Source organism: Juglans regia, chromosome 7 (genome assembly GCF_001411555.2).
Source record: "Juglans regia cultivar Chandler chromosome 7, Walnut 2.0, whole genome shotgun sequence".
Taxonomy (NCBI): Eukaryota; Viridiplantae; Streptophyta; class Magnoliopsida; order Fagales; family Juglandaceae; genus Juglans; species Juglans regia.
Genome location: NC_049907.1, coordinates 46,698,877 through 46,843,055, shown reverse-complemented (window position 1 = coordinate 46,843,055; position 144,179 = coordinate 46,698,877). Strand labels below are relative to the sequence as shown.

Below are 144,179 nucleotides of genomic sequence, written 5' to 3'. Positions count from 1 at the left end.
GATAGCTTTATGATTCTTGAATCTCGGTCGTGTACACATTTGTGCAAGTTTCAATTACATGTTGCAAGTAATTCTTTATTATGGCTTCGTGGGAAATGTGAAAATTGCCCCAATACAACTAACGTTTTGCGCGTCCCCTTTCCGGTCACATTGTTTTTGCCACTTTTAAATATCAGCTTCCATCTCTTTCCTACATCTTTTGTGAGAATGGTACTGAGCAGCAGGCAGAGTGAACAGCAGTAAAACATGGAGGATTTTTATCATCACATGAGCTAGGGAGTCTGGAAAAGGCATTGGGCTGGGCAGAGTCACCTGGCTATATTTGGGTACGAAACATGGACCAAAGTCTAGAATAAATCGTTCTCATAACTGATGCATTATATTTGTCCCTTTATTCTAATTAAACTGCAATTTGATCAGAATCCCATAGCGGAAGTAAAAATGCATAGTTAGATATGATCTCACGTTGAACATATAAATTACAATTATCCCAATTGGCAGTGATCTTATACGTAATTTAGTTGGGTATTTTAGCACCGCTCCTATCTAAAATAAAATCTTGGGGACAGCCAAAAGGAGGTTATGGTTAAGCAATAGATCATTCTATGCAAGCTTGCAGAAGAATAGTATGTGAAATATATGGCACAATGTCATGATCAAACTCTAGCAGATGATATTATCTATATCATGTTCACATTACAAATCTCACGTGCAATTCGACACTGAAATCAACATTTTCATAATTTCAGTTACCCTTGTCCAGTGCCGGTAAACCTCCAAGCAGAATCTCAGCTGCATGCTCCAATTCCTGCTCTGTGATGATCAATGGCCGATGGCGGCAGAAGTCTAATAACGTTCCTTTTCCCGCAGTTAACACCATAAGGCCAGAGTTTGGGCAGGCATCTACTAACGGTGAAGAGGATGCATCCAGTTCTATCCCAATGATATATAAGCCCTAGGCCTCTTACTTCTCGCACATGAGAGTTGCCTCCTAGCTTTTTAATCAGCAGTTCTTTGAAGTACTGACCTTAATTTGTTTGAGACACTGGCCAAAAAACCAGGTCTTGAGACTTTCTCCAAAACGCTAGAGCAGCAGTACAAACAAGTGGGCCACCTGCAAACGTGCTGCCGTGATCTCCAAAACGAATGGCGGCGGCAACTCTTTCAGTCACCAGCACAGCTCCTAGGGGAAGGCCTCCGGCAAGAGGCTTTGTAAGTGTCATAATATCTGGGACTATACCATACGCTTCATGTGCCCATAGATAACCGGTACGACCCAATCCTCATTGCACCTACCATATCAAAATCTATAACAATCAGTCGAACAGTGGGCTAGCCAAAAGTTTTTTCATAGAATATGTTTTATCTTGATCTGCTAGTTTCATCAGCATTAATGTTCTTAATTTGCTTTCAAAGGAATGCTAAAGAAGTTCTAATTCCACTTAGAAATTTGTGGCCCGTTGTCATGTAATTGAAAGCAAATTAAAAGCAGTAGTACATGACTCATGAATGTATAAGATATCTCCAAAGACACAAAGCTATGATATATGTATTCGTATCAAACTTTGGATCTAAGATAAAAAGGGGATGCATGTGGGACCAAAACCTTCACCTAAATGCATGATCACTGGCCAGGTTTTAAGTACCATCTCTAGGTTTCCTAGACTTCACCTCAAATGACAAATGAGATAAAGACCGTGAGTAGTTCATTAATGCAAGATTAATGTGATTGTCGACCTATGGATAGAAAGAAAAATGCTAGAAATAAAATTAGATTTTTTTTGTATGTTTATCAAAACACCCATTGTACATATATATGCCCATTAGCTTACGCAAACAAGAAAACGTACAATTCGAATAAAGAGACGGATCACTCGCAAAGAAATGCAACTACTTGAAGGCTCTTTTACAGTACTCTTGCAAGGATTGGTGCCTGATACTTCATAAATTCAAGCAAAAATTATCAACTAAATGCTGAATTGGCACAACGAATTAATTAATGAACATATATAAAATCAATTAGTTCAAAAGCCCGCATCCAACATTTTCCATCAAAATTACATGGACATGGCCATTTCCATGAGCTAGGTAGGCTTGCGTGCAGTTGTGGGTTTAGGTGTTGGATTCACCAAACCAACCTCCAAATCGACAAGAAACTTGGCTAATTAAACTGAAGCATAAACCAGTGTCTATATATATAAAAGAAAAGATATTTATAACTGTGAATTGTACAATTGATTCGTTGTAAAAAATGAGTAAACATGAAACTTACATAAAAAAAAATTAATCTTTTAATAGTAGAGCCTATTATTTTTCAAAACGATTATACAGTGTTTACTTATTTTACGATTGCATGTAGAATTACTCTATATATATACCAAGTATTTAGATATTGAGTAATAATATCCACATAATATATTTCACAATATATGTTATAAAATATAGATATTTTTATAAAATGATATTAGTTTTATAAGTTTACAAAAATAATATTTATTTTAAAATATTGTTGTGTAAAATATTATGAAAATTGATTAGTATTTATTATTTTTCTCTATAAATTATATAGAATATGCTTCCAAAATGAACAGCTGCCTACCCACCTACCTCGTCAAAGACCAGAAGAGAGCCAGAATCATCACAAGCTCTGCGCAAGGAATATAAAAATTCCTTTCGTGCACTATATATGCCGCCCTCGTCCTGGATGGGCTCCAAAAACACAGCAGCGACTTTTCTACGTTGAATCAGTTGTGTTGCGCGCAGCTTCTATGTTCCCTCCAGGAAAGTAACTCCTGGCATGAGGGGTTCAAAGGGTGATCGGTAATGCTCTTTGCTGTCAATGCAAGGGATCCCATTGTTCTCCCATGGAAGCTGTTCCTGAAGGAAATGAACTCTATCTGGGGCTGTCCTCTTCTGGGTGCGTAAATCTTTGAAACTTTCTCGCGAATTTAATAGCAGCTTCGTTGGCTTAGGTTCCAGTGTTGTAGAAAAATACACGATCAGCAAACGTCGTAAAATCCACAAGGCGTTTCGCGAGCTCCACCTTAAGAAACGATGGCATACCTGTAGGATCGAATAATAGGCATTGCTGACATGGGTGAGCATACCGGCCTGCTCCGTGACCGCCCGCACCCAGTCCGGGTCGCTGTGTCCGAGCGCGTTGACGTCTATCCCAGAGTCCAGACGACAAGTCCAGATACTCCCGCCCCTTGGGGTCGCACAATTTGCAACCTTGGCCACTGGCGATCACCGCCGGCGCTCTGGCATACGTCCCAACTAGTACCCTACCCTCGGCCTCCATCACCTCCTTGCTCATCCCTACGGCCTTCTTCACAGAGTTCGGCGCGTGAACCTCCACGTTTGCGCACGCCTTCACCCGACGGTACTGACGGTGTGGGTGCATGCCGGAGAAATCGGACGGCTGAGAGAAAACTGGAGGGAACTCATTGTATTTCGCGGTTGGTGTCATAAAATGAAAGTACGTGAACGGGGGACTACGAACATAGTCGAAATTCTCAGTGACGAATATGAATACGAATACGATTTGATTTAAGAGAATGGGATCGGTGAATTAATTCAAGTTTTGTAGCAGCGAAAAAAAAAGAGTACAATAATAGAGAAAACGAAATTATTGAAATCAGGATTGAAACTTTAAATAATTTAATGGATTTAAATCAAATTTGTAAGCTTTTTAGGCTCGAACTTTTTAGGTTAGTTGAGTTTAGGGGAGAGGATAAAATATTATTATAATTTTATTTTTTAATATTATTATTATTTAAAAATTTAAAAAAATTAAATTATTTATTATATTTTAGATTAAAATTTAAAAAAAATTATAATGATGAGTTGAGATAAATTTAATAATTAAAAATTATAACGATGAATTGAGATGAGTTTGATAATAAAAAATTATAATAATAAGTTGAGATGAATTATGATTATTTTTTTATGACATTTTTGCTCTCATCGTTTACGGTATCATAAGAGGAAAAAAATCTACACAATCTCCTACAATCTTACTATTTACACAATTTCCACACACCACACTTTTTTTAATTTTTATTATTATTTTCTTTATCACATAAGGGGTCCCCCTTGTTTTGTTTTCACTTATAACTATTAATCACACGTAATTCCACGTAATAACGTCGTGTCTTACATTATTTTATATTTGAGTAGTGATATATATTATTATATATATAATTTTATTTATAATACTCATTTTATTAATTTTTAATTTCGTAATTTTCTACGTATTAATATGCCTTCCCTAAAAATAAAAAAAATAGGATCAACAAGACAAATATAAGGATTTTAATATTTTCTACTTTTATTTATTGAATGTTTTGTGGAAGGCGATTTCCTTCATCTCAATCCCAGCGGGCCTAAAAATAACAATTAAGAAAACTAAAATCAAAGGCCCAGCTCAAAATGAATAAAGTCTCCAATCCGGCCCATTGGTGGACTCCTCTTAAACCCAATCTATATGAGGGAACGTGCTGCAGGAGATGTGACTTATCGATCAGAAAACTCTTCGTGTAGTGTCTAGCTCTTGAGTGTTTGCTCTTGTAGTGAGTATAATATACAAGGAATCCTCGATTTTTTATTGAGCTGAATCATTGTATATTTTATATATTTAGAACTAATATATTTTATTTATTTCATTACATTATTATTGATTTTAGATGAAAAAATAGTTAAAAAGAATAAATCCGAGTTATGATTTAAATTAATTTATAACATAGTTTATATTTAATTTTATAACTTATAATTTAATTGAAAAATATTTCTTTACATGCATAACATATTTTATTTTATTTTATTCTTTTTTAGTTTTTTTATTATATTTATTTATCTTTTCAATTCAAGAAATGCAAAAGAGAAAAGTAAAAAAAAGGACAAAAAGAAAAAAAGGCTGGGCGTAAAACGCAAGAGGCAAAGGAAAAGCTTCTCAAATGCATGCTATAACTCACACGGAAAAGAAGCAAAAACGAAAAAGAAAACTACTCACGCACGCAACGGAAGACGCATGTGGCACCGAGCAAACAGTTTCTTTTTCACTTGGCTTTTGCGTAAGAGCTACGGATTTTTTTTGGGTATTATTTTTAGACGGACGCACACGTAAAAGAGGAAAGAAGACAGCGCCGCTTGAAGAACTCTTTTGGAGTCCAATCGTCGTTTCAATATTCTCCTCTACTGCCTATTATCTCTATTTTTATTTATTTAGTTTGTTCTTTTTATTTCTTACATTTTATTTAATTTCAATTTATAATTTATAAAATATTTTTAAAATTTTTGGTTTAGAAGTTTTGATAATTTATTTACTTTTTATTTATTTTGTATTATTTATTTTTCTCACTTCTTCAAACTTTTATTTAAGAGTGATTATAATCGCTATAGATTGATTTTGAGAATTTGTGATTTGAGTACAAAGATGAATCTTAGAATCTTAATTTTGAAATTTTAAAATTTTCAATTCGTATTTTATCAATTACTTTCTAATCTAATTTAATTCTTAACTTAATTTTATTAATCTTTTAATTTCATTGCATATTAGATTGATTAAAACTCAATTAGGACTTAAATAATTTCAATTTTATTATTTAATTTTCAGATTAATTAAGATTGTTTAGTTTAGTTGATTCTTTATTTGTTAATTTCAATTTGTTAGTCTTTTATATTTCATTTCGACACTCAAAAATCTAAAAATATGAATCTAATCCATGACTAGTACCATTTTCATTCCCCGTTGCACTATTCCATTCATTGTACATACCATCATTTTTATTTTCTCTTTATGAATATTTTCACAATTTTAAACGAGTTTGATTTTAAGTAACTTTCCTGATGAGACGATCCAAGAATTTATTCCTAATTATTACGCGACATCCTCCTGCACTTGGGACAGCCTTTGTACTGCTCATTTTTTAGTGAGCTAATCCTCTGACAGGACAAACATCAACGGACCACCAAGGATCCTAGCGAGGAGAGAGAAATTAGAAAATCACGTCGCATTAATGGCACTATTACCTGAGCTACACGCCACATTAAATTTTTCAAATTCTTAAATAAAATATTAAAAAAATCAATTTTTTAAAATCACGAAACAGAAATCATATTAAAAAAATTTATTCTAACAAAATATTATTAAACTTTCAATTTTTATCTCATCTCATCTGTGTAACCAGACAAGTTTTAAAATAAACTCAGATTGACACTTGATTTTTTGTACTTTATAATAACAATAAAAAAATCTACTTATCTTTCATATATCACACATTATATGGTTTGTCATTTTTACCCTTATATTTAAACACACATATTAATGTGTAAAAAAAGTGAGTGTTTAAATAAAAAGACAAAAATAACAAATCATATGTTGATATATAGTGTGGGGATGATAAGTAACATAAATAATTTATTTTGCTTTATAATAAAAATAATTTTAGAATATAGAGTTTTGTTACTCATCATCCTACACATGACACTTGTTTTTATTTTAATTTTTTGTTTGTTTTATAAACTAATCGAGATTTTTTACTCATCATCCATACACCACATATTAACGGTATATAAACATGATGAAAACATGAAAGTGATTAAAACAGAAAATAGTTTAGCATTAGAAGATGCTATAACTACTTTAATATATGTATTAACCAAACACTTTATTGGTGATCCTGTTCAATTCAAAGAAAGAACCAATGATTTGTTGATTAATTTAAAATGTCCTCAATTATCTGATTTTCGTTTGTATAAATATGTATTTCTTACTAAAGTTATGATCATAAATGAGTAACTATCTTCACATATGATAGTTATTATGAGTAAACAATTAGAGCTCAAATATATCTTATTAATCTTATTATTAAAGAAGTAAAAGAAACCTCTTTACTTGTTTCCATTAGATTTCATCTCATCTAAAAACTATTTTTTCTAAAAATAAAAATGATTTATTAGAACAAATCTCTAATAAATTATAAAAATTAATTATTAGTAATACCACATTTATCTCAAAACAACCCCATACCAATGTATTAAATAAAATAGATTCTCCTGTATTATCTGATTATGAAATTAGTAATATTGAAAAATAATTATAATAATTAATTATTAATTTGAATTGGTCTAGTTTTAATTGGAATATTTTTTTAAGAAAATTATTTTCTATAAGTAATGTAATAAGGTAACATATATTATATAGTTACTATTAAAAGTATAATATAAGTATTATATTATACCAACTATATAACTATTATAAATTATAATAACTATATAAGTTTACGTTTAAAAAAATTATAAGTTTACATAATCTCTCTCTTTGTTGGGTATTTAATTTTTGTTGGCATTTTATATTCTTACGTCATGCATATTGAAATAGACGGGCCCTTCCCTGTCAGAATTCGAGATGCAGTTTACATTTCTTCAATCTTCTAGAGTTCCAACAGCGACAAGTAACCGGCGAGTTTTAGACCTTGGGAATGGAAAAATGGTCACCCCAAAATATCTTCCTTCAACACCTTTATTTTTTTCTCTGGGATCGTCAATGTCTGAATAAGGTCTCGTTTTCCCTTTTTCTGGTCCTGTCCGTTTCAGGTAACAATTTCATATATCGGGTTTCGGTTTCTGTTATTCTCTAACGTCACGAGGCAACGTGGTTTCAGATCTAGGCCTTCTGTTACTATCATCTTTGGAATTCTCCAGAGAGAAATCTGAATCATTATGTTCTGACCCTGTTAAACCGATTCAAATTTTATATCTTTCTGAACCTGTGATTATGCGCCCGTCGAATTGCATCTTTATTGCGTTTTGTTCTGGGAGTAGTGGTAGTTGTTGTTGTTTGTGGAATAATATTTGAGTTATTACATGAAATAGGATTTTTGTTGGGTTGTTTTTAAAAGAATAATCTGTTTGATATCATATATTCGTAGGAAGTTGTGTCCTCATCTGAACTCTAATTTTTAGTATAGTGATTGGTCCTATTGTTTATCGCCTATTTATTGCTTATTGCCTTTAACGTTTACGCTTCACTGACTTCTGAAGCGTAAATTAGCTGCTTCAAATGTGCTGTGTGAAAATTATGCGTGAATTTGTCTGAACTTTTGGGGACGAAGGCATTTAAAAAAAAAAAGGGCAAAATTGCGAATTTATATTCTCATGAATTCATTGAAGAAAATATGTCCCTAAACTCCAATCATATTACACAATTTTATTGATTGGAGTTTAGGGACATAATTTCAATTTTTTCTTATGCCTGATGATATCTGGAGCGTTTAGGTTGATATGTAACTTTTACTTATCCAAAAAATATCTGGAGAGTGTCAATTGAAAATAAGAACAATTCTTTCTCGTGGCATTTGGATGCTCCACTTGTTATCGTGGCCGTTTGATATATTTATAATCTCTTATTTGATGCTCCTCAGAACAACGTGCAATCTGTTTTCGAGTAATGTCAAAAGGGTGGAAAAATCGTGGCTGAAATCCTCAAATGCGGTTGTTCCATTAAAATTCAAATAAGTTTCAACAGTCAAATCTGATGTTTATTAAAAAATCAGGGGCAAAAATGTCTGCAACCATCTCCTAAGGCCTTTATTATTGCATTTTAGGAAGGTCTCTTCCCTGTATTCTGGACTAAAATCTTACATAATTGTGTTCGCCACATTTCCAGGTGGTTGTAATTGTGTCCTGTAGAGCCGGAAGGAAAAAGTAAGGTTGTGATGGATGATTTACCAGATGAGTTAGTTTGGAATATTTTGAGCAGGATCAAGAAAACCAATGACAGAAACTCTGTGTCTTTAGCATGTAAACGCCTTAATGAATTAGATAATGAACAGAGGCAATCTATTCGGGTTGGCTGTGGATTAGACCCTGCAAATGAAGCTTTGACTTCCCTATGCAGTAGGTTTCTGAACTTGGCAAGAGTGGAGATAACTTACTCTGGTTGGATGTCCAAACTAGGAAAGCAATTGGATGACCAAGGGCTTCTCATCCTTTCCAGTTGCTGCCCTTCTCTATCTGATCTCACCTTAAGCTACTGTACGTTTATCACTGATGTGGGTCTTCGTTACTTGGCTTCTTGCTCCAAGCTTTCCGCTTTGAAGTTGAATTTCACTCCCAGAATCACAGGTTGTGGCATTTTATCTCTTGTCGTGGGCTGCAGAAATCTAACCATTCTCCACCTTGTCAGATGCCTGAATATTACCAGTGTTGAGTGGCTTGAATATCTAGGCAAGCTTGAAAGACTTGAGGACCTTTCAATTAAGAACTGCAGAGCAATTGGGGAGGATGACTTGATTAAGCTAGGTCCTGGCTGGCAGAAACTAAAAAGGTTGCAATTTGAGGTGGATGCTAATTACAGATATATGAAGGTTTCTGATAACTTAGCTGTGGTTCGATGGCAAAAGCAGGGGTACCCATGCGAAAACCTGCTGGAGCTTAGCATGGTGAATTGCATCATCAGCCCAGGGAGAGGTCTTGCTTGTGTGCTGGGGAAGTGTAAGAACTTGGAGAAGATTCACTTGGATATGTGTGTTGGGGTAAGGGACTGCGACATTATTGGCTTAGCCCAAAGATCTAGTAATCTTCGATTCATTTCATTGCGAGTTCCGTCTGATTTCTCACTGCCTCTTTTGTTGAACAATCCTTTGAGACTGACAGATGAGAGTTTAAAAGCTGTGGCTCAGAGCTGTTCGATGCTTGAATCAGTGAGGATATCTTTTTCAGATGGAGAGTTTCCTTCATTTTCTTCATTTACATTAAATGGAATGCTTACATTGATACAAATGTGCCCTGTTCGTGAACTTGCTCTTGACCATGTTTATTCATTCAATGATTTTGGAATGGAGGCTCTTTGCTCAGCTCAGTATCTTGAAACGCTGGAGCTTGTAAGATGCCAAGAGATTAGTGATGAGGGACTGCAGCTTGTGGGTCAGTTTCCTCGATTATCCATTCTAAGATTAAAGAAGTGTTTGGGGATTTCTGAAGATGGCTTAAAGCCACTTGTGGGGTCATACAAATTGGAATTGCTGGTTGTGGAAGATTGTCCTCATATTTCTGAAAGAGGTGTTCAGGGAGCTGCAAAATCAATATCTTTCAGGCAGGACCTTTCATGGATGTACTGATCCTGTTCTGGGCTCTCAAGCATTATTTAACCTAGTTTGTTTGGTTTGTGAATGTAAAATATATAGTTTCTGTAAAAGTGAGTCATTTTATACAATATTTGTATAAAATTGGTTGTTGTGCAGTGAGTTTGCCAATGCTGACTATCATGATGCTTATTATACTTAGCTCGTCTTTTGGAGTCTAAACTTTAAAAGCCTTGTGCAGGAACAGACACTGCAAACTTGTAGGAGCATTTATTTATTTTTAACCTGAATCTTATGGTAATAAATTCAGGGCATATTCAGCAACAAATAATAATATTAAAAATAAATCAAAAGGTAAAAGATTAATGACCTGAGATGAGATAATGTGGAGTAACTTTGTAAATTGAATTGTGCAGAATGAATTGCATCAGATGCGTGGCCCATCTTCGTAGGAAATGAAAAACAAGCATATAATCTTTGAGTGCTGCTTTCCTTCCCTATTGCTTTTTTCGCGAGCACAAGGAAAAAAAATGGTATCTATTTCATGTTGAGGCCTGTTTATCATGAAAAATGAAATAACGTTGTTAAAATGATCCCAAGGGATCATAAAGGAGGAGGGTTTTTATTCTGATGAATTTTATTATGCATAACATTTCTTCGTGGCTGGTTGATCAGCCATGTGGCAAAGAGTCCTTTTTGGAAGTCGACTAACAACGTACGAGAAAATCCCTCCTCCAATCCAATCTATTAAAATTACCATTTATTACTGCATATCCTCCACATTAGGATATTGACACATGCTCAAAGCTCACATTAAAATAATGTATTTACAAAATCTAGTTTGGAAACTTGATAAAAGCACATCCAGAAAGGATACACATATGTGAGCCACTGCTCATATTTTCGTTTTTTTTTTTTTCAGAAGAAAGATAAAAGTGGATTCCACTAGCTCAGCTTTCCTTTTACTCCCGTATAGTTTCCGAAGATCCTCAGCTTTTTCGGCTGTTATTAACCTTCTTTCCCTCGTTAGTGCTGCTGCTCGAAGAGGTCTCCTCCATTGGTATTGGCAAAACAGTGCCATCCTTAATTTCACTTGACAATGATAACTCCTCCATCGTCTTCCCAGCTTCAAGGAATACCATCAGATCTCTAAGCTGCAAATATGTGGAAAATCAAACGATTCCCATTAATTTATATGCATGTTTTTGTCTTCAGATCTTTTGTTCGGCCCAAGTTTTAGGTGCTGGGAAACCAGCTAGAGGTCAAACATGTCAAGGTTTTAAAAAGCGGTGTCCAGGGAAAAATAAACAGATTTGGAAATGGTATATTACCTGTTCTTCCGAGTCTCGTATTTTATCATCTTTCAGTTTCAAAGCCTTTTTCCCTCTGTAAAGTAACAAACTCGTATTAGAGCTAAATTTATGCATCTTTCGTGGTCATATTTAGTAAGGTATCTTAAACTTAAGAGGCAATCGAATTCCACGGGAAGAAAGAAGTGAAGCAGTAAAGCTAAAGCTCCAACAAAGTTACGAGGCAGAGGACATGGATGCAAAATACAATGGTCCTTGAAACTAGTTAATTCCAAATCATTTTATATGGCACTCCCATACTGATATCCATAATGACAGTCTTCATAATCTAGCTTAATCACGACAAAATATAATTACGCATAAAATTAAAAACTCCATATTAACCAATATGCACAACGTGGTACAGCCAAGCATACATGCATGGAGAAAACACATACAAATGTAATGTCAAGCATTCTGACCTTATTCTTACTGAGAAATAACACAAAAGTAAATTCAACATATCCATACCCATGATCAAACCAATAAGCATAACATGAACTCCTAAGCATACAACTATACATGTATGCTTAAATCTAGTTAACAATAGATTAGCTTAGCATCACTTCATGCCACTCAATCGTTTATTTATTTGACTAAAATGACTTTTTGTATGGGTAAAATATTAAACTAGAACAACTTAGCTCCATTTTGAGCCACTAAATAGTTGGGATGATGAGATTAAAGTATCTTAGCAAAATAGTCTATCGTGTCATTTACCTTTCTTCTATTTCAAGTATCTTTGCTTTCCAAATCTCCTGATTTTTCAAAAGACTCTCATTAAGCTGCATCCAAACACAAATAGTTAACTTATGACAAAAAAAAAAAATTGTTAGCCAAGAGGCAAAACTAAGCATAAGAGAAGTTATATCATTGAATGATAAATTATTTCTGCATCCAATGACAAATCAATTAACGAGACATTAATACTTACATCATCAAGAATTTCCTTTTCTTTAACACATCTATCCAGCTTAGCCTGCATCTTCTGAAGTTTTTGACCGACAGCCTTGTCCACAGCTTTAGAAATTTCTCTTTCAGTTTCTTCTTTGACATCTTGCAGTAGGGACTCAAAGTACTATGAAGAAAACAGGGGTTACTGATCTCGAATAAGCAGCCTAAAAAAATCCTAAACGCTTAAGGCTCGGTTTGGATAGTGAGATGAGATGATCTGTGAATAGTAGTGAAATTGTTTGAATTAAGATGTTTTATGGAGTTTTGGGAAAGGAGAAAGAAAAAGTTGAATAAAAATATTATAAAGTTAAAATATTGTTAGAACATAATTTTTTTAAATATTATTTTTGTTTTAGGATTTGAAAAAGTTGAATTGTTTTTTGTATTTTGTTTGAAAATTTGAAAAAATTTTAATGATTAGATGAAAAAGTTGAAAAGTTAAAAAGTTGAAAAGTTAAAATTGAAAAGTGTTTGTGTTTGTGGTGTTTGAATATTGAGATGAGATGGGAGGTTGTTGCTATCCTAACCAGGCCTAAGACTGTTTACACTGCCAATTCCCTATAATGGACTAAACCAAAGAATCAGAAGAGATTCACCAGATGATAAAATGAATGTCAAACTCCATCGAAGTACGAACTGAAAGGTTTTTATAATACAATATTGGGCGCAGCAGCAAAACTCATTTTCCTTTTCAGGGTAAAGTGGATGCACTTACTAATTTTTGATTCTCAAGTTGAGTGGCAAGCAATTCGTTGTATTCATTAACAATCTGCACATAACATTTCATAATCAGTATTTCAAATAATAAGAAACAAAGTGGGCCTGAAAACAAAAGAACATTTTAATATCAAAGAATTCCTTTACAGCTTCCACTTTACTGTTCAAAAGGGCCTCGCTAAGTCCAGAATCTGTGGATTCACAACTTCCACACGCATCACTATCAAGGGCGCAGTGGGCATTCAACTCAACCAACTTTCCATCAGTTTTGGACTGAATCAGTCGGTGAACATAGTTGTCACCCACATAATCCCACACTCGTTGTGTTTCCACTTCGAGAGAATAGCAATGCTGTGTTTCTTTCCAATGTACTATGGCATGCCCTCCTTCATACCTACATTAAAATTTTGGGTAAGGAATTGCAGAAACACATGAAACTGACAATAAGGGGAAATCACATTGTTCAAGTTATTTTTTTTTTTTTTCAGGACAGAAAGCATTGAAGGGAAGAATATAATTACCTCCCACAGCCAACAAAGCCACAGATAACACAAATCCAGAGATTCTCAGAAGTTTGACAAACAGAACATATTGATTTTTCAGGCTGCTGCTGACAATACCGGCAAACCTGAAATAAAAAGTGGAAGCCAATTACTCCCAAAAGTTGACAATGCAAATTTTTGACAGAGCAGTCCTTATATATAACCAATAACGTTACTACTGTAGCAGATGAATAAAAGACATAAAAACGTAAAAAATATTATTTGCAATAAAAGCTACAAACTATTTTTTGAAGTGAAGATTTTATAAAAAAACTCAAAATGCATAGCCTGAGTACACAAAAAGTACACAAGAGGAACACCTAATTAGGATATAAATAAGACAAGCTTGGACTAAAAAAAGCAAGACACTTAGGATCTGTTAGAAAATTCTAGATTCAATTCAGTTACCAAACTACCCCCCTCTATTCATGAGTTGAAGAAAATTACTCATCCACCCCTCACTTAAAAATAGCAATAATTTATAAAATACAAACCCAAACTAAAAAATAATCTGAAACTATAATTTTATGACTCTTGCTTTAATCAGACTTCACATGTTGGCGCCACATATGAAAAGTTCAAGTTGTAGAAATTGAAAATTGTGCTAAATACAGCAACTTGACTCTTGACCCATGGATGCATCAGGTGGGGTAAATAAAATGAGAAAAAAGTAGTTGACCGGGAGCTTTGGAATGGGGTTAGCAATTGGGAGTGAGATCTTGCATACTTTTTATAGGTTGTGGTGGACATGAAAACTGATTTGGAGATGATTGTGTATGATTGTGCCAATGGAAATCTTGCAGCATTGCTCCCATCTCCAGTCAACAGAAAAACTATAGCAGCAGTGCAAACATCTTTTGGACTCAACTAATTACGTGCTAATAGATTAGGAAGTTAACCTTCCCTAATCTAGATTAACTTAGCAAGACCCATATATTTTTTTTTACATGTATATGCAGGACAAATGTACACGCCCATACAGAGAATATAGAACCACAAATGAAAAACTTACCGGACAAGAAGAATCCGTCCACATTGAGATACAAGAGCAGTGAAAAGAATGATTACAGATGGTTGTGAGAATGCCACTCATGTCTTGGTCTAATCTCTCTGCAAAATGAGGCACAGATAAGAAGTATACAATCACAAAGGCAGATGTAAAAAATAAGCCATAATCCTGTGCAAGCAATTTTCACTTATTAGAAACACAATGTTTCCGGTGACTGCCAAGGTAAAAATGTCAAAAAACCGTGTACTTAAAAATTGAAAATAAAAAATAAAAGAAGTGGAAACAAGGAAAAGATTTAAGGATGAAAACGATGATCAAGAACAATAACTGGGCTACCAGGTTAAACGTCAACAAGGCTAACATGGCACATTATCTCCAAAACTTAAAAATAAAATTGAAAAGGAAAGCTATAGCTGCAGCCAGACTTGGGTCCTGGCAATTCAGTGCAATGCCTCAGTCATAGTGTACAACCAGGTATGTTTTGAATCTCAGGAAAAAACAAAGACAAGAAGAGTCCAGCTGTTTGCAATTTTGAACTCCGTGACTAAAAATCCATTTAAACTTTCCCAAATTTGAAAATCATGGTAAAAAACTAGAACATTTTATGTTCACAACACCTCATCTTTTCTGAGAGTGGAGTATATATCCTTGTCTCCGGAACATTCTACAAAACAAGTCTCACTTTCATTGTTCAATAGAATATCTGCCAAAAAAAAAACTATTTCAACTAGGCATCTATCAAAGATGTATGTTCTGGTGCATCCTCCCAAAATAAATGAGAATATAAATATCATACTTAAACAAGCACCCCAAAATTAATGAAAATTAATTTCTAGGATAGATGATGGCTATTCTTCATTTTGCTCTAGCACTGATCAACTGGAGCAACACGTTTCTAAATGAAGCCACTTAGATTCGGTACAAAGTAATAGCCACCATATGTCACACTAAAAACTCTTCCCGTTATTCCTTAAAAGGGATAGTAGAAATATAATAAGGAAGTTTAAACCGTTGCTTTTCTACAAGCATTTTGTCTCTCATCTAAAAAGCTTTTACCAGCTGTGTGCTCATGAAGTGCTGAATGAAGATTAAACCTACGATTCCATCACACACTACGCAAAGGAATAAAATTACAGAAGTAAAAAGAGTTATGTACCAAGACAAACTGGACAAGCAGGCTGATCAGTTGAGCTTGCAGGGGTTGCCTGCTCATGTTCAATAGAGCCTGTGTACTGGACATCCACTGTGAAAAGCACACAGCAAACCTCTGCCTAAATTTGAATTAAATGTAAAACAACAAATAATAACATCATTATTACGATTAAGATGGTATCCTTGACCCATCATTTGTGAACAATTATATAATTCGCCAACTCACTAGACGTAAAGATATTTATTGAAAGCAAACCAAACCTCTAGGGATGAAAATCGCCTCCCATTGAAATGCCTGTAGAAATTATCGGTGGACTCCTGACTATCAAACCTAATCAAAATACTGTATCGATCCTCCATTCCATCATTTCTGAACCTCAAACAAAATAGACACAGAATAAAGAGGAAATCCAATGACATAAATAAATAAAACAACAAAGGAAAATAATTTGCAGTTCAGAATTTGAACCTGACAATTCTCATCTCTAAGATATGATTAATGAATGAACCACAGAACTGGCAGAAATCTGCATATGTCATATAATTTGGAACTCCGAGAACGCAAACAAGAGGCTTCCTTCCAACCTAAAAAGCAAGATGAACATCAACCTCAACAAATCTGGAAGTTCAGTTTTAACTAAAAATTCAAACTCCAGTCTTCGAAACGCAAATCACTCAAGTTGAGCTTCTACCATGGTTTTTTCAGACTCTCAAGAAAATGTTGCATAGAAACGAACTCTATTTTAATATTTGAAAGTTTCCAATATATTCCATTTGAAGCTTTCAATATAAAGGTCTAAAGTTTTCCATCGATATTTCCAAAAATGCTAGCCTGAAATATTTTAAAGATCTATTTCTTTTTAACTGTGATTTACAGCTGATATACAAAAGAACAATAATTCTTTAGTTATAACACAAGCAAACAAAATTCACTAATTCCTTAGCCTTTCCTTTTCTACATAATAAAATCCTATGCGAATCTGTTTTTCTAGGCGAGAATTTGAAACCAAACTTCATGCAGAAGTATAAGCTTACGGGGAGATCGGAGGAGGAGGAGGAGGAAACGGCGTCGTTGCGATAGAGGTGCATGACGCCGCGAGTCTCCTCGATCCTAGGGTTTCCGGAGGAGAAAGGAAAGGCCTGAGTTAGAGCGGAGAGCGAGAAGGAAGAAGAAGAGGAAGAGGAAGAGGAGGTGGAATCGCCTGAGATCATCGCCGGTGGTGATCGGAAGACGTCGTCGCTCGAGGGTCCGGCTGCTCCTACGCTGGAACTCGTAGACATGGATAAGTTTTTTGGGTGCACGTCCGACGGAAGGTAAAGAAAGCTCACAGTATAGGCATACGAGTATATATACAATAGTCCGCAACGTTGCAAGAAATGGCGCCTCATTTCTCGCCGAGGAAATTTATGGTACTTTTGGATCATTAATATTATAATTTTTTAAAATTTTAAGATAAAATATAATTAATAATTTAATTTTTTTAAAATTTAAAATAATAATAATATTAAAAATAATATTTTAACAATATTTTATCATATCAATTCAATTCAGTTCAACATCCAAACTCAACCTTAATATTTCACGAAAATGCTTGATAATGACCGATGAGAAATATTAGCTAAAAATAAAATAAATATAATATATAACATAAATCAAATTAATTATATATTCAAGTGAATAGTGTATATATGGCCTTGACACTCTAATCTTATTAAAAATATAATATCATTATAATTATTTATATAAATACATAAAAAATATAAGAATTGAAAAATTATTGAAGATATTTTACAATTAAAGAAACTAGCTCGGTTAGTAAAATCTCCTAATTTCAAATCATGTTTTTGAATATTAAGCCATCTAATAGAAGTGTCATTATTTTTTTTCCAACGGGTTTTTAGACAAAAATGTAAAGCAATGTCTAAATGCCTAAAATTGGCACAACAGTTTAGAATGAGAGAAATATCAATTCTCGACTCTGTTGAGGTTGTTATGGGCCTCGATTGGTGTTGTGTGGAGGCCCTGGCAGTGGTCCGATGCGGCTGTAAAATATCTGTGTGTATGTTCATGACAGTGAACAGTAAATAAATACAAAGAAAATAAATAGAGGAAGACACATCAATTTACGTAATTCAACGCTGAACTTATGTCCACTAGGTTTTAGAGAAGAGATAATTCACTATAATATGCTTATTTACAATCTCTCATGATCTTTTATCCTTACTGTATAATGGATATTTGAGTTCTATCCTCTGGTTTTTCTCTTCTCGCTAGAGTCTCTATGGTAAGGTTGAAGAAGGTGAAATCTCCCATAAGCCTGACCAAAAATCCCTAAAGTCGTATGTGTCAATTCTTTTTTTCTCTTGCTCCTCCTTTGCTTTACGTCAGTTCCATTTACTTTATGTCACTTCTTCACACATTCTATATGTCCACTCCCATCTTTTCTTCCCAATACCCTTTTTAGCATTTTGTCTCCTCATTCCCTCTCTCTTTCTTCTGATGAGTCCCCCCTCCTTGGATTGGGCCTAGAAAACACTTCGAGCTTGATATATTTTATCCCTTACACAATTAATAAATGATTTAGGCTTTCAACTGCCCATAAAGAAGCATTACTAAGCACAACACTTACAACAGAGCATGTCCATTAGGATTCCTAGACAATTGCATAACATGGAGATTGTAGTTAGAAACTAGAATGATTTTGATAAGTTAGTTGGAAACTAAAACGATAATTGAAAAACACCAATTCAAAATCTTCCTTAACTGTTACAAGGACAGCCATATTCAGTCCGAAGAATCGCAAAACTAGATGAGCTAGAAGTAGTAGTGCCCGAACTTAGAACCATGGCTTCCTCATTGTGGAGACTGTTTGAATACACAAACAAATGGTCCATGCATATTAGCCCATTCTTTCATCCAGTTTCCATTCATACTGGAGAAGGAACTTGGGAATCTACTGACTTCAGTACCTCTTCCCCCATTTCCTTGCATCCCACCAACTTCTGCATAAGCAAATGTCAGCCAAAAATCAATAAATTATAACCGTATCAACTAACTACTAGACGCACCAATCATGTTTACATGAAGCTCCATTAAGAGTTTTAGAAGAATCTCCACAGTATCATATCATGAATCAAACTATAAATGACACGGTGTGCTAGTTCTTTTCTTTTGTTTTTTCCTGGTTTGACATGGTGAGCGGCTTAAACAACTGTTGGAGTTTATTCTTTTCTTTTTTTTTTTTATGAGTGAGTTTATTCTATTTTATTCTGTTGCCCTCACCAAAACCAAACAGAATATTAATATATCTTAAGTTGGTAAATATCTTTCCACCAGTGAAAATGATAATGGTCTGCCAAAATTTTGCAGGATACAAAATGCACATACATTTCCATCCGAGTATATGTCACCAGTTCGATAACCCCTACTCAAAGTGTCCAGCACCGCAGTCTCAATTCTCTTGGCAGCATTTTCTTCCCCTAGACCGTACTTCAAAAGCATGGCAGCACTGAGCACCGTTGCTAATGGATTTGCCTTATCCTGAATATTCAATCATTAGATTCTCTATCAAAACAGGCATATAATTATTCAAGATTAAAAACTTGATTTGTAAGAAAACCAACCTGTCTAGCAATATCAGGAGCAGAACCATGAATAGGTTCAAAGAGTCCAGGTCCCTGAGCCAATGACAAGTTCAATTTCAGTATGAAAGATTATTCAAACATTTTTTTATTTAAAACAAAGATTATTTGAACTTCATCAAACAGATATACAGGCACTACAAGAACTTGTTTCCAAATAAAACCAAAAACTTCAACAAAGAGAAACTAAATGATTAACCATACCGATTCACCTAGACTAGCAGATGGAAGCATCCCAATACTTCCAGTAATCATTGAAGCTTCATCAGACAAAATGTCCCCGAATATGTTGTTCGTTACAATTGTATCGAACTGCAATTTTCATACCAGACATTGTAAGGCTTGCATTTATAAAAAAATGTGGCTTTGGAAGTTCACTTACCTTCCCAAGTAAAATTTTCATAAGCTGGGTGTAAGATGAAGAGAAAGATGATGCGGGCATTTTGAAGGCAAACCTGTTTTGGGTTCCGAACAAGCTGCATTGCGGCATTATCAACATACATGTGTGAAAGTTCAACATCAGGATATTCTGAGGCTATAGCTGTTACTCTTTTCCTCCAAAGGATCGATGCCTGAAATAATGACATTAATAATCTTGTAGCATGTTTCACAGTAATCTCATCCATTTACATGTATAAGATACGACAAATCTTACTGCTAAGTCAGCCAATGACACCTTATTATTCAACTATTACTCATATAAGAAACCATCTAATTATTTATTTTATCAAATATTGCAGTTCAACCTAACAGTTTTGTAGTTGAGTTTCACAGAAAATGTTCATAAAATGGTGAACCAAAAAAAATGCGTCTTCAGTTTTTTCAAAATATTTAGTTTCAATTAAGAATGAACTAAAAATTGATTGAGAAAGTGAGGAAAAGACACCAAGACCTCTGATATAAGATCAATCTATAAAACAAGAAACGTTCCCCATATGCACACTAACATTGCATCAGACGACTATCGTAGGACATGTAAATTACCTCCTTAAAGTGAGAACTTACAACAGCCACATCTATAAGAAAAATGATATTTTTTGGTGTATTGGCTTGAGTACTTCTACAGGGAGCCACACTCATTTTTCATACAATAGTCTAGGACATATATTATAACAGAAAGAAAAACAAATACAGCTCGTCCATAGAACTCCTTAAACTGCATTACAAGGAACGGAACCAGAAGTATATTGGCACAAAGTACCTCTAATACATTCGCTTTGTCAACAGAGCAAAGTTTTCCATGCCGCTTCCGAGCAGTCTCAAATGCCACACGAGCAATGCGATCAATCTGGCAGGTAAATTCTTTACATTTAACAACCACTTATTTTCATCTACAAGTATACAACACAATAGGGAGCAGTACATTTCAGAAACTAACTTGGATTTCCCTTTAGCACTACCAGACCACCGCAAATATAGAATGCAGCTTCAAATGCCATATACAGTCAATGATACAAATCCCACATGTGCTGTTATTTTTTTAGAGCAGAAAATCTTGAAAATTGAGAAGTCTTAACTCGCAGGACTTACACATGCAAGACTTGGGACAAATATGCCTCTTTTTCGAAACTAGATATCGCATGGCAAGCGTGTGCTTCGATTCAGTTTTTGTTCATCCAAATTAGCTTAGATTTATGCTTAAAAACGTCACATGCCAAAATAATCTTATGGGTTTCATGTCCCCTCACATGCTAAGACTGCCAGTCCACCGCAACAGAGATATCTCTATCTTCTAGATCTTCATTACCAAGTAAACCTATTGCCATTTAAGATGATAAACAAAAAAGGAAATGAATGTGTTCAAAAGTCGGATAAAAAATTAGAACAATATCTCCAGTTGGCGTAAAGGAATTGTTCTACAAATGTAATAACCAGAATGCAATAGCTTAAAATTAAGTCAAAGGAGAATGATTAAAATGATATTGAATCTTGCAAGGACTTATTTTGGCTAGAAAACCCTAGGGGTTGGCTCAAGTGGTAAAGGCCTTGATCTTGGTGGTATGCTCCCTCCAAGATCCAAGGTTCAAATCCCATTGGGTGTAAACAATCTCTAAAGGCTATTGGACTGAGAGATTTTCCCCTTAAATTACCCAAGGTGCACTTGCGGGAAACTCCTTGCCGAGAGCCTATGCACCCTTGGGATTAGTCGGGACTTTGTTCCCAGACACCCGGTGCCAATTAAAAAAAATTGGCCAGAGTATGTAAAAACTGATGGGATACAAAGTCAATTAACACAGAAGATTGCTAGTAAACAAACTTGTATCATTTAACTACCTCGTGAGTGGCATACACCTCAGTATTGAAGCCAATCTCCTCACCATTCTCATTGGTGCTGAAACCCCTGGGCTCTCCAAAATAAATACCTATGTCAAGAGGAAAATTTCAATACATGCTTACAAGGAAAGCCACTCACAGAAGAAAACCCAATCTATGCAACTGTAGTAGAAGTTTTTGCACACTGACCTCCAGTAAGCTCTCTTACAACCATTAGGTCAACACCTACTGCAACCTCTTTTTTCAAAGTTGAAGCATCCACTAACTGAAATGAGTAAATCACATAAAATGATACATTTATCAGGTACACATCTGAAACAGAGCACTGATGTAGAAATCATAAAATAATTTAACAAGTATAAGCCATCATTTTAAAAAGTTAAGATTTAAAGTGATTCCAAGATTCTGCATGAACGACTGGCTTCTCCAGTATCAAGCAAGGGTCCAAGTTTTATTTCAGTGAACTATTATATATATTTTTACACCGTTGAGATAATAAACCATCATTACCAGCATGTGGCAATCACAACTCCAGCAAGTCAGCACTGAGATATTAATTCAACGTTTAATATTCTATTTTTTAAAATTCTAAAAATAATTTAAAGAGGTTTGAAACAAAATAAACATACAAAGAAATCCAGTTTCATCCTGTTCGTCCTTGATCATTTATTTTTCAGCATGTCATATATGCCCTGCAGACGTCTGGATCCAACTTAAATAAAAGAAATGTGTGATTTATCCATAGGATTTTTGCAGATGTGTATGACAACGGAGAAAACTGTTGTGTTAAAACTATTTTCCTATACATAAAAATGATATCTTGAAAACAGAAGTTGCTACTCCAGCGGTGTAATCAAGGAAAAACAAACCCCAAATTTGGGGTGTACTTCTGGCAAAGGCATAACATTACCTCTTCCAGACTTGGCCATCGCATATTGTATCCTAAAACAGGTGTCTGATACGACACATTTACGTAAAAAAGGGAAAAAGGTAATAGAACTTGGAAAGGTACATTACACAGGAAGAAAAAAAAAAAGAAAAAACCCAGAGAGAAGCACCTCCACGAGTTAAAAGATATACTGAGTACCTGGCATACTTATAAACTAAAGCAAGTATACCCATTAGTCATTCGATGCTTTTGGATTATTTTTAAAGCCAATTGAAATTTTATTATGGATTTATCCATATTTGAAGCCTAATGTGCATTAAAAGAAACGCCAAATTTCATATATGAACTATGAGTATATCCTGTAAACTTTGCATCATAACAAACATTACCTGTGGTAAAACAGTTGCCGGCCTCAAATTTGCAAAAACTTTCAGGCCAGCCCGAAGTTGTAGTAACCCAGTCTCTGGCTTCAAGTGCTTTTCATTTTTATCCCATTTATACCTTAACATAAGAAACAGCATTACATCAATTAAATTACACCCCCTGCAAAAAATTTATATACAGTATACACATAGACAGGCACGTAAGTGCATACACACAAGCATAGTTACATATATACAAAAAAGAAAGTGATGGAACAAAATTGGAGAGCAAAACTACCCTCCAATTGCCCCGAGCAAAACTGCATCCGATTTATTCGCAGCTGAAAGCGTCTCCTCCGGCAATGGTACTCCAGTCAGATCCAACGCAGCTCCACCCACAGGCATTTCTTGGAACTTAAATTCAATCCCTAATATATGAAAATACGTATTTATCTTTATCAGAGTTTTTCAAATAATATAATCGTATTGACAATGTGCTGCTCGTGTATATGTCTCGTGCATTTGGGCTACGCCTACTTTTCTTACAAAAATATAATCGTAGTCCTAATCCCTTAAACGTAAAGACTGTGTTAAAATAAGTCCACTTCATTGAGCCCAGAACAATTATTTTCGTTTTTTATTCGCAAAAAAATAAATTTCTTCAATGAAAATGAACACAAACGAAAATTTCTGCCTCCAAAAGTTTCCAATGCTGTAAAAAAGAACTGAACCTCATTTAACTCGCGAAACATGAAGAACAGAAACCCAGATTTTTCTTCCCTTGTCTTTTTTTTTTTTTTTTTATCGGAAAACAAACATTGAGAGAACCACAAAAAATAAAATGAAATACATAAAGCAATATATTAGAGTGAACTGAAGGACCTTCGAGAGAGCCGGCGAGCTTGAGGACGTTGGTGGCGACGGAGATGACCTCGGGGCCAATGCCATCGCCGGGAAGCAGAGTGATGGTGTAGCGTTTGGACGGTGTAGTAGCGGCGCACCTGATCCGACCCGATTTGGGTAATTGTTTGGACACAGACCGGGAAACAGGGTTTAGTGGGAAATACGACCGGAAAGCCTTGGCGTTGAGTTGCAGACAAGCCGCCATTCGTTTCTTCAACTCTGAGTTTCTGCGGGCGGTTCGTAACCGTGAGTCGACCGATTTCTCGCGGAGTGGTGACGGAATTTTTCCTTCTTTTCTCCTCCTTACTCGCTAATCTTACACATGTCAATGTGTAAATACTAAATAGAAAAAAAATTTACCAATCGGTGTTTTTTATGGGATTATTACGGAATGGGCAAATTTTAGTTTGTACACAAAAATTCTAAATAAAGTTTTATTCAAAATATAGTTGTAACAAATGATAAATATATTTATTTTTTTATAATTAAATTATCTAATTCGATTGAGAAATTATAGTTGTAACAAATGATAAATAGTTTTATTTTTTTATAATTAAATTATCTAATTCGATTGAGAAATTAAAGAGTAATTCCAAAGGACCAACGTATTAAACTAGGCATCATTCTTTAAGTTGAATAACTGCTACGATCTACTACAAAAATAAATGGAAGACATTTATGTATAATAGGAGAGAGCTATGTTCTTTTTAATGCTATGAATTGTTTGTGTTTTCCTTAATCATCGAAGTGTCGACTTTTTTATAAACTTATTTTTTATTAATTATTTCTGATTACCTACGAGCTCTGCAAACAAGTTCATCTACAAAAATATTTAAAAAAAAAATTAAAGAGCTTTTGATGAAATATGTATGCCTAGGGGTAAAAACCGATCGGCGCAATTTTTGACGTCAACCAATGGAAGAGATTTGTATGAAATAACCGATTGTACTAGTCAATGGAAAGGAGAAATACTAATCGTATTGATTCTGGTAATTCTCTTAAGGTTCTCGGTCGGATCTTGATCCCCCTAACGGCAAGGTTTATCTTAGAGAGAGAGAGAGAGAGTGAGTGACTAATTGAGAATCGAAGAAGAATAAGGGAGAGGAATAAACGATCTCAATTCAAAACGATGTCCTATGATTTAAAATCAAACAATGCCATTTCAATTATATAGTTTTACAAACTGACATTCCAAAAGGACGCTCTTTCACCTAAATACAACATTATTTTCACTTATTTAAGTGAAACGACGTCGTTTTATAAATATATAATTTTAAAAAGTATATATAATTTATAAAGTCAGTCAGTTTAGTGGTCCAGTCCAACTTCAACCAAGAACCGAACCGGCTGACGACGGTTTTGACATAATTCTACTGCTAGCCGACTGGTTCCACGCTAGTTCCGTGCTTCAGCGGTCGATTTGAGGCGGTTACAGTCAGTTTCTTCAGCTTGTGTACACCCCTAGGTATGCCAAGCCAGGAAAATGATCAAATTCTAGAAGAAATTTAGAGCTCGTTTGGATATAGAACTCATTTCAATTTATCTTATTATTATAATTTTTTTTAAAATTTCATATAAAATATAATAAACAATTCAATATTTTAAAATTTTAAAATAATAATAATATTATAAATAATATTCTTATAATATTTTATTTAATTTATTTAAAATTATTTTATTTCATCTCATTTTATCTCACTATCTAAATATTTATCTAAATATTAAAAAAAAATGGCTGCCGTGGAGATACAATCGCAATGAATTTATTGCTTTATTAACTTTCAGACCCTCGAAGAGCCATTCTAACTTCTGAGCCCATTCTAATTACCAAACCAATGCCTAGCCTCTGATACAGCAAGTTAACACGCAGTCTTGATTTGATATAAGGAAAATGATTTTATATACAATATTTTTATAATAAAATATTAAATAAGATGTCATTTTGTAAAATATTTTATAAAAATAATATTATTTTATAAAAATATCCTGATCATACAATATTATTATTAAATATATTGTAAAAATATATTGTATATATCAATACTTTTATAAATTATGCCTCTTTAGAGCATTAGTATTGGTTTTATCAAAAGTCTAGTTAAATACAAAATTTGATGAATTTTATCAAAATAGGATTGTATTGGATTAGTCAAATAGATAAATGTGAAACTTTGAGCTACAGTAAATGTATAGGTTTCTTCAAATTTGAAGGTCTACTATTCATTCATCAAATCTATTTTTTATTCACTTTTAATCTTTAAATATCTTTTTTATTCACGTTTAATCTCCAACTATTTTATAATAATAATAATGTAAGAATCAAATTAAATTATTAATCAATATATGATTAGTGTAATTGTAAAATATGAAAAAAAATAAAAATATTTTTATTAAAAAAATAATATTATATTATTATTTTGATGAATTCAATGACTAATTCAATGTAGAGTTATGGTTAGGAAAGTTTTAGATTTATAAAAATCATGTACTTTTCATCAAACTTTAGAGATAACTTTAATGAAGTCAATACCAATGCTCTTAAGACACCTAAGCGGCTAAGTCCAATCCAAAATAGCGAGTTTGGGAGTAAAAAGATAGATTTTTTTATCTCATTGTTATAATTTTTTAAAATTTGTATATAAAATATAATAAATAATTTAATTTTTTAAAATTTAATTCAATTTTTTTAATATCCTACAATAATAATAATATTTTAAATTTTCATCCAGAACTAAAATTTATCATCAAACTCCTCAAACCTTGAGCCAAACAATTTATATAAATTCTCAAACCTAAGCAAACAATTTCTCTTAAATTTTGGAGCAGCAGAGCCAATCGACCAAAACCCAAAGGTCCCAAACAACGCTGTTTTGCAAAAGCTCCTCCTGGCTTTCAGAACTGAGCGAAACTCACGGACAAGAATGCTTCCTTCAATCTTCTCTAGACGCTTTAAGCTCTTCCCTCTTCTCTCCCGCACTCAATCCCTCGTTTTTCCCTTTTCTCAATGTTTCTCCACCGAACCCATTTCTTCTTCCCACCCCAACCTCCCAGAAACCTACTCAGACCCCACCACTGTCTGTGAGACCCTCTCGTCTTACTGCAACGATTGGAAGCGCGCTTTCGAGTTTTTCAACTGGGTCGAAACCCATTTCCGTTTCCAACACAACACTGCTACTTACAACCGTATGCTTGACATTCTTGGTAAGTTCTTCGAATTCGAGCTCTCTTGGGATTTAATTCGACGAATGAAAACAAGCCCATTATCGAGGCCAAACCATACCACGTTTCGCATACTGTTTAAGCGCTATATATGTGCACATTTGGTTAAAGAAGCTATCGACATGTATGATTCATTAGAAGATTTTGATTTGAGGGATGAGATGTCATTTTCTAATCTTATTGATGCTTTATGCGAGTATAAGCATGTAATTGAGGCCCAAGAACTGTGTTTTGGGAAGGACAAGAAGTTCAATATCATTGTAAACAGTACGAAGATTCATAATATGATTCTTCGTGGGTGGTTGAAGATGGGGTGGTGGGGTAAGTGTAGAGAGTTTTGGGAAGAGATGGATAAAAAGGGTGTTTCTAAAGATTTGCATTCATATACTATATATATGGATATAATGTGCAAGAGCGGAAAACCATGGAAGGCTGTGAAGCTGTACAAGGAGATGAAGACTAAGGGGCTAAGGTTGGATGTGGTGGCGTATAATACGATAATTCATGCTATTGGTCTTTCGGAGGGTGTGGATTTTTCGGTTCGCGTGTTTAGGGAAATGAGGGACTTGGGTTGTAAGCCTAATGTTGTGACTTATAATACAATTATAAAGCTCCTCTGTGAAAATGGGAGGTATAAGGAGGCTTCTGGGTGGCTCAATCAAATGCATGAGACAGGTTGCTTTCCGAATGTCATTACATACAATTGCATTTTCAGGTGTCTTGAGAAGCCTAGAGAGATTCTTCTACTGTTTGATAAGATGATTGAAAGTGGGATTCGTCCTGGGATGGACACTTACGTGATGCTTCTGAGAAAATTTGGGAGATGGGGGTTTCTTCGACCAGTTTTTATTGTGTGGAAGAAGATGGAGGAACTTGGTTGTAGTCCGGATGGGTCTGCTTACAAGGCTCTGATTGATGCTCTGGTGGAGAAAGGAATGGTAGATATGGCCCGCAAGTATGATGAAGAGATGTTAGCCAAAGGGTTTTCTGCTAAACCAAGGGCTGAGCTTGGGAGAAAGCTCGTGGGTGGAGAATCTCTTGACAGCAGCTTTTAAGAAGCAGAATTTATGAGGGTGGTGTTGATATATAATTGGCAGAAAATGAATCTGACAGTGAGCTTGCTTTGATCCAGAATCTGTGACATGGAAGGAAATGAATGAAATTTGAGAAATTTGTCAAGTTTTCTTTAGAGTTCTGAATCCAGATGAAGAATATATTTCTACTTTTTGGGTATGAACAAGTTCCGTTCTCATAAATTCATAATTGACAGTGATTTTTTTTTTTTTTTTGGGGGGGTGGGGGATTCTATTTATTCCTCCCCAGTGGTTTCTTACACTTAAATGATTCAGTATAGCTCCCGAACCAGCTTGTAACAATGGCCTCCTAAATTAATGCTTGCCTTCAGTTTGTACAGATGAACCTCTGGGGTAGACTGCAGTGCACAGATGAGCAAATGCACTAGGGGTGTAGGGCAGGCATGTTCGGTGAAGCTTGTGCACTTTTGCGAGCATCTGAAACCATTCCTCACGTGCCTTCATAAAATCATGGTGGCCGGTCTCTTCTCTGCAAGTTTGAGTAATCAAACTATGTTTCTTGAATTTTCTGCTATTTTGGAGGCATCTACAATATGGTCCCAGCTGTAAGATGTTGGAGTATTTGGTTAACAAGAAGGTTTTTTTTTTTTTCAGCAAAAAAACTCTCACTCAGTGCAACTAGCTTATGATGCTCAGAAGCTGGTTTCTGTTTTCATGCAGAAAGTTGGAGCCATAAAGCAGAGAAGACATTTGATTCTAAGGTCAGTGAGATCTTTACATTTTTAAACCTGTATCCATCTGCTATTTTAGTGCGCAACCTTTTAGCACTAGAAGAGGCTCTTTGGCAACCATCAGGAATGCAGTTTTCCAAACAATTGTGGCTCGCTTCCGACAGCAACAAAAGGGTCGCATGCTTGGGAATTATCATGTGCATCCCAGGATACGTTGATCACTTCCCAACCAAAGGGAGCGTGCAAAATGTGAAATTGTCAAATATGGTGGCATTACTCATCATTGAGTATGGTTTACATAAGTTTGCAAGGCAAGTTAGACAGGTTACAGCATCGTTGTTCCTTTGTGTTAAAGTCCAAAGAAAAGGTGACTGCATAGCCTAAAATTTTACGTGAAATGAAAAACATTTTTAATCTAAAATTATAAAAAAAAAAAAAAAAGTATAATTTATGCTATTTATGTGAACGGTACATAGACAGAAATTTTTGGCATTTTTCTGTAAGTGATGGTTCTTGTCTCCAACATGTCAATGTCTCTTGCTGCAAGACAAATCGTATAAGGGTAATGTATGACCAAACTCTTGATGAATAAAAATGATACAAACTTCGCTATTGAACGGAAAATCCCTTTAGTGGCCGTCTCCCTCTTTGTACTTATTCAATATGGCCAAAGCTGTTAAATATAATTAAATCTAGGCTTTCTTACAAAACCTCCATAATTTTCTGAACAATCGTTGCATTTTAAAAAGCCATTATCGATATGTATTAACTCGTACCGTTTTTAAATTCCATAGTCATGTCAAAACACAGATTCCTCGATCAAGGGGTTTCTCAACAGCGTGGGAGAAGCAAGAAAATATATTAACAGGATTTTGTTACTCATCATTTAATATGCCACGTCATATTTATTTTATTTATAAACTAGTCGATTTTTTCTACTCATTATTTAAATATCACATATTTAATGTTAGGCAAACGTCAGAAAACGATGACTTCCCTTTGGGCCCCAACATCCAATCAGAAGCATTGCACGTTTAATCCATGAGCCCTGTTCTAAAGCAAAACAAACCTGTTACCCTGCATACTTTTTTTCCAATATAATGAGAATATCCCAACACAAATGCCCAGTCCGGGCAAGACAGGAAAGAGACTCCTGAGAGCTGTAAAATATTATGAGCGTGAGAAACGCATTTGGTACTCTACTTATTTGAGAAATAATATTTTCGCAAAGAATTCTTCATGCGAAAATAATGCATCAAAATTGCTGTGGTTGTACAATATAAAAGATATCTACAACTAAGCCCTTATAACCCTTTATAATAATTTCATTATCAGGATAAATCTTAGTCTAAAGAAATATTATTGTACAACTCAGATTATTGGTACCAGAAATTTGTGATCCAATCTAATTCAATTCGTGCTGATCAAAGAGTGTGCTTAGAAAAAAGAAAAGAAAAAGGTAACGGGGTTTAAAGGAAAGAAGTTATCAAATTTCATGAAATTTCTTACTATTATTTCTTATATAAGCTATACAGTTTTCACTTAAATTTTATTATTTTTAGTGTGGTAATACATTTTAATTAGGGGTGAAAATTGACCCTATTGATGTAGTTTTTGACCAAAATCGACGCTGACCGATGGAAGAAATTTGCATGGACAACCGACCGTATTGGCCGATGAGGAGAGACAATAGGGAGAGACATACCGGCCGTATCGACCACGGCGGATCTTTGACAATTCTTGATCTCCCTAGCGGCGAGATTCGTCTAAGAGAGTAGAGAGAGGAAGTATTGTAGGGGAGAGAAAAAATGAGGGAAACTAATAAATTGGATAGAAGAGGGGAGGAGAAGAAGACGATTTCAAATTGAAATGACAATGTTTGGTTTAAAATCAAATGGCGTACTTTCACTCTTATTTTTTTTAATATATCATGTATAAAACGACGCCGTTTGATTTAAAACCATACATCGTCATTTCACTTATATTTTTTTGTATACTTTAGATATAAAACGATGTCGTTTTAACTACAATATATATTTATTTAATTGTATGGTTCGGCGGTTTGAACTTCCGAATTGGCCGACGTTAGTTTTATCTATTTTATGCTGTCAGCCGACCAGTTCTCCATCAGTTTCAACCTATTCCTGACTTCGGCAACCCGTCTTTGTCAACGAGGGTTGATTTGGCCAGTTCTTGTTCACCCCTAATTTTAACTGATTTAATGTATTAATCAAATGGACTGTAATGCTGCGATGGAATGAATCATCCCTATTGAAGCAAATTTGCCCCAACCCCTAAACCCAAATTTTTTTTTTTTTTAAATAATTTCAAGGAAAATTAGACTATGCCTCCTGAGTTTGTCCTTTCAATTTGATCGTTCATATATTTTATTTTATTTTTTAATATATTTTTATTTAATGGATAAAAAAATGACTATTAATATATTGATTTTTTTTATTTTTAAAAAAGGTTTAAACATATTTAAACTAAAAAATAAAACAAAGAAGTACAATTTGAATTTTTTTTAATAGAGCTGCTACGTAAAACCGCGGTGAGAAACTGCGGTGCAATCTTTTTGCCGTGTCAAATATTAAAAAAAAAAGGACAAAATATCACTTGAGAAAGCAAACTAAGCCATTGCAGACCGTTCAAACATTTTATCAAACATTTTGCATGCAACTTAACTCCATTGCAGCAGCTCTTCTACATTTACACCGTTTGCTTCCTTATACAACCAATCAACATCAAGTTTTAAGGCTCCAAATACAAGATAACCAAATCAACTGCAAGTTTTAAAGCTCCAAAAAATACAAGATAACTCCATCGCAAATTTTTATTCCCATTTTCAGCGCTTGTTTATATGGTAACTCTTAACTGAGATAGAGAACATCTTTCACTTTTTATTTTTTTCCTTCTATGGTCTGTAGAGTTTTGGCCTGCTAGAAGACGCAAACCAAGATGCGATTTTTTTACTTTTATGGTCTGCAGTGTTTTGGCTGCTAGTCGACGCAGACCCAGATGCAATATCTTCTTCTTTGGTTTCTGAAATGAGAAAATCTGAAGACTCAGGACGTGCAATCGAGACGTGCGAAGAAGCTGAAGATTCAATAAAGCTAATCACTTTTGTGCCTTTACACAGAGTAGAGGTACAGTCATTACCGTTCTCTCGAATCCCAAATAACAAAGAATTTCGAGTCACAATCCCGTTTCCTCTTTTACTCTTTTACCACAATTTTTTTTATTCGGAAACCAAACGGAACTCCTCCAAAATCCTTAAACCCCCATACCTGAAAAGTCCCGAAGAGTGTTCGGTGCCACTTTTGTACTCGAAGAAGGCGACGACGACGACGTTTAGCTGATTCCTTCCAAGAAACCAAGGCAGGTGGGGGTGATAGGTATAATTCATTATTAATAGGGTTATTGAGATCAGAGAGATTGAGAGGGTGTGAGAGCGAGAGAAGGAGAGGGAGACAACCAAATGAATGGCGTCTTGGTGGCAACAGTAACATTGGGTCTGTGTATAGAGCGATTGTGTTTTTATTCCCATTTTCAGCGCTTGTTTATATGGTAACTCTTAACTAAGACAGAGAACATCTTTCACTTTTTATTTTTTTCCTTCTATGGTCTGTAGAGTTTTGGCCTGCTAGAAGACGCAGACCCAGATGCGATTTTTTTACTTTTATGGTCTGTAGTGTTTTGGCTGCTAGAAGACGCAGACCCAAATGTAATATCTTCTTCTTTGGTTTCTAAAATGAGAAAATCTGAAGACTCTAGACGTGCAATCGGGACGTGCGAAGAAGTTGAAGACTCTAGTTCAAGGCAAATGAAGGGATGTCTGTTTATTCTGGAAGGTTCCGTTCGTGCAAAAGACTCATCTCAGAGTTTTGTAATGGAATGATTAGCGACTTCGAGGGAGAGGGAGTGGTCTGACGGAGATGGAGATGGAGATAGAGGGAGAGAGGGTGGGGGGGAGAAATGAAATTTTGAGAGGTAGAGAGGGGGAACGAAATGGAGAGGAAGAAGAAGGAGAAAAAAAAAAAGGTGACGTGTATAAGCCGGTTGCATGCCGGTTTCACCAGGCAATTGCATCTATCATTTTTATTTTTTTAAACATGTACAATTTGGACTTGGAGGAACTTTCAATAGTCAAACTTGGCGGCATAATAACACTATCTATAGCTCCAACATGTTTTTAAATATTATATTTTCTATTGTTTGTCAAGAAAAAAATGGTCCAAAGTGATCAGTTGATTCCATATTCATTTTTAATATATAAGTGCGGTTAGACAGTGAATTGAGATAAAAATTAAAAGTTTTTTATTCTAATAATAATATTATTTTAAAAATTAAAAAATTAAATTATTTATTATATTTTATATAAAAATTTAAAAAAATTATAATAATAAAATAAGATAAAATAAAATAATTTTACTGTAAAAAGGGCTATAATTTATTTTTATTATTAATTATTATAAAGAGCGAGATTAATGGCGCCAGCAAAAAAGAAAGCCACCAACTTTTACGTTTCTCACCCAGCCAAACAGACCGTGTTTAAGTTTTCTTTTTGTGTTTTTAGGACACCAGCGTCAGGAACGAGAAAGCTTCTTTCCAAAGCATAGATACAGTCCTTCTCGATACATACCATCGTATTCCTTTCCCGATTTGAAACTCCAATCTCTCTCTCTCTCAACCCTCCCTCCACCTCCTGAGCTGCAATCAACCTCTTTCCCCAGAAAGCTACACCTTTGCTTCTCCCTCTCTCTCAAAACGTGGATCCAAACCATCACAGATCAGAATCGGTGTTTGCTTTTGAAGCCCTTTATCTAGGTTGAGCGATTTGATCTGAATATGATCATAACTTAAAAGTTTGTGTTCGGTTTCGTTAGATTATTGAGGAGTTTTGATGGATAACAATAATTGGAGGCCCACCCCAAATCAAGGCTCCGTAGGAGGAGCAGTAGGTGGAGTAGGAGGAGGAGCAGGAGAACCCACCATGGACTCCGGCGATTGGAGGGCCCAATTGCCGCCCGATTCTCGTCAGAGAATTGTCAATAAAATGTATCTCTCTCTCTCTCTATCTCTCTCTCTCTACCTTCCTTTTCTTAGAAAAATCAACTGTTTAAACTTTTTTAGGGCTTGTATTTGATTTGGTTTTTATGTATGGTTTATAAGCGGCAATTTTGTTCTTCTTCTTCTTACTGAATCAAATAAAGAAAAAAAAACTGGCAATGATTGGTAATCAGGTGTCATTAACGAGGATAAAAATCATCACGTGTAACACACCTGATAGTAGGTGTTTAGATGACTAGAAAATATAGGAGAAAATTGGTGACATTCGAGGTTGACTTAGCCTCCAAGAGAAAAGAGAGAGAAAGCAACGTAGGGAAATATTCTCATTAAAGCTCTGGATTCCTCCTTTCGGTAGCTACGGTGAACATATATGCTAGAATCTTGCCAAACGGCTGGAAAAGGCCCTTAGCAGCTCCTCTGTTATGGGCTTCTGCTGCGCTATCGAGCCACCAAAAAACAACAAATACGAATTGAGCTCAATTGAGAATGGGTCAAAGAAGTTGGATCGGCTTCTGAAGCTGGGTTGAATCATTGACTTGTTCGCTTGATTTCGATTTGAGAATTTGGAAATGTGAATCTGTTGAGAAAGGTGACCATCCTGAAGAAGATTGGAGCAAAACTCGAACCCATTGATTGAAAAAAAATATGAGAGGATTGGCGTTTTGAGTAGGGATTCGGCTGAGGGTTTAGGAGGGTGGAGTCTGTTTTGATTTCTGTTGGGAAATAAGGGTGGGTGTCAATTTTGGTTGATGCACTCCAAATAGGGAAAAGGCTAGTTTCTCTGCCTTGTAGGTCTCCCATGGAGGGATGCCATGTGAGACGAGGCCATTCATTTGGGCCTCCTTCCATGAAGCACATTTCCTCAGCAATTGCAGATTTCCTCGTGAGATCCTTCCTGATTGCTGAAGCCAAACAATCCAGATTCGACGTAATAAGGAAATCTTTTGAAATTTCCTGATTGTGATTAGAATCTAGAAACATAGAGATTGTAGAAATAGATGGAAGGAGGAGAGGGCAATCTGATGATGGAAATGTTTTCGGATCCTAATGGAATTCATGGAAACTTGAGAAAGAACAATCTGATCGAGTGTGATTACTTCTTTTTCTTCCATGGCAACTGCATCCTCATCTTGTATTTCACAGACTCAATCCTCCAATTTGTTGCAGCTTTCTTGAAAGTTGCTGGCAAATTCGTCAAGAGACAGTTGAAATAATTGGTGCATTTTATTGTGGCTTGCCCGAAAATCATTCAGATGTTGTTGAAGAACATTGAAGCGTTGAAGATTTTGTTCCATTAGCTATTTGATATTGAGTAAGGATGAGATGATATTTTCCATTCTCACATATTAATGAAGCTGATGTCGAGGAAAAACCTGGCTCTGGATACCATTTGTAACACACCTGGTAGTAGGTGTTTGGATGACTAGAAAATATAGGAGAAAATACAAGAAAATTGGTCACATTCGAGATTGACCTAGCCTCCAAGAGAAAAGAGAGAGAAAGCAAAATAGGGAAATATTCTCATTAAAGTTCTGGATTCCTCCTTTCGAAGCTATAGTGAACATATATGCTAGAATCTTGCCAAACATCTGGAAAAGGCCTTAGCCTTGATAAAACATGACCCAAAGCTAATAACTAATGGGCTGGATAAAAAGAAATAACAAGCTAACGGCCCAGCTACTCTATGACCCACTTCCTTACATAACATAAAGGAAAACAACAAGTAAAATAATAGGCCTAAACTGGCCCTTGGCCCATGTATACTGTTCATGGATTGTGACATCATGTAGAACGAAGTATGCTATATTCGTGTTTACAACTCTAGTGCTGTAATTTCTTTTCCTCATCGGAGCCTCTTATGTTATGAACTTACGTATATTCTGGAATTCAAGAACTTCAAGAACGAGAACAAGAATGCTACAAGAACCTCAACAACTGAGTTTTATTTCGAGGAAAAACTCACACCTCCAAGAATAGAATTTCATATAAGTGTTCAGATATCATTTCCCTTCCTCGATTCCAGTTTTATACAACTAACCTTTTACAATATGCACCGTTTTTCTCATTATACAAAACACCCTGTTTTACTTATTACACAAGTCTATTTTATTTCTTATTACAATATGAATCGTTTCACTAATACTATGCACTATTTTGCCCACTGGACTCTCCTTGTTTCCCTCGAATCCCATCTCCTTCAACTGCCATACATGACATCTTAACGTATTCATTAGTAATTTAGCTTAACTCCCCAATATATTCGATCCATTGGAGGAAATAACGACTCCCATTTACATGATAAATGGGTTCCACCACTGCCCTTTCATGAAACTAAAAGTATTTCTCTTCCCCAACAAAAAAGAGTGTTTGTTTGAAGTTTGGAATAGTTGCTAGATTGACCATGTCTCCGTTGGTTTGTGGCATCAGAAGTGAAGGGCATGGTGCATGCACCACTGGCTGAAGGCCATGTCTTTGTATTGTTGCAAATTCGAATCTTGGGAATTGATTGGAGATGGTTCTATGCTTGGTTTCTCATTTTCTTCCATTTGAATTTTTCTACATGCATCATTTTCCTTCCATGTTTGGTTGTAAATATTACTCTGCTAATTACAAAGAAAAGCCAAGGGCATCACTAAAAAGAAACAATTCTTAAATTGGGTCAGAATGGCATATGGTGAGCTTGAGAATAAAAATATTGCAATATGAAATCAAGCAAGGTTGTTTAATTTATCAACATTGGAAGATGTTAAGAGATAGAGGGATTTTTTTGTGGCAACAACGAAATCAATGGACAAATAACCGTGAATTCATATTTTCATAGATTCCACTATTGGCATATGCATGAATGCTCATATAACTGTTTAATTATTGAATCAACTTACATGGGTAGATATCTGCTTAAGTTTGGTGGCTTAAGAACATCAAGACCAAGAACCCGTGTTTGCTAAAACAATGAAGAAACCTCTGGGGTAAGATAATTCCATGGAAGTTTGCAAAATGCATCTACAGTGTGGCACTGACAATATGACTTTGATGCTAAAGTGGCAGCGGTGTGCTAAAGTGAAGATTAAACAGTGACATGCTGTTGCTGTTGCCTGTTCTTCTCACATTTAAAATTTAAGGAAATTTTATGTGTAGTTTCTCTTGATATTTTTTGTGGCGCTGGTTCTGTACTATCAGCATATGGTTTACCAATTTGGGTTTCTGTTTTATAAATAGCTTCTTTGTGCCTGTATGGCAAGCACCTTATTAAGGGCATCTCTTATGTTTGTAGAATGGATACATTGAAGAGGCATCTTCCTGTTTCTGGTCAAGAAGGTTTACATGAGCTTCGGAAAATAGCTATAAGGTTTGAGGAAAAGATTTATACTGCTGCCACAAGTCAGGTACTTCCATCGTGATGGGTTCCATCATTGGCATGATGTGAATGCATAGTTGTGAGTAGATATACATGCAGATTACAGGATATAATGGGAGGAATATTTTTATTTTGCATCTTGCAGTGCGGTGAGATTTAATTTTTTGCTGATCCCTTGTGTCAGGGAGATTATCTGCGGAAAATATCTCTGAAGATGCTTACAATGGAAACCAAGTCTCAGAATCCTACAACCAATTCTTTGCCGTCCAACTCTGCTGGCAATAGCAATAAGCCCCCAGATTCAGGTAAAACCATCAACAAGTGTTGTGCATGATTTTACCTTCATATTAATTCTTTCATATTGAATAGGGGTGCTTGGTATGCAAACCCAAGTTCACAATCAAGGGCAATCGCTTCCTATTCCATTGCAGTCTCAAGCACGACAACAACTGTTATCCCAGAACATTCAGAATAATGTTCCATCTGCTGGAGTTCAAAGCTCTACCAGTTTACCATCTACACTGCCTCCTGTATCTGGTTTGAACCAGGCTCCTATCTCAAATGTTGTTGGCCAGAATACCAATATGCAGAATATATCTGGAAATTCCCAGAACCCAGTTGGTAATTCAATGGGGCAAGGGGTTCCCTCTACTATGTTTACAAATAATCAGCGGCAAATGCAAGGAAGGCAACAGGTTGTTCCACTGCAGCAGCAACAACAGTCGCAGAATCCGCAGCAGTATATGCACCAGCAGCAATTGCAACAAAAGCTTTTAAAGCAGAAGATCCAGCAGGGAAATATCCCTCACACACTCATGCAATCCCATATTCAGCAACAGCAGCAGCAGCAGAATCTATTACAAACCAATCAGTTACAATCTTCTCAGCAATCAATCATGCAATCATCATCTGTCATTCAGCCTTCTGTGATGCAGTCATCGTCTCTTTCTGTTCTTCAGCAGAATCAGCAGCCATCTATTCAACAGGCAACACAGAATATGCTTCAGCAACATTCGCAATCAGTTCTCAGGCAGCAGCAACAGCCACAACAGGCAGCTGTTATTCATCCGCAGCAAACACCAATGCAACAGCAGCCTATATTGCCAACACAACAGCAGCAGCAGCTGATGGGTCAGCAGCCAAATGCTACAAATATGCAACAGAACCAAATAATTGCACAACCAAGCAGTGTTGGGGACATGCAGCAGCAGCAGCAACAGAGGCTGCTTGGCCAGCAGAATAATCTTCAAAATATGCAGCAGCAGCAACAGCAACAGCAACAACATCAGCTAATGGCTCAGCAAAGCAACCTCTCTAATATGCATCAACAGTTGGGCTCTCAAAGTAATGTTTCTGGGTTACAGCAGCAGCAGTTGCTCGGAGCTCAGTCTGTTAACTCAAGTATGCAAACTTCTCAGCACTCAGTGCACATGTTACAACAGTCCAAGGTTCCAGTGCAGCAACAATCACAACAGAGCGCAGCTAATTTCTTACCAACTCAAGGGCAGCTGTCACAATCACAGCCACAACCACCACAGCAGCAATTGATGTCTCAGATTCAGTCACAACCTTCACAGTTGCAGCAGCAGTTGGGTTTGCAACAGCAGCCGAATACATTGCAAAGGGATATGCAACAAAGGCTTCAAGCATCAGGTCAAGCATCGGGCTCCTTGCTTCAACCACAGAATGTAATTGATCAGCAAAAGCAGTTTTACCAAAGATCCGTTCCAGATACATCGTCAAGTACGTCATTGCTATTATGTGGTTTAGTTTCTTGTTCCCAAGTCTCTTTTGGTTTTTGGTGCCTTTGTCTTATTTAGATCATCATCATTCACTTTGTAAGACTATCATCCTCAAGGTTTCGCATCTCTCTCTCTGTCTCTGTCTCTCTTCCTGTTTCTGTCCAAGGTTCCAACTATGGTTTTATGTTCTCAAAATGCGTTGTGGTCCAAATTTTTTTTGGTGTAAAAATGCATTTGTTTAGTAGATGCATGGCTGGAAATTTTAAGAATGATATCATTCATTATGTGCTACTAAGGAGAAAGCTTCCATATCTCAAAATCCAACTTGTAGGCCAAACAACTAAGCTCTTGCCGAAAATGTCCCTGCCCAGTGCCAGCACCACTTTATCCACTACACAGCCATCACCACTTTCACCGTGTTGTTTCGCTTTGCTGCAAGTTATATAATCATTTATAGCACCACAACCACCTACATGGACTTTTGCCATGGGTGTGGTCTCCACTGCCAAAGCATTATGATCACTGATACACTTGTTGTTTTCTTCATTTAACTTTGATCACCTCTCGAGTTAATTTTCAGACCATTATTGGCCCCTTAGTTACCTGTACCACACTATCAGCTTCATAATTTTTCAAACTTTTATGGGTCCCTTAGTTCCTCACACTTCTGCAAGCGAATGGTTATCATCATGTGTAAAATCTGTAACCCTCTTATAATAGTTATTCATTTTTAGATTTGATAATCTTTTTGTTGGGGCAAATACTGCTTACCATTTTCTTGTTTGCCTTGCAAGACAGAATATTTATTATATTTGCCTAGCATTTTTTCTCCATATGAAAAGCATGCGAGTGTATCTGTCATTGTCTTTTTCCTGAAAGTATTCCAATATTGACCGATTGGTTGACTTTGGAAAATATATATTTGATCCTCATGATGCTGTCAATTTTCTGATTCTGGCTTATAAACTGTCCCAGGTAGGATTTCTTGTTTCAAAATGTTCTGGGCCCAATGGCATGAAGAGATTCTAAGAGCCACATAGATTGTCAGTAGACAGTTTTCTTTAACCTGGGGGTTTATATTTTTTTAATAAGTAAGAAGCAATTGTATTGATAAAGATAGGCATAGCCCAAGTACACCGGAGGTATACATATGAGTACACCAAATTAAGAACTAGAAATTGTTACAAGGAAATCATGGAAGCTGAGAGCATTTAACTCTAAAGCAATGGCGCACATAAATAAAGTCTTCCAAAAGAAACTCCTAAACTCCTCGAAGGAGCGTTCATGATCCTCAAAGAATCTACATTCATTTCACTCCAAATATACCAGAAAATACAAATAAGAGCCATCTTCCACACAATTGCAATCTGTGGTGTCCCTGTGATCCCTCTCCAGCTAGCTAGTAGTTCCACCACAGTTCCCGTCATGACCCATGCTACTCCCAATCTGCTGAAGAAGTAAGTCCATATGTCCCTTGCAAAATCACAATGTAAGAGTAAATGATCTACCGTTTCTCCACTATTTCTGCACATACAGCACCAGTCCGTAGTTATGAGTCCATGCCTTCTTAGGTTGTCCATGGTTAGTATCTTCTCTAAAGCTGCTGTCCAAACGAAGAACGCAGCCTTGGGAGGTGCTTTACTCCTCCATATGTTCTTCCAAGGAAAATAGGGCCTATCTTGAGCTGCAAGAACGTCATAGAAAGTGCGTACCGAAAATTTCCTTTTCTTGGAAGGCCTCCATTCCATCGTGTCTTCAACTGGAACCGCGACAGTGATGTTATATAGTAAGCTGGAAAAATCCACCAGAACACTCACTTCCCAATCTTGTGCCTCCCTAGTGAGATTAATGTTCCACTCCTTTGAACCATGTCTAACTACCCTCACATTAGCCACCATAGCTTCCTTTTCTCTTACAATTCTGAAAATGTTAGGATAAGCATTTTTAAGAGCCATATCTCCCACCCACACATCATTCCAAAAACTGATTCTGCTGCCCTCCCCCAAACACAACCTAGTTACTCGAGAAGGCCCCCCACCCTTGCCCTATGTGCTTCCACAACCCAACACCATAAGCCCCCCTCCCCTCATTAGCACACCAACCCCCCCTTGCACACCCATACTTCGGATCAATTACCTCTTTCCATAAGGCTTCCATCTCATGATTATAACGTCACAACCATTTTCCTAATAGAGCCTTATTAAAGTATCTAACATTACGAACCCCCAACCCACCAGCGCTCGAGGGGGGGTACACACTTTATCCCATCCAACTAAGTGAAATTTAAACTCATCCCCTAGTCCATTCCACAAAAAGTCACGTTAGAGTTTCTCAATTCAAGATGCAATGCTTGCCGGGAGGGGAAATAAAGACAAGAAATATGTGGGAATGTTAGATAGAGTGCTCTTGATAAGTGTGATCTTCCCCCCTTTTGATAAGTATAACATTTTCCACCGGGCCAGTCTACGCTCTAATTTATCTAACACATCCTCCCAAACTTTCTTGGCTTTAAAAATTGCACCCAATGGGAGACCAAGATACTTCAGCGGCAGTGAGGAGACCACACATTCCAATAAGCTGGCCAACCCACTAAGATTTCTCACCACACCCACCACAACCATCTCTGTTTTAGCAAGATTGATCTTTAACCCGGATACCGCTTCAAAACCAAGTAAGATAGCCTTTAAAGATTGAATATGTCCTGCATTATCCTCACAAAACAGCAATTTATCACTGCAAACAAAAGATGAGAAATAGTGATGAAGCCATGGTTAGAAGGCCCCGCTGAAAATCCTGAAAACCCCCCCCCCCTCTACAGCAGCCGACACCATTCTACTAAGGGCCTCCATCACGAGGACAAATAAGAGTGGTGAAAGTGGATCGCCTTTATGTTAGAGCTGTTTTCATAGCCACGCTATGTTATTTGAATGATTTTTTTTTTTTGCATCAAGAGTATGGCTTATCACAGATAATTTCTGTTTTGCCTGTATTAGGCTTCTCTAAATTATTTCCCTTTTAAGCAAATATTGATTTGATTACATTTGCACATATTTACGTATGTTTGTACTTTTGTAGCATCTCTAGATTCTACAGCTCAGACAGGACATGGAAATGGGGGTGATTGGCAAGAGGAGGTCTATCAAAAGGTAATATGCCATGACTTATTGGTCAGAGCTCACTTATCATATATATTTCCAAAGGAAAAAATCCTTGTGGGAGTTCTTGAATTTGGGTGGAGGTGAAGTTTGGACTTGATTGCATTGACCTTATTTGCTGAACAATAGCAAGTTAACAATCATAAACTATTTGGGAGGTGGTGCTGGAAAAATTTGAGCGTAGGTTGGCCGGGTGGAAGAGGCTGTATCTTTCTAAAGGGGGGAAAATCACACTCATCAAGAGTACCTTATCCAATCTCCCCACATATTACTTATCTTTATTTCCCCTACCCGCTAGTATTGCTTCTAGAATAGAGAAGATCCAACGTGATTTTTTGTGGAGTGGGCTAGGAGAGGAGTTTAAGTTTCACTTAGTAGGATGGGATCAGGTATGCTGTCCTTTGAGAGATGGTGGATTGGGGGTTCGAAATGTGAGGGCGTTCAATAAGGCACTATTAGGTAAATGGTTGTGGCGTTACAACCATGAGAGGGGAACTTTATGGAAAGGGGTGGTTGATATGAAGTATGGTAGGGAAAGGGGGGGTTGGTGCTCTAAAGAAGGGAGGGGGACGTATGGTGTGGGACTATGGAAGTATATACGAAAAGGTTGGTGCTCCTTTGTTAGTAATACTCGGCTACGTTTGGGAGATGGTAGTAGGATTAATTTCTGGCAAGATGTGTGGTTGAGAGACACGGCCTTGAAGGATGCTTATCCTATGATTTTTAGAATTGCACGGGAAAAGGAAGCTATGGTGGCAGATTTGCGGGTTATTAATCAAGGTTCACAGGAGTGGAACATCAGCCTTACTCGAGATGCACATGACTGGGAAGTGACGGTGCTGATGGAATTTCTGAATTTGCTGTACAACATCCCTGTTGCTGTCACAATGGAAGATATGATGGAATGGCGACATTCTAGAAAAGGGAAATTCTCAGTATGCTCTTTTTATGACTCTATTACTATGCATCAAAGGCACAATTTTCCTTGGAAGAATATATGGAGGACTAAAGCACCTACAAAGGCTGCATTTTTTGTCTGGACGGCAGCTCTAGGGAAGATCTTGACCATCGAGAATCTTAGAAGACGCGGCCTTATTATTACGAACTGGTGTTGTTTGTGCAGAAATAGTGGTGAATCGGTGGACCATTTACTACTACATTGTGAGTTTGCCCAAGATATTTGGACTTATTTTCTTAGTAGAATGGGTATAGCATGGGTGATGCCGGGTAGGGTGGTTGATTTGTTAGCAAGCTGGAGAGGGATCACAGGGACACTACAGATTGCAGCCGTGTGGAAGATGGTTCCTATATGTATTTTCTGGTGTATTTGGAATGAAAGAAACGAGAGACTCTTTGAGGACCATGAACGTTCCTTGGAAGAGTTTAGGAATTTTTTCTGGAAGACTTTGTTTTTGTGGGCCATTGCTATTGATTGGAATGGTCGCAGCTTCCATGATTTCCTTGTAACTGTTCCTAGTGCTTAAATAGGTGTAATCACATGTATACTTCTAGTGTACTTGGGCTATGCCTACTTTTATTAATGAAATAACTTATTACTTATCAAAAAAAAACTATATACATATTGAAGAGAGAACAAGCTTGCCAACTTTATAGGATGTGAAGAATTATCCCATGACTAGAGGATATATAAACTGTACAATTTTATTTTTGAAAAGAAATACTGATGTGCGGTTTTGAGCTTAGTGTTACGGTCAGACCTGCACACCATTATCTCTTCCCTGTGGGAGCTTTTTCATTATGATATCTGGATGGGATATTGGAGTTGTTACAACTAAGTATCTGGTGTCAAATTTTAGGAATTCTTCATTATGATATTTGGATTGGATATTCAAGTTGTTGCTAAGTGTCTGATATTAAGTTACTAATAAAAAAAAGTGTCTGATATTAAGTTTTGCCTGGCTCTTGCATATTGGACTGGGCAAAGATTATTTTATGCAGTACTGGAAGTTTCCTTTTCTTTTAGTCCATGATTGGAAGAAGTGTTTGTGGCATGATGTACTTGCGTTGAAATAAAGAGTTTGTTGCAACAAATTTCTTTTATAGATATTGAACGTGAAGCAATGAAGAGTTTAAATAATGTGTCTTGCTATTTACTATATGACAGATTAAAGCCATGAAGGAGATGTACTTGCCTGAATTAAATGAAATGTACCAGAAAATTGCTGCAAAAGTGCAGCAGGTATGTTATTCTTCAAAACTTTCCTTGTGTGACTCATTGACTAGGTTTACTCATTATTCAGCCTTTCCTATTATACTTATGTGGTAATGGCATCCAATAATTTCTTTTTAATCGTTAAACAAAAAATTTATTGATCATGGAATAGACAAAAGCCCGAGTATACGGGAATGTCATCCAATAATTATGTTAGTGTTAAGAAGTGCTTTGGAACGGAAAAGTGCTTTAAACTAGTGTTGGCTGTCTACATGGGGATGTTAACACCCTCCACGATCAGAATCTGCAGCCCCACTTCCCAAACACCCAAAGACAAATAACATGAAAAGTTTAGAAATAGCTTTGTTGTGATTCTAAATTGATCTTTGAACATTACTAATTTTCTTGTTCTTATCATGTTTGGTTATGCTTTGTTCTCCAGCAAGATTCTCTATCACAACAACCGAAGTCAGATCAGCTTGTCAAGTTAAAAACATTTATGACTATGTTGGAGCGGCTTATTACATTCTTACAGGTTTCCAAAAATAATATATTACCGTACTACAAGGAGAAGTTGGGATTATACGAGAAGCAGATATTAAATTTTATAAACACAAACAGGCCCAGGAAGCCTGTTACTTCGCTGCAGCAAGGACAGCTTCCCCCGCCTCATATGCACTCCATGCAGCAACCACAATCTCAAATTACCCAAATGCAGTCTCATGAAAGTCAAATGAACCCTCAGTTGCAATCAATGAATTTACAAGGTTCTGTAGCAACAATGCAGCAGAACAATATGACGAGCTTGCAGCATAATTCTCTGTCCTTATCTGGGGTTTCAACAGCTCAGCAAAACATGATGAACTCGTTGCAGCCCGGTTCTAATTTGGACTCAGGACAAGGCAATGCGCTGAGCACATTGCAGCCGGTGGCCATGGGATCTCTACAACAAAATCCTGTGAGTGCTCCACAACAGGCAAACATCAACAACTTGTCCTCACAGAGTGGAGTGAATGCGCTACAGCCAACCATCAATTCTCTTCAGTCAAGTTCTAATATGCTTCAACAACAACATTTGAAACAACATCAGGAACAGCAAATGATGCAGCAGACACAGCAACAACTCAAACAACAATATCAGCAGCGCCAGATGCAGCAGCAACTGATGCAGAAGCAGCAGCTAATGCAACATCAGCAGCAACAGCAACAGCAGCAGCAGCAGCAACAGTTACACCAACAACCAAAGCAGCAGATGGCTGCACAGTTGCAGTCACAACAAATCCCGCAGCTTCATCAAATCAATGATGCAAATGACCTGAAAATACGACCGGGTTTGGGTGTTAAGCCAGGGGTCTTTCAGCAACATCTACCAGCAGGCCAGCGTGCTGCTTATCCTCATCAACAGTTAAAACCAGGAGCATCATTTCCTACTTCATCACCCCAACTTCTTCAGGCCACGTCCCCACAGATTCTCCAACACTCTTCTCCACAGGTGGACCAGCAAAATGTTTTATCATCTATCACAAAAGCTGGAACGCCACTGCAATCTGCAAACTCACCATTTGTTGTCCCATCTCCTTCAACTCCTTTAGCCCCTTCTCCTATGCCAGGGGATTCTGAGAAACCTATCTCTGGTGTTTCCTCGCTCTCAAATGCTGGAAACATTGGACATCAACAGACAAGTGGAGTGGCCGCTCCTGCTCCATCCCTTGCCATTGGGACTCCTGGGATATCAGCCTCACCTTTGCTTGCTGAATTTACCGGTCAAGAAGGCACTCATGCTAATGCTTTGATGAATGTTTCTGGAAAGTCGAGCATTACAGAGCAGCCTCTTGAACGTTTAATTAAAGCGGTTGGTCAAATTTTTTTCACCCACTATGATCTTTTATGGTGCTTAATAATATTTCCTCGCTCAAAAATAGAAAAACTTTATTTGGTACTTTCTTTTATCTTTTTTTTTTCCCAATTTATTCACATTGGTTATAGCATAATGAATTTTCAGGTAAAATCAATGTCACCTAAATCATTAAGTGCCTCTGTCAGTGACATTGGTTCAGTTGTGAGCATGATCGATCGGATAGCAGGTTCAGCACCAGGTAATGGATCCAGGGCTGCTGTTGGTGAGGATTTGGTTGCCATGACAAAATGCCGGCTCCAAGCAAGAAATTTCATCATACAAGATGGATCCAATGGGACGAGGAAAATGAGGCGCTACACGAGTGCCATGCCCTTAAATGTTGTTTCATCAGCTGGCAGCATAAATGATAGTTTCAAGCAGCTGTCAGGTTCAGAGACATCTGACCTGGAGTCGACTGCAACTTCTAGTGTCAAGAGGCCTAGGATTGAGGTATAAATCTCAGCATGTAGTGCTACTTCTATAAGTCGGGATAATTAAATCATGTAGTACTCATTGCAGGTTAATCATGCCCTTTTGGAAGAAATAAGGGAGATAAATCAAGGACTCATAGACACGGTCGTTGATATAAGTGATGAAGATGTCGATCCAACTGCAGCTGCTGCTGCTGCTATAGGGGATGAAGGAACCATTGTCAAGTGCTCTTTCAATGCTGTGGCTCTCAGCCCAAACTTGAAATCTCAGTACACTTCTGCACAAATGGTGGGCTTTCAGACCTTGTAACATGAAGTTATTTTTTATTGTGAAAATCTCGTCTGTAATTATATGTGCTTCACTTGTATGCAGTCTCCAATTCAGCCATTAAGATTGCTTGTTCCATCAAATTATCCAAATTGCTCCCCCATTCTCTTAGACAAGTTTCCAGTTGAAGTCAGGTGATGGAGTTCTGCATCATGCCTCCCTTTTATATGTTGCTTTATTATATAAAGTAAAGAGAAATTATAGTTGTAGTCGTGAGTGCCCAAACGCCGTGCAATTATTTTGAAAAAAGTGAATAAATACGGGACTTATATGAAAAGAAATTAATTTTTTAATAGTGGACTCCACTCTTTTTCAAAGCGACTGCACGATGCTTACGTACTCCACGACTGTATGTAGCATTACTCATAAGTAAAAGTATGAATGGTATTACCTGTTTCTTACTGCAGGTAACAACTTCTTCAATCCTGGTGACAAAATAAACATTATATGAAATAGAGTCTCTTATTTATTTATTTATAAAAGCTTTCTGGGAAAAAAATCGTTTATATTTTGCTGGTTTTACCATGAAACTAATAATTTCAGTTATCTTCCTCATTCTCTTCATCTAATGGTTTTCATCTTGAAATTTTCCTTTACTTTTTTCCTGACACTGTTAGTGGGTAAATGGACATGGAACAAACCTTTAGGGGTTAGTTCAGATGGATAATATACGTGGTTTAAGGACTGGAAAGACTCATGGTAAAAGGTTGTCTTGGAAAATAACTCTTACCTTTCCTCAATCTTGTTATTTATTATGAATTCTTTGATCACCATGTGTATGATCTGTACTTCTTGAAGTTGAAGCGAAATGTCTGGTGGTTTAGAAATACTTCACATCTAACGTACCAAAATTGGGTATGTTGTTCTGCTTTGACAGTAAGGATTATGAAGATCTTTCGGTAAAGGCAAAGTCAAGGTTTAGCATATCTCTACGAAATCTTTCACAACCCATGTCACTTGGCCAAATAGCAAGAACTTGGGATGTTTGTGCTCGAGCGATTATTTCTGAGCATGCACAGCAGAGTGGCGGAGGTAGTTTCAGCTCAAAATATGGAACTTGGGAGAACTGCTTGAGTGCCGCATGATCACTGTTGCAGACGACCCGCTGAGTTAGTATTGCATTGAGTTGTTGTAATTAATCAGCCTTGATGTAGAATTTGCTGCATATGCTTCTGTCTTGACTACCTGGCACAGTTCTTGGAAATAAGACTTGTGCTAGCTGACATGTTTATCGAGGGAGATAGAGAAGTTTTTCAACTTCAACACTAGTGGAGTAGTGATATTCCACCGTGTATCACAGTCTAAAATAATTTATATTGCTTACAGAAACGTCTACTTTTACTAGGTTGTGTTGTAAGTTGTAACCGCGCAGCAGATTGTTGTCATTTATGCCATTTCTAGTTCTTCCAAGAAACTCTCCCCGTGAATTTATTTTTTGCATGATTTTAAATTTCTTTATTATTATTATTATTATTATTTTGTTGCTCGGACGTTTGTCGATTTCGTTAGACTGCTTTGTATTAATCTAGTCAAAGTGCCTTTTAGACCGATTGATGAAATGGTAAATAGATACAGCTTCATAAAACATTTATCAGCTTGGAAGACAATTAAATTTTTGTGTAATCTTTTTCAAGTGGTCTCGTTGGTTATGCAAAGTACCAGAGATACCCAGCAATCGGTTTGGTTTCGTTTACTCGAATCAATAAGAGCTTGGCCTGAAAATTTTGACTAAAATTTGAGATTTTGGTTAAAGTCAAAATCTTTGAATAAATTAATCCGCGTTGAAGTGGTTATTTTAAAATTAAAATAATAATATAATTTTATATATTTTAATAATTTTTTCATATATTAATTAATAATTTAATTTTTACTATTCAAACAAATTATTGAACATGAAGAATGTTTGGATAGTGAGAAGTGTTGAGAAATGTTGAGAATGTTTGTGAATAGTTATGAGTAGAGATTGGAGTGAGTTTGTGGGTCCCATTGAGAGTATTTTAAGTTGTTTGGATGTGTGAAGTATGTTGAGTCGTTGACTTTTGAGTAGATAGTTAAAAAATGTGTGAGTCCCATAAATATTATAATGATTTTATTTTTAGTAATAAATATTACAATGATTTTATTATAGTGATTTTTTAATATTAATAAATATTGTAGTGATTTTATTTTATTTTTATATATAATAATGATAAAAATTATAATGATTTTATTTTTAATTTATATATAATAGTGATAAATATTATAATGATTTTATTTTTTATTTATATTTAATAGTGATAAATATTATAGTGATTTTATTTTTTATTTATATATTATAGTGATCTTATTTTTTATTGATATATTATAGGGATCTTATTTTTTATTTATATATTATAATCATTTTATTTTTTATTTATATTTAATAGTGATAAATATTATAGTGATTTTATTTTTTATTTATATATTATAATGATTTTATTTTTATTTATATATTATAATGATTTTATTTTTTATTTATATATTATAGCGATTTTATTTTTTATTTATATATAATAGTGATGAATATTATAGTGATTTTATTTTTTATTTATATATAATAGTGATAAGTATTATAGAATGTTTGTGAATAGTTATAAGTAGAGATTGAAGTGGGTTTGTGGGTCCCATTGAAAGTATTTTAAGTTGTTTGGCATGTGAAATATTTTCAAAAGTACGAGAATACTTGAAAAGTATTGAGGATACTCGAGTATCCAAACACAACCTAAATGAAAGGGAGGGAGAGAGGAAACGTGAGAGTGATCGAGAAAAGTGAGAATATTTTTTAATAAAATATTCTTTTTGTTGGTGAATTGTAACTCACCAAGTATGACTTTTGGTTTTTCATTTACTGTAACTCATAACTTGATTTGAAGTGATTTGACTAGTCCAATACAGTTATTTTAAAAATTTTATTCAAAATTTAGATTTTTTTTTTTTTTTTTTTACGGACTTTTTTTCACTTTCCCAAGACTCTTTTTTTATGCATAAATTATTTCGTGGAAAAAAACAATTATTCCTATAGAAAAAGTGTAATGTCGTTAATAATTTAATTTTCTATTACTTACTGTTTTTATCGTCCAAGTGGATGAAGATAGGCAAGAAGATTTGAAATTTTATTAGAATAATATTTAATACTGATGTAACCCATTTGGATCAAATTATTTTTTATTCTAATGACGCTATTTAGTATTATTAGATGACAAATGCGTATGAAATTATGAATAACATTTGTCAGTTTAAGGAGAGTAGATTGCAAAGACAGTTGGAAGATTCTGACAACGAACCAGAAGTCCAACACGTGGCATCTTCGAATCAAATCCAATCCGTTAAAACCAAAGGCGCCAACTCCGGCGCTTTATTGAATCTTAAAATCATTCGGTCTCATCCCCACCCGCACAATCGGCGATAATGCACACTTAATAATAATAATAACAAGACGTAAGCAACAATTTTTCAAGATTTTTCCTTCGTTTTCAATAAATCTTGAAATTTTGAATAAACATTTTTCAAATTATAAAAAATACTCTATTTCAACTTTTTAACTTTTTATCTTATCATTATTTAATTATCCTTCAAATACAAAAATTAAAAATACTTTTATAAATATTATAATAAGAAATACTTTTAAAAAATTATATTCAAATATCAACCAACTTATCATCACAAACCTCATCACAAAATTTACATTCAAAAAAGAGTAATATTATACGTCATATTCTCATTCAACTTTCATCCTATTATATAAGGTATTGTATATTTATTACTATTAGATAATAAATAATCATTCAATAAAATATCATCCAATGGTGATAAATGTACTATATCTTGCATAGTATGATAAAAATAAGATGATAATATAGTACATAAAATTTTTCTTCAAAAAACATATCATTTAAAGAACTTTGCTACTCATCATCTGTACACCACACACTATATTTATTTTTATTTTTATTTTTTTTAATTTTAATCCTACTAAACTAATTGGGTCATTCTACTCATCATCCCTACACCATATACTTATTAAGAAAAAAATAAAATAATAAAAAAATCATATATAATGCATGGCATAGGGATGATTTGAGTATAAATTTTCTTATTAAAAAAGTTCTCTCATTATTTAAAATCCAGCAAAGTGAACATTGTTAAGATTTTAACCAAATAATAAATGTGGGCAAAACATCTAAATAATTACTTCAAATTCAGTCACAAGTCCAAGGTTAGAAGAAAAAATATTTGCATCATGAAAGATTTCTCATTAATTATTATTTCTTAATACTATTAAAGTAGAGTAATGTTTAAATAAAATAAAGAAGTATTTAGAGAAAGAATAAATATTCTCAACCTCTTAACACTCCACACTTCACATTATTTTTTATTTTTATTATATTTTTCTTTTATCAAATATTTATTATATAAATAATGAATAAAAAAATTGAAATAATTTTAAAAAAATAAACTCAAAAAAATTTTAAAAAATTAAAAATTTAAAAAATTTTTAAAAATATGAAATATGGAGTTTGATAAAAGTTGTATAGAAAAATGAGAAATATGCGGAGATAAGTGTTGATACAAATATTTGAATTTCTCTATCAGCAGATCACACGCTCTTACGAGGCGCGTGAATGGAAAATTTTAATCTGCCCATGGCTTTTTACGTCAGAGCCCACAGTCAACCCTAACCCACGTCCGGTTTCTACAGACTAACCAACGGCAGTACTCTAATTTGTCCACAAATAAAACCGTAAATTACAATTAGCCCATACTCCCCCAGCCTCCTTTATATACCCACTATTGCCTTGCACTAGGTTTGCCGGATCAATCAGCCAAACGGCGCCGTGACATTGTGAGGGATAGAAAATTCTGTTGAGCCGTATGCACCAAATGTCTTCGTCTTCCAAATCCATCGTTCAAGATTCTGATGCCTTTCAGAGATCGTTTCCGTCGATATACTCATCCTCGTCGGCCTTTGCTTCCTCGACTTCGACCTTCGCCTCCCGCTCGTCGACATTCTTCTCGCGCTACTCCACCATCCCCAAGCCCGTCAATCTCCACGGAGTCAGCCCATGCTCTCCCTCGTCGTCTCCGTCCGTACGGTTTTCGATAGAGCGGCCTACCTCTCCTGGCCGTTCTTCGATCTCCGTGAGTAAGCAAGCGAACAACAATGCGGTGTCGTCCAGCAAGAAGAAGGCGTGCACTTGTTCCCCAACGACGCACCCGGGCTCCTTCCGGTGCTCTCTGCATAGGACTTCGGCCACGCGGCATGGCCATCACCATGGAACGTCGACGTATCACCTGAATTTTCGGAGGTCGGCTATGACGAATTCGCTGGTCAGGATCGGAGGAGTTGAAGGTGGTGACTTGGTGAGGAGGGCCTTGTCGGCCCTGATTAGGCCCTCCTCGCACCAGCAGCGGCGCCGAGCCGCGTTCCACCCGAGGCCAAGCCGCCTCTCGGCCATGTCCACAGCCGAGGATTCTTGAATTCAGTCGCTAAGTTGACTGGGGAATCACTCGGGAGCTTTTTTTTACTTTCCTAAGTAGCAGGTAGGACAGATGAGGAATTTTCTGTAAAGATTTGAGCGGTAGTTGGTACAATAAAAAAACTCTCCACGAAGAATTTCAAAGAAATTAACAGAGTTCTTTTTGGTTAAACAGGACAGATCGAGTGAATCTTTGTTTTGTTTTTTTAAATTTTATTCAGAGATCAAGCTTTTCATTCTTGAAATTGTTAGATGTTAGGAAGTAGCTTTTCATCGTGAACTGCGTGATGGGATTACGAATTTGGCGGGCAAATTCGTGGATGTGAATGCGTATATATGAATGCAATTTTTCATTATTTCGTGTAAACAATTTTTCTTAAATTTGGATGTATACATTTAGATTGTTGTGGTGGGAATGGTTGAGATGATCATGAGTTTAGCTAATTTAGAAAGAGAACGCTATTATTTATCTTGTATTTTATTGTTCTCAATCATCAGAGATAAAAGAATATCAGCAATGGAGCATTCTTTATTTTTGGATGGCATATTAGACTTGCAATGGAGCATTCGGAATCGACCAAATTGTCAGTTTTTTTTTTTTTTTTTTCTTAATCACAATCATTTGCATCCATATATTCGAAGTCTATAGATCCCAGTATGAATCAAGGACAGGTTGGGTTGGTCTTGGGAATGGTTGGAGTTCGCAGAACAATCTTATGATCAGCCGCTTGTTGAGTGATGCATTAGTCTCGTGGGTTGATGGTAATTAGATTCATTTAGCATTTGAAAATGAGAAAGGTCATTATATTGGAAAATCCTAAACACTAGGTTACCATTTCACTTTTATTCGTGAAATAAAATGTGACACATTTATCATCATTAAAATAAAAATAATAATGAAATTAGAAGTAGTGATTTTATCATTTACTTACTTTTACCGAACATATTTTCTTATTGAATAATATTATATATAGTTAGAGGGTGTGCAAGTATCCCTACACTCTTTAAAAAAATTAGATAAATATAAAATTTACATGAAAAAATATATTTTTTAATGGTGAATCATGTTTTTTATTTTAAATATAATATGCATGCGACACTTACATATCATAAGGCTATATTTAACATTATTGTTTTTTGTTATATTATTTATTAAAAAGTAATGTTATATACAATTTGAGGTTGTTCAAGCCTTGCACATTCCCTTTGGAAAAAATTGTAAATTTTAGCTTATAATAAAATTAATATTATAATATGGATATTAGCAAGTATAAGTATAGGTTTTGAATTACAATCTCAATAACAAAAATATAAGTATATTAAAAAATACTAATATTACAATCTAATAATAATAAAAGTGTGATTGCGAATAAAAATCTAAACGAGTCATAATGGGTTGGTTTTACGTTAATCGGGTTGACCCGTTAATGATTCATTTATAAATTGTGTGTTTTGACTAAAATTTGTTAATTTCGTATCGTGTTCGTGTTGAATCTACGGATCGTATTACATATTGATATTCTAACTTTTTTTAAAAAACAGAATATACAAACTGCATATTCTAAAATTGTAAATATCATTTTTCTTTACCAAAAATCGCAACTTTATTTTTTGCCAGGCAACAACGTCAAGAAGGATTGAACTGGGGTAGCGAAGTTATGGTGATGAACGTCTCGTAGGTAGGCATCCATTTACCATATTTTTATTTCTGAACCCAAATTCCAAATTCTCTCTTTTTGTAAACAATTATATAGAGAAATGATATTTATAATTGTAGAGTGTACAAGCGCCATATAATCAATTTAGAAAAAAAAAATAGTAAATACGAAATTTACATTAAAAAAAATTAATTTTTTAATAATAAATTTTATTTTTTTAAAAAAAATTACACAACATTTACGTACTCAACTATACTCAATTATATAACATGTTAAAGATTCCCTTTCAATTGTTTTTTGTCCAAAGAGAAAAACATACTAATTAACAATGACCTGCTGCCTGCACCAATAGTAACAATTGACAAACATCAACAATAATAATGAGAAATTTTGGTAATTGTTCCCTGCCCCCAAACAAAAACTACCAAAAAAAAACACACACAGTGATAGTCAATAAGTATGCATGAGCCCATGTTTCAAGGGAGGAGACATGTTCATGGGATTGTAGAAATTGTTTAGGCAATCTGGAACATAGGTTAAGATTAGTAGCGTGCTCTTCTGCTGACTGGGCCTTACTTCTCTACTAAAACCTTTATGGCCCAAAGTAAAATTTCTGTCGGCCCGGACCTCCTCGGCCATAAACCCATAAACAGCTTGCAAACCCCAAACATTTATGAAAAAATAATTAAAATTCGGCATTTAAAAGTCGGTTTCATAGAATCACGTACTCGATTTGAACTCTACCTCTCCTTCTCCCCACCCACCCAACGTCTGTCAAGTCTAGAAGAGTCCACGTTTAATTAGTTTAGAGACGTTTGGATTCGAAAATGAGTTGAGATGCGTTGAGATCGATTATAAATAGTAATGAGATGAGTTATAAATAGTTGTGAGATTTATAAGTTAAAGTTGCTGAATAATAATGAGATGAGTTGAGATGAGTTGAGATGAGCTGAGATGTCCTGCGAATCCAAACATCTCCCTACACTTCGACTTCGTTTGATTGACAGCTTTGGTTGAAATTAACTCAATTCAATCGAATTTTAAATTGAATTTAATATTTAAATTTTAAATTTTAAAATTATTAAAATTATTTTAATTTAAAATTTATTTACACGTAAAATTTATAACTTTTTTTAATTTAATAATTTTTTATATGTAAGACTGACAATCTTTTTTAATTTTTTATCTTAACATCTAAACATATTTAAATTTATCTTAAATAAATTCTATAAAATTTATTCTATCATCTTAATTTATTATTATTTATAAATAATTTAACTCAATTCAATTCAATTCAATTTATAAAGGTAACCTTAACGTGTGACCTTAATTGTTTGAGCTGTTAACTCTCACATGTCATATTGATAATTACTCCATAAAATGGGGCAAATAGAACTAATTCCATAAATCCCAGCCAATAAACTAAACTAAACGTGTTAATGGATAAGACAAATACACCACAAAAAGTGGGAATCCTGCTGCACAGCTATTGATACGACCATCCCATCAAAGTAAAACGACAACAATTAATTATAGGTGTGGTCCTCTAAGCAAATCCCTATCTTCTCCCTACATCCACAGGTCAAGACTCAACACCCTAGATTGAAGTGCATTCCAATGCATCTACCCACTTCTCCAAAGAGTACTGGTACATACAATCCTGTTGGTGGGACTACATGCGAACGAATGGACTTTTCAGTCTTTTACCTTACAAATTATGATGAAATATCAAAATTGCCCTTATTATATTTTCCCTCCCGATAGAATTTCAGATCCTTCCATTTACAGAGCCAACCCCAACGCCGTCGGCCACCTTCAAGCTCCGTCCACCACAGTCGACGTCAGCTTTTCCTCCATTATCTTCAGTCGCCACAACGTAAACCATCTTCGACACCATTGTAGCGCTTACGCCTGTTCCCCGTATGCCTTCATTTTGACTTGAGATCTTGATATTCAAATTCAGATACTGGGGGAAGCTCCATCCACCACCTTGCGATCTTTGTCTTCAGCCTTTTGCCATCGCTTTCTTGGGACCAATTGTCCAATATAGAGCTCTCGTTGTCATTGTTCTTGGCAGTCAAATGAGATGAAGTCCTTTGGCCAGAGCTCTATTTTTTAGTCTTGACTTTCATTAGATCCCAATACCCAACTGTCGATTTGTTGAGAGCTCTATATAGGGGCATGCTACGAAAGGTGTTGTCAAGGAGCATGACACCGACGTTGAGAATCCCTTGTGGGCGACCTGATGGGTGACGAACTTGGAGCGCCACCAGTCTCATTGTTGCTTTGCCTTCATTGCGAGATGAGGGAGGGAGAAGATTGCTAATGAGGACACGGAAGGTACCAACCAGTGTGTCACGCAACCAAGATGAGGCGTAAATCTCGATCATGATGGCTCCAAGTCTTGAGCTGACACCAAAGTAATCTCTAAAATTTGGAATTTAGAAACAACCATGGTAGTGGTGCTGGCAATGCTAATGGGATGACAGAAAAAAAATGACTAACAACGATTGCACTAATAACAGATAGTTGAAGTTAGGGGTGATAAACGGTCTGATCGGACCGAACGGACCGACCGTTTCGGTCCGGACCGGATCGGACCGAGACTTAGACCGGTCCGGTCCGGTCCATATTTTAGAGGACCGAAAACATTCGGTCCGGTCCACGGTCCATGGTTTTTTCGAACCGGACCGGACCGAATGAAAAAAAATATATATTTTATATATAATAATTGTACAATTAACAATATAAATTTTTAAATATATTATTAATACTTGTTAATATTTTATAAATTAACAATATTTTATATATATATATATTCATCTAACCTATCACTATTAACAATATAAAATTTTAAATATGCTATTAACACTTGTTAATATTCTATGAATTAATAAATATATAATATCAATTAGTTAATTATATAGTAATTATATAAATTAATAATATAATTTTCATCTAATTTATTATCATTGACCATATAAAATATTTTTTTATTGAGTTTGTTACATAATCCACATTAATAAGTCACTTAATTTAATTTAGTATTTTAAATAAATTTTTTTATTAATTATTAAAAAAAAAAAAGGCCGAACCGACTGGACCGTCCAGTCCGGTCCCTTTGGGTGTTCGGTCCGGTCCGGTCCGGAAAAATGATGGATCGAAAATTTTCGATCCATCGTCGAACCGGACCTGACCGTTTGCAGCCATAGTTCTAGTGGTGATATATATGTCCCTATAACTTTTTAATGAATCTGAGGTCTACAACTCATTCTTTTTCTTGTTTAAGCCATAATGTGTGGAGTCTGGAGAGAGTTTTTGACCATGATTTTTTGTATTTTGTGAAGTTTTGGATTGAGGAGAACAGGGCAACGGGGCTTTATTGAAGGGTTGAAGGTCATGTATTGTTAGAGGTTTATTACAGTTGCGGTTTTTTATGTCTATCTGATCCGTAGTTTTGTCTTGAAAAAAAAAAGAAGCTGGAATCATTTTATTAAGTGAAACGATCTGTTTCATTAAGTCGTGCATGGGGAGGCCTTGAATAAGGACTGCACCCAGAATTATTCATTCTCTGTGCATCACAACCTGGTCATTGAGGAATGAAAAAATCTTGGTTGTAGCTACTATTTTACTGTATTCAAATTGTATACATTATATGTCACATGAGTAGCCATTGATAATATAGAGATGAGAGAGATAATGAGAGAGAGACCCAACGAGAGAGAGAGAGTCCGAGATGAGAGAGATGATGAGAGAGAGAGCAGAGATGAGAGAGAGAGAGAGAGAGAGAGTCAGAGATGAGAGGGAGAGATCGATATGAGAGAGAGAGAGAGTCATATATGAGAGAGAGATTGAGAGTGAGAGAGTCGAGGAGAGAGAGAGCCGGCGAAAAAAAGAGTTGATGAGAGAGACTAGAGAGATGATTAGAGATGGGGTAGCCGTCTGTGTGTTTTGCAAAAAAATAAAATAAAAAAACTGGACCACATGCATCTACGTAGTGTATGTATTGTGTGTACCACTACAGTAGATACTATATAAAAAAACTCTTGAGGAATTAGCATGGGTTATAAGGTTCTCTCTTTAATACTCTGTTATTAGACAACCATATATGAATAAACGAGACAGAGTAACTTTTTCTTTTTGCTTCAATTGTAATAACAAATATTTATTTTAACTTCACAAATTAACGGGATTTTAAATTTCTTTTTAAGTCATTATAATTAAGATGAGATGTGGTTATTAAAACTTGGTTTGGATAGTGAAATAAGACGAAATGAATATTGGATAAAATATTGTTATAATATAATTTTTATTTTATAATTTTTAAAAATTAAATTATTTATTATATTTTATTTATAAATTAAAAAAAACTGTAATGAATAAATAAGTTAGTTTCACTAATGAAACCATGCCTAAGTATTGAAAAATATATACTACAACCATTTAACAAAAACATCCTTACATTTTTAACCTAAATTATCAAAGCTAGAAATATTATAACATCAAAAGTCTGATTCAAAATATCGAAAGAACTAATTTTCAAAAAAAAAAAAAATGATCGAAAGAATTAAAATCAAGATAATTTCAAAAATGATTTTAATTCTTTCGATCATTTTTTTTATCGAAAGAACTAATTTTAATAAAATGTAAGTTATTTTGTTATGTTAATATCTTATTTTCAAGATAATTTCGCGCCACAAAAAATAGAATATCAGTTTTAATAGATTGGTGTGGAAAATTTATATTAAAAAAATCCGTTAATTCTAATCCCTCACGTCCTCACGTTTATTTTTATAAGCATGAAAAATAGTAATATAAACTTAAAATAAATAAATTTATTAATAATTACTTTTTTAATTATTAAATAAAAAATTAAAAAAGTCAATAGATAACTTTTATTGATTCAAATTATGATTCAAATAATATTTTTCATTTTATTCACTTTTTAATTTTTATCTAAATTCATCTCTCTCAATCTAACAGTCGGGGGCCTTAAACTTCATCTTTGACTGAGGGCTGCAGCCTGCAATTGTAGGATGGTAGATTTGCCGTTCATATTAATATAATTGCACCCGATGCAGCTTCTTCTTCCACGTTGATCTTTCCGACCCTTTAAATTCTCTCTTTTTCCCATCAGAATGATGCTCTGATCATCTTGTTAGGCAAATTACCCATATGATCTCTTTCTTTCGATCAGAATCCATGGCAAAGCTCTCTCTTTTCCATTTCTGACACTTCTGTTTTCCAACATACTGTCATACTCTCCGTGTGTTTTCACGTGGTACATAAGTGAATAATAGTGAACCCAATGCCAAAACTAGTTCTGAAAGTAGGAAGCAGACCGCCATGGGTGGGTTTGGCAGCCGCGGTCTGGGTCCAAATAGCGGCTGGAAATTCCTACAACTTCCCACTCTACTCCTCAACACTCAAATCCGTAATGGACTACAACCAGCAGCAGGTGACGTTGCTTGGAGTGGCCAACGATATTGGAGAGAGCGTGAGTATTCTCCCTGGTATTGCCTGCAATAAGTTCCCTCCTTGGGCTCTGCTTTTGGTTGGTGCCTCGCTGTGTTTCTTAGGATATGGTGTTCTATGGCTCGCTGTTTCCCAGACTGTTCAGAACCTGCCTTATTGGCTGGTAAGCGATCCCTTCATCACTCTATTCCGATCTGATTATTCATTATTTAATTTCAAGAAAAGAAAAATCTTTTCGGATACTATATGAACTCGATTGCCTAAAACCACTAGCTGTTGAGTTAGTTTTGTCCAGAATTGAAGCTTTTTGGGTACCCGATTTAGGATTCAACTGTTTTGGCACTATTGCTCAACAGGTTAATTTGTCTTTATGCAAGCCTTTTTGAAATCTATTATCTGAGACAACTGACTGTTGAGTTTAGTTTTTCCAATACTTTTTTTATTTGTATTTCTTACATAACCTCGTGTATTCCTTTTTTTGTTGTTGCGGTGGGTTGAATTCGTACCGTCAGAATTTAATTGCATGAAAGAACTCTCTCGTAAATGAGATTAATCAAAACATTAGTTTTTAACCTGTTCGTGCATTTGTTTGTTTTGAAAATATTGCTGGATGGATTCAATTGTTTTACTGCTCAGGGTTTGATTTGTCTGCAATAACTGTCTTTGAGCATACATATTTTTTTTTCTATATTCTGGTTTGAAAAAAACGCATATATCTTTACATACCCATTTTTGAACTTGATCGTCCAATAGATTGTAATTATTTCTTGGCGAGGATGGGTGCGGAGGGGCGTGGTGGTCAATGGGGGTCTCCAACAGAAGTTCCCTATGGACTTAAAGGGATATTGAGGTTAGAAAAGGCAGGCCTCCCCAATATTCGTCTGGTTTAATATGCCTCTGGTCTGGTTTTCTTTTTGGTGTTATTGGTTCTGGTTTGGCCTGGGTTTGCTCTGGTTTCTCTCTGGTCTTTACGGTTTGTCTCTGGTTTTTTATATATATATATATCTTGGCCTGGGTGTCTTGGTCCCAGCCACATACAGTTTTTTTCTGCTTCTATAGTCTCTTGGCCTGGTTTTGGATTCATGAACATATGTAACCCACAGGCATAATGTTTTGTTACCGAGGTTTTCCTCTGCCAAAAGTGAGGGATATTAATAAGATGAGGAATGTTTATTAAAAAAAAAAAAAGAAAAAAAAAATTGTAGTTATTTCCTGAACCGGGTTTGTATGAAAATAGAGTTTTGGTGGTTTATGCATGAAGTTCCGTTGATGATTGCTTGATCATAGCACTTCATGTGTCTGGATATTGCCAACATCTACACCTTCTGTTTGATTATTGGGTATTGCAAAATATCACTTCGGGAGTGTTCCAAACGGCTACATATACCTAGTGATGGATGAAATCTTTTTTTTTTTTTTTTTCTTTTAATCAGTAAATAAAGATTTTATCAATGAGGAATAGGCACAGCCCAAGGAAACAGGACATATACAAGAGCAACACCTAGGCATGATTGAATAAGGATACAAGGAATTCATGAATATTCAAACCATTAGAATCTATTACAATCGATCAATGGAGTAAACTGTTATAAAAGAGAACTATAAGCTCATTCATTGATCTGTGATTGCTTGGACCTGCAAAGCTTCTTGCTTTCCTCTCCCTCCAAAGACACCACCATAGACAAATGGAGGCCAAAGCCCATCCATCGCGCTCTCTCTCTTTCTCTCCCTCTTCTCTCTCTCTCTCTATATATATATATATATATTTTTTGAAAGAGGACATAGTCCTAATTTTATTAATAGCCCTCACTTATGACGAAGGAATACTGTAGATATATATATATATATATGTATGTATATTTGGTTTTAGTCGATTTTATAATCCTGTTATCTGCATGCAAACTACAGAGCTATGCAGTTCATTTACCCCCTTGAGCTGTTTGCAGTCACAGCTAATTTCATTTGTTTCCATCATAACATCTCATGCCTTAAATTTTTGTGGTGCACTTTGCATTCAGAATCCTGTTATTGTTATATACATATTCCTGCCCACTTAAGAATATGTAGTTATAATGTGCATCATCTCCAATGGCAGTTATGGCTTGCGCTATGTATTGGCACCAACAGCTGTGCATGGTTCGGCACAGCTGTGCTTGTAACCAACATGAGAAACTTCCCTCTGAGTAGGGGCACAGTTGCTGGCATTCTTAAAGGTTATATCGGGATCAGTGCTGCAGTGTATACAGTAATATGCAGTATGGTGCTAAATGACTCAGCTTCAAAACTATTGTTATTCCTAGCACTTGGGCTTCCTTTTTTATGTTTAGCCATGATGTACCTTATTCGGGCTTGTACTCCTGCATCTGGAGAAGACTCTTCAGAGCATGTTCATTTTATTTTCACGCAAGCTTCTAGTGTTTTGCTTGCCATCTATCTTCTCTCGAGCACAGTGATTAGTGACACAGTTTCTCTAAGTGGCACTGTTTCCTACATTTTAGTTGCCATAATGGTTATACTTCTGATGTCCCCCCTTATAATTCCTGCGAAAATGACATTTTTTCCTGCAAAGAAACTGGGTCCCCCTGTTTATTCTTCAGATGATTTAGTTGGTTCAACCCAAACAGATCCTTTGTTAACACCAACTTCATCATCTACACATCTTGGAAATTTCCATGAGAGTGAAGATGCTTCAGATGTGGAAACACTTCTTGCTGTTGGGGAGGGGGCAGTGAAGAAGAAAAGGAGAGCCCCCCGTAGGGGGGAAGATTTCAAGTTCCGTGAAGCTCTAATCAAGGCTGATTTTTGGCTTCTTTGGTTTTCATACTTTCTTGGGGTTGGTCCAGGAATAACAGTTCTAAATAATCTGGCTCAGATTGGGGTGGCATTAGGTGTTGATGATACAACCTTGTTGTTGTCTCTCTTCAGCTTTTGCAATTTTGTGGGTCGTCTTGGTGCGGGTGCTGTTTCTGAACACTTTGTCAGGTCCTTCCTCTCTCTCTTTCCAATTGGTTACTTGTTTTTCGCAATAAGACTTGATTTTCTCTTACACACAAGTGAACCTTTGATTCCTCTTGTGTTTTGAAAGGGGATATTTTCTTGCTACTTTGTAAGGCCATGATTTTCACTAGATATGAGACTGTTTCTTGCAGGTCGAGAACACTTCCTCGCACATTTTGGATGATATGTGCACATATTGTAATGACCATATCTTTCCTTCTATATGCATTATCCCTCACTTCGACTCTCTATATTGCTACTGCTCTACTTGGAATCTGCTATGGTGTTCAGTATTCTACGATGGTCCCAACTGCCTCTGAGATTTTCGGCTTAAAGCATTTTGGCATAATATACAGCACAATGGCATTAGGCAATCCTATTGGTGCAATCCTTTTCTCAGCTCTGCTTGCTGGTTATTTATATGATGCTGAAGCTGCTACACAAGGAGGGTCTACCTGTTTAGGTTCCAATTGCTTCAGGCTCACTTTCCTGGTTCTGGCTGGAGTTTGTGGGCTGGGCACCATCTTGAGCACAATTCTGACCATTAGAGTGCAACCGGTCTACCAACTGCTTTATGCTGGTGGTTCTTTTCGACTTCCTCAAAATACAAACTACTGATGATGTGGGTTCCTAGTTCCCGAGCTGAGATGATTGAGGTGTTCCAATGTTGTACAGGTATGCTTCCATAAGTTAACTACCAAGGGAATATCCGAGGTGTGCCTTTGCAAATGTACTACTATTACTTGTGTGAAAATCTGCTGAGCCTCCCTCACCCCCAAGGAGATGATTTATTCAGGGAAGCTTCAATCGAAGTCATTTGTTGTTATTACAAAGTTTGGGGGCTTAGAGTAGATGCCTCACATTCATATCGACATTTGCTACATTAGCCTTTTGAGGAACTGTACTTATTATGTATAAACACAATCACATTTCATTTTTGAGGATAAATCTTCATAATTTTGACATAAATCCAGCTGCTACATCTTTAGCTTAGTTAGTCTGCTATCAGCTCACGTACTATGTGAGACTCCATAGAATTCTGAAATCACACCTTATATAAATCCTCTTGCTCTCTTCCATTCTCAAGGGAAAAAACCATGCTAGAATGCTTTCAACGCATTTGTTTACTCATTGCAATCAAGCCCGTTTGGTAAATATTTCCCGACTAAAATGACCAAAGACGGGACAGATCCCAGATAAATCAACTTGTGTACCCTTCTTTTATGACAATCGAATTACATTTGGGTCAATCCAGTTTTTGTCAGACTCAGAAAACTTACTCATACATGTTTCGTATATACTCGATGGGTCAAAATTATCAACTGAAGTGAATATGTCGAAGGTAAAAAGAAACTTAAAGTCGTACAGAGTAATTTTCACCAACTCATATGAATAAGTTGTGTCGGTCGTCGTCATAAAAAAATAAAAATCGATGCAGTTAACCATTCTTGAATCTCAGCAGGATGGGGTGAAAGTACCGGACATTGCACGTTATCATTCTGCTCACCTCACGATTCACGAACACATTAAAAATACTAGTGCTCTTTTTTTTTTCCCTATCTTTCAATAAAGTCATTGAAGATACAAAAGCAGGGGGAGACAATCTCATTACTGAAGCAGACCCTTGGGTGCTAAAGTCTGTCGTCAGGATGATCCCACCATTAATGAAAAAAAAAAAAAAATCTAAAAAGACAAAACAGCTCTCTTCTGAAACACAACCAAAACTCTCTGGTGGAAGAACCCAAAAACCCATCTCTCACCATTGAGAATTAACTCCACAAAACAAGCCCCATCCAAAAAAAAAAAAAAAAGAACGAAAAGAAAGAGAGATCAAATGCGAAATACAAGAGGAAAAAACAGAACAGGGAGGGAAAACTCAGGTGGGTTTCAAATCCTGAAACATGGTATCCCACCTGATCTCTTCAGCACCGGCGGACCAGTACCCGTCGTCGTTGCCGTCCATCTTTTCCTCCTTACGGAGATCATACCCCAAAGGGCTCGAAAAACTATCTAACCGAAGAGGCCCTGAAGCAAACACCATAGGACTCCCATTTGTGAGCAACAACCTCTCTTGTTTTACCGTCGTCAATGTTTTGTTCCTCTTCAACATGGCTCCCTTCCCTCTTGTTCCATAATTGGGCCTCGGCACAAGCACCAGAGCCGACTCCTCACGGCGAATCCATGTGCGGATGCAATTAGCCAAGCACCTTTTTGTCTTCCTCATGGCGACGAGAAGCCTTGATATGGAACGCGGTCTTCCTCCCTTCTCCTTTCTAGCAAGCTTGAGGATTTCTAGCCTGTGCTTGGCTATGGAAATCCCCATGCTTTGGAGAAACTCATGGTTGAAATAAATTATGTCTTCTTCTTCAAGCTCATTGTGAGCAAAAGCGAGACCGTACTCGTATACTAGCGACGGCTCGAGGCCGGTTTTAGATAGCCATGAGAACCAATCCATGGCTGGCTAGGAATGATGCGAATGTGTGTTAATTTTGTCTGTGATAATTTGAGAGAGAGAGATGCGTATATATATATATAAAGTTGAAGCCTTGAGGGTGTATAAAAAAGAGGGCGATCATGAAGTTGAGGGTGACTTGGACTTTATTTGGGCGGTCTGGTTCTCTTGTAATTTTGATGTTAGTTGAAGCTTGAGAGTGACAAAAGAAAAAAGAAAGAGCAGAGAAAGTGGTGTAGGGTCTGCATGGCCATGTTCTGTTCCCTCGTTTTGTTTTAATATTATTTTTATTTTATTATTTGAAAAGATTGAATTGTTTATTTTATTTTATATAAAGATTTAAAAAAATTATAATGATTAGATAATATAAAATAAGATGAATCGAGAAGAATTATAAAACTAAACTAGGTGTAATGAAACTTTGAGTGTTCCTTCCTAGCGGAAGTTTTTGCCATCAATCACGGCTTGGCCGAAAGAGTAATCCGTGGGACACGCACTACCTGTTTTTTTCCAGTGTGAAGAAGTTGCGAGGAAAGTGGAAAAATACACTCCAATTTAAAACTCGGAAACCTCTTTGGCCAAAGATGGAGACAAGGGTTTGGTTTTTTGTTTTTTGTTTTTTTTTCTAGGCAAGTTTAGTATTTTATAAATAAATTAAAAGATTACAGAATATAAATTTCAGCGTGGTAGAAGTCTGTTAGAGTCATTCCAAAACCAATAAATACATCACAAAAAAAAAATAAAAAATTCTAAAGTCAAGTAAATGGCTCGCACCTATGTCTCGTAGACGCGGCTTGAAGTGATTTTTATATAGTCTGGTTAAGCAAAGGGTTTGGTCAGACAAAAGCCAAGCAGTTTCTGTTCATTTCTACCAAACTTTTATGAAATACATATGATTGATGGAATTCCCATAATTAGTTGGCCTATATTACTGACCCATCATGTCATGTCATGTCATGATTTTTCTTCTGTTTTTGGCAACCCGTATCATGGGCACACATGTATATAGGCATGCACTACAATTCCATTCCTCAAATTTATAATTTCTAGGATTTGATGAATTCTAGATGCACCAATATTTCTACTGATCATTAATACCTCAAAACCCACTCCAGAATTCGATTCGTTCAATGCTTCAACTTCAAAGATCAGATTTTTCCAAGTATGGTCCAGCTTGACATTGACATTAAAGAAAAAAAAAAAAAAAACTTTTTCTTTTAAAAAATGTACAAAGAAATTGGCAACAATACAATGGACTGATTTATTCATAATGTAGAAAAGCTATATGTTCAGTGTTTCATATCTATATGAGAATCTGCTAATTTCTTTCGACTACTCACATGCATGCATGCATGCATGCGCTAAAATGTTTCCTACCAAATGATTTTGTCATATGCATATATACTTTTGATAGTCATGCATGCAACATTTTGTTTGAAAATTTGTCTCCTCATCAATACGATTTGTCTTGACATTTAATAGATCATGGATCCCTTATAGCTAGCTAGCTGATCAGTACTAGCTAACAATTGTCTCAAAAGGCACGTAGTACTACTACTACTAGCTAGTGCTTGCTTGCATATATGCATATATAGTTTTTGTTTGTCTCCCAACTTTTTCACATGCGCGCGGCCTTATTATAGTTACTTTTTGAACTTTATTTTATATAAAGAGATGATGATCTGCAGGTACTTGTAACTTACTTCACATGCAAGCCAGCCCTAATAATTAATTGAGTTTGGTAGCTAGAGATCAATACTATTACCTTGTGAATTATATATAAGAGGTGTTCTCTTGTGGGTAAAACTTCTAACTTCTTTTTTCTTAATAATGAGGTTTGGACTTTTTTTTATCATTATATAATATAAACAAAGATCATGATGAGTACGACCTAGACCTCTAGTACTTTAGTTTCAAATCCACATCATGAATCGAATCTAATCAGCCATGCATGCATGCATGGTTACGGAGGATAACGCAATTTTTAATTACACGCCCGTGAATCACCTAGCTCGATCGCTCTTTTTTGTTTTGATCTCATGAATCTTTATCACACTACTACATGCGAGTGGCAGCATTGTCATCATTTTCTGCGCAGATCATGAATTAGTAAGGTAATTATAGATCATGATCATGATATCAATATCGAATAACATGGATGGTCCTTGTTATATGCATGTATGTCGAGAATAATCTTCACGTGATGTCGGACCTTGTAAGTCACGTACTGATCATGAGGTACGTGGGAGCTTTTGATCTCAAGTGGGATCGAGTCATGTTATCTTTCACTATAGCCAGCTAGTTAGACGTTTCTGTTGCTAGAGTACTACCTTAAATTCACGCTCATAACTAGCTAATTAATGCATTAACATATTAAATATTTCTTTGGATATGCTAATTTTTTTTTTTTTTTTTATATATAAAATCATACGTGCACACCATAACAAGGGTGTTGCAACTTGCAAGGATATATTGCTAAAAATTAATTATGTCAGATGCGAGCTGCATGGCCTTCTTAATTCCATCAAGCACTTGTTTTAAACAAGATAGATAGATTAATAGATAGACTCCAATTACCTTTAAATATTATAAATTTAAGATCTCGTATGTTCTAATTCAAGCATATATAGCCTCAAAATTAAAAATGTCAGAAATAGTTGACCTCATAAGTCAGAACAAAATTAGAAAAACCCTATACATAAGAAACGATCGTTGACCGGGGAAATGGGGTTTTTTCTTTTTTCTCTGAAAAAAAAAAAGAGTAAAGTCATACCCTTAAATTATAGCAGAAATAGTTGACCCCATAACAGAATAATTAAAGAAAATGTGACATAAGAAACAAATACATTGATTAGAAAAAAAAAAAACATTAATATTTGCTAATATATAGTTATATACATGATCTACGGGCGGCAGGCAGCTTGCACTGTTGACTCTAATATTACAGGTTAGGGAAAGGGTTTTCTTGTGTTTGTAGGTCATAGCCATAGATCATAAGGAAAGCTGAAACGGGCCTCATGAAATTTGGACAAAACAGGATGATATGAGCTTCTGTACCATGCATGGTGAGAAACTTGCCATTGGCCTAATGGGATCTTGCGCTTGAATGCCAAATGGATCACCAATTCAGATCATGGATATATAATCTCCGAGTTTTGTGAAATTTGTTTCAAATGTTTACTGTGGGAGTAGATTTCTCCATTTTTTGATGGCCTGTGTTCTTGTGGGGATTATTGGTCATTATAAATTAGCTCAGTTGCTGAACAGATTACTTTCACTTCTAATGTCCTAATGGATTAGGAGGTGAAATGTCCTGCTTTATAGGACGAAACCATATCAATCTCCAAATTATGCCAGTTTGGGCTAATGGTCATGCACTCGTGATCCTAGATGGACGATAACTTTTTCTAAGTTTTTTTGTTTTCAATATCTTCCTAGGGTGGTTGAGCTGCATAAATACATCCACACATGCAGTGCACTCGCTCAGTCTGTAGGTTCCTGGAGTCCAGCTCCACCGTTTTGGCTGACCGACCTCCATTTTAAGCGCATCAGCCACACACGAGTCAACGACGATCGTTTTGAAACGGTTTATTACTGAGCACCACTGATCCCAACAGTTTAAAATTGGGCTGTCTTAACAATAGCCCTCATGATTATCCTTTCTTGTTGGAGCCATTTCAATCAAAAGATAGTGAAGATTGGGGTCAGAGAATGCCAATATGGAAAAGGGAAAACGACATTAGCCTGATCATTGAGATTTTGCGAAAATACGTCATTCTGTGGATTACACACTAACCTCTCTGAATCTATAAAAATATTGTACTGGACACCCTTGAGGTACCAAAACAAAAGTGAGGTATCGAATAATGTTCAAAAACCAAGGAGAAATGTTCTGGAGCTCTCTTCATACATGGACTGGGACCAGTTAGTTAACATTGATGAAGGATTACCATGGCATGTTAACAAGAGCACAAGAAGACAAATCTTGGGCCAAGAAACAGAAAATGATGCTTGGTAATGCAAGTTTTTCAGTATTCATTAGAGAAGCTGTTTTGTTTCTGAAGTATACAGTTACAACTTACAAGAGCATCTCCCAATAAGAAATAAACGTCGAGGAATTGAAGAAAAGTATGGCATGTCAATCCACGGAAAAGTTTACATGTGGAGGCTACGTCGAAGAAGATTCTCCTCTCATCATTCTTGACATGTCAATTCAACCTGTTACAGTTCTTCTACAGCATAATAGACATCGTATTTGGAACATTACCATGATGGTTTGACCTTCAATCGTCACATATTGAAGCAATGTATTATTAAAAGTCCCTGGCCAAAGACCCATCCGTCATGAAAAAAGTCACCCAATTTCATTTGATCTTTCGAACTTGCGTGGAAAATTAAGCAACATTGAACAGAGAAGTCGCACCCATAACTGCATAAAATTTCCAAAACAACACCAGCAAAAACCAATCCCATCATCACCATGAAAAAGTCATTCGGATTGGCTTTTGATGCCATAAATATTTCCGATCACTCCAACAATGCCAACTACTATAGCCAATGTTAACATCAGCCAGGACAAGAACTTTTCACCAAAGCTCAAACCACCCCCTTGCGGGCCTAACCTTAATGCTATAAGAGACGGGAATATAAACCCCAATGACACTGCCGTAGTTGCCCCTGTAAACTTGAAAGCAGTCCAAATGTTGGGAATCATAGTGGATCCAAAATAAATAAGTACCAATAAAATTGCTGTCAACCCTAAAGACCTCTTCCTACTCTCTACGAGTGGAGCAGATCCCTCAAACAACAAAGTATCCACTGTTTGCCGTAGGGAAAAATGAACAACTGGGAAAACAAGAACTAAATGAAGAATGTATCCAACCCGGACGATATAGTTCAATGCTGAACTGAAACGAATCCCAAGGTCCTTATCAAAATTGGTCAGTACATCAGATTCAGTACCCTGCCCAAATAATAGATACCCTGATACGGCGGTAAAAGCATAGACCACAATGCAAACTGCAGTCGTGATCCTCCCCACCCGGTTCATCTTCTGGGGAGACGGCCCTTCAAGCTCGTTATATATAGGCTGGACATTGAAATGACAAACATAAGCATTTGTCATAATGGGAATCACCACGAGCAAGTCCAGAATAGCCTTCTTGGACCCAAAATCCGGACCCATCCTTGGAGTCTCAATTTGCCCTTCGACAAGCTTGATAAGCGCAATAACACAAGCAACCACAACAAACACAACGGCAAGAGCCACTGAAGCAGCCGAAGTCAAGCTCAGTGAATCAATCCTCTCTAAAACACAAAGCGGTGCAAGAAACACCACAACCGCAACTAATATCACCAGCTTCCTCTGATCCCACACCCCATTCCCCAACCACTGATCGAAGACCCCAACATGATAAAGTGACCCCGACATCACATCCCCCATTATAATCAAATACACGACCAACACTCCTGCATTATTCACAATTATACAAATCTCCAAAAACATCCTCGCAGGCTTCCCCATCGCATGTTGCACAACTTCACCGTACGATGAGGCCTTACACAACACTGAAAACCTCACTAACAATTCGATGCTAATTTCCGACAAAATACCCATAAGGATTATCAAAACAAACCCAGGAATCAATCCAAGAACCTTCATTGCGGCCGGTAGGGCCATAATTCCAGCCCCAATAATTGTAGTAGTTAGATTAAAGACGGCACCAGAAATTCCAGACCCAGTTTTAGACCCATCATCAATAAGAGGATAATTATCAAAATCAAGATCACGATCATTATCAAAACCATCATCACTATCATTTATATTCTTGGAAGGATGTAGGTAACCTCTTTCTTCGTCAAAAGGGAGTAATTTGACACGGGTTTTGGGAGGGGATCTAGCGCTATGTGGATTGTTGTGGGATTGTATTTCTACATAAGAGTTTTTGGGTATAATGGAATAAGTGCTATCCATCTCTAAAATTATAAAACAAGTGCAATTAATACTGGGCGATCTCGGAAAGAATCCGCAGATCTTAGAAAAGGGAAATGGATGAAAAAGCTTGCCCCAGATTGGAGATGGAGAATATTGCACTGAAGGGTTAGAAATGGGTCGTTAAAACCGGAGATCTCAGGGTCGAAGTTTTCTCTCTCTCCGTCTCTTTGTGCTGGCCAATGGAAGAGATGGAGGAAGAGAAGGAACAGAGCGTTGGATCTTCTCGGGGAGAAATAGATTTTGCTATTGGTGACCACAGACCAACCGTATAGTTTTTAGTTAGCAACCGCGGAGTTTTTGTTTTGTTTTCAAAATAGTGGACACTGCCACATCATGCATGATCGATATTGATCATGCCATGTCAGCTGGAGCCATTCGAGATGATGACGCGGCATTACACGAGAGGCAACTTTTGAGCCACGACTTGTGAGCACGTGTATACGTAAGAAAATTTTATATATCAAATTTTTATTTTATTTTTATTTCATTACGTAACGTGTGATATATTTATTATTTTTGAATAATAGCTATTATTTAATAAAAAAATTCTATAAATAATACTATCGTCTCGTTATCTAAAATGTCACATATTTATCATTATAAAAATTACCTAATAATAATAAATATATCGCATTTTATATAATAAAATAAGACTATGCATGCAAAGTTCAAGCAATAACACATGCATGCGGTATCTATTGTTATGGCAGCCGACGAGAGAGATATGAAATAAAGTCGGTTGGGCCACTCACTGACTGCAGGCCGTGGATCTGCTAAAATATATGTTTGGGCCACCTTGATAGCTTTAGCCCAGCCCACAGAGCTAAAAAGACATATAACCGTAGTTTGTTCTTTGTTTGTGTACTTTTATATATAATTATATGAGAAAATATACTTACAACCGTGAATTGCGTAACCGCCGCGTAATCGCTTTGAAAAAAATGAATAAAACATGGGACCCACATGAAAAAAATTAATTTTTTAATAGTGGACCCCACTCTTTTTCAAAGTGATTACGCGGCGGTTACGCACTTCACGGTTGTGTGTAGAATTACTCTAATTATATATATTCTTATGGCATGGGTGAAATTGATTTGTTAAACTATGCTTTTAAAAAGTCTACCCTTTTTTTGGCCTTATGTTTAATTATAGGTGTCCTATAAAATTAGACACGTTACCATCATATTATAATCATATATATATATATATATTGATGTGATTTCCTTTTCCGTTTACGTGATTAAAACGTAGAACTCTTAACGACTACTCAATAAAATATTTTAAAAATATATATATGTGATCTCTAAGGACAGGGGTTTCTATCATAATCTAAACCCATTTTTTCTGTGATTTCTGGTCTTCCTTGGTTTTTACAAAGAGTGTCTTCAGGGTAATTCGGGGTAGCAAGTCAAGCAAGTAGGAGGAATGGATGATGACCATTTTTATCGGGGGAGCCCCTAATTAACAAATAATATAAATTAATTGGTGACGTCTCTATCGAATTACTTTAATTAACTAATACTCGTTAGTCAAACATATTACGGAGGATGAAATTAGGTTTGACGAGGATTGACATTGTCTTAATTAACACCCGTCGGATAGGTTTGGATAGCGAGATAATATTTTTTAATATTATTACTATTTTGATATTTAAAAATTTTGAATTATTTATTATATTTATATAAAAATTTAAAAAAATTATATTAATAAAATGATATGAGAATTTTATGTCTCATTCCGCTTGTCAAAACTAGACATTCTATATGCTTTTTCCTTATGATAAAACTTTACTAAAATTTTCCTTAACTTCTTTAAAAAAATAGAATGTTAACGGGAGTATTATTAAAATATATATATTTATTTATAATCAATTATTTTTTATTAAATTAAATTTATTTTTATCGTAAATAATCCAAATTCTTATTTTTAGAGCAGTCGCGGTGGCAGGGGATGAAATTAAAAAGTTGGGTGACAGTAGTAGCCATGCATGATGCTAAAATGCCTGTGTTAGATGACCTTGTCAAAGTTGAATGATAGGTGAATCGCGCCTGTTTTATATGCTAAGAAACATTAAAAAATCTGATAATGACAATCACCCACCACGACAGAATTTATACGTCATGTCGGCAACGATCGTTTTCTTTCAATTCTTTGTTTGTTATTTATAATTAAATCATGAATTTTGGAGTTATCCTTACTTAATAATATATTACAAGTATCACATCCAACATATTATTTATTCAATCAATAACCCAACAACAATAAGTTTTGGATCAGCCTGAATAAGTTCTTATTTTTTATCCGCCATTAAAATGTATTCTGTGTTAAAAGAAAGTACTAATATTTCAGTTTTATTTTTATTTTTTTATAATTATAATAAATATCTCAATAACTCGCGCATGCGTTGACACGTAAGATTTGTAAGTTATAAAATTATTGAAATAAAATAATTGAGATATAATATTTATAGTCTTAAGATATACATATCTCGTATATTTTTTTTAAGAAATTAAATAAATTTAAAATTTATGTGAAACAAATAAATTTAAAATTTATGTGAAACAAATAAATTTTTTTAATAACAAATCTTAATTTTTTAAATAAATAAATAAAATTTATATATTCTATAACTGTATCTAACATTACCGTGTATAGTCGTGCTGCATTTAGCCTTCGACGTGTAAGAATTTGAGTTGGGAAAAGGCTAAAAAACAAAAATGGGGTCTAATATTTTGACGGTCCACTCGACATATCTTTCGTAGTGGGCAACAATTTCTCTCTCCCCCTCTCTCCTTTGTCTTTATCTTTTTCTTTGTCCCCACCTCACCTTTGGAATCATATCACAATGTCAATATTATTATATATATATATATATATATATTTCCACCGTCAATATCTCGCATGCAGTAGATCAATTTAAACTCGAGAAAATAAAGAAACTTGAAATTAAGTTCATCGTCTCGAGTACGTACATGAAAAGAGATCTTGTGGCCTTTTTAATTAGATAAGTGTGCGTTGTATATATATAGTAAATGAATGGACGTGGAAAAGAAAGGACAAACGACGTTTGTGATAGGAATTGGGTGCATCAGATTCAAAAGAACCTCAGCCACATGGCATTATCATCGATACTATGGAGTGCTATAATAAATTTTATCTACAATCACTTTTACATATTCTTTTATACATTTCATTATGTGATTGATTGCGTATTAAAAAAAAATTAACATAACCAATCATATCAATAAAGTACATAAAAAACATATAAAAATAACTGTATGTGACATTATCCATTAAATATATACCTCCTGATCAACTGTGCACTTTTAGCTTAAAAAATAAAAGAAATTAAGATATTAATAGAGATTGATCGGTCCAAAATAGGGTTAAATAATTGAAAAGGGCTATCAATATCTCTCAGTAGGATTATTGGTATATATTTCCCTCATGAGCATGCAGTACTTGAGAAATCATGTACTATAAATATATATTATCATGTTTTTGAAGTAAGAAAATATGTGAAATGATATTTATAGTTATAGAGTATTCAAGTGCAGCGTATTTTTTTTAAAATTATAAATAAATATGAGACTTATATAAAAAAATTAATTTTTTAATAATAAATTTTAATTTTTTTTAAAATGAATATACGACGCTTACACAATTAATGACTGTATTTAACATTACTAAAAAAATAATTCTCAAGTGGCATATAAATATATTTATACATGTTTGCCTGGAATGAAACCAAAAAGATTCACGCATCATGGATTGGAACTTGGAACAGATGTCCAAATTAACAACCCAGCTGATCATGACCTAGCTATCCAAGTTAGGTGGGGTGTCTGACCCAATACCAACTTTGTGAAAGGATCATGATCTTCATGAGTTCATGTGTTGGACTATATGGCATATTATATATATATATATCGGAGCCAAATATTTATATGTTTAATTATAAGCTAATTGATTGTTGACACACACACACACACATATATATATCTGTCACTATATATGGTTGGATATGGTATGGGTATTGAAGAAAGGAATAATGGCCATTTTATGATGGAACACTCTTAATTAAGCAACCTCACACGTTGCTTTATAAATAATTACAGTAGCCTTTAATACCTTCGAGAAGATCAGTTATGCTATATATATATTATATAAATATATATATATATATATATATATATATATATATATATTACGTATGCTTTCATTGCATGTATTGATTTGGCATTACCTAATTAATGGTAGATTAACTACTTTACTTTTTTTAGAATAATAAACTATACAAAATTAATGGATAATGTTACATTAATACATGCAGTAGTACGGTAAGAGTACTACTACCGTATGATATTATTGAGAAAAAACGACATTAAACATTAATAACTTTGGGTCATATTTCTACGTTCATCCCGGCCTACTTTAATAAATGTAACACTAATTTCCACATTTTTAGAATCATCATGTTATAAAAATAAAAAAAATGAATGGACAATAAGAACGAAATAAGAATAAGATGATAATTTAGTCAAAAAACTTTCAGATCACTTCAGTTAAGGGTGGCGCTTTTTTCTTTTTTTTTTGCACATGGGAATGAACGATTCGATATTGGTTTTCTAGTGAAAAATTAAGGTTTTGTCAATTTATCCAAAAGATCTTAGTGACTGTCCTTTTAAATTTGAAAATGATGAGTAATGCTATATATATTTTTAATTTTATTTATAAGATTCATTTTGTTAGTTTTCTTTTGAGATTTAAATTTTGAATTTTAGATTTCATAACTTTTAGTATATTAATAACTGACCTGTGGATAAATAAATTTTTTTATAAATTTTTATTAAATATATTTAACATTTTCCATAGACTATATATAAGCCTGCCCATTTCACTTATTTTATTTTATTTTTTACATGGAATATGAGTTTTCCCTCCGCTTTAAAATACTTATCTGCATGCACTTCTCCGCAGGGTTATAAACTTGGCCATGATCAGTTTTACGATTTCTCGTCCATATATATATATTCATAATTCTCACGACTTTCATTTCATATATGCGTCTTCAAGGATTTTTATTTAAATATTCTCAAACTATTATTCATTAATATTCACAAACTATAATTCAATATTATTCACAAAATATTAATTATTATCTACAAACTATTTTATTACTATTCATAGATCATTTTAAATACTCTTGGCATCCAAACCCATAAACTATGTAGCACATTATTTATTGAGCATTAATTAATACTGTATAATAAATTCATTTTCATAATATAACTAGATCCGTTACTCTAGGGTACCGTTTGGATAATGAATTGAGATGAAATGAGTTGAGTTAAGATAAAAAATAAAAGTTAAATAAAATATTATTACAATATTATTTTTTAATATTATAATTAAATGATTATATTGTCCTGAATTTGTATGAAATACAGGATGCTCATTAAATAATACGAAATGAATTTTCACTTATACAATTCCAAATATTTAAATAATATTTGTACATTCTCTTATAGATCAAAGAGGGTAATTGAATTATTAAAAAATTTGAATTGTTTATTATATTTTGTGTAAAAATTTAAAAAAATTATAATGATAAGATGAAATATTTATTCTATCCAAACCGAGCCAAAATGTCTAACTTTTAGATGAAGAATAATAATAAAGTGGGGCAACTATTATTATTAGATCAATCTTGGCCAATTCTTCACATTATAAAACATGAAAAGCTTTTCTTTCCCACCTGATCAAAAAATATAATAAGCTTCAAAATTCAAACGCCCAACATTGTAAGATAGTAAGTTAAGTAAAGAGGGAATTACATTTATATATAATTGGCATATTCTCGATAATTAATTTACCCACTGTCGACAGAGTTTACAGGCCATTATATATCTCTTGATTGAAGGAATACCTCTGGACTTTTATACCAGCGATCTCTATATATGTCTAAACTTTAATTTTAAGAGGTGAAATTCATTTGCAGATAATATATATATATATATATATATTTATATATGCTCATGAAGGGTAATTTATCGAATTGGATCGGGAACGTATTATAAGTTCAGTTCGAATATATTATTATAATATATCTTTGAGAAATGGTAAGAATTTAAAATGAGATTAACTTTTGTGACATTAAAAATAAGATGAGATGAGATGAAATCTATCTTTAAACAAGTCGGTAAAATAGGAGACACACAGCAATGATAAATATCAATTGGTATTATATTTTATATGTTAAGGCCACGGGTTTAGTTGACCAAATACAAAGCAGGTTGCATTGAATGGTCTATGTTATATCTGTGCAAATATAGTACTAGAAATATTATTTTCCGCATTAAACGTTTGGTCATTTAAATAAAGCCATGTGGCTTGATTCCAATCTAATATCTACCTTAGAGAAAGTTGAAACCTCATCTCCATCAAATCTCATCTCATTGTTCTATAAGTCTTCTTTTGTTCTCGCTGTATCTTAAAAAGGAAATTTTACAATTTTAAAGTGCGTATATTTTACATATTTTTTTTAAAATATATAAATTTAAAAATTATATGAACTTTTTTTAATAATAAATATATATTTTTTTAAAAAATCGTGTATGCGAGATTTACATATTCTAAAATTATATTTAATATTATTATAAGAGATTAAAAATAAAAACTCATACATAATCATAACCAGGTGTATTATAAGCATGTAAGAGCATCTTTATTGACTTAGCCAAATAAAAAGGTTGGCTAAAATTTATATAATTGATGTAAAAAATATCTCACATTGAATTGAACAAATCTAAAATAATTTAGACTCTTGCTACAGTGGTTGACTAAAGATGGAGAATTATAATTGATCCATCAAATATTAAAATACTAATTTCTTGCTCAAAGTAAATATTAAAATATTAGTTTCTCACTAAAAGTAAAAATAATACTTGGTTTGTAATTAAGAAATTTAGATGAGTTTAATCAAATATTTTTTGTTATTAGCATTAAATGACTTTTGAAAATATAATTTTTTAAATATAAATTTAATTAAAATATAATAATTATTATTATTACTTAATTTGTAGAGTTACAGAATATGATAAAAATAAATTAAACAAAAAAATTATTAAATTAATAATATTTTATTATTATATAAAAAGTGAATAAATAATTTAATATGAAGATTAAATTTAAATTAAATAAATAAATATAAAAAATATAATATTAATTAAATTTTAAAAATAATTTTGACCAGGTGCTCTAAGCAGTGACCTCAGAATATAAAATACAGTGGATGTAACTCTCAAACATCAAACTCATAGCAAACTGGCCACGGAATCTGGTAGAAGGAACCCGAGATGACTGAACTACCACCTTCCAAAACTATTTCAGAATGTCAAATTTTTTTTTTTTTTTTCAATCCGCTTTTTATCTCCAAGACTCCATCTAAACAAGGACTGACACACGTGGAGGCCGCCAGATCATCTAGTAACGATTGGATTGGCTTTCAAGTTTTCAAGTTTCATATTTTATTTCACAAAATTTTAAACAGAATATAAAAAATAATTTAACTTTTTTAATATTAAAACAAAAATAATATTTTAATTTTAATTTTAATTTAATATTTTTATTTGTCAAGATTATAATAAAACATCTTATTTTAAATAATTTTATTATTATTATTCACATGTTAATTCATTATTATTGATAATTTATTTTTTATCTATTCTCAACGCAAAACTCAATTGAGAAGGTCACGAAAGACGACGTGATCAGTACGTAAATATCGTATAACTGCTCTCAACATTCATTTATACCGTTTTATTCTGCTGTGATTTTTTATTTTTTATTTAATATTTTAAGTAAGTATTTTTTGTATTTTTTTAAAAAATATTTAAAACTATTAAAAAATTACATGAATAAAAAAAAAATTCTATAACTATCCGCACCTCTAAGCGGTGATTGTAATGCTACTCTTAAGATGCATTTGGTTATCACATCTATTTTAATTTATCTCAATTTATTATTAAAATTTTTTTAAAATTTAAATATAAATTATAATAAATAATTTAATTTTTTAAATTTTAAAATAATAATAATATTAAAAAATAATATTTTAATATTTGAATTTAATTAAATTCAACTAACAAAGGCAACGTTAGTTACGAGGCGGCAGAGTGACATTTATTGGAAATATGGTGGGCACTGGGCAGGCCATCCTCATCCATCCTCTCAAACAGTGTCTGTCAATTTTTAAAGCTCCTGCAAATAGTACCTCCCGTTTCTTTTCTTTTTTTTGTTTCTAGGTCACACGAAACATCATGGCCGCACCAACCGCTGTTACACCAGGAACATCATATTTTTTTGTTTTTTATAAGATAAAATATTATCATTCATTATCAAGAGAGAAACTTACGTGCAGAAATATTTTTATATCAACTATTTAGAATTTTAACAATATTCTACTGAATTGATCTAGACTTTATTATTATTAATATTCTCTATAAATATACGTACAACAAACATAATTCCGCTGTGAGCATAAAAGATTTTAAAAAATGTATATCACGCATTGTAATAGTGGACGGTCAAAACTACTTATAATTTTTTTTAGAATAATATTATATATAGTAATAGAATGCGTAAATATTATACAGTTATTTTAAAAAAAATAACATCTGTTCATAAAAAATTAATTTATTTTTATATAGATTTTATATTTATTTATTTTTTAAATAATTATACGATGGTTAGACATCACAACTGTAATAATATATATATTTTTTTAATACGAAAGTAACAAAATCTTAAAAAAACGTTAATTTCCTGTTTTTGATATGCCGATGCCATAGCAAGACGTGGGCCCCACTTTGGTGCACGGGGTTAATTTCCTATACCTTAAAGTTTCACATCTACCTGTCACTTTCACTGGGAGGGTACGAACGATCCGTAATTTCAGTGAAAACCGTGGCTATTTTTACCTTTTCGTGTCAGTGGATATCGATGACGTGGCTCTCTGTGCTACTAACTATTTAGCAGCAGGGGAATTGAAGAAGATCCCTCCTTTACATGCCCCACTAAGAACGTGATCTCTGATTTATGCACCCCACAAATATGTCACCGTCACATGAAACTCTTATTACTAATCTAAGACAAGATAAATAAATAAATAGATATTTATTATGTTATTATTTATTTTTATATTTAATATTTATAATTTTTTTTATAAAATATATAAATATTTTTCATAAATTGTAAAGTATGGAGTGGTAAATAATAATTAATGAGAATAATTTTTCAAATAAATAACTCTAAACTTAGAAAAGGTATAATTAGAAAAATCAATGGTCCAATTTTATGAATTATTATAGGACATTCGGGAATTAACTTATCCTGTATTTCAATTCCCATAAAATGTTGCAATCATGGGTCTCACAGTTTCATATATACATGAGTACAAACAATTAATTTTGAATAACAGCTTTTGTTGAACCATATTCTATCTAGGTGGTATTATTTAATTTAAAATTTAAATTTTATAAATTAAATCATGACACATGAATAACATGTAATATAAAAATATTTAAATAACAATACTCAAATAGAAAATAAGATCTTCACCTGTTGCAGCTTGGTTTTTGGTCTTAAGTACTCCTAACCCTAACTTCTTATTTCCCGTTCATATAGTTCAGCATGCAGTGGCATAGGCGTTGCAAGGCCTCCTTGTGCCCATAACTTAATCTCGTGCTTGAACTAGATGAGAAAGAATGTGACCATGTCTAGTCACGACTTCCTTATTCATGCGGACTTGAATACGTGATGAGATAAATAGTTTTTAATCTCTCGTTACATATAAAGTAGTAGGTGGAAGCAAAATTACTACTTTATATGTAAATATTGTAAGTGCTAATTGTATACACCTAATTTCAAGCTTGTGGGTTTGGATATAAAGGTATTCTCAATTTATCTCAACGTATCTCATTTAATCATTTTAATTTTTTCATATTTTTATATAAAATATAATAAATAATTTAATATTTTTTAAATATCAAAATAAAAATAATATTAAAAAAATAATATTTTATTTAACTTTAACTTTTATTTCAACTTAATGTCTAAACCTCACTTCAATCTTTTATTTTATTTTATTTTATGGGAAGGGATAAGAGTAATCATTTGAATTCATTAACTTTATATCCATGGTATGAGTTTATTTAATAAAATATTAGCATCTAATAAAGGGCGATATAATTTAATTTAAAATATAAATATTATAAATAAAATATGAAAATAGAATAACTTTTATACTTTACCTAAATAATTAAGATAAAAGTTATGTTGAGTCATCTATATAGAGAGGGCATCCACTTTCTAAATTATTATTTTTACTATTATTTTTTAATAAAAAAAATACTGTCTGACAATTGATAACTTTCTTTCTTTAAAAAAAAAAAAAGAAAAGAAAGAAGAAGAAACTGATAAGTCTCTTTGTTGGCAGAACGACCACAGACAAATTCAACAAGTAATGTCGAAAGTGAGATTGTTATTTATATAAGGAAACTTTTTTCTTTCTGAATTTTTTTTTTTTTTGGGTCATTAACTCATTTATTCTTCCAATTTCTAAAAAACACAGACTTTCTCGCGACATGCTGTCTTTAAGCTCGAGATATTTTGTTGATTACGATTATCGCGATATGGTATGGGATTAATAAATTTAAAGTAGTTTCCTTATCTCGGATCTGGTGACTGGCTAATGGCTTGACTCTTTTTTCGTCGTTCAATACTGTTTTTCCCCCAAACATTAATAATAATAATAATATATAATATGTGGTGAAAGTGACATGTCCTGAAAATTATTGTTTATGAAACTAAGGACAGGCTAGCCCCAACTCCCTTTACTTTTTGAGTAATTTCCCAACGTCCATAGAGGAATTTTCTACCGAACACTTGCCTTTTTTATATTTAAATTTCATCTTAATTTATTTTAATTTATTATTATTATTTTTACATAAAATATAATAAATAATTTAATTTTTTCAAATCTTAAAATAATTTTTTCAAATTTTCATATAAAATATAATAAATAATTAAATTTTTATTCTACAATTTATAAACTATCTCAATCAATCTCAATTCATCTTTAAATTCAAACCATTCATTAGAATTCTTTTTTTTTTTACCTTTTTTTCACTATTTTTTTTCACTATTTAGATATTTTTTAAAAATAAAAAATTATATATTTATTTAAAAATATTTACTTAATTATTAAATAAAAAAAATTAAAAAAGATTTCGATAGAAATCTTCTGTCGACAGCGTTTTCGCTTCCCCGCCAAGGATCAGGAAAACACAATATATATAAACTTTTTCTTTTACATATTCTGTCTATAAACACAATATTTTTCAACTTAACACCTCTTTACACGCGAGATCCATAACTTTTTTAAACTTCTTATAAATATATCTAAACTTATTTTAACATCAAAACACATCTAAATCCATCTTAAATGGATCTGACATAACTCATTTTACCATCATAACTCACTACTATTCATAGAGAGTTTAACTTAGCTCAACATCTAAACGCAATCTAAGTAATTATATTTATTTTTTAAGTTTTAACAAAGTCATCATCTAAAGGGCAGTAGCCGTATTGATTATACCAAAAAATTATAGCTTACGCCTTAAAAGTTTAGAGTTTTGCTGCATATAAATCGATGTATTAACACACTATTTATAATGAGACTCATTCAAAGTTAAAAAAATAAAAAATCAAAACATCAATTATGTTTTAATATAGCTGATGTAAAAAATCTGATCAACGTCCACGCGCGGTGTATTGAGTAGTGTGTAAAACATAAGACTAATAAATATATTTTCTCTACAAAATTTGAGTTAAACCCGAATTATATTATATTAGCCATACACCCTTAATACGTACTATAATTTCAATGATTATCAATACAATAATGTACGATTCCTTAGCCCGCTAGAATGATGGGCACATAACGTAAAATATTAAATTATTTTGAAATAACTATAATATTTTAATTCCCGTGTCTTCTATACACAAAGCCAAATCAGTAAACCTATCCACATAAGAAAGCAAAATGTTTACTTATATGAGTGATCTTTTGATCCATGATTGAAAAAAAAAAGTTATACAATAAAAACTTACGTTTTTAATATAACGGTACCATGTTATACATGTGTGTGTGTATATATATATATATATATATAGGAAAATTCTATTCATCATACTACTATCATATTAAGTATGATGCGATATATTTATTACTATTAAATTATATTTATTGCATACTTCTTTATCATCTAAAGATGATGAATATGTCACATACTATTTAATATGATCAAAATAGGACGCGAGTGTGATGTATAATATTACTCATATATATATTGATGCATTTTTCGACGTCAACAATAGGGTTAGATGACTTGCTTAGTAATAAATGATTGAAAATAAAAAAGATAAATATTTACGTGGTTTAGTGCTAAAACTTCCGTCCACGGGACTTGATGTAAAATCCACTACAAATATGGTCGAATACAAAGTCTCAATTCTCACTTAGCTCTACGAGATTAGCTTCGAAGCTCTATGGTTTTCCCATTCTCCCCATAGTCACTTCAGACCTCAAATGAAACATATCTACCTCTTTTTTACCTCTCCTAGCTACCTCTTTAGGTCACATCTAGCTAGCTAGCTTTCTATTACTTTATGTCATGTCCTCAAACTTTATGTCTCATATTTCTTTTTATGCTTGATCGAGTTTTGTTATTGTCAGGCCCTCCATTTCTCCCTTCATTCCTATCATAACGAGTTTTCATCTTCTATAGATCTTCCATAGACTTTACATTTGCGCTCATTTTACCTCCTACTTTGATAGTTTCAGGAGTTGAAAGTAGGAGGCTACAGCCTAAAACTTCATGTACATATATGGTTTCAATCACACGGATCAGTTTTGAGTTTACTAGTGGCCGGGCAAGTGGGGTTTGATAAATAATCATCCAAATAGAGCTATCGATCCCATGCATGACGTTAAAAAAGAAAAACGACAGCGACACATCTAAGATTTATGAACATCGATTGAAAAGAAAAGAGGGATCGAGGGTACGTACGTAGAGGATCATGGAAAGAACAAAATTAGGAAAATGACAAGTTATATTGAGATACATCATATAACATCATGATCTTTAGATCATTCGTTTTGGGAATTGATAAGAATGTCCTTGAGCAACCAATTAAAAGGTTTCCTTTTCACTCCTAGCTAGCTTGCTTGTTTGCTTCAAGAAAAATCATAATATTTAATTATTACCATGAAATTAATGGATAAAATAATAATTAGACTGCAAGCTCTGAATTAGATAAATGGTCCCTTTCAAAATGCGTTTCCATGAAACTTCTCTTTGTCAATGGCTGGCATCATCAACACCTTTCCTTAATATCCTTAATTTAAGGTGTCTCAATCGAACAAAAATGCCTTTCTTCTTTTCTATTATTACTATATATTATTATTATTATTTGGGTTTAAAAGCATGCACGAAAGAATGTTGATCATGTGGTCCTGGGGTCTTGGGTTGTGATAAGGTACTCAGTATATATAGTCGTAGTGAGATGTCTGCTAGCTCATGTACATTGGCCAAAGAAAGAATTGCATGCAACTCAGGCGATTATGATATATTTATGGGTTGATATATATAGATGTGTTTGGCTTCTGATATTATCTCATGCTATTTTATTATTATTCACAAATAATTTAATTCTATTCACAAATAGTTTATTACAATTCACTACTTTATCTTGATTCTTGATTAGGAAAAATATAAACGTAAAGAAATAATAATCAGAAGATGAGTCAATTCACTAGCAAACAATCGTTACTGGCTGTGGAAATGCATGTGGTTAATGCACTGCTCTTAAAAAGAAAGTAAAGGTCGAATCTAAGAGATTCGAAATCGCTAATCTTGATGGTGTTGGGCAAGACGTTGGTAGATTCCCCTTCACTATAAAAAAAATTATTTATTTATTATTAGTTATTTCCTATAAAAATAGTTATTTTGTATAAAAAAAATTTTTTTTATCTCAAATAATCATTTTAAAATTAAATAATTTATCTTAAATGTTTTTTTTTTTATCTGATGCGGCGGGTGTGAGATGAAATGAAATACATTAAAAAAAAATAATTAAAAAAATAAGATGTATGAAAACGCAGTGCAGTTGTACTCGATTCTGGGCCTTTGATTGTCATCCTTTATGAACTTCAAGAACATGACAGATCACATGACATCAATCCAATGAATGGCTGAAATTGCTGCCAAATATATAAATGGGTCCCTATACGTACAGAAGGTGCCAAATAAAACGCACGTACAAAACATAAAACTAAATAAAACAAGAAATGCGTCACTGCGCGCATTGATGATGAAAAATTTTCATGTCAGTAGAGCGAGGGGACAATGATTATCTAGAAAAGTGCCTTCTCGAGAGGCCATTGGCCATGCAATGGGGCAGCGATCCTTGGATAAGATCAGTTCGAACATTAATTAATTAATAGGTTTTGGATGTTTGCTCTACGTACGTACGCATCGCTATGATCGCCTCAGAAGCCACCGATCTTATATAGTCAGCCATGCATCGATTGATCAGATGATTCCCATGCATTCATGTGCCATACCCCACATTGCATACAACGGATCAATTAAATAACAAATAAATAACGACAATATAAACACAGTAGCTAGCTAGATATGTGTAACGGTTGTAATTCTACGTTCAACGGACCACATATATTCGAATATATAGATGACAAGATCGATGTTTTGATTATAATAAATCAATATCTATGGAGTTTTGTAGAGTTTTTTTGTTTTTTTTTTAATATATAGAGCAATATCATTATTTTGTTCTAAATCATATTTCAAACTCGAAAAGCCATCAGCCTTCATATACATATACATATACATATATATATATATATGTTACAATTACAATGAAATTTTGTAAATAAATTTATAAATTGATATAATTATATTAATATATTAAATTTATTTTATAATAAAAATAATTTTGTAATTTAAATATGTCACATCAAATTACATAATTAAAATATTTCTTACGTAGTTATATACCGCGTGGCTTGACCATGGCCTCAACTCTAAGGTTTTCAACCCTAGCTCTATTTTTATTTCTTCAAAATAAAGTGGTCCCCATCTAAATCCTTTCTACCGTCTATTTTGATTTTATACTTTAGTTGTCAAATCACCATAAATACAAAAGAGGATTGAATGGTTTGGTTATACAAAAATCAATTCATTTTATTTTATATAATTATTATAATTTTTTTTAAATTCTTTTATAAAATATAATAAATAATTTAATTTTTTTAAATTTTAAAATAAAAATAATATTATAATAATATTTTATTCAATTTTTAACAAAATATATTATCTGAACTACATAACCAAATAAAATATAAAAACTTGTTTGGTAGCAAAAACGTTATTATATATTCTCAAATTACTTCACTATTATTAATAAATTATTTACTATTATTTATAAACTGATTCAATACCATTCATATATCATCTGAAATATTCAAAGGAAAGCTAATAATCAAGAGAAAGTAGTAACAAAGCCCCAAGGATGCTGGTGGAACCTTCATTATAATTGTGCATGACTTGCACTGCTTAATTACCTTTGATTACTTTCCAATTGATCATAAAACAAGAAAAGACAGAGAACAAAATGGGTACGTGATACTCTTGCACCTTGTAGAAAGTAAGTAGGAATTTGATGCATAATTAATAAATCAATGACTTGATCCTCAGGACTTATCCAGAAAACAAACCTAGCTTTACACGTATTAGCAGCAATGTGTGAATGATCATGTCCTACGTCCTATCTCGTGACTTCTTCATCAGTAAAGGCTTCAATCATACTACTCCCGAAAAGAATAAGAAAGAAATCTCCCAAATGCTTGTAATTTCGTTGGTCTCATTTTTTTTTTTTTTTTTTGTACCTATAATAGTTTCTTCTCATCCTCTTTTTCGCCAGAGTGTGATGGGTATCGTATCGGGGTTCGGGAAAGAGTTTTCCTCGTATAATTATTTTTATAAAAATTGACTGACTCGTTTGGATTCGTAAGTGATCTCAGCTCATCTCAGCTCATCTCAACTCATCTCACTACTATTCAGTAACTTTAATTCATAAATCTCACTACTATTCACAACTCATCTCATTACTATTCACAATCCATCTCAGCTCATCTCAACTCATCTCAAATTATCTTTGAATCCAAACGTCTCCTAAAAGCAAAGAAAATGGAAGGGGAGGGAAATCAAAAGCTTTTAAAATTACGTACGGTCGATACATAAAATGGTCCCACCGTTTGAATTCCACGACCAGCTGAGCAAAAATGCTAAAAAAAAAAAAAAAAAAAAAAAGAGAGATTAACTAATTTCCACAAGCTAGGACTAGAAAGTCTACAGTTGTGACTCGCACGCGCTTACTGACAGTTTCAAACTCTGTTGACAGTTGGACGTGACTCGGGCCTTTGATAATATGAGATTAAATTTAAAAATTAAATACAATACTATTAAAATATTTTTTAATTATTATTATTTTAAAATTAAAAAAATTATATTATATTTTATAGAAAAATTTTAAAAAATTATAAAAATAAAATAAAATAAAATTAGTTGAGATGAAATATTTATTGTATCCAAGTAAAGCAATCTCATTTTATTTAATTATTATTATTTTTTAAAAATTTTAAATAAAATATAACAAATAATTCGATTTTTTTAAATCAAAAAATAAAAAATAATTTAAAAAAATTATATTATAATAATATTTATTTTTAATTTTTAATTTTTATTTCATCTCAATTTAATTCAACGTACAAACCTTTCCTTACGGACACACGGCAGCTTGCAACGCCTCGGCCTGGCCCCTCCCCACCAGTCTCTCTCTCTCTCGTAAAAACAACAAGTTCAATCGCAGGAACATGCGTGGGGACCATTTTCTGGACACAACTCGCACGCCCACTCTGTTTCCTTTTCAGTGGCTCTTGCTGGATAGCGCGCGTGAGCATCCATTCATGTACCGAAACTTGTTGCCCTTTACACTTGCACTAAAATCTTCACCTTTTCCGCAACCAATATAATATATATATATATATATATATATTGAGGAATATATATACCTTTATCCTTTCCGATCACGTTTATCAAAATCTTTTTTTAATTTCTTTTTGGGATCTAGAAGTTTCTAAGCGTTATTTAAATTCAAAATTCATATCAATTTATTTTAATTTATTTTATTTTATTATTATAAAATTTTTAAATTCTTATATAAAATATAATAAATAATTTAATTTTTTAAAATTATAAAATAAAATTATAATAATATTTTATTTAACTCATATAAAATTATCTCAACTCGTCTCTAAATTTACACTTAATTGTATCAATAATTTAATAGGAAATCGATGAATAGTAATAATTGCATGAATTACCTTATTCCTTTAGCATTAAATCAACAAGAACTCAGATCCGTGACTTTGTATTAAAAAGTTATAATCATTCTAATGAGTTATAATAACAAATCACTCGGTTCACCCATTATTTTATAATATAATATTAAATGATTTAAAATTATTTATTATATTTTATTTATAAATCAATAATTTAATGCCGTACAAAAAAAAATGAAGAGGATGATGAAAATGAATTTTCTTACATCAATTATCTCTACGAATTTATTTTTCTTAGTTCACTAGACATGACTAATTGATATCATTGTCGAATACCAATGTCACACCACCTCCCCCTTTTCACTGGTTGATCAACACGACACGCTCTGTAATCCATTTCCCTTGCTTATAATATATATTACATACGGACAATCTATAATAGTACCGCGAGTATATGCCAAAATAGTATACACAAAAGTTACACTCACGTGTAATATGCGTGCATTATTGGTAGTAGGTAGTTGTTTATTTAAAATAAAAGGTTGAGTTGCATTCATGTTACAAAGTGACAAGTGGGTCCTCCACATAAATCCATTAGGTGAGATGAAAGAGATCATCAATCAACTTACTCAACACCATACTATTAATTTCCTAGCCTTTCCACTATTTAAACCGCAAAATTCTATATCATGTCATCTTGAATGTAACATCTGCATAGTGATAGTATTGACATGATAAATAATAAGACCAATTATTTTTTATTTATTACGTTGTGATTGATGTTTAAATATTTTAAGATAAAACAATGGTATTTATTATAGGAGTTATGCTATATATATATATATTTATTTTTACGTATTTATTACGTATTCTACTGATGTGATTGAGCAAAATCTTTATTTTATATTAAAAAAATGATGCAATTAATCATATTAATGAAGTATGCAAGAAATACACAAAAGTGACTGTATGTATAATTTTTGTTATTATAAATCTATCACTACTATTTAATATTCTATTATTACTTTTTTATTACTATTTACATAATATCAGAGAATATCTCACTATTCAAATGTAACCTATGTCTCGAGTTGGTGTATTATTCATATAATTTAAATGATAAAATTTAATTTCTAAGATTTAGAATTTATATTTAGAATTTAAATGATGTCATTTAAACACTTTATTACATATACTCTGCCGACAATAACATTTTTCCAACAATAAAACTATCTTGTTTTTTTTTTTAAAAAAAAAACAATAATACCATTTAAAACATTTCCAATAATCTTAAAAAAAATATTAAAAAACTTCAGCCACGATAAAGTAGCTTAGCTTATTCTTTACCGCCGAGTATCTCTCGTTTAGTATCGCAATCATGAACGGTATTACTGTATCACGTGATATATGGTAATAATAATGTGTAGTTATTTAGTACAAGAACCATGAGTGGAACAATGGCAACGAAAGTAATATTGTGGCTGTTCCGGGGATCGAAGTTTACGGGACTCGTCCGAGAAAGCTTGTCGTTTCACGAGGGATCTGAGACAGAGTAAAAATCGCTTTCTAGGACATTTTCAACATTTTCTCGAGTGTTCCTCTACCTTGTTTATGTACCGTTGGATGGGTTTCGGTAAGTAGATAAAATTCCAGTGGTTGAAATCTACCGCAGCAAGTGAAGGGTAGTCGTACGTACTTTATGTAGTCCATTCTTTCTTCTTTAACTCTCGGTCCAAATAAAGCTGAAGGACAGCTGTCAGCTAGAGATTCCGAGCCGATGGCCTCGATAAAGTCTAGCCGGCTAAGTGGGACCCGTCTTGATTGGACTTATTGATAATCAGTACTACATATCGCCATAACTTTGATATGTCGAAGAAAGTATCAGTTGATATGTACACATACTTATCAGTGCTTTATCTGTCTGCCTCCTATAAAATCCCCATTTCTGAAAGCTCAATGTCTCATTATATAATTGTCTAGAGAGAGACAGAGAGAGCGAGTTTTTAGAGAAAGGAAGAGAGAGGGGGAGTGTAATACCATTCCATTTCTATTTTCTAGAGGGGGAAAAGCTTCTCTTAGCTCTCTCTTCTGTGCGCTCGTGTTCGTTGGTTTTCAAGGTAAGGGTATCCTTCAATTCTCTCAACCTCCCTCTGAAATTTAGAATCTTTTGCTTTAAAGTCTGCAGTTTTTTAACCCTTTTTATTTTTTCCCGGGGGATGGGGGGTTTGCTTTTGCATCTTTGATGTCCATATGGTCTGAAAGCAGCCTTCTCTCCCGTGAAAAATATCGCCCTTGATTTTTTTTAAAGATTTTTAACCCGATGTTAAGCTTCACCCATGTCGGTATTTTCCAAGTACATGTGATATTTTTGGGTGCAAAAATGGGTTTCTTTTTTGTCCGATGGGTGGTAGTTGACTGATCTATTTCAGGGGATAGATTTGAATCTATGTGCTATTTTTTATTGCTTTTCCAATAATTAAGCTAGTCAGAGATGGCCCCTTTACAGATTTATCTGTCGCTTATGATATTTTTTCAGATCTAGTGCCGTTCTTGGTGATTCGTATTTTGAATCGAAGAAGACGGGGCGACTACCATGTCGTCGCTTAGTAGAGAGCTTGTGTTCTTGATTTTACAATTCCTCGATGAGGAAAAGTTCAAAGAGACTGTTCACAAGTAAGCTACTAAGAATTTAGCTTTCTTCTTTGTTTTTATTTTTATTGTTAAGTCATTTCGAACAATTGATTATGTACTTTTGTCTCATCAGTTGCTTTGTTTATGAAATAGGCTTGAGCAAGAATCTGGGTTTTTCTTTAATATGAAGTATTTTGAGGATGAGGTGCAAAATGGGAATTGGGAGGAGGTTGAGAAGTACCTTTCCGGGTTCACAAAAGTGGACGACAATCGGTATTCAATGAAAATATTTTTTGAGATAAGGAAGCAAAAGTATCTCGAGGCATTGGATAAGTAAGCTTTCAAGTTTTAGGTTATTAATTATCTAAGTGTCGGTTTTATGAGAAGTGATTGTTTGTCTTTGGAGATTCTGTGGCATATAGCATGTGAATGAGACTGTTTAAATTTTGATAGGCATGATCGTTCCAAGGCTGTGGATATATTAGTAAAGGATTTGAAAGTTTTTGCCACATTTAATGAAGAGCTTTTCAAGGAAATCACTCAGCTCTTGACGTTGGAGAATTTCAGGTATGATGAATTTGTGTTCAAGTCTTCCACCTTACATTTGAACTCAACTATAGAAAATGTTGTCAAAATGGGCTTGTTGTATCACAGAGAAAATGAGCAACTTTCCAAATATGGAGATACCAAATCTGCTAGAGCAATCATGTTGGTGGAGCTTAAGAAACTAATTGAAGCAAATCCTTTATTCCGTGATAAATTGCAATTCCCAAACCTTAAAAATTCAAGGTTACGGACTCTCATCAACCAAAGGTAACTCATTTGAAGATGCTTTAGTCTTCCGCCTAAATGGAATATCTGTATACTAGCTTCAAATTGGTTTTACTTGGTACTGAACTTATTTTGGTGTCTTCATTTCTCTTGAATGGCATTTGAAATGAGTATTTTATAATTTTAGCTAATGATCATGATCTTTTGGCCATTTCTTTTATGATTGATCCTACCCTGTAAGTTGGGACTGTGCCATGAATGCTGGGATAAACAATGCAACAATAATCAACTTTCCAGTGATGCCAAGAGTTGTTTGTCTCTGAATATCAGCATGAAATATATGCTTCACAGTCTAGGGTGCTCGGAATTATATCAGTTTCAGAGAAACTTAATTAACATTACTGCTCGTCATAAGCACTCATGTTAGTTAAGTTCTACAATCTGATTTATTATTGTAAATTGCAGCTTGAATTGGCAGCACCAACTATGTAAAAACCCTAGGCCAAATCCAGATATAAAAACCCTATTCGTGGATCACTCTTGTGCACAACCAAATGGTGCACGTGCTCCATCACCTGCAAACAATCCACTGCTTGGATCCTTACCAAAAGCTGGGGGTTTCCCTAACCTAGGTGCACATGGGGTAGGTTACAGATTGATTGATTGCAATGTCAACTTAGTTGGATTTTTACAGCTTTTCGTTAATTTTCTTGAACATATGTTTTCAGCCTTTTCAACCTGCACCAGCACCTGTGCCAACGCCCCTTGCAGGTTGGATGTCCAATCCTTCCACTGTAACTCATCCAGCAGTTTCTGGAGGAGCTATTGGTCTTGGTGCTCCATCAATCCCAGGTATTATATTCATTTGTTTAGGTATTGGCTGCTGAGTACGTCTGCAATTTTTTTCCAGATATAATATGTTGTTTATAGTTCCAATTTTAACTATGGAAGTGTTTCTCTGACGTGAACAGCTGCTTTGAAGCATCCAAGAACTCCGCCTACTAACCCTTCTCTAGACTACCCATCTGGGGAGTCTGATCATGTTTCTAAAAGAACTAGACCAATGGGGATTACTGATGAGGTATTATCCTCGTATTTTTGTTCATTGGGTTGAGAAATCATGTTTTCACATAACTCCTCATGTCCCTAAATTATTTTCCACATTTTTTTTGGATGTTAAGAAATTGTTCATGATTACAAGTGAAAAAGTAACTTTAATTGCATTTTCAACATTATGGTTCTCATTGTAATAATTCCACATTGAGATAATTATGATTTCTCTAATAAAATTACTACTGATAAAAAAGGTTTCTCTAATAAAATTACAATGAAGAGAAAATTGGAATGCTAGAATACAATCAATCGGTGTGCATTCATATGATGGATGACAGTAAAATAGTCTGATGTTCAGAGTGGTCTAAAATTATCGGACAGCCGGATCAGAAGCATGTTTTTCTTTCCAAGTCTCATCATTTATTGATTACTGTTCATGTGTGCAGGTTAATCTGCCCGTTAATGTGTTGCCAGTAACATTCCAGGGTCATGGTCATGGTCAGCCATTCAATGCGCCAGATGACTTGCCAAAAACTGTCGCTCGGACCTTAAATCAAGGATCATCTCCCATGAGCATGGATTTTCATCCTGTTCAACAAACCTTACTTCTGGGTTGGCTCTCTTTTAAAGCCTCTTGATTTTTTCTATAAATATTTAAGCTTGCTACCAAATGTTGTAAATGTTATATTTCCTTCCTACAAATGTTTGGAGTTTTATGTCCATTGAATATTTTGCATGTTTTGCTTCAGTTGGTACCAATGTTGGGGACATTGGGTTGTGGGAAGTTGGTTCTAGGGAGCGGTTAGTTTCGAGGAATTTCAAAGTTTGGGATCTCAATGCATGTTCAATGCCTCTGCAGGTGTGTCCCTTCCTTTTTTTTTTTTCTTTCATTAATGATACAAGTTAATGTTAGTGCTATATCCTTAATGCCTATAATAGTAGAGTAATTGGAACTTGTTTACCAATAAAAAAATTGTAGAGTAATTGGAACTGATATTGATGGATTTCAGGCAGCTCTGGTTAAAGATCCTGGTGTATCTGTTAACCGTGTGATTTGGAGCCCCGACGGTTCTTTGTTTGGTATGCTTAATAAATTGGAGTTTTTCACTCCATGTACACAACCAATATATATCTTAAAGGCGAACTGGACAATTAGATGATGTCTTCTTTCTATTCCAATTACAGGAGTTGCATACTCTAGGCACATCGTTCAAATATATTCTTATCATGGGAATGATAATATACAGCAGCACCTGGAGGTATATCTAATATGAATTTTTCCGTTTCATTCTTTTTGCACTTTAATTTCTGTGGTATTTGAGATGCTATACTGAAAGTTGCTTTAAATTGGCTGATATAGATTGATGCTCATGTTGGCGGAGTAAATGACATCGCATTCTCCCACCCAAACAAGCAACTTTGTGTGATAACCTGTGGTGATGATAAGACCATCAAGGTCAGTTGGTCTTGTTGCATGTTTGGTCGTTTTGATGTTTTGAGTGGAGGTAAATTCGCCATTCCTTCCTAATCTTGTTTGGTAATTGTAGGTGTGGGATGCCACTACTGGTGCAAAGCAGTATACTTTTGAAGGTCACGAGGCTCCTGTTTATTCTGTCTGTCCTCACCATAAGGAAAACATTCAGGTATCATTTTCATTTGTGATTTTTTTTGTTCTGATTGTTTTAGTTGAATGCTTTGAGCTTATTGTGGTTATTGGTTTGGCCTTCCTTTCATGGATTCTTCCTTTAGTCCCAGTATTTTTGTTCCTAACATCCTTTTTGTGCCTTTATGCTTAGTTTATCTTTTCAACTGCACTGGATGGAAAGATAAAAGCATGGTTGTATGACAACTTGGGATCTCGAGTTGATTATGATGCTCCTGGTCGCTGGTGCACGACAATGGCTTACAGTGCTGATGGTACTAGGTAATGAAATGGACCTGTTGTGTTGGTGCTGCTTGTCCTTCGCTCTTTGGTGGGGGCATGGTCAACTAAATAGGGTTTTATTTTTTTAACCTTTTTTTTTGTCTGTTTGTATTTTTTTTTTTTTCGTGGGTGGTTTGTGGGAATTTCAGGCTCTTTTCATGTGGGACAAGTAAAGATGGGGAATCGTTTATTGTTGAATGGAATGAAAGTGAAGGGGCAGTGAAAAGGACCTATCAAGGATTCCGTAAGCGTTCTTTGGGTGTTGTGCAATTTGATACAACTAAAAACCGATTTTTAGCTGCTGGTGATGATTTCTCTATCAAATTCTGGGATATGGACAACATTCAACTTTTGACTACTGTTGATGCCGACGGAGGCCTCCCAGTAAGTCCATTAAGTTAAAGTATTAATTGAAAGTGTGTCCCTTTGAAATAATAGTTGCTCAATTTTGTATTTTCTACTTCCTAGGCAAGCCCACGTATCCGCTTCAACAGGGATGGCAATCTCTTGGCTGTTTCTGCCAATGAAAATGGAATTAAGATTTTAGCAAATGCAGATGGCAGTAGGTCATTACGCAACTTTGAAAATCTTTCTTATGATGCCTCAAGAGCATCTGAAGCTGTGACGAAGGTAGCTTTTTATCAGATCATTAGTTGTTGTGACACGTTACCTCAGCATGAACTAATCTTGTGTCCATGCGTGACATCTCTTTCAGCCGACAATAAACCCAATTTCAGCTGCAGCGGCGGCGGCAGCAGCAGCAGCTGCTGCGACTAGTGCCGGACTTGCAGACAGAGGTGCCTCTATGGTTGCTATTGCTGGAATGGTTTGTGGCACTTACTTTTCCCACTTCATATATAAAATTTATATAAGTTGGACCATCAGAGTTTTTCTGCTTGTCATGGTTTGGATAGAAATTACTATTCAATCACAGAAAATATCGATATCATATTTTTCTCATGAATTATTATTCTTCTAATATAGATTAAATTGACATTAATCTTGCCAGAATGGGGATGTCCGGAACTTGGGGGATGTGAAACCTAGAATAACAGAAGAATCTAATGACAAATCCAAGATTTGGAAGCTCACTGAAATCAATGAACCATCTCAATGCAGATCTTTAAGGCTTCCCGAAAACCTGAGAGTAACCAAGGTGTGATATTTGCTAACTGGCTTTATTCTTGGGAGATTCTTTTACATAACAGTGGTTTGATTATGTTTGCAATCTGGCTTTCTTCTTCCTAAGGCACTTCCTCTAGTTCAGCAACAATGTGTTCCTCTTCTACAATTTATTGATATGTGCTGTGCTTACTACATTCTTTCCTGCGCACAAACTGGTGCTTATTTCAAATAAAGCTTTAGAAGCATTATGAACTTTTTTGTGGTGTCTCTTTCTGTGGACTTAGCTACATTACTCTTGCTCTTTCATTAATCAAAACTCCTTAAAGTACATAAATATTAATTGGATAGCATGGTAATCTTCTTGTTAGTGAGAATAAACTTTGTGATTGCAACTGATGATGAATCTGTAGGTGTAATTACCCAAAGACTCAAATAATTAATCAAGCTAGCTCCATGCCAGTCATGGGAATTCTGATCTTTATAATACATAAATAATACTTTTACCCCAATGTATCTAAGCATACCTGTCTACTTGGGTTGGGCTATGCCTATTCGTATTAATATAATTTAACTGTTTAAAAAAAAGTATCTAAGCATACCTGGCATGCAATGACATAAGATTAGTAGAATAAAGTTGGTACTTTTCAATTGATGAATGCTTTGTGATTGGCCAGTTTAGCCTAGCATACACATAAGTTCACTTTCAAGCCATCTTGCCTTGCAAAAGCTGCTTCATCTGCTTCAAACTCAATGGATCATTTACAGTTTGCTTCATCTCCCTTTGCCTTGAAAACGGAGTGGACTGGCAAGTGAGTCACTGCCATCGGTCTTGATTAGACACAGGCAATTCACCTATCAGACTCCATCTCAAAGGCAGGAGAGGAGCCAAATCCCTCATTTACTTTTCTCAATACCTTTAGGTAGAAACAAACGAGTGTTAAGATCCAGTTAGCACAGAGATTGTCCTTGCCTTGTTCAGGTGTATCATACTACAAGAGGTCGAACTATAGTAAGAAGGTTATGGCACAAAATAGGTGGATTTGTAGAGAAAAGAATTCTATAGGAATGATATAACGTTTGCAAAAAGAAGAGTTGTTTGACGTAGTATAAAAGAAGAAAAATATGTGATTGGTACAATATGAAACTGTAGATACTGAAATAAGAACTAGGAGAGGAAACCTACTAGAAAGAATGATCTACAAGCAAGAGGGGGTAAAAAAAAACAAGAGGGGGTGGACAGAGCAGTGATGAAGCACTATATTTATTGATGAAAAAATTGATGCAGTTTTAATCTTAATTTGATGCCATGCATGATAACAGGATCAAGAGGATTAATTAACTAAGGGGGATTGAATTTGTTAATTTTAATATACTTCCAACTAAGGAAGTCAGCATATTGGCACTAAATCTACTTGTGCTAATTTGAAGATGATAAGTTGGCACAAACAAGTACTAAATTGAAAAGAAAGCCGACATTCATATTAACTAAAGGCTCATGAACTGTAAAACATCTATAGTAGGTTATGGTGCTCCTCGGCATTTGATTATTAATAGAAATTAGAAGGGAATTTGAATTCAAGAAGAATAAAATGGGATCTCAAGCTGTCTAGTATTTAAATGTTATGTAGCTGTTTTAATTTTTCTTCAACTTTTAGCCTGCTGTAATTTATAATAGTTATTTCAGGATATATAGAAATATTCTATTGAACTCTCATTTTGCTACTGTCTCCTCATCTTAAACAGTAAAAAATTTCCCTTTGTACCAATGTGATTGCTAGATATACCTGGCCTTTCGCTTTTGTATTTTGGGCTATCCTGTATTAGATCAACCCATGAACTATCAACTTCATTTTGACTCATAAATTTTTATCATATTCCATCCTGTCTCCAACAAAATATCCTCATTAGCTTCCTCCATGATTATTACAGATATCCAGGTTAATATATACGAATTCAGGTAATGCCGTTCTGGCATTAGCATCAAATGCCATTCATCTGCTCTGGAAATGGCAACGAAGTGATCGTAATTCTTCTGGAAAGGTATGAGGTGTCAACCCTTAGTAGTTCTTTCATCATAGACCTAAGGAAACTCATTACATTTTATCTACGAAAATGGTGCTTTATCTTGCAGGCAACTGCTAGTGTGTCACCTCAATTATGGCAACCACCAAGTGGAATTTTAATGACCAATGATGTTTCTGACACTAGTCCTGAAGAGGCCGTGCCCTGCTTTGCTTTGTCCAAGAATGATTCTTATGTCATGTCGGCATCTGGAGGAAAGATCTCCTTGTTCAATATGATGACATTTAAGGTAAGCCATAAGTCCTGTGTAGCATTTAAGTTTATTTTCTTGTTTCATTCTGACCAATTTCAGTTTCTTTTGGTTACTGCAGACAATGACAACTTTCATGCCACCACCACCTGCAGCAACATTTCTTGCATTCCATCCTCAAGATAACAACATTATTGCCATTGGCATGGATGATTCCACAATTCAGATATACAATGTTCGCGTAGATGAAGTATGATGCAGCATATTATCACAATCAATAGAACTCATGGTTTGAAATGTTATTGACTTACATTTTCTTGATGCAGGTTAAGAGCAAGCTTAAAGGACACTCTAAAAGAATAACTGGCCTTGGCTTTTCTCATGTACTGAATGTTCTAGTTTCATCTGGAGCGGACGCTCAGGTAATAATTTTTTTATTCAGACATGTTTTGTAATTTGGTCTTGCGTTTCAGATCACTTGGGAACTTTGATTAAACCTAATCAAAGTCTCCAATCTCATTCTGTAATGAACCTGCAAGCATCATTCGATTTCAGCAAGGCAGAGCTAAAGGTTGATTCTACTGCTCTCTAAAAGGCCTGCCAATTCACCCTTTATACGATTAAAGGATTAATCAATGTTTCAACTTATTTGTGTGGCATCTTTAAATAATTTCAAGATAACAATCATGCTTATTTCTTGTCTGAGATGCAATGCTTTAACTAACTCATGCATTATTGATTTTTTTCTGTAATTAACCGTATTATCGATTTTTCCAAACATTCATTAAAGTTCGAGGCACTATCATCAACAAATTACTCCTAATTTTGAATTGGGCATGATCAATAATTCTCAATTCTAGAAGGATTTTTATGTTGGTTCACATAAATGGTACGATACTTTCTCCAGCTCTGTGTATGGAGCTCTGATGGATGGGAAAAACAGAAGACTAGATTTCTGCAGCTTCCAGCTGGAAGGACTCCTGCACAGTCAGACACTCGTGTACAGTTCCATCAGGATCAGATACATTTTCTGGTTGCACATGAAACTCAGCTTGCCATATATGAAACAACAAAACTCGATTGTGTCAAGCAGGTATTTTAATATCCAAAGTGTTTTTATATTTTGGAAATAACATTTTTCTACCCTCCCTCTTCTTTTTGTTCTAATATGAGTTCTTCTATCTGTAGTGGGTCCCACGTGAATCTGCCCCCATCTCTCATGCAACATTCTCGTGTGATAGCCAGTTGATATATGCCAGCTTCTTAGATGCGACAGTGTGTGTGTTTAGTGCTGCAAATCTCAGACTACGATGTCGAATCAATCCTTCTTCTTATCTTCCTTCTAGTGTCAGGTACTTTACTTAGGCCAAGCCAACTCAGGTTCATTTCAGATAAATTCCAGCTTTGCTTAGATTGGATTCATCTTTTTGTTGCTGCTATTGTTGACTTCCTCGGTGTATCTGAATGGTGGAATTAAACTTTCTCAGCATCTTACACTTGGATCAATTCCTCACCTGTGTAGGATATCCATAACAATTTACTTACATAAAAAAAAGGATATCCATAACAATTAGAAATATTGTGCAGATATTTTCTTCATACTAAAAATATACTGCTAATTGTAATAATAATGGACATAACCTTCTCACCATACCACCGCCCAACCAATCTTGGTCATGTTAGATAATTGGGTCCTACTTTTGCGAGACCCAAAAAATATCGGTCAAAAACTTCTTTGAGCCCTATGCACTAAAAGATTCCTTCATGAAGTCTTGCATATCTCTATCAAAACTCAACTATTCCATGCATTATGTGTTCAGCTGAAACTTTCATCCTTCAGAAGAATTCATCTCCTCTTGCAAATTCCTTCTTTTACATTAAAGATTAAGTTTTTGTTCTTTAATGTCTCTTAGTATATTATGAATTATGCAACTAGTAATTCATAGACATTGGAAACTTTAATCTAAACATTCCATTGGTTTTTTCAGAATATATATATATATATATATATATATATTTTTGTTGAAAACTCACAAACTACCACTTGTTGAATTTGCATCCCAAACCATCAAAAGTCTCAAGTTGGACCCTAAACTATGTATATTTTTCAATTTGCACCCCCACTGTTCATATGAACAAAAAATTGCCCCCGTGGCATAATTTTAACTGTCGGATCTAAAGTGACAGTACACATTGAAAAGAATAGGTGTTTTGGGGTGTAAGCTGAAACTTAGGTACAAGAAGCTGTGAATATACTTCTTGATAATTGAGTCCACGGACAACTGAGGATTGACAGTCATAATAAGGTTTACAAGTTGAAGTGAAGAACAAGTGGTAGTTGTGGTAAAAAGTTTAATTCCCTCAATATTTTTAACCCTAGATAATTTACTAGACTGCTGAAGCTGAGGCTCCAAAATATGTCAAATTCTTTACGTTGACATCTAAATTTTGATCAAGCCTATCTTTGACCTGGTAAATTGCTTGTCCAACGCCAAATAATTTGTCAGTTCAATATGCGTATTTTTCTGCAATTACCTGCTTTATTTGATAGGTAGAAATTGCTAGTTTGGCTGGGGAAACTTGACTGCACTTACCTACCTATGTGAGTGGTAGATTACGACCCTTTGTTTAATGTTTACTCAATGCAGCAGTTCTAATGTACAACCACTCGTGATTGCGGCACATCCACAAGAACCAAATCAATTTGCATTAGGGCTGTCAGATGGGGGGGTTCATGTCTTTGAACCCCTTGAATCTGAAGGCAAATGGGGTGTCCCCCCACCTGTTGAGAATGGGTCAGCAAGCAGTGTGCCAGCTACTTCTCCAGTTGGAGCTTCGGGTTCGGACCAAGCCCAGAGATGATCAAGCAGCTGCCAGTGAGAAGTTCTTTTACATGCTTGCTTGCTGGCCCGTCTCGAATTCAGGTATGCTGTACATGACTTGTTTTGCTTGTATATAAGCAAAATGTAGGTCTATCAAATCTCAAGACTTCCAACTTTAAGATATTATCTGCTTGTGTATTTGCTTGTTATGCAGTTTGCTGCGGGTCACGACATGTAATTTACTCAAGGAAGGACGCTGCAAAATGTGTAGAGTTGACATTTTTAATCAGATTCTAAGGTAAATGCTGTAGTAGTATTAATAGTTGAAGGTCAATTTAGTTTTTGGAAGGAAATTATTCGAAAAAGAATGTCTTTACCTCTCAATCTCTGCTACGAATCATTGAAGTATAAATTATGTGATAGGTATCAAATATCAGTGCAGTCTAATTGGTCATTATTTACTTTTGTCTTGAAATGCCCAATTGCACAATGAATATATATATATATATATATAAAACTTGCGACAATTTAAAACTCACTTTTGAACCCTTTAGCAAACGGTAGTCGCCAACATTTCTCTGTATTTATACTCATGTCGGGTCCTCGGAAGCGGAGCAAGGAGTTTAACCGGAAAACAATTTTTATTTTTCAAATGTGTAATAGTTAATACTATCCATCAATAGGTAAAACTACTTCTGGGCCCGAGTTATTGAAAAAAACCAAAACAAAATCTGAAAAATGGTCCAAAAAGGAGCATTGGGGCCGAGCTAGGCTGCAAAATTTCCCAAACAAAGGCGGTTGGTTTATTTGAAGAGTGCTGCTACACTCACCTCTTTCAGCTGGAGTTATAGTTAGTTATAGAGTTTTATTTTATTTTATTTATTTTTATATATATTTTTTAACATTTTTAAATATTTTTTTAAAAAATAAAAAAATAATAATATTATTAAAAGATGTTTTTTTAATCATTAAGTTAAAAAGAAAAGAAAAGCAAAGCAGGAAAAATGGAAAGGGAACAGTAGTATTATCCTTATTTGAATTCGTTACCTGAACTGATTCTGACCCGTACGGCTTCAGAGATCGTTCATATCTAGAACTGTACTGGACTGGGAGTTTTATTAGTCGGTTGGTGTGATTTTTTTAGACCAGATCGAAAGAAACCGACCGAATGTATATAAATATATAAATATTTTTTTTTATATATATAATATATTATTTTATATAATAGTTATATAAGTTAGTTATGTAATTGATCATATATATAATGAAGTTATTTAATACTCATTAATCAAAAATAAAATATTAAAGATCTCAATTTTAATTTTATTAATTTACTTAATTGTCAAAAAAAGAAGATTGAAAAAAAAAAAAAAATTCATAACTGTATTGGACCGACTACCGCTAGCTAACAATCTGATGCGGTAAAAATAATGGGTCAAAATTTTCGATCCGTGACCCCAACCCGACCGCATACACCCCTTCGGACCTTCCTCCCAAAATCTTTCCATATTTCTAAATGCTATTTGTATTAAACGATTATAAGCACCATCTGCAATTTTGCGTGCTTACAAAAAATTGAAAAAAGATTTGGTCTTGGACAACAATCTAACCATTTGAGAGCTTGTTGTACCCCACTTTACTAACATTAACGATGCCCAAGCGTGTGCCTTATTTCCATGCCTAACGCTATCAGTGACCAGAATAGAACTAGATTCATCTTTAAAGCCTTTGCTCAGAACACGCATATCATATTCTGCAGCAATATAACGTCTGATACCTTCAGCAATTAATTAGGGTTCGGGTGGGACCAAGTCAACCAGCAGTAACTGGAGGAAGGAAGAGAAGAGGAGCAGAGCAGAGATTTTAATAGATATTTATTTATATGTCAATAAATTTGGTGCGATACGATACCAGGCACATGATATGTACAAAAACCAAACCACGGATGAAAATAGCGTCTGAGACAAGAGACCCATGCCAAGGAAGCTTTTTATCTACATTTTCTTTTGCACCACATTTGATTCAAAAGAATGCCTTCACACAGCATTGGGATAATTCCTAGATTGCTTACTTCCTTAATCCCCTTCATGTTTAACCATATGTGCTGTACCTCAAACGTCTCCTCTTACCTCAATGTTATTTTTATATACATAGCTACCCCCAACACCGAAGGTTGCCATGGTTACTCTGGACGGAAGCTCACCAGATTAGGCAGATCAGTTGACTGTAGCTTCTTAATATCATTTGCTGTCACCTTGCAGGCCTCCATTGTTAGTGATTTCAAATTCTTCAGAGTTTTCAAATGGCGCAGTCCTGTACTGGTGATGCGAGAATTTGAAACATTCAAAGAGACCAATCCTGTCAAGCCTGCATTCACATGGAAGGATGTGAGAGGATGAACAGAAGAAACCCCAACAAAATCCCCTATAAGATGAAGATAGTGGGTCAAAATATTGTTCATGAGAAGTTCGTCCCCAAACAGTGTTTAAGAATATAAGCGGTGGGCCTGTAGATTCTTCAACAGGCCGCAGCATGCCAACAGTGTAACCAATATAATTTTAAGGCTGGAGCCACAAAGTCTTGCAAATTTAGCTTTGGCTCCCATTATAAAGAAAAGCAGTATTCATTTAAAAAAGAACAGCATTTTCTTGTAAGTCAAGTTGTCCACTCCACTTCTGGTTGAATGATAGTGCGCCATAATATACTGTGTAGGCACTCCATGTTTTCCATTTGCAGTAAATGATCTATAAGTAACCTTTTAAGACAAGTGCCCCAACTTATTTTAAAGAACAGAGCCTTAGAGGTAATCCATGCAGAGATATTGGTGGTCGGTTCAATAGATGCTAGAGATAATATTCAGGATATTTCTTTCATGAGCCACACAGAGAATGCATTTCTTTCTACCGCATAAATTAAAAAAAAATATATATATATTCATGGAGCTACCAGAAATCAACTCCAAGGTTTTATCTGTCAGGTTGGAGTTTTGTGAAAGATTGAGCACCATCAGGGACGAAAGATCCTTGATATTCTTGACACCAGTATCTGTCAGTCCACCACCACATATTTCCAGGGACCTCAGGTTCTTGAAGTCTGATTCATCAAACAAAGAGAAGGAAACAGATGAGAATTAATCTAAATCAGAACTTGCCAATCATTTGCAAAACCGAAGTTCAAATCTTTTCAAGAATGTTGCTTGTTAAATTGGACAAGGCATGTCGTTATTTGTAGTTCTAAACTAGTGCTCTCATATTCAATCATCAACGGAGGAACAATTTGTATATATTTTTTGTAAGTAATTTGTTTCCATATTTTATAATTAGTATCTTGTGACTGATAGTATTCCAGGTCTCTTTTGTGTTTAATTATATATCAGTATGTAATAACATAGGCGTAATTAACATGGTACTAAGCATTGTTTTCTCAGACACAAACGCTATGTATGATAAAGAAATTTGTTAAGATTGGCAAACGCATTAGCGTGCTAACTAACATACTTCGCAGATGGTTTGTTCCAGCATCTGTAATACGAGCTCCAAAAAGATCAAGATGAGTTAATCCAGTCAAACCTGCTTACAAAAAAGCATGAAAGTGCATCACTAAGTTTAGATAAAAAAAAAAAAAAAATCGAACATTTATGTAGAACTAAAAGCATAATCATAAAGAATTGAATTTTATGAGGTTTGAGGACTCGCATTCATATCATAACTCGGTTATGATCATTAAGAGACTCAGTAGCCCAAATATACACGTTTGTTCTAGGTTATTGAAACATTTATAATGAGTAGGAACAGAAACGAATTGTTCAGTATCTACTGAACCAAAAGAAAACAATTTTTTTAAGGAAATGGTTCAAATTACAACAATAAAAAATAAAAATATAGATTGCTCCCACCGCATGCATTCTTGCTAATGTTGATCATAACAATTCCATTATGTTCCCATTCAAACACAGGGTCCACTAAATCACTTACTGGTAAGAGCTGCAAGTCCAGCATCTGTGATATGGCGAACATCCAAATTGAGTGATTTGAGTGATGAGAGTCCAGCCAATTTTCTTAAACCTCCATCAGTAATGACAGTGAATGATAAATTTAAACTCTCCAGATTGGTCAAACCTAACAGGAAACCAACCAACAAAATTTCAGGTTACCAGAAAAATCTTTTGGAAACGACAGTTTTATTAAGATGAGCACTAGGGCCGCATCCCAAGTACACAGGAAGCATACAAAGGAGATACACCTAAGACAAATGAGAAGAACAAGAATTAAAAAAATCTGCAAAAGATGACAAGGGATAGCACAAGAAGCTTTTCTTTCTGCTTTGATCTCTTGTTGGGGCTTCATAAGCTGAGAGACAACCAAATATATAGCATGCACAAGTTGGCTAAGAGCAAACTCGGCAAAGGGAGTTATATGTGGTTGAATATTGTCCACAGTGCTATGCACGCACCAAAGAATTCACACCATCACTATGCAAACCAAAAGAGGGGGAAAAAAACCCCACTTTAATCTAGATATGCTGATTCTGTCTAATGTACCACCCATCTCTATTCAAAACAACATTTGGCTAAAGAAATTAATCAAATTTAAATACCTCCACCTTCAGTACCCAACTTGAAAACTTTTTCATAAATTCAAATAAACCACTTTCTCCAGACCATGATATTATCCAAACAACTTGATTTTGTTTTGTTTTGTTTTGGTTTTTTGATCAATTATCTCATTCAAAAACTTGCTCCAGAAGCAAAAGTAAAAAAATAACTATATAAAACATAAATTGAATCCAAAAGGCCCTAGAACCCATTAATCCTAGATAACAAAGAACAACCAGATAAGATTTCCTTGGTGCGATAAAATCTTCAACAACACTAGTGCAACCAAACATACAAGCATGGAATTTATCAACAGAATGCAGTCTACATCAATAACCCAAGTGAATATGCCACACTGAATTTATTGAAAAATATACATATGGAAACCAGCCATATTCCATAATCTGCATATAATTTGTTTATACTTCATAATCTGTAAATAAATAGAAGGTAAACATCTAACCAGATAGATGGCGAAGTCCATTACTTCCAACTTCAGTATCAGATAACACCAAGCATTTCAGTTGTCGCAGGCCTAGACATCAAAGCATTGCATATTGAAAATTTCAGTATTATTTACACACGAAGGGGGAAACAAATAGAGGAGAAAAAAATGCAGAAACAATGATACAAAGGGAAAGAAAGAAACCCAGAATCTTATATGCAAATGAAAAGAATAAACCACGCAGAATTTGCAAGGTTGCTAAGCAAGTCTTTGTGCAATGCAGTGACAACGCTTTCAAAAACAATGCAGATTAGAGCCAGCAAAGTTCAAAAAAATGTATATCAAAAGCGCCTTCAAAAGAGCATGCAACCCACACACACAGTTCGTAAACATGAGGGACCCACAAGTAGGGCTGTAAATGAACCAGTCTGTTCGATAGCCCGCTCGTTAAACTCGAATTGAACTAGACTCGTGAAAAAAAAAAGCTCGCTTGTGAAAGCAGATACCCGCTCGAATTATAAATGACACATACTCGACAAAACTCGAATCGACTCGGCTAAGACTCGTTAAGGCTCACTCGTTTATGCTCAAGTCGACTCGATTAAAACTAAGTCATATATTGATAAATATATACATACACCTATGTATATATATACATATATATATGTAGTAACTAATAATATAAGCAAACCACTTTTATAATTAAATATATAATACGTAATCTAATTACTGATGTCTATATAGTGAATATACTTCATAAGTATATTTTATAATTTGTATAATAATTAGTCGATAAAACTTAATAATTTAATATACTAGTATGTGGAAACTATATATAAAATAGATATATGCTATCGTATTAAGTGTATGTACTAATAATATATGTAGGCATATAATATATTGTTATTTTGGATAAATATCAACTAGTTAGATATTAATTATTTATAAATTTTATAAAATTTTATAATTCAATAGAGATTCTACTTATTAGTTGCATAAATTTAATATTAGATTTTTTATTTTTTAATTATTAAATCTTATTCAAAAAAATAAAAAAAATCCACAATTTGAGCTCGGCTCGACTCGAACTCGTTTGTGGGACGAGCTCGAGCTCGAGTTAAGTGTTTAGCTTATCGAGTCGAGCTCGGGCTCGAGCTCGAATATTGAGTCGAGCCAAGCTCGACAAGCCAAAAATCGGCTCGGCTCGGCTCGATTACAGCCCTACCCACAAGCCAAACTAAGGAAAGTTCATTGCATATGTTGGGTGAGGTTTTCAATGCAAATATAGCCATCGGAGCAGCTCTGGTATTTAATCACATGGCACACAAGCAAGCAGCAATTATATCATCTCTAAATGCAAAGGAAAGAAACACAAAAAATAAAGTATTTTGTGCAAGTATTACATAAAAGAAATATTTTTCCAGACCAATTTGGTTGGAAGCAGAATGTCTGCAAAATCAAGACAGACAGAATGGAAATTTCATAGATAATAAGGGAAACTATTTGAACACCGACCTGTCAAGTTAACCAGCCCTTCATCACCGATCCTACACGAGTCCAAGTTCAAGCTTTCCAAAGTTGTCAGACCTGCTTGAAGCAAGATCAATAATTATGTATAGAAACCATTATTCAAAATGTAACGTAAAAGTGTTATCTTCAGTGTCTTTGGAGATTTAACAAGTGGGTATAAGGGATATATAGTGTGCTATTTGCTTTTCCGTAAAACATCCGTACTCATCCACGATGGGAAATTTGTTCCTGTAACCCCTGTCGGAATCAGTCTTTTTTTCGTAAGCCCATATTTCACAGTTGTGGGATAAATATGGGCTTCCATAAACATCTTTTAATAGAAACAAATGTGTTCATTTTGTCTATGGGGGAGGAAACTTTTGTCAAATTACAAAAAGGGGTAGGAAGGTAACCAAGGAAATGGTGCTCAACCATGCCAGTGTTTGCTGGCTGGTGAACACTGTCGGGGGGGAAGGAAAGATTTTTACAAAACTTATCGGGACAGCATTAAAGCTCTATTTGCTCATAGGCGGTATAATGCGTATGGATGCTTCCTGGAAGTAACAGAATACGGCGGTGGCAGCGGGGGTCGTGGTCTGTTAGCAATCCCGGAAGGAGTGAGGGGGAAGGGCTAGAAAAGTTTATCTATGGAGTTAAAGCAGTTTTTGTCATGCCTAAGAAGGCTCCAGTTTTGGCCCCAAGAATGGACAGAACGATGGACACGGGGAAGGAGGTTGTGAGGCAGAACAAGTCGTACGCAGAGGCAGCTTTGGGTGGTGCGGTGAGTAGGGTGGCAATGCAGGGAGGCATGAGCCACCTTTTGGTGTTAGAAAAAAACAAACAAGGGCGAGTGGCCGGGGACGTGAATTCTGGAACAATGGGCAGATGAGATTTACCTGAAATGGGAAGTGGGACTCTGTCCCATGTCTGCCTAGAAGAAAGTGAGCTACAGAAGGCTTTTTCTCTTTTGAAAAGGGAAGTTGTCGGTGTGAAGGAGGAAGTGAAATCTTTAAGGAAGGAGATAAAGTCTCTGATTTCTAAAATAGACAAAGATTTGGGGTGGGCTTGGGCCAAGACCAGCAGAAACCAGGTAATAAGAAGTGGGTTAGGCTAGATAAAGGGAAGGCCAAAGGTGGTCTAGGCCGGATAAGCCCAAGTCTGAAATGGAGGCTAAAAAAAAACACAGGCCTATTTTTGAAAAGGGCTCAGCTTTTGGGCCCATCAAGTCAGCTGGGCTTGGGCCCATGGATCTTGGCCACAGACATGCAAAGCCTCTCGCCTCGACACCGGTAACCACTGTGGGAGATCCTGGCAGATCTTACACCGGCAACTCTCGTCAGGACCAATTGAAATAGAGCAGCGCTTCTCACAGGTGTCCACGGAACAAGTGGGTGGGCCATTAGAGCTTGGGGTGACACAGACTTGGTCGCCGGCGTCGTCTAAGCTACCACCCGTCACCACGACGGCGAATACAACGGCAGTGACCTCAGCGACGACTTCGGCTTTGTTTTTTTCAATGCTCACGTTGGGACCAACTGAAACAGAGCAGCGCTACTCGCAGGTGTCCATGAAACAAGTGGGTGGGCCATCAGAGCTCGGGGGGACACAAACTTGGTCGCTAGCGTCTTCTGGGCTACCACCCGTAACCACGGCGGTGAATACAACGATAGTGACCTCGGCAACGACTTTGACTATTTTTTTCAATGGAGACAACAGAGACGCCGGAAGTCTTGGAGCAAGGTGGGATATCACAGATTGCACCAATAGACTCGGAGCTGGTTGCTAGCCACCATCCAGTGCCAGTTCCGATTCTGGAAAAAATTTCTTCATCCATTATAGAAGGGTATGTTGCTTCCGGAAATGTAGAACCAATGGATAAAATGGGGGAGGCTGATTTGGTTAGTCCACTAGTTATGTTTTAGGCTACTAAGGATGGGGAGGAAGAACCTTTGTATCAGACTAAGTTATCCAGAAAGCGATGGAACTTAAACATTATGTAAGGATTACATGTGGGGGATTCGAGACTGAATTTATGGCTTTACTTACAGCCATTGAGACTGTGCATGCTCAATCTAAATCCGAGCAATCCCTTAACTTGGATAAGGAGAACGAAAGAGAAACTCAAGAGGTTTACGTGGGCAATGAAAGATGATGGTGGAGAGAAGAGCTCCAATCGGAAGTGTGGCAAGGGGAGGGGTAAGAAGGTTGTTCCATGAAGCCAAATGGCCGTGCTTTGTGGTGAGTATTCTTGGTCTAATGGCCGTGCTTGGTCGAAATTGGATAGATTTCTTGTCTCGCCGTTATGGGAAGCCCACTATCCAGAAGTTAGCCAGAAAAGGTTAGCTAGAGTCAGCTCAGACCATTTTCCCATCCTCTTAGATTGTGGTGGCTTTCAAGGGGGTCGCCGGTATTTCAAGTTTGAGAATATGTGGCTTAAGGTGGACGGGTTTGTTGAGATGGTGAGAAATTGGTGGGCTTCGTACCAGTTTAGTGGCACTCCGAGTTTTATTCTTGCAGGTAAGATGAAAGCTCTAAAGCAAGACCTGAAGAAATGGAACTTGGAAGTTTTTGGTCACATTGACAATCAAAAGTCTATTTTGATGGAGGAGTTGCAGGAGTTGGAGGGTAAGGAATTAATGGGAAGGGCTTCGGAGGAGGAGTTATTGAGAAAAGTAACGGTTGTGGCAGATTTGGAAAGGGTATTGCTTTTAGAAGAGACTTCATGGCGTCAAAAATCCAGAGCTCTCTGGTTGAAAGAGGGTGATAGGTGTACGAAGTTTTTTCACAAAATGGCTAATTCTCATCGACGTAATAATGCGATTGAGTTGTTACATTCAGGTACACAGGTACTATCTTCTTCGGCTGATCTAGAAAGTCACATTGCACATTATTATGAGTCTCTACTTACCGAACCAGTAACTTGGAGGCCGAAGCTTGATGACTTACCGTTTGAGGTAATTGATCCGCAGCTTGTGAGTGTATTGGAGAGACCTTTTGTGGAAGATGAGATTTTCAAGGTCATATCTGGTATGGCTAAGGACAAAGCGCCGGGTCCGGATGGTTTCTCAATGGGTTTCTTCCAAACTTGTTGGGATGTGGTGAAAGGTGATGTTTTGCGGGTGTTCAGTGAATTTCATGCTTATCAAAAGCTTGAAAAATCACTTAATGCGACTTTTATTGCACTCATTCCAAAGAAACATGGGGCGTCGAATATTGAGGATTTTCGCCCAATAAGTTTGATTAGCAGTGTTTATAAGATTATTTCAAAGGTCCTTGCTAATCGGCTTAGTCTAGTGCTGGAAAATATTATCTCCAAGCCTCAGAATGCTTTTATTCATGGGAGATATATACTTGATTCGGTGCTCATTGCAAATGAGTGTTTGGATGCTAGATTGAGGGAGGGAAGTCCAGGTATTCTTTGCAAGCTAGACATGGAGAAGGCTTATGACCATGTGAACTGGGATTTCCTTTTGTATTTATTGAAGAGGTGTGGTTTCGGCGATAGGTGGATTTCTTGGATGCGTTTTTGCATTTCAACGGCCCGATTTTCAGTGCTAGTTAATGGCACTCCTGCAGGTTTTTTTCATAGCTCGAGGGGTTTGCGACAGGGTGATCCATTATCTCCCTTTCTTTTTGTCATAGTTATGGAGGCGTTGAGTAAGATGTTGCAGGCTACTGTTAGTGGAGGTTTTTTATCTGGTTTTCAAGTAGGAAATAGCTCTGGTAGCTCTTGTATCATTTCACATCTTCTTTTTGCAGACGACACCCTGTTGTTTTGTGAAGCGAATAGGAGTCAGGTCCAAACTTTGCGTGCATTATTACTTTGTTTTGAAGCAGTATCAGGGCTTAAGGTGAACCTTGACAAGTCTGAGTTGGTTCCAGTGGGTGTGGTCCCTAATATACGTAATCTAGCAAGTCTTCTGGGTTGCAGGGTGTCCTCGTTCCCAATGAAATATTTGGGTCTTCCGTTAGGTGCTACTTTCAAGAGTAGAGCTATATGGGATGGGGTGGTAGAAAAGATAGAGAAAAGGTTGGCTGGATGGAAAAGGGTGTATCTATCGAAAGGAGGTCGTCTCACTCTCATCAAGAGTACCCTCACAAACCTCCCCACTTATTTTTTATCCCTTTTCCCTATGCCTGCAGGGGTGGTGAATAGAATTGAGAAACTCTTCAAGGCATTTCTATGGGGAGGCTTAGGGGAGGAGAAGAAAGTTCATTTGGTTAATTGGAAGACAGTATGTTCTCCAGTTGAGTATGGGGGGTTGGGTGTGTGTAATTTGAGAACTTTTAATAAAGTGTTGTTGGGGAAATGGCTTTGGAGATATCATATGGAAGAGGGTTCTTTGTGGAGGGAAATAATAGATGCTAAATATGGGGTTGAATGGGGTGGTTGGTGTTCTAAAGAAGTGAGAGGGGGGCATGGAGTGGGGCTATGGAAGTTTATAAGGAAGGGGTGGATTATTTTAGTAAATCATATTCGTTTTGTCGCAGGTGAGGGTAATCGAATCAGTTTTTGGCAAGATGTGTGGTGTGGAGATCATGCATTGGAAAGAGTGTTTCCAATTTTATATCGTATTGCAGTTAACAAGGACGTTTCTGTGGCGGATGTGCGATTATTTGCTCATGGTTCGCATCAGTGGAATATTCTGTTTAATAGAGATATTCATGATTGGGAATTATCTATGGTTTCAGATTTTTTCAGCTTGTTACACTCTTTAGGGTCTACTAGGGCGCAACAAGATAGCTTGAAATGGAGGTCCCAGGATCATAAGAAATTCTCAGTAAAAGTGTATTATAAAATTTTGACTTCACAGGATCACACCTCATTCCCATGGAGGAACATTTGGAGGTCTCGAGTGCCCTCTAGAGTTGCTTTTTTTGTTTGGAATGCCGCCCTTGGGAAGATCTTAACCACGGATAACTTGAGGAAGAGAGGATGCGTTGTACTGGATTGGTGTTACATGTGTAGAAAGAATGGAGAATCGGTAGATCATCTTTTACTACATTGTGATGTAGCAAGAGGGTTGTGGGATGAGATTTTTCGACGGGCGGTGTGGCTTGGGTAATGCCTAGGCGAGTGGTGGAGCTGATGGGTTGTTGGAGAAAACTGCAGGGCAGTCATCAAGTGGCAGCAGTTTGGAGAATGATTCCGTTGTGGATTATTTTCGTTTTGTCGCTGAAGAATTATTTTCTGCACACTTTATTGCTTTGGTTTTCAGTTATTGTATTAAATGGGGATGATATACATGAATTCCTATCTTTAGGTTAACGCTCTTAGAATGTATCTAGGTGTTCAACTGTATACTTCCTGTGTACTAGGTATATGCCTATTTCATTCACATCAATAAAGTTTATATCTTTACTTATCAAAAAAAAAAATGAAGCCAAAAATTATATCATAAAACGTGAAGGGGTTGCATGAACTTAATAAGCGGCTCCAGGTGAGAAATTAACTTCGGCAATGGAAGGGAGAAATTATTTGTTTACAGGAGACCAAGTTGGAAATTGTTACAAGCCAACTAGTTCGCAGCTTATGGAGAGGGTAACACGTCGGGTGGTCTTACCTGCCATCAAAAGGAGCATTCGGGGGAGTCATAATTATGTTTGATAAAAGGGCGGTGGAAATGGTGGAGGAATGTGTGGGTGAGTTCACTATAGCATGCTCTTCTGTAAATCTTGAAGATGGCTTTAAATGGGCATTCCCTAAAGTCTATGGCCCTAACTTTGATTGGGAAAGAAGGCTATTGTGGGAAGAATTGGCAGGAGTTTTAATTGGTGGGAATTACCAAGCTGCATTGGGGTGACTTTAACATAACTCGATATCCAAGTGAAAGGTCGGATGTATCCCACATCACTCCTACTATGAGAGATTTCTTTGATTTCATATCAGAATAGGAGCTAATGGATATTCCACTATCAAGAGGCACATCCACTTGGTCCAACAATCGAGAAGTCCCATCTTGGTCGAGGATCAACAGATTTTTGTTAACTCCTGAATGGGAAGCACATTATCCGGATGTTGCTCAAAGAAGATTACCTTGTCTATGTTCTGATCACTTCCCCATCATTTTAAACTGCGGAGGCATCCAAAGGGGTAGAAGGTGTTTTAAATTTAAGAATATGTGGCTTAAAACTGATGGTTTTGTAGACAGGGTCAGACTATGGTGGACTGCTTACAACTTTGAAGGCACTCCAAGCTTCATAATGGCAAAAAAGTTGAAAGTGCTAAAACTGGACCTGAAACAATAGAATGAACTAGTTTTTGGCAATGTACTTCAATAGAGGCGCTCTCTTGTTGAGGAGCTACAGGGTTTGGAAGGCGAGGAGGAAGCTAGAACCCTCTCTGAACCTGAAAAAACTCGAAAGAGTCAGGTCGTCGCTGAACTTGAAAGAGTAACTCTGATAGAGAAGAATTCATGGAGACAGAAATCAAGTGTACTATGGCTTAAGGAGGGGGATAAGTGTATGAAATTCTTTCATAGGATGGTTAACTCTCACAGGAGGAACAACGCTATTGATACACTGATGGTAGATGGGGCAATTACTTCGAACCAGGCAACAATCAAAAACAATATTGAGCAGTATTATCTACAACTACTTTCTGAAGAACACAATTGGCAACCAAAAATGGACAGTTTAACATTTTCAGCACTAGATCAGGAGAGTGCAAGACAGCTAGAGAGGCCATTTGCAGAAGAGGAAGTGTGCAAAGTAATCAAAGGTATGGCTAGTGATAAGGCTCCGGGTCTAGACGAATTTACTATGGGGTTCTATCAAGTTTGTTGGGAGGTGATTAAGGAAGACCTTATGCAAGTCTTTCATGATTTTCATGCTAATGCTATATTCGAAAAGAGTCTTAATTCTACCTTTCTAGCACTAATTCCCAAAAAGATGGGGTATCTGGATATTAAAGACCGTCGCCCCATTAGTCTTGTAAATGGGGTGTATAAGATTCTCTCCAAAGTGCTTGCAAATAGATTGAGCTTGGTGGTGGAAAAGCTAATTTTGAAGCCGCAAAATGCATTTGTAAAAGGTCAACAAATCCTTGATTTTGTCCTCATTGCTAATGAAGTTTTGGATGGATGTTTAAAATCTAGAGAACCCGGGTTGCTTTGTAAACTAGACATGGAGAAAGCTTACGACCATGTCAATTGGCAATTCTTACTTTATCTTCTTGCAAGATGTGGCTTTGGGGGGAAATGGCAGGAATGGGTAGAATTTTGCATCTCTTTAGTACGATTCTCTATTTTGGTGAATGGATCACCGGTGGGTTTCTTCAACTCCTATCGTGGCTTGAGACAGGGAGATCCTCTTTCCCCTCTACTTTTTTTATTCATCATGGAAGCTCTAAGTAAGATGATTGAGGGCCTAGTGGATGGGGGGTTTCTTTATGGTTTTCCGGTGGAGAATGGCGATCTTAACATTTGTCACCTGTTATTTGCCAATGACACTCATTTTTTTGCAATGCACATCTTGGTCACATTCAAGCCTTGAAGGCGCTATTCCTTTGCTTTGAAGCTACATCAGGATTGAGTATTAACCTTACAAAGTCCGAATTACTGCCAGTGGGGATTGTCCATGAAGCAAAGTCATTAGCTACACTCTTGGGATGCAAAGTATCTTCATTGCCTCTTAAGTATATGGGTTTACCATTGGGTACCTCCTTTAATCTGAAAGGATCTGAAATGGAGTGGTCGAAAAGGTGGAGCGCAGATTGACTTCTTGGAAAAGGTTATATTTGTTGAAAGTTGGTAGGTTGACTTTGATAAAAAACACTCTTTCAAACTTACCCACGTACTTTTTGTCTTTGTTTCCGCTTCCTACAAAGGTAGCTAATCGCATTGAGAAAATTACCAAGGGATTTCCTGTGGAGGGGTTTGGGGGATGAATTTAAATTTCATCTAGTCAATTGGTCAATGATTTGTACTCCTATTTTTGGGGGAGGTTTGGGAATTCGCCACTTGACAAAACTCAATCAAGCTCTCTTGGGAAAATGGTTGTGGAGGTACCAACTCGAAAGGGAGGCCCTATGGAAGTCGGTTATAGACTCCAAATTTGGAGAGGCTCGGGGAGCTTGGTGTTCTAATAAGGTATGAGGCACATGTGGAGTGGGGTTATGGAAATATATAAAGGGACATTGGGAGACCTTTCGAGGACATGAACATATTGTGGTCGGTGATGGTTCTCGCGTCAGATTTTGGTATGATAAATGGTGTGGTGACCATAGCCTTCAAGTCACATTCCCTGCTATTTTTGAGTCCTTTTAAGTGGCCCCCCTCAATGGAATATTGACTTCATTAGGGCAACCCAAGATTGAGAGGTAGAGATTATTTTAGAGTTCTCTGCGACATTGTATTCAATAAGTATACCAGGGGATACCGGGGATAAGATGCATTGGAGTCATTCTAAGAAAGGCAACTTCACTATTAAATCATTTTACCAAGCTCTAACGAGTCCTGGATTGACCATGTTCCTGTGGAAGAGTATATGTAGATGAAAGCTCCTTCAAAAGCGGCATTTTTTTGTTCGGACAGCCTCACTTGACAAGATCCTGACTACAGATAACCCGAGGAAGAGCGGGGTAATTGTGATTGATTGGTGTTGTATGTGTAAGAAGCATGGGGAATCAATAGTGATTTTTTCACGAGTCGGTTTGTCATGGGTCATGCCTCTTAGATTGGTAGACTTCCTTGCAAGTTGGCGAGGCATTCAGGGTAACTCACAGGTGGCGGCCATTTGGCGTATGGTTCCTATTTGTATGTGTTCGTGCATCTGGAGGGAAAGAAATGCAAGAAGTTTTGAAGATTGTGAGAGAACAACGGAGGAACTAAAACTTGTCTTCTTTAAGTCATTGCTGTTATGGGCGGGAACCATTGATTGTAATGGTCTAAATGTTCATGACTTTCTTCTTTCGATTGTAAACCCTAGCTAGGTGTTTCTCATGTATACTACTTGTGTACCTGGGCTTTGTCTTTTTCTATTAACAAAATTTCTATGATTACCTATCAAAAAATAAAATGTAACGTATACGTAAGTAGCAAGACCAAGATATGTGATAACTTATTCAAGACATCACACGCATGCAATCTCAAACTTCTTTTACACAATTTCATGAACTAGCCATCAAATCCCAATGCTCAAAGCAATTGCAGAAGTGAACATTGTAGGAACAAAAAAATTCTGTCGACAAATAATATTGCTCAAGCTTAATTGTCAACAAGAAGATTAATACATTAATAAAACAAGAAATTAATCATTTCTATCTTGTGCATAGAAGGACGAGGAAGATCTCACCCCCCAAATACCTAAATGAATCATGGAGACTGCAATTAATAAATTTTAACGGACATGGAATGCTTCCATATACTATAAGGCTCAACCCTTAACACTCAAACCAACTCTTCCATTGATAGAAAATGAAGACAAAAAGGAAATTAAAGATCAATGTTTTTGAACTTGTGTAGGGGAGTGAAAAACACCAACCTTTCAAGTGCACCAAGCACCCATCTGAGATGTCATTGAACCCCAAGTTTAACACTTTTAAGTTCCTAAATCCTACAAAAAAAAAAAAAAGGTATGCTAAAAGTTCAATGCAAGGTTCTTCTTTCAATAAATAGTAAAGTAAACCACCATGATAGAAATATTCTCAATAAACCACGCAATATATCAGTTTAATGCCTACTCACGGGAAAACTTCTCACACCCATCATCAGATAGATTACATCCATTAAGATTCAAATATAACAGGGCAGAAGGAGCTGGCACAAAACAAAAATGCAAGTTAGATATCAGGCCAAAACAATTCTCGAACAAAAGATTGAAAACATATAGTCTAGAAAAAGAACACTTCTGAACTTTAAATTTACGATTAAGTGTATAATTTCATGAGATACTGCTTCAATCATTATCAATTTAACATGGCTGGTTCAAATTATCTAATGTAGTCTAATTCACCATGCCATCAAGGACTTAATTTTCTTTACTTTTCACTCCGTGTCACCAGAACAATGAGAATGAACATATTATAGCGAATTTGCATTACATACTTAAAGCATCCAATCGGTCATAAAAATCCCTTCCTCACCCAGCAAAAACATTTCTAGGGGTCAGAAGAAATCAAAGCACTTCACCTTCAGAAGCATATCATGCCCAAGATCCCTGTCCTTTAGAGCCATATATATTTCCACAACTAAAACTTCTTTCGTATACATACACATTGAGAAGAAACTTCGAGTGCACATAAACGTGATAAAAATATATATAACAAAATAAAGAGTTATTGGCAATATTTTCTCAAAAATAAAGTGAAAAAGATGTTTGTAGTTTAGGGCGTGTAAGTTACATGTGGTTGAGGGGCAGGGAAGAAAGAATGAAGAGAGACTGGAGAAAGGTAAGTTAGGTTAGAAAATAAGTTACGATATCTCGAATCAATAGACTGGATAACAGTAATGATACATGTACAACCCTTTTTACAATCCTTTATACAACCATGTCTTAAAATGAGGGTATTTATGTAAAGTGATGTTAATTTTATAAGTTATTTTACAAAAATGCCCCTCATTTAAAACATAGTTGTATAAAGGATGGTAAAAAAGGTTGTATGTCTATCATTTTCTTTGTTCTTTTTATCAGTGTTCATTGCCTTTCATGATAACAATTACACACAGAGATGCAGAGAACATGAGAACGTTCGAGAATGATATCCTAGAGCTGCAATTACATCATATAAATAACATTGTGTAATTACAAGCCTTATTCATATTGGAATGAGAATAAACAGATTGGCAGGAAAGCCAAGCCCTTGAAAAGAATTAAAACCTGAAAGAGAGTCCAAGCATGCAGCAGTAACCCGGCATCTCTCCAAGTTCAACATAGAAAGCTTGCACAGCCCTACAACACACAGAAATAATATGACAGAAATTATAATAAAGGAAGAAGAGAATACAATGTTAGGACAAGAGAGACCCAAAATCTTTTCCTACAAGTTGTTTAAAAAAGAGACCCTGTTTAGAATACATGGAAATAATTCAAAACCAAAAAGCCAAAAAATCTTGAGAATATCTGTATCATTTCATTCATTTCAGTTTTTGTTTTTTTTTATAAGTCATTTCCTTCATTAACTTAGCAGAATACAAAAAAGAAATCCTAGATATGAAGACGATGAAAGGCTTCAGCCCAGAGGGTCTCCTGCGGCCTGATTCACAATCTACGCTACAGGAGAGGTAACATCTTTCTTTTATGAGTATCACATAACAAAGAGACTTACAGCTACTCATAAAATATTTGTTAACCACCAAGTTTTCTAACTGAAACATAATTACCAAATACAAAACCAATCCAAGTTAAGTGCAAACAGATGTCACCAGGATTCAAGGAAAAGGTGGCACATAATTAGAATGCCTGGTTCAGCTACCATTATTTTCTTGGTAAGCCGGTTCCAGCCTGACAGCGTCGTACCTTTTTTTAAAACAGAAACAGAACCTTCCACATTATTTTCTTTCTTTTCATTTTTTTTCCCATTTAGTAAAAACAGAACACCCCAAGGTAACTGGGATAAGCCCAAGGCATGGGCCCATGACTATTACAGGGTTATCCTCATAACATGAAGGCTAAATAAAATATAACAACAAATATAGAAAACATAACTTATTAGAAAAATATACCAATGGTACCTTTCAAGAAAGTAATGCCGATATCAGATACCTTGCTGCATGAAATCTCCAGTCCTTTCAAGTTGATAAGCCCTGACATTTTACTAATGAGTGATTCACACAGTTCCGCAATAGACCATCTCAATTACTAAGCACACATCTTAACTCAAAGCACATGCCAACACAACAAAAGCTTTAAATGAAAGTATCAATATGTATTTGTTGTAATTCCAAAATCACATACGCTTTGTAATTGGTGAGGGCAATCGAATCAGTTTCTGGCGGGACGTGTGGTGTGGAGATCGACATTGGAAAGAGCTTTTCCGGGCCTATATCGTATTGCAGTTGAGGTTTCAGTGGCGGATGTGCGGCTACTTTCTCATGGCTCGCACCAATGGAATATTCTTTTCATTAGAAATTTTCATGATTAGGAATTACCTATTGTTTCAAACTTTTTCAGCCTACTATATTCCATGGGGACTCCTACAGCACAGTGAGATAGATTGAAGTGGAGGTCTAATAATCACAAGATATGTACAGTTAAGACGTATTATAACATCTTGACATCACAAGAGCATACTCCATTCCCTTGGAAGAAGATTTAGCGGTCCCGTGTGCCTTCTAAAGTAGCTTTTTTTGTTTGAACTGCCGCTCTTCGGAAGATATTGACTACGGATAACTTGAGGAAGAGAGGATGTGTAGTAGTGGATTGGTGTTACATGTGTAAAAAGAATGGAGAATCTGTGGACCATCTTTTATTACATTGTGAGGTAACAAGGGTGTTGTGGGATGAGATCTTTCACAGGGTTGATGTTGCTTGGGTTATGCCTATGAGGGTGGTGGATTTGTTCGGTTGTTGGAGAAAGTTGCACAGCTGTCATCAAGTGCCAGCGCTATGGAAGATGATTCCGTCGTGCATCATGTGGTGCATTTGGACGGAAAGGAATGCGTGTTGCTTTGAAGACAAGGAACGCACAATGGCCGAGATGAAGAATTTTTTGATACACACTTTAATGTGCTGGTTTTCTGCTATTGTATTGCATGGGAACAATGTTCATATTTTTTGTCTTTAATTTATCGCTCTTAGAATGTATTTAGGTGTTCTTCTATATACTTCCTGTGTACATAGGCTATGCCTCTTTCATTCATATATATAATATTGATCTCTTACTTATCAAAAAAAAAAATTCCGCAATCTGTTTAACTTCACAGTCCACAGGTGATGCAGGAGCTTAGCAGAATAATTTTTTTAGGAAAACACGGGAAAATCCTCTTGGGTAAAGCCAAATGCTAAAGTTTTATTGCGATCAGACGAAATCCTAAAACCGTGGATGTGGTCCATAATTCGAAACACTCCTAGCCACACATCAGCTTAGAAAAATAATAATACAAAATAAAACCCTTAAAGACCCTAGCTAGACTAACAGTCATAACTGTTAAAACCCTGCCACAATGACCAAACCAACATTTTCTTTTATTCCCAGCTTTTTTTCATGCGTCAATGCACCCCGTTTATAGTCTTAACAAACAATTCTTCAGAGACAGACAGACAGACAGACAGCGAGTGATGATAGCAATACAAGAAGACTACAGAATTAAGGGTCAAACCACCAATAAGAGAAAAAAATAAACTAAAAGATCCCAAATTGTAAGTTACCAGAGAGAGGCTTCATGTCATCATCTGTAATGCAATTACAGCACTTGAGATTGAGACACTCCAACTTTTTTAAACCTGCAAAAAGATATATGCCACACTAACAGTAAGAAAGCAAAAATTGGCTGTTGCATGTGATGTTCCTGTTGTCAAGGGAAAACTAATGTCAGCAGCATCCAAGTCCTTTATAAGTTCATTTTTACAGATGTCCAATGACACCTCTATCAAGTACTCATTTTGTTTGAAAACGGATACTTTCGACAATATTTCCATTGGATTTCTATTTCCACTCTATGGTCGGCTTTGATCATCTTTACAAAAAGAAACTCTACCATAACTTCTTCTAAATTAAAATAAGTTTAACCGGGTACTCATCCCTTCAGATTGGGGAGGTCATGGGTTCAACCTTTGGGAGGGAATAGATTTGTAAAACAAGAGAGCTACCCACATTATGTATCCCCCAATTAACATTTAATCTAAAATAGTATCAGCTAACAATATCATTTATTTAATCACTCGCCTAACTTATCATAATTCATGAAAGCATTTGTGTTTTTTCTTCTCTCTTTTTGGGGGTGTGCCCTGGATGAAAGTACATGCAGATACTAAATACCTTTGAGATGAACAAGCCCACCATGAATCTCAAGACATCTCTCCAGGTCCAACTTGACCAAGTTAACTAAACTGGAAAAGGCACTCATTCCCTTAGCAGTAATTGCATTGTTTCTTCTAAAACTCAGGCTTGTCAAGTTTGAAAGACCTGAAACGTTTAGTAATTGTCATACACAACATACATAAACCACCCAATTCAAGAATACAGAGAAGGCACAATGGCAATTCACATCCATCTCAAGTTTGAGGAAAAGTTCAAAAGCAAGGAGGAAGATAAAGTTAATTTATGTAGAGTTATGCCCAAAAAATAAATGATTTTAAGAGAGAACTTCTGACAAAAAGGGGGAAAAATGGAAGAATTAATCTCTCCAATTTCCAACACGTTACCCAGAATTTAGCACACCAAAGACATGAAACCAATCTTATTTGATTAGGAACATCTGGCTTCCTTTCCCCTCAGCCAATGTAAAGGTTGAGCATACAGTTTTTTTTTTTTAATACATGGGGGAGGGGGGATCCGATCCTTGGTTCTCTTAATGAGAAATCAATGTTTTAACAATTGATCCAAAGGATCTTGGAAGGTTGAGCATACAGTTAAGAGTCCTTTTGGCTCAGAAGATCTGAGACACCTATGTCTGAGTTTGATTTTCAGATACTTTTAGGGCCCGTTTGAATAGTGAAAGTGTTTCATCTCATCTCATCTCGTTATTACAATTTTTTTAAATTCTCACAAAAAATATAATAAACAATTCAACTTTTTCAAATCCCAAAACAATAATAATATTAAAAAATAATATTCTAACAATATTTTATTCAACTTTCATCTCAACTCACTATCCAAACGGTACCTTAAACTTCTTGATTACCTATTAAAAAAAAGAAGTCTCTTCTGTTATTCTTTTTTATAAGTAATAAAGGGTTTTATTGATGAGAATATTAGTGATAGCCCATGAACGTGTGATGTATTTTTCTATTAAGGGAGCATCATTAGTCTGATTCTCTTTTTCTACACTCTACCCAGCACTTCCCCTTTATCTTGCATCCAATTTTCATTCTTTTCTTGATTCTTCTGTAAGTAATACCTTCTTTTTGTAGATATAACTCCTCGTATTACAGTACTTTCACTATCAAATACTTCTGCTAATGATCTAGAAAAAGTAAATTACTGAGTGAAAATAGAAAATGACCAAAACCAACACATTAACAGAGAAAGCACAGGAAAGACTACCACTAAGGTATTCCAGCCCACGGTTGGAAATTTGGTCACAACAATTAAAATATAAGGCTTGAAGATTTGTGCAATCTTTGAGATGAAGCAACCCAGTATCAGTAACTTCAGAACCAGATAGATCAACAGAAAGCAAAGATGACCCCTGTGAAGAGATCACATCCATCCAATTATCATTCACCCCGGGGTATTCTCCCAAGTAAAGATCCTGTCAAGCAGATGAAGGAACACTAAAGCATGGCTGACTGAGAACTAATGGGAAATTACTTATCAAAACATGGGAAATTTAACACCAGCAAATGAACTAAAGCCAACTTTCGAAATAATTCGCGGTGACTTACCTGAAGAGCACAATCTCGAAAAGCTTCCAGAGAAACATCAGTCAGAAGTTGGCAATACACCAATTTATTAAAGATCTGCTGACTAATATCCCTTGGGAGCAAAGAAAAGGTTCCATACCTATCAATGTCCTGTGAGAGAAAGGAGCAAAAGAGATCAGACAAGGAGTTGGGATCCTGAGCCAAGCATGATATATACAACAAGTACCTCACATATTTTATGTATACACAAGTCCATAAGTGATGGGCATTTTCCTCTACCCAGTTGAATATCTATAGCAGGCCGCAAAAATGAAGTTGCCAACCACTTCGAGCTCCCGCTTTTACAATATCTTCCAGATGGCCCTCTAAGTAAACCGTCTTCATTGTCTACCTGGTCTCTCTTCCTAGAACAAGCTCCCCCCATTGCGAAAATGTCTCGTAATCAATACAAGTCACAAAAACTGCGGCAGAACACTGCTTAATCCATTGAATTATAAAAAATGAAAGCATACATTCATCTTCATCCTGTAAAGCAAACAAAGCATATCAGAATAAGTATTCAGCACACGTGAACAGTAAATCATCTAAAAAATGCTTTTAAAGAATATGTTTTTATGAAAAACTGAACAGATGCACATAGCCAGATTTGTGTGATTACAGGACTAAGAAGAGTAGACATTAGAAAATGCTAACAGGACCATGGAGATGATGCGAAAATGTGATTTTCTACACCAGGTGCCGCCGCAAGCCAAAAGAAATCTTCCAAGTATATTCGTGTGCGTATTATTAACAAGAATGCTCTGACCTATATACTTAAAATGTTTTAAAACTTAGGATTAGATTTTATCTCCAACGCAGTTTTACCACTGGAATGGCGATGGGATGCACTACGGCAAGGTTTTCCATCCGATTATCCAAATCTCCTCATTACGCTCACAATTTACAAGTTTCTCTCCATCCTTGCCACAAACAGGGTGGGGGCAAAAGGTTGATCCCCATCACCCCACCAGATGAAGTCTTCTATGCCCACATGCAACCCACTACAACTTATTTGGAAAAGAAAACAATATCAAATTAGATAAAAAAGATCCCCTCTTGTATAATTCCTGGTACCTGGGCTATGCCTTTTGATTTTTATAACAAAATCTTTGTTTCTTATGAAAAAAAAATGAGGGAAGAGGTAAAAATGATGGTTACTTCTTTTTTTATTGGCACCGGGTGTCTAGGAACAACATCCTGAATAATCCAAGGAGTGCACAGGCCCTCGACAAGGAGTTTGCCGCAAGTGCACCTCAAGTAATTCAAGAGAAAAATCTCTCAGTTTGATGGCCCCTAGAGATTGTTTGCACCTAAAGGGATTTGAACCTTAGACTTGGGGGGGAGCATACCCATAAGCCCAAGGCCTTCACCACTTGAGTCAGCCCCTAGGGGTTAAAATGATGGTTATTGCTCTGCTGAGCTGGAGAGACAGAGATAAATTAGTTGGGATAGGGTCTGTACCCCTATACAAAGTACAACCCAGCCCCACGTTGAAGACCTGTTGGTTTACAATACTCCTACCTACCCCACCCTCCATTTATCGGACTCCTTGTGCATCCATTAGGTAAAGTGGCAAGGCAAGCGACCCTTTTGGCCCACCTCATGGCCAACTCTTTGGAATAACAGCCTCCGGCCATAATGCACTTGATCATATTGATCTACACATTTATTGTTACATCTTGTTCCCACACTTTTTTTTATTGGCACCAGGTATCCAAGAACAACGTCTCGACTAATCCCGGGGGTGCACAATCCCTCGGCAATGAGTTTTTCTCAAGTGCACCTCGAGTAATCAAGGGGAAAATTCCCCAATCCGATGGCTCCTAGGAATTGTTTGCACCCAAGAGGATTCGAACCTTAGACCTGAAGATAGCATACCACCAAGACAATAATCAAGATCGAACTGATGACTTCCACCACGTCAAGGTGACACTCTACTGCTGAGTTATTTCCATTGCCCCCCATCAAGAAATAGTATTGATTAATCCTAAGTCAAAGGGCCGCTTGGGGTTATGCTGTCAAAGGTGGCTAATTTGCTTGCCTGTTGGAAGGGTATTCAAGGTTTGTCCTCAAGTAGTAGCAGTTTGGAATATGATACATTTATGCATTATGTGGTGTATTTGGATGGAGAGGAACGCAAGGTGCTTCGAATATAGAGAGAGAACAATGGCGAAGCTTCAGAATTTTTTTCTACACACTTTACTCCTATGGTTTTCAGCCATTGTCCTTAATGGAAACAATGTGCATGATTTTTTATCTTTAATGTAACGCTTTTAGAATGTATATAGGCATTTTCTTTTGTATACTCCCTGTGTGCATGGGCTATGCCTATTTTTCATTCATATCAATGAAACTTACTTCTTACTTATCAAAAAAAGAAAAGTCAAAAGGACCAAAGCCTTTACCACTTGAGCCAACCCCTACAGGTTAGTTGTTCCTACATTTTTGTTTGGGGAAAAAGAATATCCTAACAAATACAGTCCATATAATGGCAACCTAGAGACACCAAATCACATGAACATAAGTCATGCCTATGTAAGTACTGCATCCAATTTTCCAACAATACCAGAAATGCGCAGAGTGCACAAATATACAACTAAAGCGTGTATCGGTATATGTGTTCGCACATGCATGTATATCACACTCCAAACAGCTACGCAATATCACTTCTGTATCATATTTTGTATTTCTTCCTAGGTTGCCACACTGATACGGTAAGGTAAGTAACTAAGAAAGCTTCTACGGAAAATTCATATAATTTATCAACCCAACCCGTTCGACTGCTATGGAACACATTTATAAACTCTACGATTTCCCTTCCTTCCACCATGCGGCTGCGCACTCACCAAGCATAAACTGCATAAGCCCTATTGGTTAAATTTAGCTCAAAGCAGCGTGTGCGTGGTTTTCTCCTCTCTCTTTTCGCCCCCAGATGAATAATCTCTCTTACAAAAATAACAAACGTTTAGATTATTTTCCTTTCTAAAACTTTTTCAGCAACCAAACACGAGCCCATCAACGATATAAAAAATAAGTACGAAAGGAAAGCACCACAAAATCATCCCTTCAACTGTAACAGGAATTCACCAAAAAGGAAAACACCCCAAGACATAACAACATCATACAAATCGAACGCAAGGACACTAAGATCGCATAGCACCCGACCCTTTACGCCGTTCGATTCCCGATAGTGCCTTTCCACCGAAATTTTACCCGAGAGAGAGAGAGAGAAGAAACAGATTTAGCGTAAAGATTAAACTCTCTCGGCACCGAACATCACAACAAGAACCGCTCGATATATCCATTAACATGAACAGGGAGTCAAAAGAGAAGACAAAAAAAAGCGATCGTTTCCCAACCAAAAAACTTTCCGGGAAAAGTTTCCACGGAAAGAAACAAGTCCAAAACCCAAAAAAAAAAAAAAAAAGAAAACGCCGATCAACCGAATATACCTCATCATGATCAATAACCGATGATCAACACGTCTCTGGGTGGTTTTCTTTCTGGAGAGAGACAGAGAGAGAGAGAGAGAAGAAAGAAGCAGCAGGAAGAGTGAGGCGGGGACTGAAAAAGTGCCGGGTTGCGTAAGGCCGAGGCGGAATCCAAAGCAACAGATGAGTGACAGGTGGAGTTTATTGGTCAGAAACGAGATGGTTCGGAGTTAGGTTTGCTGCCTCGGGAGGATGAGATAAGAGAGAGGAAATAGTGGGTCCCGTTTTGGGCCTTTGCTTTTCTCTGAGGTTTATCCATTGGGAATTTGGGAGAATGGGCCCACCGGGGAACTTTGGACGATTGCGTACGCAAAGTTTTCTTAATTAAAATTAATTAATATTCCAATCCTAATAATTTTGCACTCTGACGGACGCATCATTAATTAATTATTATTATTATTATTATTATTATTACGGTTGATTTGAATAGTTAAATGAGATAATATAATTTTAGAATAATTAAATAAAATATTAATAAAATATTATTTTTTAATATTAATATTATTTAAAAAAAATTAAATTATTTTTATTTTTTATATAAAAATTTTAAAAAATTATAATAATAAAATAAATTATAAAATAAAATGAATTAAAAATATTTATGTATCGAATGAAACTAGAGTATGTGAGGAAAAGATTACTTGACAATTATTTTTTTTATCTCAAACTTATTTAATGTCTCTTTCTTTTTCTACAATTTGGACATTGATAATTATATTAGTTAGCACTACATATTTTTAGTTGAATATTTATTTATTTAGATATTTGACATAAAAAATTATTTAAAACACCTATTTCTATTGGATTAGGAGGTTTTAAAGGTATTTTTTTATCATAACTTTGATATTTAAATACAGGCACATGTGTATTTAATGTTTATTTTTTTAGTTGATTTAGCTCATTTTCTTAATACGTGTATAAGTCTATATAACATTTATCTTCAACAATGTTATGGGCCATGGCATTCTGAATCAACTAAAAAAATAAACATTCATTTTGTCGTCTCATCTACCTGTACAAAGATTTTAAAAAATATTCTGGTCATTATATAAAGGATAATGCTAGATATTCTACTGGGCTTCCACTGAGAGCTCCTGTTGGGCTTTAGTATTTTTTTATATATATATTTTTTTAATTTTTTTTATATTGATATTTTAAATATTTTTAAATATTTTTTAAAAATCAAATAAAAATTAAAATATCATTAATTCCTTAATTAAAGAAATATTTTTTAATTTTTTTTTTACTTTTTGATTAATAAAATATTTTTTAATGATATTTTAAATTTATTTTATTTTTTAAATATATTTAAAAATATAAAAAAAATCTATATAAAAAATAAATTAAAAAAATACACATCAGAAACTACATGATAAGCCCAACGGGAGCCCAAACGAAAGATGTAGCATGACCCTTATACAAATGCAAATGAAAATGGAGATAAAAGTTCCTCTCGCAGCGTAGTAGTTATTTACGTGCCCATAATTAAAATCATCAACACGAGCCTACAAGTTTATAACTCGAGCAATGTGTAGATTGTTGTGTTTATCATATATGAGGAGGGAGATTTAGAGAGACCGAATTTTATAATAAAAAAATTTGAAACGATTTATAGGACAATTTATTTGACAAAATAATATAAATATTGAAATAGTGCATTTAGATAAAGACTTAAATCAGTTTATATATTCATATGTAATAAATGAAATAAAACTTAAAAGTTACAATAGTTTATAATAAAATATTACTTTTAAAAGAATTAATGTTCCATAAACATAACACTTCAAATTTATTAGATAAAATACCACATCGAAGTCATATGATTTTACTTAAAATACAAAACAATATAAATTTTAAATTAGTACTTTTAGGTAGAGTCTTGAATCGGTTTATATCTTTATATGTAAAAATAAAAAATAAAACTTAAAAATTATCATGATTCATAATAAAACATTACTTTTAAAATGTTTATCACTTCATAAACATAACATTTCAAATTTAATAAATATAATGTCTACTTTTATGAATAGAATGTCACGTCAGAATTATATAACTCTGCTTTTATATATAGTAATATATGTGTCATCCATACTAATAAAAATAGATAAATGTTACCAAAAAAATCTTACACTATACACATTCATTTAATTTATATGTAATTTATCATTTTTATATTTTTTTAACACACACATATTTAACTATAAAAATAAAATGATAAAAAAATATAAATATATATTGATTAGATGAAAATATGAGTGTAAAGTTTTCGTATAGAATTTCACGTAAAAATAATAACAAAAGTTCTTTCCCTTCTACGAATGACTTGCAAGCAAAACAAAACCACTTCCTAGAGAGTTTATTAATTTATTAGCCAAAATGACAATCTACTCGCAGGTGGCTGCCATTGCTTAAGGCCCCAAAAATAAAAAGAGTTTTGGTATGTAAAAGTAAGTTTGTGTATCAATATGCGTATTAATATTATTGTATTCATATTTTAAATTTAAATTAATATTATTTTCAATAAAATTTACTTTATGACTAATTATATTGAATGTGTACGTATATTAATGCACATAATCGCTTACAATTAGATTTTTTTAAATAGAAATGAGATTTTTTAAAAATAAAAACTATTTTATTAAATAAAAATTATTTTATGTTTTAATATTTTTTAATGTGTGCAAGGTCCTATAATATTAAATTTAATATTTAGTATAATGAATTATTTATATTTTCAAATAAATTTTTTAAAATCTAGCTAATTTTATGCACAAAAATTGAAGTCTTATTTTAAATTGTTGTATTAAATATAAATTCAAATAATTTTTATCTAGAGATTTTAAATAAAATATAATTTTATTGAAAATTTTGAAAATATTTCATTTAATAATTTATATTTTATTATATTATGATTACGAATAAATAAATGATATTTACAATAATGGAGTGAGCAACTCCTATTGAAAAGTGAGTAAATATATAATCTATATGAAAAAATTAATTTTTAAATTATAAACTCTATTATTTTTTAAAAGAATTATACGACATATGGATACTTTATAATTATATCTAATATTATTCTTCGTTACTCACTTAAATTTCTTATTAGATTTCAATTTGTATTAAGCCGTCCGGGTCAACTAATCATTAATATCCAATCATGATATTAGAACGAGCAATAGCATGATGTGTTGGGTCCTATTTTAGAGCAAGCTTCCTCGCTTTGTGCCAGACAATTCACAACCCCTCCTCCTGGGATTTTGTTTCCTCGAGCAACTTTTTTTTTTAGTACATTTGTTATAGCGTTCGTAATCGTAATCGTCATCGGTAATATCTTGTTGAGTAGAATGGAGAAGGCGATAAGAGGCCGAGGGACAGCGGTACTTTGAGAAAGCAGAAACAAGACATCCAACAAGTTGGATTGAGTTAAAAAAAATAATATTTGTAATCGTAATATGTACAAGTATGTACAATAATTTTTAAAAAATTAAAAAAAATATATAAATTAAATAAATAATAATAATAATAATAAATCTACTATTTTTCAAAATAATTATACATTACTTATGCACTCTACGATTATCTCTTCAAATTTGGAATATCTACTCCATCAAAACCAAGTGATCCAAGCAAGTCTTTCTAGAAGCTTGAGCTCACTCTTCACACCATAATTAACTAACTGCAAACAGCTAGCTTACTATTTTCCAGCACCGAGTAAAGATCAATTGGAAAAAATTATATTTTGCAAGTTTAGAATTAATACGGAGGAGAAGAATGTGGTTTGCAAGTTTAGAATTAAATCCTCTTACAAATCACATCTTATCATGTGAAGGGCGTGTTCTGCGATCAGAGTATGATCATCGGCAAATGTTTCTCCTATAGCTTGATTTTCCGAGGCAAAGGCAATGCTGTATAATCTGAAACTGCTCATATATCTCATTCACCAGCGTTCTCCTTTCTTCCAGAACCCCTAAAATATCTTTCTTCATAGTTTCAGTTTCTTCTTCAAGGATCTCCAGTCGTTCGTTAAGCTGTTCAACCATACCAGTCTTGCAAGAACTGATGCAAACTTTGTTCCCTGAACAACTCAGTGGCTTCAAAATTTTCTTTGGAGCTGAATCCATTGGACCTGTTAACAGTTTTATACCACTTGAACTATTCACTTCCAAATTGCATTGATCTAGTTGTTTCTCCTTTCCAGTCATTGCATCTGCCTCAAGACACAACTTGTCTATCTTAACGATGAAATCCCTCAAAATTTCTAGTGACGAATGAATTTGTAACTCAAGCGAGGTCGACATGTTTATTTTCCTCTTGCACAAAGTATGTACACGTCCGTGTTTGCCCAACTACCGTGCAGAAGCTAGCATAACATCAGCATACCAGTGTTAATTAGATGCGAAGACATCAAAGAAACTTTGTAAATGAGCAGGCATACATTTCATGTATGTATACAAACCAAAATACTGAAGACTCTGTTGAAAAAAATGCAGATGCAAACAATACATGAAAAGTTGGCTATAGAACGTATTGGTAATTGTGAATGACAGTTGCTTGCCTGAAAAAGTTGCAGTCTTACAGATTATCCACCATTGGTTTTCTTGAAAGAAAGAGGAGGGGCTATGGAAAATCAAGTTATTTTAAGGCAAGAGATGTGGAGAACAAGTTTCTTTGCTCGTGTGTTTGTTGAGCGTTCACTGCATAATCCAACTTTGACATCAGTGAGAGAGTGCGAGTCCTAGGAAATTGCTGAGCACTTTCATAGACCCTGTCTTTACGTTTAAATCTGTCTGCATTGATATTGTAGTTATTTTCTTATTGTTTTTTTTTTAAATTAGCATTGATATTGGAAGGCTGTTTCAGCGTGATCTAACCGTAAATTAAAAGCATTTGGTTCTGGAGAGAAGGGATATGATATGGGATATTGAATTTGATGGTTTTAATATGCAAATTTTGGCTCCATGTCTGCCGAGTCTTTGCGGTATGAGAGAGAGAGAGAGAGAGAGAGAGAGAGAGAGAGAGAGAGAGAGATTTTCCAATGGCATTTTCAATTGATCAGAAACCGTTTATTCGAAAGCTTAAATTTGCTGCATTCATTAATATGTACCAAATCAACTATCCAACAGAATTTAGTGAATCATAGATTGCTTTCAATTGAGGAAATTAGAAAAAACCCAGACGCTTGCATTTCAGAGCCTGAGAACAGGCTCGAGATCTTTGGAATGAAGCAATAATAATGATCGACCATTTTGTTTTTTATAGTAATAATTACACAGCTTGTTTATTTTATATTTCTCATTGATCAAACATTTGTAGTGAGCAAAAATATGTATTAATACAGGTGTAATTGACATGAATTTTCTACAAGGATAGAGTTGAGTTTACATTTCGTCTTGAACTACATGGCAGAAGATAGCGGGGCTGGCTGTATTAGTCAACTGGTACTTCAACCTCTATTTTTAAGCCAGAACTGCCAAGAACCTGTAACAGATGTGAAGCAATGATGGTAAACATTGAAAAAGAAGAAGAAAGTAATGCAAACTCCAAAGAACAAGCATAGTCATGCAAATCCATGGCAGTTTTTTAAGGTATACATTCCTTTAGTGATGTTTCTTTAAATGCAAGTTAGCCAGGGTTATAAATGGTCAAGCTGAAGATGATAAAGTGTGCCTTTGCATGTGAACAACGGGTTACTTCAAATGATCCAAGCCAGGGCATCTATCTGATTCACTGGTTTTTAACAAGAAAATTAAATATGGCGAGCAGTACCCAGGATCAATGCAAGTTAGCCAGGGTTATAAATGGTCAAGCTGAAGATGATAAAGTGTGCCTTTGCATGTGAACAACGGGTTACTTCAAATGATCCAAGCCAGGGCATCTATCTGATTCACTGGTTTTTAACAAGAAAATTAAATATGGCGAGCAGTACCCAGGATCAATGCAAGTTAGCCAGGGTTATAAATGGTCAAGCTGAAGATGATAAAGTGTGCCTTTGCATGTGAACAACGGGTTACTTCAAATGATCCAAGCCAGGGCATCTATCTGATTCACTGGTTTTTAACAAGACAATTAAATACGGTGAGCAGTACCCAGGATCATGAAACTCCAATTTATCCCTTTTTCTCTCCACTTTCTTCTACCCTTCTTTTACAAGGTTTGAATTGTTGCTAGATATATGGAAAGAATTAAGTACCTTAATGAAGTCATCCAACATTAAATAAGATTCCTCTGTGTAACCCGTTTCTGCCAAGACTTGGCTCAATACTTGCTGTGAACCAAAGAACAGAGTGTGGAAGTCATGTTAGGCTTCAGTAAAATCTAACCAAATACAAAATTAAAAACTTTTGGGTACAGACAAGCATGCGATGCTATGCCACAAACAAAAACAGTAAGCATTAGAATTTAGAAAGAAAGAGGAAAATGAAGCAATATAAAAAATACTACCTTCATGAAGGAATTGCAGGTGTTCTTTTCTGGTGATAATAAGTAAGATACTAAGATTTCATCAGGTTTTTCAAAAGGTATCTTATTATCAAAAGAGAATTGCCATGCCTACAAAAAGAAGTAGAAAAAACTACTTTACAAACTTACGTGGCTTAATGTGGTACATCAAAGTGTAAAGCTCTATTCTTGTAAATAGATTTAATGTATCACATACAACCACATCAGTTTGTAAGGTTAATTTTTGTTATTCTCTTTGTAAACCTAGTATTTCTCTTATCTAAGAGGACTGAAATGATTCCAAGGAACCACCCAATTTCATCAATGACATAAATCAAAAAGAATGCCAATTTGATATTAGACTCCATAGGGGAGAAAATAGAGGCAGCCGTTTCAATGCAAGAAGTGGAACAGTTCCACTAGTCTTTGATCTGGCATTAAAATCCCCATCCATTAACATTTTCAATCTTTGTGATTATCTTCTCTGTACACCTTAACCAATTCAACTAATCAAAGTGACAATCGTGTCAATCAATGAGACAACCCTCCATTCTTCCCCAAATTTTCCAATATAAGATAGTGTTCTGTCCAGGCAATTCCTCTCTCCACGAACACACTGTGCATGGTGAAATATGCAAACAATTTGGTTTTAGTTTGAAAGCAACAAAAGGGTATACAGGATTCGAAATGTGTTGAAACCAGTTCTGATAACGTCCATTGCTATTGGTATGATACAAGTCTCCTTAATACCCAATGCAGAATGCGAACTCAAAAAATGAGATCACCCAGTTTACTGTGAGCTATTCATCCAGTTCTCTATTATGTCAATCCACATAAATCAAGCTAAGAGAAAAGGGTTTTCACGAGATTGGTATAGTAGAAAATCAGGCAACACTACTTTATCCATCTGTCTCAAAAACTTTACAGGATCAGATGTATCCCACATCAAGGCAACCACCTACAGGTGCACCCAGAGAGAGAGAGAGAGAGACACACACACACACACCCCTAGTTCAATGTACCATACCAAACAACGATAAGGTTTGGTAAGTGATCTGGAAATTAACTTCTAACAAAAAACCAAGAGAAATATTAATATTCGTGATGATGTCATAAAACTCACTGTGTAACAACCTTTATCCATTATGGTATGAGTAAAGGATGAAACAAAACTTATAATGTTGCATCCTTTTTAATACCTCTCGTTGCTTATCAGACAGGAATGAACCTGACAAATCCCGAAGCACTTCTAATATGTCATTGAAAGACACCTTTCCATTACTGTCTGAATCATATACTCTGAAAATAACTGGACAATAAAAAAACCAGTAATATTAATATAACACCCAAACATTTTCACTCCTTCACAGTTCAAGACCAGTCACTTCTTAGAAAAACTATCAGATATAATTTATGATAAGAAAGCATGTTTTTTTTTTAAAGTAGGAAAGCACAAAAAATTAATAGAATAACAATGATGACAACAACAAAGTGACATCAAACATAATAAAGAAAAAAAAATGTGCTTTCTTAAATGACATCTGCTGTTCATGTATGACTATACCAGCTCAATTAGTTAACTTCAATCATAGACAGTATTTTCTGCTATCCAAACAATTTTATTCAATCTATTTAGCCCTTTCTTTTATCCCTGGCTAGCAATAAAAAATTCAATCTGATCTTTAAACGCTTTCAAATCAGGTACCACACAATTTATAACTTTATTGTTAAATGTACATTCATTACCAGGTTTATTGACCTAACTAGACATTCCTATTAAGAATTGCCACACTTCTTAAAAAATTCACAAAATTTTATAGCATCAAAATTCTAAACCTATTTAGACTAAAAACAACCGCCTCTCTTTTCAAGTTTATTTGTTGAGATTTTTTTACTACTCTAACTAATAAATACTGCTTTTCTCTCCTTCCCTTTTTTAGATGTTGAAAGATAGATAACAACGTTTGAAATTGTTCCCAAATCCAAATTCTCCAATCCCATACTTGAAACAGGCTACAAACAAAAAGGAACAACATATATAATGCATCTGAATAAACGTAGGCATTGCTCTCACATGTAGTTATCATGCAATTAATACGATCCTTATAATATCAAATACCCTTTTTATGAAATTGAATCAAAAGCACGAATAATCATGACAAATCATGAGGTAATCAGCACTTACACTCAATTTTATGTTGTATAGTAGCTTTAGCACTGAAGGCCGACAAGAAAGCCACGAAGTCCTTGAAATTCAAGCCATCCACCATCTTAAGCAGCCTCTGAAAATGATTACCAAGTCAAGCTCTCAAATTAAGATATAATTTATCATGCATCACCAAGAAACAACAGAATTAGGCATCACAAAGACTCAAATACGTATTCTCTTAGACATCCCGATGGAGACTACCTGAGAAAGCGGATTCATGGAAAACTCAGGAACCGATAAGAATTCGTCAGCCGAGATAAAACCCTTTGCATTCCGATCAAGTTGGCAAAATCTTTGATATAAAGAGACTATTTCTTGCTGAGAAACTACATTTCACAGATAAAACACTTCAAACAGAGAACTAAACAACAAAATAAAAGAAACCCACGAATTAAAGACAAGGATAAAGGTAACCCACATAGATTATTGCAGTGTTCCTGCACTTCCTCGATATCATACTGCGTTAGCATAGATGGAGCCTGCCCCATTGGATCTTACTGTATAACAAAAATTCCAAACAAACTGTAATTCAGAAATCAGAAGTGCACAAAATTTTCACTCCAGAATGTTGGAAGAACACTGCTGTTTGATTGTAGAGAAACTATGATACGGAAAGAAAAGCTTTCGTTCAAGTGAATTCATCACAGCCATATGGCAAAGTAAAGTATTCATTTCAGCCAAAAAACACGGGAAGGAAAGAAAAAGAAAGAAGGATAAAGGAACCTGAGAATTCGAGCTGTTACGTGGACGGTTAGAGAGCAGAGGATGATATAGAGATTAGCAGACGTTGTCATCATCGACGCATTGAAGTGCAGACATTGTTCGGTCATAGGACGCGACGGAAGAGTTCAATCGATCGCACGTGTCTCCGCAGTACTGTGCTGTTTGCTGTCACGGTTTCCTCCGCTGTTAATATGTCTGTATTTGGTGGTCTGGGCCAAAAGATCTGTTAAAAAGAACAAAAATGAGGGTCGGATCATTCAAACAAGCAAACTATAAAACTACAGAAGTCCTGAATGACTGAGAAATTGGCATGACATCTGTACTAATTAGTCTAATTACATAACCAGCTAGCTAAAAATTGAATAATGTTAAATGTAATTTTAGAATATATAAATTTCACGCAATTTTTTTTTTTTAAAAGTAAGTTTTATTATTAAAAAAAATAAATTTTTTATATGAATCTTGTATTTATCTATTTTTTTTAAACGGCACAACATTTACATAGCTAAGACTGCAAATGCGTTGGGGGACCTAAAAGAATAACTTATTGAGACATATTATGCAAAATCATAGTCATATTACTCATGAAATTAATAAAAAAAATGTATGTAAAAAATCTAATTATTTGATGAGAAAAAATCTATTTATTATCTATTTTTTTATTATATTTTTATTATTTTATGATGTGATATTAGATGATAAATTTATAAATAAAATATAATAAATAATTTTTAATTATCTATTAATACATTATAAAATAATAATAAGATGATGAGGAAATAAAGAATAACATTACTCATTTGACAATGAAAAGCCTAGATTCACACACCACGCAATAAAGTTTGGGCTTGATACCAAGAGGCAAGAGGTACAAAATTGCCTAAAATAAGTTGACATTTCCCTGGATCTCATTACCAATGGGCCCATGCCGTTTTGAATTTATCGATATAATTCCATGGGCAGGGCTGATTCGATGCTGTATTTTTCTCATTGCCCCACGTCGAATTGGAATTTAGTTTAAATTCAACGAAATGGCTATTAAATCAATCGACGAATAAGATCAAGGATAATGCCAGGGGATCCAAAATGGTGTCCTCCATTATGATAAGTGTAAATCTATTTTTTCTTCTTACAATTAATTTTTAAATAATTAAAAAAAAAACTAATTAAGTAATTATCATTTTCTTAACTATTAAATAAAAAAAATACAGTCAAGCGATAAGGCTGCATTTGGATGTTGAACTGAGTTGAGTTGAGATGATAAAATATTGTTAGAATATTATTTTTTAATATTATTATTATTTTGAGATTTGAAAAAGTTGAATTATTTATTATATTTTGTATTGAAATTTAAAAAAATTATAATAATGAATTGAGATGAATTGAGATGAATTTAAGAAGTAAACGAAGCATTAAGCTTCCAATTGTGAATGTAATACCCGGTTCAAGTTCAACCACCACCATCCCACTAAGTTTTTCATCATGTCAAACACTCATGACCCTTTTGTTGGTTTGTTTCCTTTTTCGGTGCATCACCATTCTATTAGAATAGACCGTTGAGGACAGTGCACTGCTCACGTGACACTACAGCCACACGGATTTCCTTCACTCCTCCCTCATTTGAATTCTTCCTCACGGGAAACCCACCTACACCCCTTTGCTAACTGAGCACTTGCAACCCACGTCCGCATGCATGCACAACAAGTTTCACGCAACAGCGATCACGGCAAATCCACCATCGACCACAACAGATCCACGACGCCACTCTTGCATGCAGGTACTAACAGCCGCTTGTTAAGTATTTTAATATGAACATTAATAATTAGATCTTTAATTTTTTATGATCCACAATAATAAAATAATGATAATGAAACACGTACATTTTTCCATTTGTTTGATGAATAATTTGATCTGACTATGAGAGAATGATTACCCTAACAACTTAGCCTCCTAAGTGTCTCTCGATGGCTAGAGGCACTCTGATGTTGTAGATGTGAACCATTTAACCCCTCAGTGCTATTTATAGACTTCTGACCATCAAGAAATCTAAGACTTTGTGTTTGACTGTGATTAGAGATATAAAGTTAGTCTTATATCTTAGAAGTTTTATTATCTCATTATAACTCATCTATTAACTGATAAGTTTTGAACTATTTCAAACTCTATCAAGATGGGTGTGTTGGACATTGAGTTTAAATAAAACTCTTACATTCTCTCACTTGGCTCATACGCCCATAAAATAATATTTTTCATTCATGGGTTTATTATAGGAAATTAACCATATTGTGCAAATTCATTTCCTGAAACTTTTATAGCTCAAAATATATTTCATGAGTTCCGTAATATCAATGTCAAACTAGCTACCAGTGCGAGTCATGGCGGTCCTCTGTTATATGATCAACAAATTCCCTTCCATATATCATAACACCAGTAACTTAATTTAACACGATATTTAATTGGGATAATTAAGGCTAATAATGTAATACCTTAGGTTCCAATTCATGTCTATCGTAGACATTATCGTGTCATCATTTATCCATACCATTTAATGTACATATAAAGTGAAAAAATAAGAAAACAAAAACAATCATAATAGATATCTTTCAATTTCTAGTAACAAAATACTCAGCATATTAATGATATCTTTAGCATGTTCACATCATGGGTATAAGCATATGACACATCTTTTCAACATGTCTTTTAAAGTATAATCATTAACACACTATTGTTATGGACATATTTCTTTCTGTATTTTCTCCTTAACACTTATGTATTTAAATTTTCATTAAATACTTATCATTTGAAGAAAAATATTCTGAGGAATTCTTACAATACTTTCTTAGCAGCTTGGCTATAAGTCGACAATTCCAAATTCTAAGATAAATTTTCCCAGTCAGATACCATATATTGTGGCCTCAAAACATACCACAAACTCAGTCCCTATTGCACATGAAGCAGTAAGAGATTTACCTCATACTTTTCCATAAAATAACTCTACTAGATAGCAAAATACATAACCATAACTGTATTTTTCATCATTAGAGTAATTTCACAAAATAGGGTCTAAATATACAGTTACCTTAAGAGTATCAGTTCTTCTTAAAGTAACAATATAGTCTTTAATTTCTTACAAATAACATTTAACTATTTTCATAGCTTTTGGGTCAAACATCATTGGGTTACTTTGGCAACAACCAAGAATGTCAACTGAAAAACTGACCTTCAACCTTATACATGTTTGTGCAATCATCAGATTTATTACTACAATCATATACAAAATTTCCTTAACAACCTAATCATTTCAAGGACAATGTAAAATATTGAGCATGTCACATTTTATTTTTAAAGCATCTATTGAACAACAACTCTTCATGTAAAATCTTCCAAAACTCTATGCAACTATACTGAGACAATCTTAACACTCATCGTTTTGATATTAAATTCAATCCCAATTACAAAAGATGTCTTGTTCATAATTTCACTTTTAAAGTTCTTTAGAGATATAACTTTAATACCATACTACAAACCATAATTCATACTTACTAAAAGTCATATGCATGTATGACTATAAATACAAATATACTCTCACTGACTTACGGGTATATACATTAACAATATTTTTTTTAATTCTAAAACAATATTAGTATTATCAAATTTCAGATACCAATTTTTCAAAAAATCTGTTACCTATTTTAACTAATCTTTTTTTTTTTTTTTTGTTTCTTGTAGATTTCAGACTTTCATTCTATAATTGTTTTCACATCTTTTTTATGTAACTCTAAACCATAATGAGTTACTCATGCCATAGTGATTCTTAATGAGTTCTTTCAAGTTTAATAGAAATCTCTTTCTGATCAATGCTCATTTATGAGTGAAATCCTTGATTATAAGTCCGACTTTATATCATTTAATATTGCTTTTTAAAGTCATGGTTTTGTCTCCAACACCCATTTACATTCGATTTTTATACATTTCAGACAATTTAGACGAAATTATAGACTTTACATTGATTCATGGATTTCAATCACTCTTTTATGCATCGATTTTTTATAAAATCACTTATTTCTATAACTTGTGAAAACATATACAAACCTTCATTTATTGTTATGTCAAATTCAAAATTTGAAAATACACCATGCAACCTAACCAAAAAACAAATCAAGAAGATCATATGAGGTTACTTGTTATGATATCTCCATGGCCAATTATTCAGTGGTGTTTCTCTGATGAGGTAGATTATCATTTGCTTATTAATCCATGTTATCATTAAGATAATCATAAAATGGATTATAAACATTTTTGAAGTACAAAAGTGCACTTTACAACAATCACATCTCTAGTTTCTATACTCCCACTGATTTTGCCAACCATAAGGAATCTGACATTTCAATTTTCTCAAAATCAAAATGATGAATAGAGACAATACAACTTAAATCATTTGGATCTTCATGAATAATTAATAATGTACCCATTAACTATTATACGATCCAACTTTCTTTCATTTGGATTGTAAAACCTTATTTTAAATTGACTATTCATACATGTATAAGCCTTAAATCAAGTTCCACAAATCAAAATAAGTCTTTGAGACTACTTACTGAGAATACAATTTAATATATATATCATTGTTTTTAATAATTTTACTACACATCTTTTCAAATGGTTACAAAATAGGTCAAGGTTATAACTTGACTCATAATATTTTTTATGGCACTCACTACTTCAATCTAATTCGATAATTTTCACATTTCTACCTAGCTGCATTTCCTCCCCATGAGAAGTGCCTCAAGAATTTCTAATGGTTTAAGACTTCTCATGTTGCAGATAGATACATACATATCATGAAAATCATATATGAAGGTAATGAAATATTTATATCTATCAAACATTATAGAGAAAAGATTTACATGCGTCTATATGCATTATTTCAATAAACTTTTTATTCCTTGTACCATCTTTTCTTGATATTTTGATTTGTTTTCCTTTTATACAAATTAATACACATCTTAAGATTAGAAAATCTAAATGCGGAAAATATTTTATTTACTAATCTCTACAACTCTTCTTGGAGATATTCTCCAAACTTTTATGTCATAAATTATGTTTTAAACTCTATGCCATAAATTGTAAAAGGTTTTCACAAATAATTTTTTATTTGATTCCAATATATACCTCACGAGTAAAAACTTTAAACAAAAACGCTAATATGAAAGCATGACAAATAAAAATTTTATTGGAACAAAAATTGGAACAAACATAAATGACATTTTGAAACAATTTAAAAATTTGAACATTTGTGCTCGAGTTCAACCATTAAAATAAGTATCAATATTTATAGAACTTGATTTGAAACTTATACAGACAAAATACATTTGAAACTTGATTTGAACATTTGCACTCAAGTTCAATCTAAAAGAACTTATTAACATATATAAGATCTTATTTGAAACTTATACAAAAAAAAAACTTACCATTCCCTTCGAATCATGTCTAATGCTTATAGCACATAAACCTTCATGTGTCATTGTTTCTTTCAAACTTCAATTGACACAATTATTATATTTTCATCACCATCATTTCCTTCATTTCCCAAAAAATACAAATTATTTTTCATACAAATTAGCAAAATAAATTTGTATTTAGCTAACAATCATACTATCAACTTTTTCATATTTCATTACTTCAATGAAATAATAATGCCTCTGAAGTAAACCATTATGTACAAAACTAAGAAATTCATATAGTTTAATATGTAGTAATTAATCAAATATTCTAAAATGTTGTACTTTTCTGACCCTTATAATTATTCTCAATAATAATTGATGTTAAGACTTAAAAAGGATAAATCAGGGTCTAAAACTCGTAGTATAAATTTGACATGCTCATGTTTATCTATACTAAAGTCAATTCCGTACAGAAAATATTATAAAAATATTTGTATACTTACTGCAAGAAAAGCATTTTAATCACATTAATGTTTTGAGTTCGACACTTAGAAACAATAATCAGAATTTAATCAATTATAGATGATCTAATAGTGTCATCAAAACCCTCTTTTGGGAGTAGATCTTGATACATAAAGTATTCTCACCAGTATTAAATTATGTGGATGAACTAGTTGTATCATCAAAATTCTCCTTTGGGAGTAAACTCTAACATACAAAATGTTCCCTCCAACTTTAAATTATATAAATGAACTAGCTGTATCACCATAATTCTCCTTTGGGAGTAAACTCTGACATACATAGTATTCCCTCCAACTTTAAATTATATGGATGAACTAGTTGTATCACCAGAATTCTCCTTTGTGAGTAAACTCTGGCATACAAATTGTTCACCCTAACTTTTACTTTAATGGATGAACTAGTAATGTCATCAAGACCCTCATTTGGGAGTAAATCTTGACATGCAAATTGTTTACTCCAGCTTTATCCACATTACTATGAAGTTTAATGATTTTTTACCAAAATTAAGAAAATCTTGTACCTTTGGGTAACCAATATTTTATTTAATTTTGATGCAAATCATTTGTCCTATATTAGATAAACAAATATACATGGCATGATAATGAGAGCCAAAATAAACAATTCATACATGTATTTAATAATAATAACATGCATAAAATTTAATTTAATACATGTATATACCAATAATAACATGTATAGAAAATTTAATACTTGTATTTAATAATGATAGCATGCATAAAATTTATTTTAATACATGTATATACCAAGCACCCAACCAATTGACCAACACCACCAAGCTCCCAACAGCTCCCTTCACATGAATTGAGAAAATCTGCAAGAGAACACATTTCAGCCCCTATGGCCTTTACACATGTTCACTGTGAATAGAAATTTTTTCTTCCAACTGAATTGGTAGAAATTCCTCCAACCTAGTCAATCAAATTGACATGTATTGTTTAACCATGTGAGAGACTTCTCCAACCTAGATTTTCGGAAATCTTTGTTGCACTTTGAAAATGCAGAAAGTTACCTCAGACATAATCACTTAAGGGACTGCTCCCAGTCCAATAGAGAAAGATGCTATGTATATAGATGGAATAGTTACTTTACCAGCACCCCACCAACAGCTAATATTGCTACCCACTCAGGTGATATGTTGTGGCTCTGATTCATAAAGATCACAAAATCAAGTTAAGATTATAATGTGACAGAAACAAGTGGATAAAAAAGCTTTTCTAAACACATGAATACTTTAGTGATCACCTTGAGAACGAAAGAAGTACTTGCTAGAAAGCAACCTAGAAATGTCCCTGTTGCAGAAATCTAAATATGCGAAGCCTTAAGCATGGAAATAATACTCACCCTCTTATATAACCTTCATAACTTTTGTTCCAAAAATGGAACTTTTATCACTTCATCAGGTATTAATTTCATTGAAAGGATGTAACGAGGACATTGTCATTGCAAAAATATTAATTTCTTCTACAGATAGTTGTATAAAGATTTTCAGCAGATCTACACCCTTTAAGATTATTTCTTCATTGGTTCGTGGTCTTCTAAGCATTATATCTCAATTTCCACCCATGTTCTTTCAATTAGCCAAATTATTTCTTCATTTGTTTCGAGAATTCCCTTCGTACTTCAACAAATCATCATTTATATGAAGTCAAACAAATCAGTAACAAAATATTCAAGCAGCAGCAATGTAACACAATTCAAACAATAAGTAAAATTTCGATTATGTGACTTAGGGTTTTAAGTAAATGGGTAAGACAGATCAGGAACCAAAACAACTGTTTTCAACCAATTAGGAAAAAGAAAAATCCAGAAACGTAAACATCAGATAGAATGGAAAAAAACCATCAATATAAACTAATTGAGATATTTCGAAAAAAAAAAGGGGACCTGATGGTGAAAAGTTCACCATCGCTAGAAGGAACATAGCCCAATTTCCACATTTTCGTTGATTCGCATTCCATCGGAAGCTAAAAACCCAAATCTGAGTTGTGAAGGAGGAGAGATAGAGAGTGGAGCCAAATCTGAGCTGCGAAAGTGAGGTGCTGATATGGTCAATGACTGCTATTGTAAGCAACTCATTTGGCCTGGAAGACGACGGTAAC

At 34.7% G+C, this 144,179-nt stretch overlaps 12 protein-coding genes and 1 pseudogene across 13 annotated transcripts; 6 read left to right on the top strand and 7 right to left on the bottom strand.

Annotated features, from left to right (window-relative positions):
- Positions 1 to 692: 692 nt before the first annotated feature.
- Positions 693 to 3,575, bottom strand: LOC109008625 (annotated as a pseudogene).
- Positions 3,576 to 7,330: 3,755 nt separating this feature from the next.
- Positions 7,331 to 10,256, top strand: LOC109008624 (F-box/LRR-repeat protein 14). Its single transcript, XM_018988794.2, has 2 exons — positions 7,331 to 7,596; positions 8,669 to 10,256. Exon 2 carries the CDS (start codon positions 8,718 to 8,720, stop codon positions 10,119 to 10,121), a length of 1,404 nt encoding a protein of 467 aa, XP_018844339.2. The 5' UTR covers positions 7,331 to 7,596; positions 8,669 to 8,717; the 3' UTR covers positions 10,122 to 10,256.
- A 562-nt stretch (positions 10,257 to 10,818) lies between these two features.
- On the bottom strand, positions 10,819 to 17,174 carry LOC109008623 (BRAP2 RING ZnF UBP domain-containing protein 2). Its single transcript, XM_018988792.2, has 12 exons — positions 16,844 to 17,174; positions 16,278 to 16,393; positions 16,070 to 16,178; positions 15,813 to 15,927; positions 14,660 to 14,757; positions 13,627 to 13,733; positions 13,253 to 13,499; positions 13,104 to 13,157; positions 12,369 to 12,512; positions 12,155 to 12,219; positions 11,417 to 11,471; positions 10,819 to 11,239 (listed from the first exon to the last, which is right to left on the bottom strand). The coding sequence occupies exons 1-12, from the start codon at positions 17,087 to 17,089 to the stop codon at positions 11,075 to 11,077; spliced, it is 1,521 nt and encodes a 506-aa protein (XP_018844337.2). The 5' UTR covers positions 17,090 to 17,174; the 3' UTR covers positions 10,819 to 11,074.
- A 1,214-nt stretch (positions 17,175 to 18,388) lies between these two features.
- LOC109008627 (3-isopropylmalate dehydrogenase 2, chloroplastic-like) lies at positions 18,389 to 24,223 on the bottom strand. Its single transcript, XM_018988797.2, has 11 exons — positions 23,858 to 24,223; positions 23,274 to 23,403; positions 23,003 to 23,114; positions 21,914 to 21,989; positions 21,725 to 21,813; positions 20,652 to 20,738; positions 19,906 to 20,022; positions 19,655 to 19,762; positions 19,433 to 19,486; positions 19,197 to 19,349; positions 18,389 to 18,811 (listed from the first exon to the last, which is right to left on the bottom strand). Exons 1-11 carry the CDS (start codon positions 24,081 to 24,083, stop codon positions 18,737 to 18,739), a joined length of 1,227 nt encoding a protein of 408 aa, XP_018844342.2. The 5' UTR covers positions 24,084 to 24,223; the 3' UTR covers positions 18,389 to 18,736.
- Positions 24,224 to 26,709: 2,486 nt separating this feature from the next.
- On the top strand, positions 26,710 to 29,486 carry LOC109008626 (pentatricopeptide repeat-containing protein At1g80550, mitochondrial). Its single transcript, XM_018988796.2, has 2 exons — positions 26,710 to 28,327; positions 28,503 to 29,486. Exon 1 carries the CDS (start codon positions 26,800 to 26,802, stop codon positions 28,150 to 28,152), a length of 1,353 nt encoding a protein of 450 aa, XP_018844341.1. The 5' UTR covers positions 26,710 to 26,799; the 3' UTR covers positions 28,153 to 28,327; positions 28,503 to 29,486.
- Positions 29,487 to 33,416: 3,930 nt separating this feature from the next.
- LOC109018811 (mediator of RNA polymerase II transcription subunit 15a-like) lies at positions 33,417 to 48,422 on the top strand. Its single transcript, XM_035692202.1, has 11 exons — positions 33,417 to 33,920; positions 37,207 to 37,318; positions 37,475 to 37,595; positions 37,660 to 39,033; positions 42,108 to 42,178; positions 44,313 to 44,387; positions 44,803 to 46,212; positions 46,363 to 46,707; positions 46,777 to 46,977; positions 47,062 to 47,150; positions 47,894 to 48,422. The coding sequence occupies exons 1-11, from the start codon at positions 33,766 to 33,768 to the stop codon at positions 48,099 to 48,101; spliced, it is 4,161 nt and encodes a 1,386-aa protein (XP_035548095.1). The 5' UTR covers positions 33,417 to 33,765; the 3' UTR covers positions 48,102 to 48,422.
- Positions 48,423 to 51,849: 3,427 nt separating this feature from the next.
- Positions 51,850 to 52,872, top strand: LOC109018810. The gene has a single exon (XM_019000996.2). The coding sequence runs from the start codon at positions 51,907 to 51,909 to the stop codon at positions 52,510 to 52,512; it is 606 nt and encodes a 201-aa protein (XP_018856541.1). The 5' UTR covers positions 51,850 to 51,906; the 3' UTR covers positions 52,513 to 52,872.
- Positions 52,873 to 59,164: 6,292 nt separating this feature from the next.
- Positions 59,165 to 63,589, top strand: LOC108987545 (protein NUCLEAR FUSION DEFECTIVE 4-like). Its single transcript, XM_018960476.2, has 3 exons — positions 59,165 to 59,807; positions 61,740 to 62,626; positions 62,794 to 63,589. The coding sequence occupies exons 1-3, from the start codon at positions 59,478 to 59,480 to the stop codon at positions 63,257 to 63,259; spliced, it is 1,683 nt and encodes a 560-aa protein (XP_018816021.1). The 5' UTR covers positions 59,165 to 59,477; the 3' UTR covers positions 63,260 to 63,589.
- A 516-nt stretch (positions 63,590 to 64,105) lies between these two features.
- Positions 64,106 to 65,205, bottom strand: LOC108987546. Its single transcript, XM_035692201.1, has one exon. The coding sequence runs from the start codon at positions 65,094 to 65,096 to the stop codon at positions 64,518 to 64,520; it is 579 nt and encodes a 192-aa protein (XP_035548094.1). The 5' UTR covers positions 65,097 to 65,205; the 3' UTR covers positions 64,106 to 64,517.
- Positions 65,206 to 69,101: 3,896 nt separating this feature from the next.
- Positions 69,102 to 71,331, bottom strand: LOC108987544 (amino acid transporter AVT6E-like). Its single transcript, XM_018960475.2, has one exon. The coding sequence runs from the start codon at positions 71,065 to 71,067 to the stop codon at positions 69,583 to 69,585; it is 1,485 nt and encodes a 494-aa protein (XP_018816020.1). The 5' UTR covers positions 71,068 to 71,331; the 3' UTR covers positions 69,102 to 69,582.
- A 19,208-nt stretch (positions 71,332 to 90,539) lies between these two features.
- LOC109005758 (protein TOPLESS-like) lies at positions 90,540 to 101,634 on the top strand. Of its 2 annotated transcripts, none has more exons than XM_035692199.1 (27): positions 90,540 to 90,696; positions 91,116 to 91,252; positions 91,364 to 91,543; positions 91,664 to 91,777; positions 91,865 to 92,023; positions 92,447 to 92,624; positions 92,710 to 92,833; positions 92,953 to 93,062; positions 93,481 to 93,646; positions 93,784 to 93,893; positions 94,045 to 94,114; positions 94,220 to 94,293; positions 94,395 to 94,490; positions 94,582 to 94,677; positions 94,831 to 94,958; positions 95,108 to 95,342; positions 95,427 to 95,588; positions 95,674 to 95,784; positions 95,968 to 96,114; positions 98,013 to 98,123; positions 98,215 to 98,394; positions 98,477 to 98,605; positions 98,682 to 98,777; positions 99,263 to 99,448; positions 99,544 to 99,707; positions 101,004 to 101,279; positions 101,392 to 101,634. In XM_035692199.1, exons 2-26 carry the CDS (start codon positions 91,173 to 91,175, stop codon positions 101,215 to 101,217), a joined length of 3,420 nt encoding a protein of 1,139 aa, XP_035548092.1. In that variant the 5' UTR covers positions 90,540 to 90,696; positions 91,116 to 91,172; the 3' UTR covers positions 101,218 to 101,279; positions 101,392 to 101,634. The 2 variants fall into 2 exon arrangements, with proteins under 2 accessions (XP_035548092.1, XP_035548093.1); XM_035692200.1 differs by having other exon boundaries at positions 90,569 to 90,696; positions 101,007 to 101,279.
- Positions 101,635 to 103,034: 1,400 nt separating this feature from the next.
- LOC109005757 (F-box/LRR-repeat protein 14-like) lies at positions 103,035 to 126,828 on the bottom strand. The gene is made up of 16 exons (XM_018984802.2): positions 126,682 to 126,828; positions 123,417 to 123,715; positions 123,212 to 123,340; positions 122,871 to 123,078; positions 121,644 to 121,790; positions 121,034 to 121,108; positions 119,398 to 119,469; positions 118,544 to 118,615; positions 117,412 to 117,483; positions 117,209 to 117,280; positions 107,732 to 107,803; positions 106,235 to 106,306; positions 105,152 to 105,295; positions 104,675 to 104,746; positions 104,124 to 104,270; positions 103,035 to 103,544 (listed from the first exon to the last, which is right to left on the bottom strand). Exons 2-16 carry the CDS (start codon positions 123,612 to 123,614, stop codon positions 103,360 to 103,362), a joined length of 1,737 nt encoding a protein of 578 aa, XP_018840347.1. The 5' UTR covers positions 123,615 to 123,715; positions 126,682 to 126,828; the 3' UTR covers positions 103,035 to 103,359.
- A 5,115-nt stretch (positions 126,829 to 131,943) lies between these two features.
- LOC109005440 (calcineurin subunit B-like) lies at positions 131,944 to 136,331 on the bottom strand. Its single transcript, XM_035692198.1, has 7 exons — positions 136,094 to 136,331; positions 135,789 to 135,867; positions 135,572 to 135,696; positions 135,347 to 135,443; positions 134,361 to 134,470; positions 132,914 to 132,988; positions 131,944 to 132,201 (listed from the first exon to the last, which is right to left on the bottom strand). Exons 2-7 carry the CDS (start codon positions 135,856 to 135,858, stop codon positions 132,151 to 132,153), a joined length of 528 nt encoding a protein of 175 aa, XP_035548091.1. The 5' UTR covers positions 135,859 to 135,867; positions 136,094 to 136,331; the 3' UTR covers positions 131,944 to 132,150.
- Between the last annotated feature and the right edge of the window lie 7,848 nt (positions 136,332 to 144,179).

What these genes read in the sequence shown, in the direction of transcription:
- LOC109018810 (XM_019000996.2), top strand. Translation starts at nt 51,907, where the DNA reads ATGCACCAAATGTCTTCGTCTTCCAAATCCATCGTTCAAGATTCTGAT.
- LOC109008624 (XM_018988794.2), top strand. Translation starts at nt 8,718, where the DNA reads ATGGATGATTTACCAGATGAGTTAGTTTGGAATATTTTGAGCAGGATC.
- LOC109008627 (XM_018988797.2), bottom strand. Translation starts at nt 24,083, where the DNA reads ATGGCGGCTTGTCTGCAACTCAACGCCAAGGCTTTCCGGTCGTATTTC. An exon ending in GCTCGCCGGCTCTCTCGAAG is followed by an intron (nt 23,404 to 23,857) that starts GTCCTTCAGTTC and finishes TTCATATATTAG; the next exon opens with GGATTGAATTTAAGTTCCAA. An exon ending in TTGCTCGGGGCAATTGGAGG is followed by an intron (nt 23,115 to 23,273) that starts GTAGTTTTGCTC and finishes TCTTATGTTAAG; the next exon opens with GTATAAATGGGATAAAAATG.
- LOC108987546 (XM_035692201.1), bottom strand. Translation starts at nt 65,096, where the DNA reads ATGGATTGGTTCTCATGGCTATCTAAAACCGGCCTCGAGCCGTCGCTA.
- LOC109018811 (XM_035692202.1), top strand. Translation starts at nt 33,766, where the DNA reads ATGGATAACAATAATTGGAGGCCCACCCCAAATCAAGGCTCCGTAGGA. An exon ending in CAGAGAATTGTCAATAAAAT is followed by an intron (nt 33,921 to 37,206) that starts GTATCTCTCTCT and finishes TTATGTTTGTAG; the next exon opens with AATGGATACATTGAAGAGGC. An exon ending in CAATAAGCCCCCAGATTCAG is followed by an intron (nt 37,596 to 37,659) that starts GTAAAACCATCA and finishes CATATTGAATAG; the next exon opens with GGGTGCTTGGTATGCAAACC.
- LOC108987545 (XM_018960476.2), top strand. Translation starts at nt 59,478, where the DNA reads ATGCCAAAACTAGTTCTGAAAGTAGGAAGCAGACCGCCATGGGTGGGT. An exon ending in AGAACCTGCCTTATTGGCTG is followed by an intron (nt 59,808 to 61,739) that starts GTAAGCGATCCC and finishes CTCCAATGGCAG; the next exon opens with TTATGGCTTGCGCTATGTAT. An exon ending in GTTTCTGAACACTTTGTCAG is followed by an intron (nt 62,627 to 62,793) that starts GTCCTTCCTCTC and finishes TGTTTCTTGCAG; the next exon opens with GTCGAGAACACTTCCTCGCA.
- LOC108987544 (XM_018960475.2), bottom strand. Translation starts at nt 71,067, where the DNA reads ATGGATAGCACTTATTCCATTATACCCAAAAACTCTTATGTAGAAATA.
- LOC109005758 (XM_035692199.1), top strand. Translation starts at nt 91,173, where the DNA reads ATGTCGTCGCTTAGTAGAGAGCTTGTGTTCTTGATTTTACAATTCCTC. An exon ending in TTCAAAGAGACTGTTCACAA is followed by an intron (nt 91,253 to 91,363) that starts GTAAGCTACTAA and finishes TTTATGAAATAG; the next exon opens with GCTTGAGCAAGAATCTGGGT. An exon ending in GTGATGATAAGACCATCAAG is followed by an intron (nt 94,491 to 94,581) that starts GTCAGTTGGTCT and finishes TGGTAATTGTAG; the next exon opens with GTGTGGGATGCCACTACTGG.
- LOC109008623 (XM_018988792.2), bottom strand. Translation starts at nt 17,089, where the DNA reads ATGTCTACGAGTTCCAGCGTAGGAGCAGCCGGACCCTCGAGCGACGAC. An exon ending in TTAGAGATGAGAATTGTCAG is followed by an intron (nt 16,179 to 16,277) that starts GTTCAAATTCTG and finishes TTTGAGGTTCAG; the next exon opens with AAATGATGGAATGGAGGATC. An exon ending in GGACGGATTCTTCTTGTCCG is followed by an intron (nt 13,734 to 14,659) that starts GTAAGTTTTTCA and finishes TTTTTATTTCAG; the next exon opens with GTTTGCCGGTATTGTCAGCA.
- LOC109005440 (XM_035692198.1), bottom strand. Translation starts at nt 135,858, where the DNA reads ATGGGGCAGGCTCCATCTATGCTAACGCAGTATGATATCGAGGAAGTG. An exon ending in GGAACACTGCAATAATCTAT is followed by an intron (nt 135,697 to 135,788) that starts GTGGGTTACCTT and finishes TGTGAAATGTAG; the next exon opens with TTTCTCAGCAAGAAATAGTC. An exon ending in TGTCTGATAAGCAACGAGAG is followed by an intron (nt 132,989 to 134,360) that starts GTATTAAAAAGG and finishes TTTGGTTCACAG; the next exon opens with CAAGTATTGAGCCAAGTCTT.
- LOC109008626 (XM_018988796.2), top strand. Translation starts at nt 26,800, where the DNA reads ATGCTTCCTTCAATCTTCTCTAGACGCTTTAAGCTCTTCCCTCTTCTC.
- LOC109005757 (XM_018984802.2), bottom strand. Translation starts at nt 123,614, where the DNA reads ATGGGGGGAGCTTGTTCTAGGAAGAGAGACCAGGTAGACAATGAAGAC. An exon ending in TGGGCTTGTTCATCTCAAAG is followed by an intron (nt 121,109 to 121,643) that starts GTATTTAGTATC and finishes ATCTTTTTGCAG; the next exon opens with GTTTAAAAAAGTTGGAGTGT. An exon ending in GTGCTTGGTGCACTTGAAAG is followed by an intron (nt 107,804 to 117,208) that starts GTTGGTGTTTTT and finishes TGCTTCAAGCAG; the next exon opens with GTCTGACAACTTTGGAAAGC.